Source organism: Rattus rattus, chromosome 3, assembly GCF_011064425.1.
Source record: "Rattus rattus isolate New Zealand chromosome 3, Rrattus_CSIRO_v1, whole genome shotgun sequence".
In the NCBI taxonomy this organism is placed as follows: domain Eukaryota; kingdom Metazoa; phylum Chordata; class Mammalia; order Rodentia; family Muridae; genus Rattus; species Rattus rattus.
Genome location: NC_046156.1, coordinates 125,442,230 through 125,586,408, shown reverse-complemented (window position 1 = coordinate 125,586,408; position 144,179 = coordinate 125,442,230). Strand labels below are relative to the sequence as shown.

General features: G+C 45.1%; 1 protein-coding gene across 3 annotated transcripts; it reads left to right on the top strand.

The window, feature by feature from the left end:
* Positions 1-32,981: 32,981 nt before the first annotated feature.
* Slc7a14 (solute carrier family 7 member 14) lies at positions 32,982-137,746 on the top strand. 3 transcript variants are annotated; one of them, XM_032898573.1, is made up of 9 exons: positions 33,008-33,052; positions 33,171-33,294; positions 88,368-88,823; positions 107,483-107,719; positions 110,258-110,475; positions 117,575-117,721; positions 120,749-120,957; positions 122,942-123,819; positions 137,219-137,746. In XM_032898573.1, the coding sequence occupies exons 3-9, from the start codon at positions 88,520-88,522 to the stop codon at positions 137,539-137,541; spliced, it is 2,316 nt and encodes a 771-aa protein (XP_032754464.1). In that variant the 5' UTR covers positions 33,008-33,052; positions 33,171-33,294; positions 88,368-88,519; the 3' UTR covers positions 137,542-137,746. The 3 variants fall into 3 exon arrangements, with proteins under 3 accessions (XP_032754462.1, XP_032754463.1, XP_032754464.1); XM_032898571.1 differs by lacking the exon at positions 33,171-33,294 and having other exon boundaries at positions 32,982-33,111; XM_032898572.1 differs by having other exon boundaries at positions 32,982-33,294.
* Positions 137,747-144,179: the final 6,433 nt, after the last annotated feature.

Here is a 144,179-nt window from a genome sequence, read left to right as displayed (position 1 = left end):
GATTAACAAGGGAGTCACCACATCCACACCTCAGAGCTCAGTCTTTGCCTACTATTTTAACACACTGGCCTGGTTTTTTTTGTTTTGCTTGCTTTCTTTCCCCCAGTTTTTCCTCTTCTTTCTTTTTCCATTATGTCATTCTTACAAGTAGAATAGCCCGTGACCTACCACAGTGTACCATACAAGGTGACTTAGGCTGTAGTCCTCCAGGTCTACAAAACATGGCAGAAACCGTTCTCGCACCTGCTATATGAGGGTCCTTACAGTATTCAACTCAGCCAACTCCACAGAAGTCAGGTGGGTTGCTCAGCGCTGCATGGAAAATCATTTCTGTAGTAGTAAATCCCCCAAAGAAATAAAACAGAGAACAACAATAACAAATGTGCCTTGAAGCTGCAGCAACTTCCAAAAACTGACCCTAGTCCTAGCTGCCTGGCACTGCAGGTCCCGATTCTCAGCTGACCAAATGTGCCACCGTCATCAGTAACACTGCTAGAATGAAGAAACTGTGTTCGTTCCCTAAATAACAGAGGAGGACTCTTGGCACGAGGGAGATAATCAGAACTTTTATCAGGAGCTAACAAATGTTGGTCCGTGATGTTGTTGTTCCGTGGAACAAAGGCTATCTCAGCAGTTTTTATTTTATTTTTATTTTTTAGTATAGAATAGTTTATTCAGGACATGGGGAGGGGAGTTAAGAGGGTAGTAGGGGCAGAGAAAGGCAGAGAGAGAGAGAGAGAGAGAGAGAGAGAGAGAGAGAGAGAGAGAGAGAGAGAGAGAGAGAGAGAGAGAGAGAGAGGTAGAGGCCGCCATGAGCATGTAGAGAAAGAGGTGGGGATGAGAATGGGGAGAGAGTGGGGGCAGGGAAGACAAGAACAAGAGGAAAAGAGAACAACAGGGCCATTTGCTTTTTTACATGTAAACTATTATTTGTGTCAACATTTGTGCTTTCTTCTCTGCAATGTCCATTTTGTACGATTCTCAAGAAAGGATGGACTGTAAAGTAGAACAAGAGAGTGCTCTGGATTCCAAGAATATTAAAAAAAGAGAGGCAAGAACTCAAGTGCTAATCAATCAGGTTCCCCAAATGATCCATTACTTGGGCCAGATGAAACAACGGCTCAAACATACTCCAAACCAAACGGAGGATGAACCTGCTCATCTACAGGATGTTCCCTCGCCCTGAATACGGAAGCCACAGTCCGTGCTCTTATTTACCACAGCAGAACGCACTGCTCACCTCAGCTGCTACCTGAGTTGGACCTCAGAAAAGAAGCCAGCTGAAACCCTTCAGGGACAATTCTCTACGCCGTCGGCCCAAGCTGAGTGTTCCCACGTGGAGTCCTGGGATAAATCCAAACAGAGAAGAGGTTGCTGACTCAATTTTCTTAAGTCCAAAGGGGAAAACTGCCAGAGGGCTTCTTTAGCTTGCTTGCTTGTTTTCCCGGCCTCACAAATCAACCTAAATAGCAACGTTATGTTTGGCCTGAAGGCCTGGCCTAGTTTTCATCCAAACATCAGGTTTTGTTGTTACTGCTGTCTGTGTGTCTTCATAAGAGAATCTGGGAAGTTCCCCCTCATAAAAGGAAGCATTCTCCCATTACTTCCTGGTGGGTAGGAAGCGGAGAGGGAAGGCTGGCACGATGCCCACAGCCTGTCTGAATCCTGGTTGAACTGGCTGCTGCTAAGCCAAGCCAGAGGGAACATCTGGAAATGAAGGGACCCACCCGTCATCACTTGCTTCTTCTTGCCCTGACTCAGCACTGCCCAAGGAAGTCAGTTCTTCTCTACAGTTGACATCACATCCATACCTAGGTGGGGTCCTCAGGCTAGCCATGCTCTCCCAAAAATTTCTCAGGGTTTTATTCAAAGATACAGTGTTAGCAGGAAGCATGGCTTCAGGATTAGAGTCCTGTCTCTACCCTGTGCAGTCAGCCTAGGATAAGATATGCTACAATAACAAAGAACCCCACATGGAGTTCGTTTCCATGTGGCCTCCATCTCACGGTGATCAGCAACCATTAGCTGATCTTGTGGAAGAGGGCAAAGAGTCGTGGGATGATTTGTTGGTTTTTAAAGTTTCTGTTTTCAGCATTCCGGTCATATTTTGCAGACTGCTGCATGAACTTTGAGTAACAAACAAGTGTCTACTGGCCCCAAGTGGGGTGCCAATGATAGATTAAAGTAGGGATTACCCCAAAGTCTAGCACAGTAAGCCAATGGGTTCACTGGGCGAGAGTTACAGGAGCATGGTTAGCCCCAAGACGACTGCTCCTAGCACAGATGGCAGCTTCCCATAGCCGCCCTAGGGAGTCCTCCCTTCAGTTAATCTTGCATGGCTGTGTGTGCCAACTTCCAAGGCCATGTGCGTCTGAGGGAGGATTGCATAGAGCTCAGAGGAAGGTAAAGAAAGAAGTTGGTGAAATCTCCTGTGGGGGTCTATGAGAGAACACCAACAGATGTGATCCTGAGGGTCTCTCGGGAGTCGTCATCGCTGCCGTGATACAGAAAGAGACAGCTGCTATGCTGAGAGGACTGTGTTCCACAGCACTGAGCATTAAAGTCACAGGGCCAAGCTTCAGAGCAGGGATATTTAATCCACCTGAGAAGGGACAACTTTCCATCGTCACTTCCTTACTCCATGTCCTTTGGCAAGTTCTGCTGTGAGGATTATGGTGTAGAGGCAGAGATGACAATAGAGTGATTAAATTAAAAACATGAAAATTGAGATTGTTTTAAGTAAAATTTACTAAATAAGTCAGGTCAGTTCTCTCTCATACTTTATAGTCAGACTTATCAGTCAAAGAAATTCTCATCTACCCTTTCAAAGGTAAGTATTTTGGGCCTCCAATATGCAGGCATACAGGTGTTAATTACTTCTCTTGGGAAATTTAATATTTTAATAATGCACTTCCATGTTGTTTTAACCAAAAGTTTGAATTCTAGTTGTGGGAATTTCACACACCAGAGACTGTTATTACATGAATAATTACTTGCCTGCACAATGACCCCTGAAGCTTTCTGCTTTGGACCTTGTAACCTTTACCTATGGTTTCAGCCCTGAGCAAGGAGGGGACAGGTGAGCCCAGACCAGACACGTTATGACTCAGGACCAGTGGAACTCCGAGAACAGTTGTTTGACCTTTTCCTGTGTTTCCTGCAACCCCAGGCTTGTTTTTCACCGTATTTGATCTCTAACACCAGTTTTGTTGCCATGCTGGTCCTAGCCTTCTAGAATCCAGAATTTCTCCGTCCCTCCCAAGACTGTATCTTTTTATTCAGTCTTTAGTGCAAATTAAAAAGGCCACAGCTCACCTACTGTCAAGGTATTTACCTTTCACCTCCCACAGGACCTTTCTAATAGCCCTGGTGCACCAGGCTGGACCACTCTCTGTGGTCCACTAATTGCACCTTTGTCCCTAATGATGTCATGGCCCCAGATAACCAACTTCCAATGGTCTAGGCATCAACCACACTCCAGTTCAGCTACAAGCAGAAGAAGAGAAGGCATTTTGTAGATTTGCCATAGGAACCAAAGCCAGATCTGGTGATAGGACATGAGTAGTTTTTCTTGTCTTTCTGCCATAAGACATTGTCTTCAGTCATTAAGGTTAGCAGAGATGTCCTTGGGAGGTCTTAATGTTCCCTGGACAGTGACAGGAAAGAGGCAAGGACAAGCAGGGACAAAGTGTCCATGGCTATGGTTATCAGTCAAGGACGATTATTATCATCTGTGGTGATAATTAATAATGAAGCTCCTATGAACAAGGCTGTCTCCAACATTTCTATCGGAAAATTTCTATGCTAAGTGGAAATGTACACTGTCCTGGAATTGATAGCTAATGTCTTTGCTTTCAATCACACCAATAGTTGGGCTGCGCATTAACCACATAACAAAGTAGGAGCTGTGAAAGCCATCCCATACCACTCCCGACCTGTACTCGGGTCTTATGGACCTAAGAGCCTAGGGCTAGAGAGAAGGCTCAACAGGTAAATCACTTGTGATGTGAACCAGACAACCTGAGCTTGATCCCTGGAACCCACATAAAATGTCAGTCATGGATGGATGTAGAGACAGGAGAATTAAAGTTCCTGAGACAGATAGCCTGAACTCAGCTATGCAGAAGAAACAAGAGATCCTGCCTCAACAAGGTAGAAGGTGAGAACTAACTGCTATAGTTGTCCTCTAACACACACACACAAACACACGCACACATGCACGCTCACTCACATGCTCAAGCACAAAGACAAGAAATTAATTATTAAATTGCCCTAAAACCTAAAGGCTGGAAAGGAGAGTGTGTTATCCTATGAAACAAACAGAGCTCTCCTTAAGAGTCTCTACTTCACCAGAAGAGAGGGTAAGTACTTTGTTCTCGCATGCAAACAATACTCACTGTAACAAACAATGAACCCCAAAGCCTGTGGCCCAAACACAACAGCTTTTTTCTCATATAACAGTTCAAACCTCGTGCCTTTGTTCAGCCCAGAGCTTCCCCTTTGAGTGACCTGGGGATCCTGACTTTTTTGTCTTCTTTTGTTTCATTTTATTTTGCATCCTGTGGTTTTGCCATCAGTCCCTGGCTGTCCTCATCTACACACCAGTGAAAGAAGTGAAGGGACTATAGGCAACTAAGAAATGCTGAGAGCAGGAGCAAGTCTGTCCCAGGGAAGAGTCTCCCTATTGGTCATCCAACACTAGATAGTCCCACAATGATATACAGAAAAGTAACATTATCTTCACTGAGTAGGTTGTATTTATATATTTGGGGACTACATATGAGATACATGTATGTCATATATATCACATTTAAATTAAAGAAGATTTAAAATATTTCATAAAATAACATTTATAAATAAAATAAAAATTAAAGTCAATTAAAGAAAAAGAGGCCATAACTTTGAGAGAGAGTAGGTGGGAAGGATTGGAGAGAGGAACAGGAGGGGGGAATTATGCAATGACGCAATTATATTGTAATGTCTAGGAACTTAAAAAGTTAGCACAATAAATAAATAAAGTGTAAAAGAAAAAAAAAGACAAAGATGCTTGGACCTTCTTAAGGGCTTCAGCCTTCAAGTGTCCCAGGTCACTTCTGCTCACAATCTACTGGAGCATAGACAAAATATGGGACTAGGATTTACAGTCTTTCATTGCAGAGCGCTTTCCGAGAAGTTGCTTTCTTTGTTGGTGAGGAGAAGGACCACAAGTTTAGACACTATCTACTTAGACCATCCTGAGTCATAAGCGCTACATTTGCCCTGAGTATCTCTAGTAAGGCTTTCCTGCGTGCTTTCCCAGAAAACTATGACAGACTAGCCCATGAGAGTGTGTGGCCAACTCTGATATTAGCTTAAAGTAAACCAGACACATTAAAACTTGGATGGAATCAGTTTTGTCTAGGCCAATATATATGCCCCGCCTTCTGACACACATTGCCAGGATCCACTTAGTCGTGTTGCTGCCCGGGGCTACAATTCTATCAGCAAATCTTCCAGTAAATTGCATTTTATGCACTCTTGGAGATGTCTGCCTATCTTTCTTTGGTCTCAAAGTGCCTTAAGTCTGGTTCTTACTCAAGAGGACAGGTTTGTTGGACAATGCCAACCTGAAGTGGATACGTCACTTAGTGCCAAGTGATAGGGAGTAGGCTGTAAGAGAGTCACTGACAGAGATTAGAGGTACTTACAAGTGGACACTGTTACCCACGGATGCCTCTGTCCTGAACTGCACTATCTGCCTTGCTTTGACCGTGCCTTCCACAGAGAAGCGAACTCCTTGGAAGAAATTGACAAGGGTCCATGGATGCTCTGGAAAGCTGCATGCGCTCCTTGCCTAGATGTTTCTGAAGAAGAGCTAACAGCGTGAGAAGGAGCTAAAAGCATGACATGTGGTTGAAGAAAGGGATGAATAGGGAAGCCTCTGCCTCTCAGAGGCGGTGGACCACACCTCAGTGGTCTCGTTGGCATCATGTCAAAGAGCAAGAGAGTGCCTTTGTAAGGTTTCTAAAGGAGCGAGGAGCCAAGTGAGGTGAAAGGAGGGTGGGGAGGGGGACTACCAGTCAGGCTGAAATAGAAGCCCAATGATCTCTTTCTGAGAGACCCTGAGTACTCAGGTAAGGGGGTTGGAGTTAGAATTAAGAAACACTACCCACACTGAACTTTGGATGTTATATGTTGAAAATTATTCAACAATTAAGGCCATTAATATCCACTAAAATCAGCTCAAAAGAGTGTGTCCAGGGACATCTCCCCAACACACAGAGGCAGCCAGTTCTGTGAGACAGCATTGCCTCCATCGTTCCTTCTTGCCACTCACCAACCCACAGAGTGGGGACCATGGGAAAGAGGAGCATGTGAGCTGCGTGTACCTCCCTTCCTCCATGCTAGCGATCAAGGGCTACAGCTCTGACCTGTGCTGCAGGAAGGCGAGGAGATGAGCTTTTAATAGCCTCTGAAATTTAATGCAGCCTTAATTAGCAAAAGTGACATGAAAGTTATAGAGCCAGTCGAATTCGTTGTTAGGAGACAGGAAATGGGGAACTTATCAGAGCATAGCTCAAATCAGTAATTGGAAAGAATAAGACGGTTGTACTCCACTAACTTGAATCTCCTCGGTCCGTTGTTAAGCCTATTTCTGAATCATTACTTTTCGGTATGTTCCTGATTGAGACTAACTTTTCTAATTTTAGGGGTGGAGTTATAAGCAGACTCCTTTTGCCTTTAAATATCAGGCTGGCGAGGATAGGTGAAACCTAACTGAGCCTTAATTCTGCCATGCAGTGTCCCTTGTGCCCAAAAAGGGTCCCATAAGGTGAAAGGTCTCTGAGCAGGCTTTCACACTCACAGATGGGAAATAGGGTGCACAGTGGTTCCAACTGGCCCTGATTTCCTAACATGGCTGCCAGGTCCCCTTTCAGAGGGTAGCACAGAGCGACTCTAACAGGGCACATTCCCCACAGCCTGGACCATAGGCTGCTCTGGGGACACTAGGGACAACCGAGTCCCAGCAAGAGGGGTGAGGCCACTAATTGACCCACACACTCTACCGATACCTAGCAGTGCAGCGCGCCTGGCATTCAGCAGTGCAGCGCGCCTGGCATTCCTCTTCCCAGTCAGGACGCATTAGTGAACAAACAGAAACCTGCCAGCTTGTGTTGTGGTAGAGAGGAACAATAAACAACGAAAGTGAAATCTGTGTTAAGTGAAGTGTGTGAGCAAGCTGTGTTGTTTCCTGAGAAAGAAGATTCGGGGCAGAGGCTCTGAGCTGATCTGGGTTGCCTGTTTCTGGGGCACAGTAAGTTAGACTTCATGCGGAGGAACGTTGCATAGGAGATGCGGTCAGAGAGCTCAGGAGGGGTCCTCTTCAGAACTCTAAAGTGGATTCTGAGGGAGACTGAAGGCTGTCCCGGGCTTTGGGCCGAGGAACGAGTGATCTGAGTTTCATTTAGGATTCTGTAGGGTCCTTTAAGACAGGGATGAGCAAAGGCAGCTGTAGCTATGAAAAAAATCACGTTCTTAAAATTTTTATGATTCAATTAAGAGGTTATGGACACAACGGTGGGAATAGTGAGAAATCACCAGCGTTGTTCTTGTTGTTTTTAATCTCTAATTTAAAAACCCTAAGATTATTTTCTCATTATGCTATCCACAGTGCTCTTGAAGTCCTGAAGCAATTCTCCTATCTCAGCCTCCGAGAAACTGGGACTGTAGGGATGCTCCACTGTGCCCATGAAGCGGGCGGGCGGGCGCATGTTGGAGAAGAAGGTGCATGCAAATGTGCATACCTGTGTGTTCAGGCCAGAGTACAATGTTGTCTACCTCAATCCTTATCCACTTTATTTTTTGATACAGTGTCTCCACAGAACTGGGAGCCCCCTTACTCACTTAGAAGAACCAGCCAACAAATCAAAGGGCTCTTCTGGCCCCTGCATTAGGATTGTAGGCCGCAGTGCAATGGGTGGCCACTTAAAAATAACCAGGGTGTCAGGCATGGGATTCAGGTCCCCACACTTGAACAACAAGTACTTTACCAACTGAGCCATCTTCCCAGCCAATCATTGCCAGTCTAAATGTAGAGTCACCAGCACACCCTAGTAGACTAAGGGACAAAACTCACAAGTTTCTGTAAGATTTTCAGCCCAAGCAACTGGAAATGGACCTGTCATCTGTGAAAACAAGGGAGCCCTGGGGAGGAGGGGTGCATTATCAGTAGGTCACGTGAGATTAACGCAGGGTACCAGGAGGAAGAGGCTGGCAAGCAGAGAGTTTAGGAGAAAGGCTTCAGCTGGTGATGTAACTTGGAGTTCACGGGTGACAATTTACTTAGGAGAAAATACAGTGAGCAAAGGAGTGTAGAAACAAAGTCGAGCTAACTGTGCATTTGCAAACAAGCACCACTGGGCTTAATCTATTGGCTTAGGCCAGAAGCCGGTGTACAGCCCATGCTTTGGTGTTATGTCTCCTGAGAAGCATGAAATTGCTTTATTAATCCTCTCAATTGTATCAGCATTGGTTGAGGGAGGGCTGACCCTGGGAAAGATCAGTGTGTGGAACTTGCAGTTGATGTGTACATAGGCAGGAGAGGCTCCAGGGGCCACGAAGAACTCCGAAGCCAATACCCACAGACACTTGCAGTTGGCTTGGCAAGCACATGCATTCACACACCGAGTCCATGTATAAGTGCACACATACAGCTTTAGTAGCAGCATGTTGTGTATAACAGCACTATCCATAGGTAGGGTTTACCCGGTCCTACATATACATTAAAGCTATTACCTACGTGACATATCGCATCCTAGTTCTATAGGCAGAAATCCACTCACCTATTGCAATGTATGCAGAAACAGCATGTCCAATAAAGTCTGATGAGTTATGATTTTAGAGGAAGGTTGCTTTATGCATATGGGTGCTTTGCCTGCTGTGATTGTTTTTATGAGCTCTCAGGAGAGGAAGAAAACTTCAGTTCCTCCAGCAGTTTCCATACAACAGTGTCCAGGGGTCACTTGTCTTAGTCTTGGCATCAAGAAAACTTACCGTGAACTGCCACCTCTCCTTATCAAGATGACCGGTGACAAGAATAATGTACTCAGGATCGGAGAGAACTGGACAAGTGGGCGAAAACACCTGCCCTGGAGCCTGACAGCTGAAATTGATCCCCGGAACCCACATCAATGGAAGGAGAGAACTGACTTCTGCAAATTGACCTCTAACCTCCACATATACCACTCCTCTGCCATAGGCACAAAATGGACAAATGAATATAGAAAAAGTAATGAATGAACATTAAATAATTAGAGTGATGTATGTATTCTCACGCACACGTACATACACACAAACAAACATACATACACATATATACAAATACATATACACACACATATACATACATACAAACATACAACACACATGCACACATACACACACATGCACACATACACACACATGCACACATGCACACATACACACACATACATGTACACACACACACACATACACACACCAGTTAGAAGCCTTTATCAATCTCACACAATGCCCAGAGTAAATACATTCTATCTGCACCTACTTTGTAAGGTTAATAGCTAAATTAATGTACAGCCTCTCAAAAAGATCAGGATTCTGAGTGAGCATCATTTTTTTACTTGGCATAAATTCAAAGTGATTAAGCAAAGAGTCACACATGCATGGTGCACATACTCCATCCCATAAACACTCGCACAGAGTAAGCAAGTAAAACTACTGTAAAATATTTATTTAATAAAAGAAAAATGAACACAAGATTCATTCGCTTTCTAATAAATCAGACTATATAGTTATAACTTGTAAAATTTCTTATATGTTATTTATTTATTTTAAATTCATTAATTTAAATAATTTTTAAAGATGCATTTATTTATGATATGTAAGTACACTGTAGCTGTCTTCAGACACACCAGAAAAGGGCATCAGATCCCATTACAGATGGTTGTGAGCCACCATGTGGTTGCTGGGATTTCAACCCAGGACCTCAGGAAGAGCAGTCAGTGCTCTTAACCACTGAGCCATCTCTCCAGCCCAGATTAATTTAGATCTTTGTATCTGATATATTTCAACAAAACTCCAAATTAACAATGTTGCTAAATTCAACTATGTTACAGAAAATACATTTTTCATTATTAAGGTAGCAAAGACAAAACCCAACAACTGGCAAGATGTTTATAGTGTCCGCTGCTGATAATAGATTAATATCTAGAACACACAAAGAATCTCACAATACGTAGAAATGTCAGCAGAAGAACAAGAGAATGGTTAAATGTTAATACCAATCCTCCAGGAAGGAAGCACAAGCAGTCAATAATCACAAAAAATATTCCAACCTCACCAATAGGAAAAGAAATTCAACTAAAACAATAAAAATTCAGCAGGCAGCAGTCAATGCTAAGACACATACTGATCAAAGCACTGAGTCACGGAGAGTTCTGCTCTAAAGGGGGCATCTTTACCAATCCCTCCTTCCCTGCCCCAGCCAGAGCTCAGAAAGCAAGGGGAGGCAGACAGCGTGGAGAAATCGGAGAACATGGAGGCGCAGTGTAAAGTGCTCTCTTATGAACATGGCATATCCGTGGACCTCCCAACAACTGTGGTTACCTGCCCAAGATCTCTGTGAAATCTAGCCAGCAAAAATCCCCAGTAGATGAGGGAGGCATTCACCTGGCCCTAACCTTATTGAGAAGTTTTTGGCACTTGGTAGCAACAGAGGGAGGAAGCATCATTTCTCTTTGAGTTGTGCCCACTAACAGGTTTCCTATGCCCCAGTGGATGGCCCCACACCCAGGCATATTTGGGCAGCATCATTTGGATGTCTTGAGTTATAGAGCAAAATAGAAGGGAAAAAGCAGAAGACATGAATCTGGGAGGGGAGGTTGGGAAGAGGAAAGGGGGAGGTGGAGAGGGCAGGCATGGTCATATTTCACTGTGTACATGTTGAAATCCTCTAAGAATAAAAACCACATAATTTTAAAACACAATAAGATACATCACTTGACCCATATCAAAGAAAAAGAAAGAAAGGGAGGGAGGGAGGAAGAGAGAGAGAGAGAGAGAGAGAGAGAGAGAGAGAGAGAGAGAGAGAGTAAGTTGCCAATGAAGATGTAGAAACAGAGACTGTCTCATCCTGAGAGTAGAAATGAAAATCAGTATGGCGATCTGGAAAAGCATCACTCCACCGGAGTCAGTGATTCCAAGAACTCCACAGTTCCCTCTGGATGTAAATCCACAGTAACTCAAGGAGAGGTGAACATGAGCAACACTAGATTGTGCCTTGACACACTGAAGAACTCACTACTGGTGCATTTCATGCGCAAAATAAAGTAGACACACAAGGAAGAATACATATAGTCACCTAGACCTGCATGCTACGTTGAAAATTAGACTCAAATAATTCGGAGTTTCAGAATAAGAAACAGTGAAATTTCTGACCAAAGGCCCTTTCTTTGCATATAAAGCATACGCTCAACAATATTATGTATTCTCATTGCATAGATTTGTATTAATCTTTTCTGTTGCTGTGACAAAATGTCATAACCAAAAACAGCTTAGGGAAGAGAGTCTATTTTAGCTTATAGTTCCAGAAGGACAGAGCCCATTATGCCATGGGAGACACAGCATGTTAGCAAGAGCAAAAAGTTAGCTGACAGCATTGCATCCCATATATATAGAAGAGATGACATAGAGAGAGAGAGAGAGAGAGAGAGAGAGAGAGAGAGAGAAGGCTAGAAGTCCTCAAAGTCTGTACCCCATAACAGACTTCCTCTAGTAGGGTACCACCTTCTAAAGGGTCTACTACATCCCAAAACATCTCCAGCATCTAGAGACCACGTGTTCAAACATGTGAGCCTATGGGAGACATTTCTCACTCAAGCCACCAGGATCTCTTAGCTACTTTTCTCTTTGCTGTGATCAAACAAATAACAAACGCAACTTAAGCCGAAAGGGCTTATTTTGGCTTACAGTCTAAAAGTTCAGTCCTTCGTGATGAGGAAAGCATCATGACAGAGGCATAGTGTCGTCAGTCACATGTGGATGCCTTCAGGAAGCAGAGAGACGTGAATGCCGGTCAGCGCTCCCTGTCTCCCTGTTATTCAGTCTAGTAAGTACGTCTATGAGATGATGCCACTCACCTTCACCAAAGGTGGGTCTTCCCCACTAAGGTAAGACTTCCTTTAAAAAATGTCCTTATACACACACCAAGAGATGTGTTCCTATGGTGATCTAACCCCTAACAAGTTGACAGTTGAGACTGGCCATCGCAATGTACATAAAATGTGTACATGAACAGTGACGTAGAACATTGCACAAGTGAAACCGGCTGCCTTTGAGCGAAGGAGTGGTGGACAGGAGAAACTGATAGATGGAAGCAAACTCTGGGCCCTGGAGCAAGGGTGACAGGGAGGCTTGAGGGGGGAGCAAGCTTGACGAATCCAGTTAGACTCCTCAACCTCAGAGTGCAGAAGAGGGAAAAGAATCCAACTAACATGAAACCCGTTTCTAGACCAGTCTGCATCAGTAGCAAGCTCAAAGGCCCAGAAGGCTGGCGGCTCTGGGTTCCACACCATGTAGCAGCCATTTTATTTCCCTCCGAGAATGAACGAAACATAAATTATGACTCCTACCAGGGGTTTCTGCTTCTATGTCCACGCATCCACTCTTAAGGGAACCAGGGAAGGGGGTCATATTTAAACTGACTATCTAAGCTCAATAGCTATCATGGATGAGGGCACAGGCGAAGGGAACACGCGACCAGAAACAGAAGGAGAACTGCTGCCTACGGAAGGGAACTGGGCAGAGTAGCGCGGAGTGAATGTGGGCCCAGGAACCGTACAGGGCTGAGTCTGGAGCTTTTTGTGTTCATGAGACGCTGGGTTCAATCCCTCGGAACTGCCCTAGCCCAGAAAATGAAGTGTGAAGAGGTCATGATAAAACCATTACTTAAATAATGACCTAATATAAAACAATTTGTAAATTATTTTAAAATCTGCTAAGCAAATTTAAGATAATTTTTTAAAAATGTTTAAAAAACTAGCCTTGGTGAGGTTTGTTTGTTTGTTTGTTTGTTTATTTCACTGCTCATCATAAATGTGTTCCTCAGGTAAGTTTCTTATTCCATTTTACAGATGAGTATGTTGATCCTGAGACTATGTCCTGATTTCCTTATAATCAAAAATGCAGTTTTCTCTTATAAAGAACTAAGTTTTTCAGACTCTGAAACAGAGTCCCGAATTTTGCCTAATTTTCACTCTCTTGTGTCACTATTACACTGCCTTAGGGGAAGAAACAGAGCAAATAGAAACCACACAGAGTAGAAAAGGTCTTGACATCGTGAAGCTAGGAGATGGGAACGGCCCAGCCTTAAATATCATTTCTAAAGTGTGTCCCCAGAATTGCTGTGTGTAGGGAGATGATCTTGGCCGTGACTCTGACAGTAGCTGCTGGAAAGTGGGCCCAGGAACAGCTGCTGCACCACGGGTTTCCAGGCACCCACCCCCACGTGCCTACGCTTACCCATGGCATCTGCTCCATCAGGACCCGGGGGCAGAAGAGCATCTGCATCCCTGTCGCTGCTCCCACACCAAGGCTGAGCCTTCTCTGGAGCCTGTCAATCAAAAGGAAAGTGGCCACAAAGGACCAGTGTGCTGTCTCCTTGTGCTGACAGCTCGCTAACACTTCAATCTCTATTAGTCAAAATACAGGCTTCCCACCCCTTTCCAGCCCACTCTCCAGATGAATGTCTTCATGCCCAACCCAATGTTAGAAACTGGTACTGATTACAAGAGTTGCTGCATGTCCCCTAAACATATTTCCGTGTCAAGAACAGAGACCCCTTTAGGTATGTGTAGGTGGACTACTGTTCTAAAATAGGTACTCCGTGTAAGGAAAATGCAAGGGTTGTCTGTAATATCGCTTCATTATTTGTACCTAATTGGACAACCACTGAAATATTTCCAGGTCGATTTGTGGAATAAAACACATAAACACTCACATAGAAACCCATACAATTTAATATGAGTGTATATTAAAAGAACCGTTCCTTTTTCTAACCGCACCTCAATGCTCCCCTCCCTAATGGTGTTCTTTTTCTTGCAATTTTTGTGCTGAACTATGAAGTGATTCAGAACACATGGTGGCAGAGTGAAGCAATACGGAGGAGAAATTACTCCACTTGCCTTTTCTTTTTGTAAACCCACAATCTGTCCTGCCTGCTCTGACTTTTCAACTGCTCATCTGTGAACAAAAAGCATGACACTCTATCCGATGGTATTTTGTGGAAATTCTCAGAAGAGAGTAGCTTGTCGCCTGGTTAGATGGAATTTTGTTCAGTCCATGGGCTGAGTGGTCCTGGCTTGCCATGGAGATGTCAACCAATTACTAACCAATTATTATATGCTGATGACTAGAGATGACTATGCCCTGCAGTCAGTAAAACCTACCTAAAATAAGAGTTAAGATTCACTATTTTTCTCGCATAAAACAAGGCTCCATATAGGAAGTCCAGAGTTGGACTGACAGTCTCTCAGTCATAAAGGTCCAGGTTCCATCTGTCTTTCTGGTCTACCAGCATTGACGCATGGCCCCATACATGATGACATCATCTCCTCTAAAACAAATGACAACTCCGGTGTGTGCATTTAAATTCAAAGTAGGAAATAAACTTGAAAGAGAAAAGAACTCACAAATCTCTGAATTCACCTTTGGAAGAAATTTCTACCAAAGGCCCCAAAGGCAACACAGACTAAGAAACATGGAATTTTTTTACAGTGCTTTTCAATCAAGAGTTTTTAAAAAAAATAAGAGGTGTTGCTATTAAGGAAAGAAAACGTGGATACCAAAGTCTATTACTCATGAAGAAATTCTTTATGTTATATGGAAATTAAAGGTTAGCATGCTTTGCTAGCATGCCTGCCTTACACAGCCAGTAAGAACAGGTCTTAGACATGTCTTAGGCAGCCATTCTGTTTTCTCTTCTGTCCAAGCAGAGTTTCAACTTCTTCAGGTATTCGTTCACTCTCCACAGAGTGGGTATCCATTCACTCTCCACAGAGTGGGTATCCATTCACTCTCCACAGAGTCCTTTTCTTGACAGAAGCCATCTGTATATCTGGCCCACAGGCAAGCTTGTTTAATTTAAAGCCTGCCATTTTCTCCCATCTCCTTGCTTGAATAATCTTGATTGGCCACAGGATATCAATGGGTGCAAGAAGATATTTTCCCAGTGACTTCATAAAAATTACTTTGAATCTTCCAGAAGGAGGTCCCAGGAAGCAATAGTCAGTACCTGACTGTGGGGCTAGATGCTCAGACAGTTTCTGTCAAGGTGAGGACCCTGTGTGTGGAGGGGTGAATACCTGAATACTGCTATCTCATTACTGTATGGGCTGTCATTCTGAGGCAGCCCCTCAACACCAGCACGTAGTCACCATGCAGAGAACTCAGTGTACAAACAGAAGACAAGGCTGCAGGAATGGAGCCACAGCCTCACCTCTGAATTCCCGCCGAACAAGCCTGTTGTGCTTTAAGATGACTTGAGTTTTAAGCTGTCATTTTGTCAACCATAGCTTGCTTTTGTCTCTACCATCCTGAAAAGATTCCTTCCCATAACAAGAGCCCTACCTATTAACGTCCCAGAACCTGATAACACTTTGAAAGAAATGCACAGAATGCAGTAAATAGTAAGTGCTTTCTCATATCTACAGCAGCATTAAAACTATTTCCATATACAGAATTTTACCACCCTGACTACAATCAAATGTATCTTCCCTTCTGTTTTTGTAGAAAAATCATATTTCTTTTTATTGAGATGTGGTGTCATAGAAAGGTGTCAGTATGCCTTTCTTAACTCATAGTTCTGTCAGATTTACTGCTTGACATGGACCAGGAATCTTTTGACTTCAGCCATTGCTTAAATCTGAATGTATTCTTCAACGTGTCAGACCTCTGCTGCCTGCAACTCATAAGCCATCTCCTCAAATCGTGGTTTTCTGGAGCATATTTAAGGCAGCAATCTCATCAGCTGAAGTAGATGCTCCTTCATTTCCTCTCCAGGCAGTCTCCATTGTACTTTTGCAACCTAACCAAATGTGTGTTTACCAAAGTCCACAGCTCATTAACATCTACTCAAGATTGACTTTACAAGCCCATCCACCTGCCACCTTTGCTGATGGCTATTTACATGCCTAGCAATGGTTACTCATCTTGGTAATTATTGAAAGAATAGTTTAAAGCTTTTATGGATTTGCCAAGTATTTTTTTACAACTAATAGCTAAATTTTTTAAAATTTAGAAGATGTAAGCATATGTCAGCAAATATATAGATATGAATTGAAGGATTAATTATGAGTTTTAAGTCAGTTCATAAACATCACCATATACATATACAAAACAATAATGGTACCTGTAGTTATCATCATTCATCTATAACCAAAACTGGAGACATAATTTGATTAATACTTAATTATAGGAGAGGAATGCAAATAATTTACTTAAAGCAGATTTGTTTGCTTTATCAACATTCATAATTGCCTACATAGTGTAATGTAATGTATCTGGATTAAATAGAGGGATAATTTCCATTGTTTATAAATGTTTGTAGACATCTGTAGATTTCAATTCTTTTGCACAATATCTATGATTTCTATTGGGTACAAAGTCTACTTGGATCCCCTAATTGGGTTAAGATTTTTATATAATTTCCACGTAGAGAAATCAAGTTCTCAAGTTCACCCTATATAAATGCCCACTAATGGAGCTGGCAAGATGCAAACAGTTGCCACCCAACCCTGGGGAGCTGAGTCCAATCTCCAAAGCCATGGGGAAAGGAGAAAACAAGACCCTCAAAGCTGCCTCCTGACCGCCACACATGCATGTTCTCTCTCTCTCTCTCTCTCTCACACACACACACACACACACACACACACACACACACACACACACACACACACACACACACCCCATTATAGCTAGGTTTTTATTGCTGTGATAAACACCATGAATAAAAGCAACCTAGGGAGGAAAGGGTTTATTTTCCTTACACGCCATCACTGAGAGATGTCAGGGCAGGAACCCAAGCAGGCCAGCAGGAACCTAGAGGCAGGAGTTCAGTCAGAAGCTGTGGAGGAGTGCTGCTCACTGGCTTATTCTCCATGGCTTGCTGTTTGCTTGCTTGTACCATCTAGGACCAAGGGCCCAGGGATGGCAACACTAACAATTTCTCACACCAATCATCAATCAGGAAAATGTCCTACAGACTTGCCTACAGGTAATCTGATGGAGACATTTTCTCAATTGGGAGTCTATTGTCCCAAATTGCTTATTTTAAATTAATATAAAACTAACCATCACATACACACACATAGAGTCCACAAGCATACCCAATAATAATAATAATAATAATAATAATAAGAAGAAGAAGAAGAAGAAGAAGAAGAAGAAGAAGAAGAAAGTGAAAATGTTTAAATACCTCATTATAAAACAGTTTTGCCATAAAACTTAAGTTGAACAAAATCACTTACCATTGAGCTGCTTCTCAGTGAGTGTCTGATGACTCAGAGGTGTTGGCTATATATAGTCAGGGTCATTGTTACAGAGAGCAACAATGGACTATTTGTTCATGAATATACAAGCTAGTAAAACCATTTAAAGACCAAAATTGATTCTCTACATTTCTGAGAATCATTACATTCTATTCACTTTTCCAAATAAAGGTAGTTACATTTTTAAAAACCCAATAATTTGTCTATAAATGGTAGATTGATAATTAAGCAAATGGCTACTTGATTGTATTTTATAGCTAAACCATCATTGTAATACAGAAATCAGTTTGACAACACAGAACCAATGCAAAGGTACTTTAAGAGGTTGAAAAATCACGGCCTGGGTGATACTATCTGCACATCATCTTCCTAGGGATTAGAGGTTAATCAATACACAGGTCAGGATGATAGCTCACTTGGTAGAATGTTTGCCTTGCAAACATGAGGACCCCAATTCAATCCCTAACACTGACACACACACACACACACACACACACACACACACACACACACACACAAATCCAGTCCTGGTGTCTCATGCGTATAATGGCAATGGCAAGGAGGCTGGACAGGAGGACCCCTGGAACTCCATGACCAGCCAGCCTAGATGAACAGGTGAATTCCAGGCTAGGGTGAAACCTTGGCTCAAAAACCAATATGGCTGACACCTGAGAAGAGACACCCAAAGTTGACTTTCAGGGTACACACATACGAGCACACACACACACACACACACACACACATATCTATACACTCTTACACTCACACATACATCTATGCATACACACGGAGACGCACTCTGTGCATATATACTCACCCACACACAAACCCACATGTATATACTCTTGCGCACACACACACACACACACACACACACACACACATGCACACATAAGCACGTGTGCACACATACCCCGAAAAGCTGCTTATAGATTTCTGAGGTTTAGAAAGTTTGAGCAATGATCCTCCCCCATCCCTGTTGGCCTGAGTTACACACTGAGTGGTTCCTGCAGGCAGCTGGGGAGGTAGAATGTGTCTGGCATGACTGGACTCTGCTGGATAAGAAGCCCAACTTACATAACCATCCCTCAGCGTTGTGAGCTCAGCATTACCGTCTCTTGTGTCACATGAGAACCCTGAAGATCAAAGAGGTTAATGATTGCCTCAAGGTTCCATGGAAATCCGTGGGGCTCCAGGCAACACCGCCCTGCTTCTCGGGATGGATAAGGATAGCCAGTGCAGTGCCTTATGCTGCAGAGCACGGTTTCTCCTCATATAACGGTGTCCAGGGATACAGATTTTTTTCTAAAAATAACTCCTCCGATGGCAGAGGCAGCCATCTGGACATTCTCCAGCTATTCCAAAGTCATTGTTCTCTGCTCAGCACCACGGACCTAAAAGCTCCTGTGCTACTTTTTCTGCTGCTGTAGATTTTGAGCACAGAACTCGCCAAAGCAAAGCTGCTGCCCCACACAGTTCTTCTGAAATTTCTATTTTTTTCTTAAATGACACAAAGGATGACAACACGGTAATCTCTTAAATTTGCATTGTCAACACAGATGTGCTATTTATTTGTGATCCTTTGACCATAATAACTTTGTGAAGCAGGTAGAGAAGAAACTACTTCCCTTTCAGTGACAGAAAGGATCGACTTCTCTTTCCCATTCAATGGCAGAGACTGCGTTTTACATGTGAGTAGGTGAATAACTCATGGTCATCTAGAGATGGGATACAACAGAGCCATGATGCAAACACCAAATCCAAGGGGTGGCAAGATGGCTGGTGGGCCAAAGCATTTGCCACAAAGCTTGACAACCTGAGTTCAATTCTATGAACCATGTAAAGGTGGAAGGAGAGAAGTAACTCCACAAGATTGTCCCCTGGCCTCTACACATATGTCGCCGCCTGCACACATCCCCAAACACATCACATTATTATCATTATTATAATAATAAAATAAGGTGCACTCTAAATCCAGCTTTCTTTCTGTCATCCCCAACCTTCTTGTGAAGACAGCCACAGCTACCTGCACTTCTCTGCAGAATGATGATGGATGGGATTTCCTGGAGAAGGAGGAGGAGGAGGAAGAGGAGCATGAGGAGGAGCATGAGGAAGAGAAGGAGCATGAGGAAGAGGAGGAGGACGAGGAGGAGGAACAGACAGAGGAGAGAGAATACACCGCACAAGCCTCCCCTGGTGGCTTTGTTCCAGGCTGGCTTCCTCATAGCCCATTCCCATTCCTTGGTAGCCACCCTATCACTCAGTCCCTTTTAATTTACCTGGAGAAAAGCTAACTTTAAATACAGTCGCAAGGGTAGATTATGAATTAACAAAAGGTAAACATCTGCTGAGAGCTTTTTCTCAGGACAATGGATATGAGCAAATCAGGCTAATGAGACAGTAGAAAATACTGCTGGGGCTCACAGGAAAGGAAAGCTCGCTGTCTCTCTCAGATAGCAGCTGATCCTGCTGGGTCCTGGGTTCACTGCAGCCATTCTGACACCATGAAAAGTGACTTTTTTTATTATGTATCAAGCTACTAAATCAGATCCTGAACCTCACCCTACGTGTGTATGCTTTTTGAATAGATAGACATACACATCTGGTAGCACACACCTGGTGGCCAAGGGACAACCTCAGGTGTCTGTTCTCACCTTCTACCTTGCTTAAGCCAAAGTCTCTTTGTTGTTCTCTGCCACATACACCAGGATAGCTTATCCGCTGGCTTGAAGAGGTTCTCTGGTCTCTCCATCCCTAGAGGAACAAAGGATTACAGGTGTGTACACAGCGCTACGCCCACCTTTTGCTTGGACCCTGAGTATTCTAACTTAGGTCCTCACACTCACACAGCTAATGTTCTACCCACTGAACCATTCTCCCTAACCCTGTTTGTTCCTGGCTTTTAACAGAACGTAAAGCAGACATGTTATAAAAGCCACTCAATGTCTTCTATTTTTAAGCCAGTTTGATGAGTTTTCCTTTACTTGCAAGCAAGTGCACATTCCCCGATATAGGCAAGCATCTGTTTATATAAAGGGGATCAGATTTGATTACTCAGTGCTTAGTGGAGGCTCTGACTAGACCATCACAATGTCACTGCTCTTGAATACACACTGGGGCTGGGCCATTCCCTTCTGCCACTTTCACTCTGACTGCTTGGAATAAATTGATAGTGTTCCTCCTCTAAGCAGCCCTTTCCTCTACGAATGTCTGTGACACCAATGCAAAACATGTCACGCAGGCACACTCGATTAGCACACTTAGCATTTTCACTGTGAGTTTCAGCTCAGCAAGGTGACTGACAGGTAGAGCCAAGGGGGACTGGGAATCAAATATGATATTTTGACAACTAATGACAAGAAGAGTGATGTACTGTAGCTGAGGTCATTGTGTGAGTTGCCTTAGTAATGGTATGTAAGAGCTAATGACATGTTGTGTGTTAGAGAAACCTGTTATAGCACAAAGAACTGAAAAGGTGCAGGATGTGCTCTCTCTCTCTCTCTCTCTCTCTCTCTCTCTCTTTCTCTGTCTCCTCTCTCTCTCTGTCTCCTCTCTCTCTCTCTCTCTCTCTCTCTCTCTTGGTGTGTATGTGTTGTGTGTGTGTGTGTGTGTTGTGTGTGTGTGTGTGTGTGTGTGTGTGTGTAAAGATGCAGGATGGTGTGTTTTTCACACACACACACACACACACACACACACACAGACATGCATATGCTCATAGAGGCAAGAACCTACCACATTTCCTGTACCTGGAGTTACATGAATTACATGAATTATGAGCTGCCTATCTTGGGTACTGGGAAGTTCTCTAAGTTCTCTTAACCACCAAGCCACTCCACTTCTCTAATCTCTATTTGGTTGGTTTGTTTGTTTGCTTGCTTGTTTGTTTGTTTGTTTGTTTGTTTTTGAAGCTGGGTCTCACATAGCCCAAGCAAACTGGCTTTAAACTTGGTATACTGTCAAGGAAGACACTCAATGCTTACAGAGTTGATCCTCCTGCCTCTGCCTCTAGGGTGCTGAGATTACAGATGTGCATCACCGAGCCCTGCCCAGAATGGTACCATTAAGGAGACTTTATTTGCTATTGCTGTCAACATGAACATTCTAATATGTTCATAATACGTCTTTTGTCCTTTTTTGTAAATAACTTCAATAGAGTCCATTAAGAATATCTGCACAAGACCATGATGATTACTGAAATGACTCAGGAACTGGATCGCTTAGGACTGTTCTTTTGTCTAGTGAGCTCAAGAAAAAGGGTTTTATGTTTGACCACATTTTGCAAGTTCTCCATGTCTCACCTGCCTAGAATTCATTTTTGTTTTCTGTAGAGACAGTTTCTAAACCCGACTCTGAGTCTATGTGAAGTACATGGTATTAACCTCATCCATCGTAACTGTGGTGAGCATAGGACTCACACCATCATCACATTCCATCTCCCTGAATTTAGGGATAGACTGAGAAATGAGACAATAGCACCAATCAGTGTGTGTCATTGTGACCATTCATGTGTCATCACTGGCATTCACGAAGTAACTGGAAACTGCTGAAAATTTGCTAGCTTATGTTTCTGACATGTCTTATATCTGTTTCTCTCTCAGCGTGTGTGTGTGTGTGTGTGTGTGTGTGTGTGTGTGTGTTGTGATTTCAGAATCATGGATTGCTCTTTACCACCCTCAAGGATATCTTGGTTGAGGTGAATCTATCTAAGAAAAAATACTCAGAGCTGGGGATGAAGAAAAACATTTCATGATGCCTTTGGCATCCTAGACCCAGCTGTGCCCAAGATCCATGGATTCTCAATTGTTCATACATTTTGCTTTAAAAAAGTAATCATGGGAAAGGCTTAAACATCACAGGCACACTGCCTTACGCCCCACTCAATTACAGACCACAGTGGGACTGGAAAACAGTTTCACACTTATTGCTTTTCTCATAGCTTTTGCTCACGTAGTCCCAGAGCTAAGCTGTCATTGGCTAAGTTAAATGAGCCAGGCGTGAGAAGCAAGTGTGGTCAACTCATAGTATCTTCGAGAGGTGGAAAAAATAGAGACAAGGTGAGAAAGTGGAGCTCTGCCACTTAGTGAGTACAGAGCTTTTCTTGGGGTAGAGTTCTGGACAGTAAGTGTCCCTCTGCATGCCTAACAGTAGTGTGTAAGAAAAAATCGCTAGTGTGAGTGGACTGAAGCTATAAGCGTGAAGACATTTAAAACGGTAAACTTGGTTCTGCACATTTACTCCAAAATGTTTTAAAAGTCTTCTGGATTTCTTCATCAGGTTGAAATTGTATGTAAAATGGTTCTTTCAGCTGTATTTTCTCTCATCTGTTTAATGAGTAACTATTTAAGGAAAGGTCCTAACTCAGCCCCAACTATACCAGAGAGCACGTCAGGCTCACGTCACGGGCTATTTGGTTGTCAGTTCTCATATACACTCCAAGTAGACATGATATATACAAATCAGAATTTCTTTATCTTGAATTCACTAACTAGCTATGAGGGCAAAGAACTAGTTCTCCAAATAGTCATGGTTACTCCCTTGACTAGACATACTGCCCTCTCCAAGCCAGAGGTCACATCACTTCCACCAAGGGACATTGGTGCAGAGTTCATTTAGTAAAGAATTGGGGATGCCAAGGCTTCCTCTAGCATGGAAAGAAGACAAGCTCTTGCTCATTAAGTCAGCTGTAGTCAGTGTCTATTCTGGATAAAACAGTTCTTGTCTTCAAGCTATTGTGATATGGGATAAAGTGTGCCTTGTTTCCCACTATACCTTGGAGTGGGTCTTCTGATGATATGTTATTAACTGGCACAGTGTTTGCAACATGGATCATAAAGAACAGCAGCTGACTCAGGGTCTGGGAGAGTAAGGGGCTGAGCAAGCAGTCATAGACACTGTCATCATCGTCAGTGTCATCACATGGTCACAGCAAGACTTTGAGATCCCAGAGAACATGTACAGAGACACAAGACGAAACAGACCTCATAGATGATGTAAGCCATGTGATGGCTTCTCAGGAGAAGAGAAGGGAAACTCATGTCTTCTACTTGATTACTTCTTGAAGAAGTAATGAAGCTTCTTTTTTGACCACTGATACAAAAACGTAGATCAAGACATTAAAAAAAAAAAAAAAAAAAAAGAACAGTCAATGGTCTGTGTTTTTCTGTGTGAATGATTCCAAGTGCGATTGTGGGGTCAGACCTAGAAAGCAATGAGCTGTCATGGGGGCTGAGGCAAAAGGCCATATCACCCTTCAAGTCTTCGATTTTGCTAAAACCTATATCAAGCTACATAGGGAAGATGTCCCAGATCATGATGAACACACAGCTAAGGGCATGGAGAATTTTTAGTACTAGAAATGATAAGGCTGTATCAGATGGAAAATTAAATAATGCCACATTTTTTCAGACAGAGAGTCACAATGCAGGCAAACTTCATGCTCTCACTCCCTGCGAATTATGAAGCCATCTTGTGTATGGCTTGAGCCCCTCCCAGCTGGGATCTGGAATAGATAAAGACAGGAATTTCACCTCTATTTCTAAATTGTCTTGCTGCTTCCATCTAATGTCCTGGGATGCTTTACACAGCCTTCGGCCTTCTTAAGAGCTTTAAGGAATAAGTAAGTGGAATAAAAGAGTCTCATTTTCTAAAAGTCATTGAATTAAACAGGAGGCATCTCCTACACAGCAGGTGAGTTCCTATCTACGAGGCTGACAATAAGACAATCAGTTTCCTGTGATAGCTGTTCTGCTCAGAGGGGGTGATTTGCCTGCCTGTCTCATGAAGGGAATCTGCTGTGGACATAATTGATCCACTACCTCTATAATCCATTATCCACACACTGGCAATAGCAAAGGCTGATGAGCCTAGAGCAGGCTGGAAGTCCCATCCAGATGCCATTGTCCCCCTCCAATCCCTTTCTATGCTTATTGCTATTGGGAGTGGGAGGGTCATGGCTGCTTCTGTGACAGTATGACCATGACCCTTCTTTAATGCAAAGTTGACTGAAGGACTGCTGTCCACTCTACAGTCATTCCTTCTTGCCTAGGGTTGGGGAAGGCCATGGACTCTTACAAATGGTGGAAAAATGAAGCCCAATACTACCTGGAGTTCAGTAGCTTTCCTGGTGGGCCTCTTATCCAAGATGAGCGCTGAGCCTTCTCACTGAGGTACGCTCTAGCCTGCCCTAGGAAAACCACCCAACCTGGCTGGTAGGCTTTTGTCTATGGAAGAGCCCTTAGTTTTTATGGGGAAAAAATGGAGGCTCAGAACAGGAATGACCACGGCTGAGCTCACACAGCAGATCGAGGCTAAAATTCTTCAATCTTCTTCATGTCCATATACTTACTAATCACACCAAACAAAGTCATCAGTATTGAATAGCAGCATTCTCCCAGTACTTTGTGTCTATTGAGCACTGTCATTCCTGTGGGGGTTTTAATGAGAATGCCCTCATAGGCTCATGAATTTGAATATTTGGCCCCCAGTTGGTAGAACTATTTGAGAAGGACTAAGAGGTGTGGCCTTTTTGAATGGGGTGTGTCATTGGGGATTGGCTTTGAGGTTTTAAAAACCCATGTCATCCTTAGGTCTCTCTCTCTCTCTCTCTCTCTCTCTCTCTCTCTCTCTCTCTCTCTCTCTCTCTCATTCTCATTATCTCTGGCTTTTCCTGCTTGTAGATCAAATGGAAGCTTCAGTACCATGCCTGTCTACCTGCTGCCATGTTCTCTGTCATAATGGTCACAAGTTCTAATCATCTGCAACCATGAGCTTTGAATTTGAATAGGTATGGTCCCCATACTCTTGTGTGTTTGCATGTTTAGCCTATAGAGAGTGGCACTGTTAGGAGGTGTGATTTTTTTAGAGAAAGCGTGTTACTGTGGAGCTGGTCTTTGAGGTTACATATACTTAAGCTATGCCCAGTCTTCCAGTCTCTCCTTCTGCTCCCTGTGGATCATTATGTAAAATTCTTGGCTCCTTCAGTACCAATTCTATCTGCACAATATCATGCTTCCCACCATGACAATAATAGACTGAACCTCTGAAACTGTAAGGCAGCCCCAATTAAATGTTTTCCTTTGTAAAAAATGGCTGGTCTTGACATTAATAAAACCTTGAGGCAGTTACCTTGGTCTTGATTCTTTGTCACAGCAATTGAAGAAAGTCACGTAGACACCCTCTTTCACAGGATAGAGTGCTATGTCTCAGAAAATGTGAACAGTTTTCCATGGAGAGCAATGCTAACACAGAAGTGCATGGGGTACAGACCTAGCTAGCTCTTTGATTCTGGAACTCAGACTCTACACACTGGCCTTAGAAGTACACAGGACAATTTGAAACTCCACCACTCTCAGGCTCCAGAGAAAGGTTCCCTCAACATCCACACAAGCCTTCCCTATCATAGCCTTCACCCCTAGACATGGAAGAAACTCCCAATCCCCTGCTGCCTTCCATCCTGTGAGATCTTTTCTCAATATTTCACAAAGTTCTCCCTAATGTTGATAGAAGTATTTCATTATAAGTTTAGAAATCATGTTTTATCATATCAGTAGATATATTTAAAGGTTGGTATTTTAATCTTTTATTTTTGGACAGGACGCAGTGTCCGGCAGACAAATGACAAATGTGTTTTCATTTCCATTATATGACTTTTCATATGATGAAAACATAAACTAATGTTTATTTGTTCCTGATAGGGCACTGATAACAGACCAAAGAAAAATTTCCGTACAATCTACTTTAATAAATTTATTGGTGTTCCTAACAAGGGGATGTGTGAGGGGCTGAGAAGAGCTAGGGTAACGCTGGTAACAGCAACTTCAAACAGTCCATATCAGTTGTTAGTGACCATTCCTGAAAACTGCCAACTCAGCAGTCCATGTATGACGTAGGCAACTTGATACATCTTCCCCCTTAGAATGCAACCATACACACACACACACACACACACACACACACACACACACACACACACACAAATAACTGTTACTGTGGATAAACTTGGGGAGGGAACTTGTGAGTTCTATAAATGTCAGTCTTCTGAGACTTGAAAGTTTTACTCACTTCCTAAGTCTTGTGTGTGTTCCTCCCTCCAGAAGGGAGTGTTTCAATTTGGAAAACCCTATACAACACATGTGGGAAAGAGAATGGGAGGGGAGAGGGAGGGGAGAGGGAGGGGAGAGGGAGGGGAGAGGGAGGGGAGAGGGAGGGGAGAGGGAGGGAGGGAGGAGGATTAGCCTGTGTATGGAGGACTCTGAGCGCCTTCAGAAGAACCTTGGTTTCCTATGAAATCATGATTCTATAAAGAATATCTGTCACAACAGCATAGTGCAGTAAAAGTAATGCTCAGGAATTCCAGGAAGTGTAACAATTGGTTCATTCAAAACCATTAGCCTTCCTCTTTACCAGAGCCTTTCTTAAACTTCCTGGGAGATACTAGACTTACAGTCTTGACCTCAGTGAGTTTTATGTCTTTTGAGCCTCTGTTTTACATTGTTTTACATTTACAAGATAAAGACAACCTGAGAAGACTATAATGAGGACAAACCCATGTAAATGTTCTTATTCAAGGCCCAATGCTTAGTAAACATAGAGGAAAAACAGTTTCTTTTCCCCTACCCCCTTTTCTTCCTTCCTGTCTTTCTCTCTTTCTCAGTCACCCAACTCCTTTGTCCTGGGACTCCATTATCTCTTGAACTTTCCCTGCTCTCCCTGGATTTTCCTACCCCCTTATTTTCTCTGTGTAAACATACTGACTTTACCTGGCCTATGCTAAAAGAGACCCAGAAGAATCATGAACAAATGGTGGTTGTATTGGCTAGAGATTATGAGAAGTGGGATAAAATGAGGAAAAATAATGAAAGGTTGTTATTTACAGAAAACCCATGTATATGGTAGCCCAAGTGCCCTGTGGCTGACCCTGCTCTCACTCCAGGCAGCAGTCATTATCATTTTCTTCTTCCCTGTGTTTGCAGTAGAGTAGCAATAGCCTGAATAGCCTGGCCAATGAGTAGTGGGCAATAGAGATGAGGTGGCACTAAACTTGGAGTTTCTGCTGCAGGGTCCACCGGACCTAGTCTTGTTCACCACAGTGAAACATGAAGTATGGTGTTAAAGTGGGGCATCAGAAAACAGGAGTGAACATGAGGAGCAGAGCCACTGGGACCCGAGAACATGGAGACACTTCTGCTCTTGTAAGCTACTGGCTCTTGGAGTGTTCCAGCATCAAAAATTTCTTATAGAACACCATATTCTAGACCTTGGCTTTCACATAGTGACCCCTGTAAAGGTTTTACTGATAGTTTTGATGGACTTCAGTCAGTCAGTTAGTTAGTTAGTTAATTAGTTAGTTAGTTAGTTAGTTAGAAGCACACACACACACACACACACACAACCATTAAATTGCAATTTAATGAATCTTTTGGGGGAAAGCACTAGAATATGAAATGTAAACTTCGAACCTTGCCTTATTGAGCCTTACTTAAATGAGGACTAAAGTTCAATTCCCATAACCCTGACAAAAGCCAAGAGTAGCAGTACATATGTGTAATCCGAGCACTGGCGAAGTAGAAATAGGAGGTTCCCAGGGGACGGCTTGACAAGCTGTCTAGCTTAATTGGTGAGCTGCAGGCCAATGAGAGACCTTATCTCCATAGAAGTGGACAGTGTTCTTCTTATGACACCCAAGGTTGTTTCCTACATACCTGCTGCATAGACTCATACATACGTGAGCATAAACATATCCTTACTCACATGAAGATGTACACATATATACATGAACATATGCACACACAGTACAGAAAAAGAGATCCACTCCAGATCTACTAAGCCCCATTCTGGATTTTTAGCAGATCTCCAGGTATTTCTTGTGAACCTCGAAGCTGGAGGAAACTGGTCCCATGGGAGTTGGACTTGACGTTAAGTGACTTAGGACTGCAGAACTCCAAGTTGTTCTTTTTGTACTTATTTGTCAATCCTCCTGATTATTTTATAAAGGAAATATCACTTTGAGGCCAGAAAATCTTTACCATTGCACCCACAAATGTTAGTATACATTTTAGCAAGAAAACGAACTTAGCTAGCCTCAGATTCCGAGAGAGGCAAGGGTGGTTAGGCTGATTGTTTTATTTTAACTTCAATGATTATCTTTTGTTCGTGACAACCAATACCAGTTTTCTAGATAAGGTAGTGAAGGAAAATTTTCCAACAGATCTATAGGAAGAATTGTACTTACAGAGAACACACAGTGAGATGTAGTCACTTTGAACTTTCCTTCCAGGTTAGGGAATCATTAAACGATTTGGCATTCCTGACCTCTTTACTCAGCATCACTCATTAAACAATTTTATATACTCTGCGAGGAGAGTACCCTATTTATTATACATTTGTGGGTGAGATGGGCATGTTCAGAACTTACTTTTAGAATTCAGAGATCTAGTATAGAATTGAAGATAAGTAAATATCCAGTCCAATTGGTATCAGGATTATTGACTTCCTTTGTTTAAAATAGTATGTATGGGAGGAGTTATATTATATGTGTATATTGTACATGTGTACTGTGGCGTGGGTGTGTGCGTGCAGCCAAGTGTACATGGGAAACACCAGAAGTCAGCACCAGGAGTCTTTCCTAGATGGCTCCTCACTGACTCGGAAGCTCTCTGGCTGGCTGCTCACTTAGTGCTGGTCTGCACTGCCCCTTTCTAGGACTGGAGTTACAGGCACATACGTGCCACTCCCATGAGTGCTGGAGATCTATACACAGGTCTTCACAGCTGTGTAGCAGGCACATGATGAGCTGAGCTCGCTCTCTCCAGCACACCTTCAAGGTGACCTGACATATCAACATATGAGCTTCAACTCGTGCCTTCCTTTTTGAATCTTCCTCAACCCAGAAGCACTGCTACCAGCCAAAGGGCATCAGCCTCTCTCTGGCCAGAGTGCTACAGTGGCTTAGACTTCTTAGTCTCTGAATCTGTCAAAGGCAAGAGCACCAGTGAGCTTGGAAATCTTCTAGGGAAATAAAAAAGCGTAAGACTTTCACCTTCATGAACCAGAAGACAAAATTAAATCGTTGTCTTAAAGCCTCCAGCCAATCCCTCCCTAACCTGACTATCATTAATTCAAGTAGTCCAGTCAGAGGGTTGGCACTGATGACCCTGCTGACAATCTGTACTAGCAGAAGGGTAAGATGTCCTGTGCTCATATTTCTTCATATCTGGTCTCCATCATTAAACTGAAAGGGAAGCCCCAGGACCACTGAGGCTGTTGCTGTGTTATTCTCCTCAGGGTCCTAGCATGCACAGCTTCAGTACCAGAGAGCAGTAATCAGTTTTGCATTATTGATGGCTACGTCCTAAGTACCACAAATATGTATTCAACAAGTTAATCAATATTTCTATATAGTCCATTTGCTGGAACAAGAAAATTAAGATGTAGCCTGTCCAGATTTAATTAGAAATGTCACCATTTAAGAGTGACAGTATGACGTGTGCTTATCCTTACTGTCATGCATGGCTCTAAATATGTGGCAATATTTCTGTTCCAATAATGCCAGGGCTTCTGAGAAGGTCGGTATTCACCAGGAGCTTTTCAGTAAAGAAGGAGGCGAGAGGGACCTTATCAAGAAAGCATGTTGAAGTGTGACCTTGTGTTGCAATCTGTGTAAGATCTGGCCCTCAGTTTTCCTACCCTGCCCTTTGCTGCCCTGGCTAAAACTATCTTGGGCATTCAGAACTGATTTGTCTCTAATTAGTCCTACACGATTCCTGTAAAGGTATCCCAGATCTTCTCAAATGCATACTTATCCAAGAAATTGCTCATAAAGGCATTGATGTTTAAGGTCAAATTAAGTGACTTCGTATTTAATCGTCTATGTGTTTCCTGACAGCACGGCAGAGGTGGATAGGGAGCCAGAGGCAACGCTTCGCCTAGACACATTTTAAAGTAGTATGTGCAGGAACATTGATGGCTCCTGGCTCTATGGTTTCCCTGAAAAATAGGGAAGGCCTAGATAGGCATCTAAAGGTTATTGAAGGGAAGTGTGCCGGGACTGGGGGTTGGAATTGGCTTAAGGGTGGCAGATTCTCTTGTTGGTGTCTGGGTTTGTTAGCCATGGATTAGAAAACAGTTACCACCGTTCCAGCTAAGGTTCCAGAAACTGCTCTTGGGATAAGAATGTTCGGGATTTGGAACTGACCCATCCTTTTTTGAATTACCAATCTAAATCCTGTTACGCTGAAATGTGGGAACAAAATCACACCACTTATTAAGTATTTGCTGCGGATTCTGCCTGGTGTTCAAAAGATAAAAGTCATGGTTGTGCGTGAGGAGATATTAATTTTTTAAAAAATCCATCTCAAAGGAGAGTGTTACTAATCTCTTAGGCCTGCACAGCCCTTGAGTTTCAGACACACTTGTAAACTTACAGACATGGAGACTTCTCAGTCGCTGTCCCTAACAAACCCCAGCTTCCCTCTCCTAAACCCATAAGGCACCTGGACTAAGACTTGGCAACACTTCCTGCAGGCCACAGTATTATTATGTATTTGTTTATATTTTACCACTATAGACTCTCATAGGCTAGTGATTAGCCCATCTGAACAACACAACTGTCTCAGAGAGTAGACATTCTCTGCCCATTTTTAAGATAAAGCTCAGAGGCCTCGGGCGATCAGTCAAGGATCACGTGAGTGCCCTCGAGAGCCTGCTTCAGCATCCCAAATTCTGACTTTTCCACTTCACCCTTTCTCTGCTACATCTCACAACCTTGTAGGACCTGAAGAAGTCAGAAATACTATGAACACCTAGTTAGAAGCTTAAGTCATCACGATGGCTCAAGAAGGCTCCCGTAGACCCAAAGCAGTGATGAGCCTGAAGTAGGTGGATGGACCCAGACTGTCCTGGCCATGACTGGATACGCCAAAGGGAAACCCTCCTCAGCTTAGATGTGAACTTGCCCTGCATGAAAAGACAGCAGCCAGCCAGCAATCTCCCTGAACACAACAAGCTTAGTAGCTTTTCTCTCTAATGGAAGAGGTTTCCATGTCATCAACTCCCATGTATTTTAAGGGCTTTGACAAGGGTCTAAGAATTTATGAAGGTACCTTGCTTCAAATCAGTCTGCTCAATATATGTTAAATGATTCACTTAATGGGGTTAGATGTACTAGGACCATCGAGTCTCTGTTTGTTTGTTTGGGACAGATCTTATAGCATAGCTCTAGCTGGGTTGGAATATTTTTTAATTTTGTAAATCCCTTTCATTTACTTTTTGGCACCTTCGCGAATGTGTGAAGCACTTGCAAACATTTCACCTCACCATCCCCTTTCCCCCATCCTCCAGTCTGGAACTTGCTATGTAGATAAGGCTGGCTTAGAAGTCACAGAAGTCCTCCTGCCTCTGTTTCCAAAATGCTGGGATTAACGTGCACGCCACCACACCTAGCTAGTCTATATTGTTCTGAGATAGATGTTTCCGGGACACCCACTTTAAGGAACCAGTGTAAATTAAAGCTGTATGAATCTCCTCTGAGCACTTAGCCCGAATCACTATCTAACCTGACCTCATAGGGGACCCCTTTTCTGTTCCAAAATATATCTCCAGTCCTCCGATACACACATAACATGCTTCTTGCTTTCTGAAACTTATTATTGTTTTAATAGAGGCAAGAGAAAGAGTCATTTCCTGATCTCTGCGTGTGTCCAGCACTGAGCTAGGCAACTTCAAGAACATGTCAACTCTCTCTACAGGTCCTAGGAGATGTTCATTTCACAGACAAGGGAAGGAAAGCAAGAAGCTAAACGCTACAAGGTCACAGATTGAAAATCCTTGTAGGTCTTCAGAAACCTCAAATCCATGAAATGCTGTGGACTCTAAAATGAGCTTGATCTATTTGAGCTTCTGGTCTTGTCTTCTTTGAGAGCTGAGAGAGAAATCTCCCCATCCCTTGTTTTCAGTAACGTTGAGGTAGGGGAAGACAGTTAAAAGTACCATGGCCTCTTCAAGGATGTGTGTATTGGGGCCGGAGTAAGGGGTAGGTTCCAAGGGGCAGGAAGCAGGCCTAGCTGGGTAGCTGAATCCAGGAGATGTGGAGCTGCTGGCAGAAGTCATCCCAAACAGCACAGCGACACTGCAGAGTCCTACCCCACCCTGCTTTCCCAGGGCATAGAACTGCCCGCAGGGGCTCCTCTGCTCCCAGCAGCGGAAGAGACAGGAGGCTGGAGGCCCCACCTGGAAGTTCAGGAAGGCGGGTGAGGTGTAGTGAGTGACAGACCCGGGGAGGTGGGGGGTGGGGGGGAGTGATGCTAGGACTCAGTAATGGAAGGGGCTGGGTTAGCCACGTGATGGCAAGGAGGCGGAGATAGGCAAGCTGGAGAGCAGACTGGCAGGCGCGGGAGGGGTGCGGAGGGGTTTCGATCTGAATAATTGAGGAGAGATTCAGCAGCAGCCGCTGCCTCCTGCCTTCCTTTATCACCACCACCGCCTCCATCTCAGCTGTAAGTGCAGACCGCCGGACATTAGCATCCAATCCAGACCATCACCTCCAGCCCCTCTGGTGAGTGGATGCCCCCTTCACCACAGTCTGTGCCCCCTCTGCGGCCCCTCTCTTCCCAGCCGGACCCCCGCGACTGTGATGAACCACGGAGCTCCAGACACCCGCAGGGAGGAAGCGGGAACATGGCGCGGAGGTTGAGGGCAACCTACGGGAAGGGGATCCCTGGAAAAAAGAAGGAGCGAGGTCAGGGTCGCGCGGGCTCCCGCTGGGAATGGGGCCCCGGTAACGTCCGCGATGTAGGGACGCGCGGGAGCTGGCAGGTGGAGCGCGGGCTGGCGCAGCCTCCGCCGCGGCGGGAGCTGGAGGCTAAGATGCTGGGAGCAGTGTGGCCTCCCGGGTCTCCGCAGTCGCGGGGCCCATCCTGTCCTCCAAGCCTATGCATGCACCTGATGGGGCAACTGGGCTCTCGGTCTGGGACTGAGCCCTTGGAAAAAGGAGAGGTGTTTTCCGGGCTGCAGTCCCAGAGGAAGGCGGGGACATCAATCTGTCCTTTTTACCAGAGCAAAACTCTTCAAAGGGACTACAGGAGAGCCCGGCGCCCCGACTAGGCTGGTGCGCCACGAGGGGCATCTGTCCCCGGCCAACCGGGAGACTGTTCGGCGAGGAGGATGTGACGGGAGAGGTATCCGGGTAGGTTCCTGCCTAGAGCCCGAGGCTCTGGAGAGGACTCTTAGTCCGCACTGCTTCGCCTCTTTAGCATGGTCTTTTCTCCAGCCCCAAAGTAATTTAGTTTCCCACGAATTCTGAGGGCCAGAGTAGGGTGGCGTGGCCCCGAGCCTCCACTGAGTCACCCCTCCTCCCCCGCCAAATGTGCATTTTACATCACGATCGAACAGTAAGGTAGAAGCTGTCAAATGACTGACAGAGAAAAGATGAGGGAAGGTGGGAACAGCACGGCTGTCGCCTGTTCTTGGTAGTGATTCCGCTACGTGTGAAACTCGGTTCATTGAGAGCTTGAGACCAGAGGCTCAAGGGATGTTCGCATGGGTGGCAAAGGCAGTGACTGGCCAGAGTAGCTAAGGGCCGAGAGGATAACCTGCCTCCCTCCCGGCTGAGAGAGCAGGGGAGCCAAAGACAAGATGCTGTACCTCTGTCCGTGGTGCTGAAAGTTGTGTGCTGCGAGGTAAATATCTGGGTACTGGTGGCATCCGCGCTGGCTGGCCAGCTTTCCCCCGCAAATGAGATCTAACACCAAAAGGGCATTGTCTCACGTTTACCAAGAAAACAAGCGAAGATCCTCTGCTTTCCCAGACTTTCTGTGGACATTCCCAGCATGTCTGGGTAGAAAGAGAAGGGGGACCTGCCGTTCCAGGATGTGGCTTAGATGATCTCTCATTCTGCCTGCTCTGAGCCGTCCGGTTCATAACGTGTTGAAAAGGCCGTTAAGGATGCTGTCCTGATAAACACTTCTGTAGCTTTTAGGAACCAGAGAGCTATAAGGCTACAGGGAAAAAAAAGTGAATTAACTAAAAAGGAGATGGATTGGGGCTTGGGTTATGACTTTTCTCTCTTTACGCTTCTCTTACCACTGTGTGGTTTTTGCATCCTCCAAACGCAAATTTTAATATAATGTAGGTTTGTTTCTTTAACTAGCGTCCCATGGGTAAGATGAAAAAGGGGCTGAGGCAATGGTGGGGGGTTGGTAAGAGACTATTTACTGAGTACCTACAGTCTGCTAGACAATACCATCTCATTTAAACCTCACGCCAACCTTTAACACAGATGGAAAATCTGAGGTTAGGGGTCTTGAATCCAGAGGTTGCATTCACTCTGTGTTCTGCTTAGCTCCCATGTCCAAGTCACTTTGGTGATCTTATTCATGCATGTAACTTTCAGCAGCCGTGATGAGACGCGGAGATACAGTAAATGACAAGGGAGGGCTGCTTTCTCCTTCACACGCTCCATTCTCTCTCCAATCATTTCTTCTTTAATCTGCTCACCCACCCGCTGTCACTCACCCCCGCCCTGCCAACTGTCTTGTGCTTGCTACAACTGTTCACGCGACTTGAGCTCCAGGTTTACAGAAACAGGTTGGATGCTAAACCAGCAGGCTTTCCTGGAAGGACACGAACTAGAAGAGTGGGACAGTGCGTCTGGGAACCCAGATACGCCTTCGTTCTAGATTCGTGCTGCTGTATTGGGGCTAGAATGGTGGTGAATGTGTGTGTTCGGCAACATTGTTTTACAGAAAGCATAATGTGGGAATGCAGGGATCTCATTCTTCCCGGTCACTTAATTGAAGTTAGTATCTGCATTCTGCAAATGTGTTCCAGAGCCAGTACCCTTCTCACTCACCCACAGGGCCTAAAATGCTTATGCACAGTGCCTCTTGTCACCTTTCATGGGACATCAGTATCACGACATAGCACAGATGCCTAACATGTAGACAGTTATTTCTCTCACCTTTTTCCTCTTCTGGTTCCACTCCAGTGTCTTCGGCCTCAGTGTCCCTGGAACACACAGTCAGTCTTTGGTGACACGTTTCCCATGAAGCAGTTCACAAACAGGGATGGTGCTGTGGCTGTCCTCAGTATACCCTTGTTATCTAACCTTTCCCTGACCCAGTCCAACGGCACCGTTTCCCCAAAACTGATGACACTAAGCGATTCTCCATGCTTCAAATGGACTTGAAAAGAGGCTCTAACATAATCTAGAAAGAAATACAAATCACTAAGTAGTGCCAGTGTTTATAAAATGCTTCCCACAGGTTAGTCACGATGCTAAGTCCTTTCATCTATCATTTCTTGGGGTCTCCCTAATTCTCCTAAGAACTGAGCTTCATCCGAGGTAGTCCTGAGGTTGCTGGCCACCCCAGCAGACTCTGACAGCTCATTCACTTCTCCTTGCTTCTTTTAACAGCCTGTAGTAAAATCTCATCTTCATTCTTTGGATCCCGTAGCCCTGGTGAGTAGACATTTTTACACCGAATTGATGGTGCTGTTTTGCTCCAGTTTAGAAATTCAAATTCAATCCAAATGGCACTGAAATGCAAATGGATCCTCCATTTGTTAGCCCTTCCTCAGAGATCCCCAAATGTCTTCTTAATGCCATTGCCAACATTTGCCTCAGCCCCTCCCGAGGCCTAGTTAAGGCATAACTCGTATTACATTCACATTAAATAACCCCACAAGCCTAAAGACGCTACTGGCACTGTGTTCTGGGTCCTATGAGCCATAATCTTAAATCGTATGGAACCTCTCTGTCCAGTATGGTGGTCAAGAGCTACATAGACCCATTTAAAGTCAAACTGTAACTAAAATATGTATAAGTCAGTATCTCATATTTCAAGTGCTCACCGACCATAGGTGACAAGTGATTATCTTGTCAGAAGGTCTGTTAGACAGTGCCACTTTAGAAAGTGCAAAAACAAAAACAAAAACAAAACAAACAAATAAACAAAACCTCACAGCAACAAAGAACTAGGCATTGAGAGAAATTAAAGATTTAAGACTCTCTTTGAAGCTTCTGACCAGAAAGGAGAAAAGAATACTTGTGCCTACTGTGTCTCTAGTCCCAAAGATGGGCAGAAGTCCAGCCAGCAAGGAGCTCCCTGTCAGCTGTGAGGAGCTGGTAACCTCAGGAGTTTGCTTCCCATAAACTCTGTGAATGGGGTGGGTGGTTTGGTTTGGTTTCCTGAGTTCCAAACTAGAAGTAACCTTACTCTTGTCCAGAGTTCAAGTACATAGTCATGTGTGTCTGTCTTGTCTTAGCAAGCACATTGTGATAAGCCGGGGAGTAATAGGGGGCTTAAACCAGGAGTACGGGTGCCAGTTGGTGCCATTACACACCCTTCCTAGACTCCCTTCTCTCATCTGTAAAACATTCATGGGGTTTCCATCGCTGCCCCAGACAGTGTGGGAAGACTGAAGAACAGCGAGGCGAGAGTACTTTTAAGGCGTGTGGTTGAATGCAATGGTTGATCATTACAGATATGATAGAGCCAGTGCCCAAACAGGGTAGTTCAGGCGGAATGGCTTCTGCATGTATTTTAAATATTTAATAAGAATACATTTTTTCACCTTTATCTTTATTTTTGTTTAAAAAGCAGAATGTTGAATTTAAAATTTTGATTGTTAAAATTTCCCATTAGTTAGGTTCTATTAATAGAAACTGTGCATTGCTTATAGTTTAGTTTATTTGAACCTGAACATTTCCCTCTCAGGAAAAAAAAAAAGGTCATTAAGTAAAGGGTTTTAGTGTCTCAAAGAAAACTGTTATGGTGTTAGAGATTCAGAAACAAAGAAAAAGCGTATTATGGGTTTTTCCTCAGTGCAGACGGTAAGAAGGATTAATTTAAAAGAAACATTTTATTACTAATGAAATGGGTGTCAACCCATCTCATAAGTGTGAACAAAGATGACCCTATCTCATGCATTGATTAAACCAAAAGAAAGGTACAAATCTATTACTTTAACTGAATTCTTGAGGCTGCATTAAGTATCCTGGCCTTCAATAGGAGCATTTGTAATGTGATTCTCTAGTGAAATCTGTGTGGGTGGTCAGTAGAACTCAAGGATGCAGCTAGCATGGACCCCCAGCCTAGCATCTATCCCTGTACTTTGTTTGATGCTATTCCTGCCTCAAGTAGGAGAGCTTTCATGTGCAGCCATGGCTTGTTCCAAATTTGATTCTTAGCCATTCTCCTCTTTCAACACTAGGCCAACATGGGGCTCAGATAATGTACAAGATAAGCCTGCAGATGAAGTTCCCCCGGCAGATGACTGCTTTCTTTAGAAACATAGAATATTAATTCTTTGAGAATTTCACATACGCAGGCCACATACTGGATCATATTCACCGCCTTCCCCACACTCTTCCCCTCAACGCCTCTCAGAGATCTATCCACCACCCTACTCCTCCCTACTTTAATTCTTGATTGCATTTGTTACAGCTGTTGTTCATCTTGAAGACTTGGGGAAGTCCTCTTGATGCTACATCAGCAGAACCCTTAAGAAATCAAAATGAGATTGCCTAAGAGGAATCAGACTCTCTGGCAAGACATTTTCTTTCTCAGCCATTTTGGCGTGATGAGGAGATGGGTGGTGACTTGCAAGATGCTCTGCCAGGGAAGCAGATCAGACAGACACACTCTTGGGTGGTGGCCAAGCGTTCATTCTCAGGCCTTCCTCACACGTGAAACTACATCACTAAAGGAAAGATTATATTCTGAAAGGCAGATGACCCTGACCTGGTAAATCACCTTAGTTTAAACAATCGGCACTTTCGGTTGGAAGTCAATTATTTGCATAGTACAAAGTGTTTGTTTTGTGGATGGGCCTAGGTTTTCAAAAAGCAGAAATGCTGTTACCCTGAGCTGAAATGAGCTCAATATTCTGTGTTTGTTAATTAATGGAATTCTCTGTTTTTTTTTTTATATCGAAAGGACAGAATTGATAATTTAGTTCTGACACTGGTCTGTAGAGCATGCACTCAACCATTTAATCAATAATGTAGTTGAAAGTGGTCCTGTCCTGGCCCAGACGCACAATGGCAAGGGTGCTTGAAGTCTTACAGCCTGGCCCAGAGGCCCTCAAAAGAACCTGCTGAATTCAGGATATCATTCATATGCTTACTGGCCATAGCCAGCTGGCGAACCCTCTCTCAAGAAATTAGTATCTGGGGCTACCGAGGTGGCTGTGTGGTTAAGGGCACTTGGAGAGGACCTGAGCTTAGGTCACAGCACAAATAAGTGCCTCACAACCAAACTTAACTCCAGTCCCGAGGAACACGACTCCCTTTTTCTGACCTCTGCAGACACACACATGGCACACAGACAGACATGTAGGCAAGATGCTCATATGCATAAAGTAAAATTACTCTTTTAAAAAAAGAAATGAATATTTCCTAAGCTAAAGAGAAGGTTCAGAGAATAGGTAAAGTATTTGCTGTGCAAACACGAAAGCCAGAATCTGGATCCTGGGAACCTATATAGAAGCCAAGCATGATGGCTTCTGCCTGCAACCCCAGAGCTGGAGGACAGGGATGAAGAGAGATCCACAGAGCTTGCTGACCACCTAATCTGACCAATCAGTGAATTCCAAATTCAGTAGAGAACAAGAGGGAAAGATACCCCACATCAACCTGGCCTCTACCCATGTGTGAACCCTCATACACACATGCACATGCATGCATGCACAACAAACACACACCACAACCACACGTTGCACATGCATGCATGCAACACACACACACACACACACCACAACCACAAACAAACACACACAGAAGCAACAAAAAATGGATGTTTTCATGGTACAAGCTTTTAACAAATAAAACAGGACACAAACCTAGAACACCACAATTTATTCTGATATTCACAGTGCCTCAGTGAGTCGCAGAAAGTAATACTAGTCAAGATAGTCTAGTCCTAAGAATTATGTCATGCTGACACCATCAAAGGACAGGGAACACGTCAGCTGCTGGGTCTTGGATTTCACTGGGCTGAGGCAACTCCATAAGCTCTAAGCTTAGATTGAGTTGTGTGTCTTCTTCTATTTTCCTGTCGCTTTTGCACTTTAACTTGTCATTTTTCTTGACAGGATTTGGTCAGCTTTCATGGTAGTGACAGGGATTGCTATTGTTATGAATTCAGAAGAAACACAGGGTAGCACGAAGGCAAATCCATTAATTACGGGAGAACCCTAGGGTCTGATGGCTCACAGACGGGTACGTTTTCCTGGAATAACCAGGTCTGCTTTTAAGGGTGTTTACTGGGAGGGAGGGAGGGAGGGAGGGAGGGAGACAGAGAGAGAGACAGAGACACACAGAGAGAGAGACAGAGAGACAGACAGGCAGAGACAAAGACACAGAGAGAGAGATCATTCAGTACAGCTCATCAATAAACAAATGCTTAGAATTAATTGATTCTTGTTTGTCAAAGGCAAAATTTTCCTACCCAGTAAGCCAACTTACAAGTGAGCAGGCTGGTCTCCACAGCCCTTTCATTGTTTGAAATGTTTTCCCCCTTTGTTTCTTCTGTTTTATCAGTGAGAAAAAAAAAAGACTGGACCCAGGCATTGAGCATTCTGCAGATAAAATGGTCTTCCTAATTTGTCTTCACTGATGGTTTATTAGAAATTTAGTCTCTACCAAATATTGTTATACTGCTATGTTGTAACCACTACATAATCCATCTCTCTTACTTTATGCCCACAGAAATCTAAGCTAAGCATAGTCATCCAAGTTAGTGGCAAAGGGCTCCTTTCTCTCCAATCACTGCATCTCTAAACATCATGCATCTTTCTGTTACCCATGACAGCTCAGTTAGGCAGCAAGTTCAAGTCCTCCTCTCTCTCTCTCTCTCTCTCTCTCTCTCTCTCTCTCTCTCTCTCTCTCTGTGTGTGTGTGTGTGTGTGTGTGTGTGTGTGTGTGTGTGTGTGTGTGTGTGTGTGTGTTCCAACTTAGTAAAGTAGCCCCAGGACTCACCAGCAAGTCGATTAGCTATTGCATAGGCCAGCTTCTGTCTGTGTGGGTTTAGTTAATTTGGGAGGTGAAATGGTCTATGAGTCTAAAGACCTGGTTTCCTTCTCAACTTCCAAGTGTACAACATTTGAGCCAGCATCACTTAAGGTTTCTTTATCTTCTGGGGAAATGGTTCAGTCACAGAGGGGTTTGCCAGGCAGGCATGAGACCCTGAGTTCAATCCTTAGAACCTACATAAAAGTGGAATGTAGTGACGTGTACTTGTAGTCCCAGTGCTGGGGAGGCAGAGGCATGCAGACCAATCCCTTGAGCTCACTAGACAGCCAGCCCAGAGGCTATCTGAGAAAATAGGGTCAAGAGGGACTGAGGAAAAAACCCTGGGTTTGACCTCTGACACACACACACACACACACACACACACACACACACACAAACACACATACTCACAAACACACTAGGATCCTCAATGCAATTAGAGTTGAGAAAATCTTGGATGGAAACTTGCTAGTCCAGAAAATTGTGCTTGTGTGGGAGGATTCCTGGTTTCTTCTAATAGCAATGGTTCTCAGCCTGAGCAGTGCCACCTCGATAGCAGGCGTTTTTCATTTTCATGGACACTGTCTTAGTCACTGCTCTATTGCTGTGAAGAGACACGGCCATGCCAACTCTTATGAGAGAAAGCATTCCACTGGCAGCAGGCTTCCAGTTTCAGAGGTCGAGTCCATTGTCATCATGGTGCAGAGTGTGGTGGCAGGCAGGCAGGCATGGTGCCAGAGAAGCAGTGGAGAGCTACATCCAGAGAACAGAGAGACAGACAGACAGACAGACAGACAGAAGCAAACAGGCAGACAGACAAACACTGGGCCTGACATGAGTTTTGAAGCCTCAAAGCCCACCCCCAGTGGCAAGCCTCCCCCACAAGGCCACACCTACTCCACCGAGGACACACCTCCTAATCCTTTTCAAATAGTGCCACTCTCTCTGGTAACTAAGCGTTCAAATATATGAGCCTATGGGGGTCGTTCTTATTCAAACCACCACAGACACGGAGGAGAGAGCATGTACTGAGTACACTGGCCAAAAGAAGCCTTCAAAATAAGGCTTGTTCCATGCAAATGCTAGACACGCTCTCCTCCACGACCAACGCTGCTCTAAACTGTGTCCTGCTCTTGGTTCCTAATCATCAATTGGTACAGAGAGAATTTATTCTCGGTCGCCTCCCTGAGGTGAAATACACCTTGTGTGAGATATGAAACAACTCAGAAGCTTTACCAGGATCCTACAGATTTTATTAAGAAGCTTTAAAAAAAAAAACTGGGTCAAAAATCAGTGTTTTAAAATCATCAGGGCTCAGTGGGTACAGGAACCTGCCACCAACCATGACAATCCCAGGGACCCACATCATGAAAGGAGAGAGCTGGATCCTAAAGTTGTCCTCTGGAGTCTACACACATGGCATGACATGTGTGAATTTGAACATACCTGAGTACATACATGCACATACACGCACAAATTAAATAAATGTAACAGAAATTTTATTTAAAGAAAAATAACAAACCAGCTTCTAAAAGCTTCTACAAGAAGCCCTCTCCAGTTTCAGTAGGGCCAGCATGATGTGAAGCCCAAAGGAAAGATTTGGATTTAGGACCCAAAATAGTAGGTCATGTTTCTGAACAGTGCCCTCCTTACGGTTTGTTGGTTTATGGCTTTTCTTTATGATGCATGGAGTTATCTAGAAACCCAAAGCTTAGACCCCCTTCCCAGCAAATACCGGTAGCAGTCTGACAGTGGGAGGGGCGTGAACGTCAGCCGTGGCATATACGGCACACCATATGCTACAACATGCTGTGGAGGAATGTCTGAAGAGACCAGAGATTCTCCAGTGGATAAGTGAGGAAGGAGGAAGGCTGCTGAGGAAATTCGAACAACAGACGTGCTAGCCATGCAAACAGGAATGACACACACAAGGACCGAGGTGTGGCCCTGGGCATGGCAGGAGTCTGGAGAGATTTGACTGCAGTGGGGGTGGGGCTGTTCGTGTCGCCTGGAGATTATCCTTTGAACAGAGTGTTTTCAATAGTGTTTTAGGCAAACCACTGGAGCCAAGTCTAGTTTGTGGCATTCACCAGAGTCTAACCCTAGAACTAGAACCCTAGAACTAGAAGATATTTCAGAAGTCATCCCAGCTATCTCCTCTCCCACTTCACAGCTATAGATACTAAGCTTCAGAGATACTGAGTTGTCCAAGGTCAGCCTCAAGTGCACACCAGTGTCAAGACTTCAACTCAGTGTTCTCTGCACTCTGCCTACTCCGCCATGCCGTCAGGAACCACACTCATCACCTGAACATAGTCCAGTGACACTGAGACTGATTTTAAACACCAAAGAGTCTCTATGTTTTCTGTTGCTTATTATTAAGATAAGATTCTTCCCTACAGCCTGGTAAGGATGGGGTCTCTGGCTGTGCCCACATGAGTGCATCCTCAGACGTGCATCCTCCCTCAAAAGGGCACACTGGCACACTAGCACGCCTCTCAGCCCCCACCTCCCATGTCCTCCCTTGCCTCCTCGCTTCAGACCGACAGGGATTACAGAGACATAGCCTGAACAGAAGGGATCTTAATCTCCAGTGATTCTGTCTGTGCTTGTGTATCACAGCCCATTTTCTACATGAGAGAGCCTTCAGAAAGATGAAGCAGCCTGAACACATCAGATGCAGAATTGCAGATCCCAGAGCTCTGACGAGATCTGTGGTACAGTTCAGTTCCTCACCTTGCATCAACATAATTCTAGTAACTTATCCAAGTTCATAGTATAATATTTCTTGTCTCAGTCAAATCAATCTGAATACTTGAGATTCTGAGATCATCTGTTTCTTACCTTCCTTGTCTTGCTATTTTTCTTTCATCTCTAAGACAACTCACATCTGGTACAAATTATCTAAGCTAACGAACTCGCTTTCCAAGAGTAAGAACCTGGACCCAGAGAAGGAAAGCCACTTGCCCACTTTTGCGTGGTTAAAGCAGGATTACAGTTAGAACTGTACTCTGTCAGGATGAGCATATTTTCCTCCATAACAAACTGCTTTTGCCAGGTCGAGTCTCAAAAGTCCCTTCCCTCTCGTTACCCAGCCCTCCCAGAGTAAACCCAGAGACCTGTCTACATGGTGTCCACGGGTTCGTGTCAAAACCTTGTCAAAAGTTGCTACAGCTTCCTCTCCACCATTCAGTACCAGTTCATACATCCCATAAAAAAAGCTAGCTAAGAAAACACTTAGAAAGCTTTCTGGTGCAGGGAATACGTAAAGTCATCGTTCTGACAATGACACCACAACAAATAGTAAACACACAGAGACAGAGGCCAGGATCCCTGCAAATCCTGCAGATTTCCACCCACCATTCAAAGTAAGGTGATTAGAGAGTCAAGAGGCAGGCAGTAGAGTAACATGCAGAAACCAAGAAAGAGAAACAATACAACTCCAGACGCTTCTCTTCCTTGGAAGCAAGGTATTTTCCCTGAGTTAACCAGTATAATGTATTTCATATTGTATGTACAAATGTATGCTGATAAAATTTTTCTGACCCGTGGCACTATATTGTCTAAATTGCTTCTGAGGAATCATTTAAAGGTAAAACTTAGATTGTGTCTCAGTAAAGATTACACTGAGAAGAAGCTGATCACTGACATGAACATTTGCAAGTGAAGATGTGTGGACAGAGGAGTAGACTATGGGACACGCTGTGACACAGTACAGCTTTCAAAACAGGCATTTTCTATGCTTTGTTTTGCTTTATCTGGTTGTTCATTCGTTTTGTTTTGGGAGGGAGGTTGCAAGGACAGAGAGTGGGTATGAGGAGATGGGGAGATGAGGTGGGACTGGGGTGTTATGATGTGAAACTCACAGAGAAGCAATAAAATTTGAAGAGAAGAGAAAAGAGAAGAGAAGAGGTCAGGGAGAGGGGTAAGAATTAAAAAAAATAGCTTTCAAGGCAGGGCTTTGTAGGGCTTTATTTTCTCTCATAAACCTATTGTGTACAAAAACTTGTCTTGATCAGTTCTGCCAACACCGATCTCCCAGAACAGAACCAAGAGATGCTTGCCAAGCCCCCAGAGGCTGACTTGCATACACAAGGTGCTGATCTCACCATGTATGGGGTGACGTCATAGCCTAACCCTGCTGTAGAAACCTCAGAATTCATGGAGCTCCGTGGATAATCATGAAGAGGCTGGGTGCTTCCTGTGAGAGAGCTATCGTTTGCACTCTGTGCTGAGTCTGTGTCTCTCACTTCAGAAGATATTATGGTCTGGCCTTGCTCTGAGCAAACCAGCAGATAGCTTGTCCTAGCCAGACACCTCCACTCAGGACCTTGACATTTGAAATTTAATATGGAAAACAGTCCTAGCCTGATAACAACTCCTTTTCAAAGTGCAGATGGAATTGGCTCTCATGTGGGTTCGGTTTTTGGTTTGTTTGTTTGTTTGTTTGTTTGTTTGTTTGTTTTAACCAGCAACTCCATTGCTTCTCAAACAGGCCGAATAACCTGATTTTCTGGCTGTCTTTGCTATCCTGTGCTGACCAGCTATCCTGGCCCCAAACAGGAATAAACTATGCAGACAGTCTGGGATTGATTTTAGATTCTGTCCAAGTCACAAAGCTTTTGACACACTTCCCAGCATCCTAAGGCAGAGAAGGAAAATATCTGAATGAGTATAAGCCGCCGTGCCAGAAATAAATTCTTAATATAGACAACTAGAATATGCCACTATAGAGATCAGCCATCAAAATAGAAGCGAGACATTTTTCCTTCAGTGTAAGCTTAGCATATGTGTACTCTGTCCTCGCCTAAGCGCAGTCCCACCATCAGTTATAAGTGAAGACTATTGTGCTATCCCGGTGCCTGCAAGTCTGGTGCTTTGGGAGGTTAGGGCAGGAAGATTATGAATTAGAAGTCAGCCTGTGCTTCAGAGCAAAACGTTAACTCAAAAAAATAAGTAAGCAAAAAACCCCATTGGACAGCGGAACGTTGTGATGTCATCTCTTCATGCACCCAGCTCCACGAGAGCAACAAACTGAGTGTTCTTGGCATCGAGGCCATTAGGGAGGACTTCTGATCATCTCAACAAGTACATTTACACGCACTTGGTTCATCTCTGAATTAGGTGATGCTGTTTCCCTTCACAAATCAGTGTCGGAATTGAAATGAGTCTCACAGCAGTGAGTTAGGATTGAATGTGTTATCACATAGCACAGCCCCATACCCACCCCCACCCCTCCCATCCCGGGTTTTGAATTCTCTCTGAAGCAGATCTCTCCTATCTCAGCTCACCGTGGATACCAGCAGTAAGATTAACTAACGAACTTACCACTACCTTAGCCGCAGAGAACTGGACCCAGGTTTGCAAAGATTCGGTTTGAAACTTTAGATAAGTTGCACAGTTTCTAAGACTCAAGTCACTTCATCTCAGGGGAAACGATCTCTTTGTTCATTTACTTACTTCTTCATCCAACAAATGTGCTTTAAAAATGAAACTACCAGTGAGGACAAACTGCTGATAAAATGGGAGCCACAAGCCATGACATTTTTGTTGAAATAAAAAAAATAATGTGAAATCCCAGCCCACTGGGATCTGCGGAGGAGGACATTCACAATTAGTGCTTTGGGGATGGTGTCTTAATTAGGGAGGTGCTTCGAATTCTTCTTGTGTAACTGCCAGGGAAACAAGTCAGACTTAGGAAAAGCAGAGACTTGGAGCTCAAGATTCTCACAAGTAGGATTTGTGGAAAAGAGATTTTTCTCTAAGCTATCTAGTACATGGTGTATCTTTAGACTCGATTTAATAATTCTAGAAGCTCAGGTTATATTTCTATATGCCAGGGACTCATTTCTTACAGGTGAAACAAAACCACGGCACAGAAATGAAAGCTGGTGGGAGACGGAGGCACACGGGGCACTGAAGGAAACTGGGAACGTGGGATTCGAATGGCCATTTTGTTTCATTTATGAGAACTGTGGTGTTTCCTTATCTGGTAGAGTATACTGTCGAGAAAATATTGAGTGAGTGTCTTCATTTCATTCCCCGTTTCTGTGATAAAATACTCTGACGAAAGCAACTTCAGAGAGGACTGGTTTGTTGTGGTTCATGGTTGGGATTACAGCCCACCATGGCGGGGATGACACGGCGTCTGGAGCTTGAGGAAACAGCTCACATTACCTTTGTAGTTGAGAGGCAGAGACGTAGCAATGTCTGCTTGTTCACCCTCTTCACTGTATGCACTCCAGGATTCCTCTATCAGGGAGTCAATGGTTTCCACCGAGTAACATGGGTCTTCCACATCAATGAAATCCCCACAAGCATGCCCAGAGGCCCATCTCCCAAGACATCCCAGGTTCTGTCGAGTTGACAATTAGCGAGAACCATCAATGCAAAGAGTAAAAAAAAAACAAATCAACAAGAAAAGGAGAGGGGAGAAATTATCTTTTTTGTAGGGCTGTTCTATATAGGGAAGACAGGGCTGGGATCATCTGCTTGTAACTCCCCGAGTCGAAGCTTCGTCAGTATCTTGGACAAGTTCATGGAAATAAACGAGTAAATGGCCAGCCCTTCTCAGTAGCAAATCATTCCATTAGTCGCCAATTTCCAGTAATCAGTTGTGGAGCAACCATCACGAAGCCATTAACTGATAGATTTTCCCTAACCATGCCTGGAGGCCTAATTCACACACAAGAGCCACATTTGGACTTGCAGGGTAATTTTCTCTTCAGGCAAGGCACATCAAAGCTTTTCCTCCCATAAGACCAAAACCGGATCAAAATCAAAAGGAATCCACCGTCAACAGAAAATAAGGTAATTTCCAGCCTAAACTCACAGCTCAGTGCTCACATAGGGCCAGGTTCTTGTTAAGGTGTCAGATAAAATACATCCTCACAGGCTGTTTAAGATAGAGCTTGTTGCATGATCATCTGATTGACTCACTTTAAATGCTAAAGCAAAACTCGAGATATTTCATTTCCTTTAAAAAAGACTTATTTCATTTTTAATGGTGTGTGTGTGTGTGTGTGTGTGTGTGTGTGTGTGTGTGCGCGCGCGCATTACAGGCAGTTGTGAGGTACTCTACACAGGCTCTTGGAGCAGAACTCTCACAGATGGTCTTCTGTGAGAGTCGTACATGCTCTTAAACACTGGGCCATCCCTCCAGGCTTCTGCTTTATTTTTAAACAAACCACAGTGCAATACTTGTTTTGCTTGGGGGTCAGCTGCTTACAATTATAATTATCATTAATTATTATTCTTATTTAGATAATTGTTTCATGGCAAGCTTCATGACTGTGGGACTAATAAAACGCACATCTGCTGGTCATTGAGTTCTGACAGAGGTGATGAGTCTAGAACACCTGCAGTGGGGTCACCAGGGAGGGATCGTAATTGGAGGGTGACAGAAGATTTTAATAAGACTGGATGAGCTACAACTTGAAGGGAAGGAGAGGAGAAAACCCAGGAATGGTCAAGCCAACTGAAAATTGTGTAAGAGACAGACCATTGCTCGGCTTGTAGGAACCGGGGGCTCTGTAGCTGTGTTAGATAATAGTGGACCATTTACCCCCATGTTTGGAAAGAGCCTCAAGGCCGTCAGAAAGCTAAAGGGAGCGTGCTGTTTCCCTCCTCTACCTTATAAGAAGGCCCCCTTTCTCTCTCATCTCAGGAGCCATTCTACTTACAAAGGGATTGGGGAAAATGAACAGAGCTGCAGAGAGGGAGAAAAACCAGATGAGCTTGGCATACCTAGAACCAAGAAAATTCCAAAATGGTGGATTTGGGTAGTGGTTCCATCCTAGCCATCCAGTGACAAGAGCCTGGCCTCACAGACTACAGCACCCATTGTCCTTCTGGTCCTCTGATCCTCATCTGTATGACAGGAGGGCATCCTCACATTGTAGTTGTTTCCTTCTTGGAAGCAGTCTATTACTAACGTAAAGATACACTTCCCTGATTATGTTCCATTCAGCTCTGTTTCAACGTGGGCCCAAGCCTCTGGGGACTAGTTTTCCTCATTTTCTGTTCTACCCTCCACTTCTTGGTTTTTTCCCATTACTTTCCCACTGTGGCATTTTCCTCCTTTTGATGGTTTTCTTCATTTTTCTATCAAGAGCTTGGAGGAGGCTGCTTCTTCAAATCAAGAAGCTGAGGACTGACTGTGTTATCTACAGGACAAAGAGGCATGAAAGACAAGCCAACAATCTCTTCCCCACACCATTCAGTGGGAGGCAGCAACCTTGTAGTAGCAAAGGAATGCATTCTTTCCTCCCTGCTGACTTAATTTTTAAAATGCTTTCTTTCTTTAGCAAGCTTCAGGCTCCCAGATAGTCTGTAAAATTCTCCTCACTCCCTAGGATCCTACAATGATAACTATTGTTGCTCCCTTTTCCTTGGAAAAGAGGGTAATGATTTATACAAGTCTATTCTAACTGTGATTGGAAATAGTCACCATACACACACTCACATGCACACACAAGTTCCTAGCCTTCTTTCTGCAATGGCCCTATCTAACTTTGACCTGACTGAAGGTCAGAATAACCATGGCTGCCTCCTTCTCAAGAACAGCCAGACTGATTGGTCAATGGCATCTTCTCCTGAGCCACAAGTGCACTGGAGTGCCCTCCCGTTCCTGCCTTGCTCATCTTTCCCGGAGCTGAGCAGGGTCTCCCCAGCCTACTCTTCTCTATCTTACTCCCAGCCCCACTCTCTACACAGTGCGTGGACACCTCCATTCCTTCTTATGCCAGCCCAGTTCTCTCTCCTCCTGCCCATAACAAGGCTATAGGCTTCCTCTCGACAATCTAAGATTCTGCGAGAAGAAACAGACCATAAAGTTGAAAGGTATCCTTAAAGTAAATAAAGAATTCCACTGGGTTCCTGAGCTGGAAACCTGAATCTTCAAATAGTCCACAGCTGAGGAGATGAGGAAAGTGAGCATTACTGAGGAAGTACTTGGCAAAGTACAGGTACATTAACATTAAGGTCAACCGACCACCCAGAACAACAATGGTATCAGGTCAACCGACCGCCCAGAACAACACCAGTATCAGTGCCTGTCCTTGGTTGATTCTATCGCTGAGATACAATACCCGAAAAAATCAACTTAGGGGAGCAAAGATTTATTTCAGCTCATAATTCTAGATTGTGGTCCATCACAACAGGGAAGTCACAGGCACTTCATGACATCAGGCCATACCACTTCCGCAGTCAACAGCAGAGAGAGTCAGTGCACGCATGCTTGGTTTACAGCTAGCTTTCTCTCCTCTTACAAGGTCTAGGGCCCCAAACCAAGGAATGGTGCTGCTCTTAGACATCAAGATATCCTGAACATCAACTAGCAATCAAGACAATACCCCCCACAGACCCAGCCACGCCGATCTAGACACGCACTCATTAAAATTCTCTTCCCAGAGTCTCTAGGTTGTGTTAAGTAGACAATTAAACTGACCAATCAGTGTCTTGATCTAGAATGTACCAGGCATTTCATACCATTAACAGGAATTTTGAGAATGATTCTCAATGTTAAGGCAAGAAAACTATGACTTAAACAAACAAACAAACAAAAAAGACCTGTAAACAGGTAGGCAAGGGAGAACTGACTTCAAAAACTGAATAGGACTAAAACACAAGCAACATAAAACAAGACTAAAACCAGTAAATTCTTGCCTCTGGAATTCTGGGACCACTGCCTGTAACTAGCAGTGTGACGCACTAGGTTTCTGGTTCCTTGCCTGTAAAATGAGATCACCAGCCCTGACCCCACGCACATCACATCGTTTCTGTTTCTGTTTCCTGTGTATGAAATGAGATTACCAAATTTAATTATTCCTTTCAGAGCGTGTGGTCCATTTGTCATATGCCTCCTCCACAGGGCCAGCACCCCTCCTCAACAACCAGATTTCTATATAGGAGAGGGCACTGCACACTGTGGGAAATGACTCAGAAATAATTCTGCTCTCCAAAGAGAACCTGTCGTTCCTATGGCTGTGATTACACACCGCTCAGGCTGGCTTAGAGAGCACTCATGGCTGTTTATCCCCCTGCCACTCAGTGGCACTCTGACGACATTTGAGAGGGGAGGGGTGTGCTAAATACTGTCACTCATGTGTGTAAACATCATGAACTCACACAAACCTTTTTCACAGGAACCTGTTATAAGGCCATATAGATGTTAGATTGGGCTGGAATCATCAATAGTCAGGGATTCTTCACTTAATAAAGGGAATGCTATCAGAGCTAATGCACTGGAAATGGCCCTGGTAAATGCAGCTGAAAACCAGGGACAGCAGGTGTTATTTAATGCAAAAATACGACGATCTATTTGCAAAAGCTTGCATTATTCACAGACTCAGAAACAGTGTTTGTTGAACTAATGCAAGCACATCTTTTATGCAGCAAAAGGCCCCCAGTACAAATCTATTCAAAACACAGAGTGGCAAGAGAGAGCAGGGAGGTAGAAACAAGATGTAAAAGTGAGCATTCAGCTTACAGAAGCATCAACGTGGTGTGATGTCTTAAAATGGAACAGCGCTGAGAGAAGAGAGAATGGCATCTCATAGAACACTTTGCATTAAACAATCAAAACGTAAGTTCCCTCTAAGCCACCTAGAGTATCAGCATGGCCTGACATGTCTATCAGGCTCACTGCCCACAACAACCAAGAGGTAGAAACAACCTAAGTTGATGCAAATAGTTCCACTGTCTGAGGAATGACACAGAAAATGTGGTCCAGACACAGCTGAGAATCCTCCATTCACGAGAGGTGTGAGATCCTGCCACTTGCATCAATGCGGCTTGCACTGGAGGTCTCTGTATGAGACAGAAGAAGTCAGATATAGAACCACGAGTCACATATGCTCACACTCGTATGGAGACTCTTAAAACATGGATCTCAGGAAAATAATCTACGAAGCTGAATGTCAGAGGGTAGTTACCAGAAGCTGGGGAGGCCATACAGAGGAAAGACAGAAGATGTCGAGCAAGGGGTGTGAAGTTACAGTTAAAAGGAAGAATTTGTGGGTCTCTGCATCTGTTTCCATCACCTGCTGGGTGGAGCCTCTCAGAGAACAATTATGGTAGGCTCCTGTCTGCAAGCATAACAGAATATCATCAATAGTATCGGGGGTGGGCTCCCTCTTATGGGATGAATCTCAAAGGTTGGTGTCCCCATCTCTACATTGGAGGTCTTGCCAATGACAGGAGGTGGTCACTTCAGGTTCCATATGTCCTGTTACTAGGAGTCTTAACTAGGGTCCCCCTCATAGATTCCTAAAGAGTTCCCCCTGTCCTGGGTCTCTAGTTCATCCCAGAGATGCCACCGGTCCAATTAAGGACAACCTCAGGGAATCATGTGGAAGACAGGGAGGAAGGATTGAAGGAGCCAGAGAGGTCAAGGACACCATGAAAAAACCTACAGAGTCAACTAACCTGGGCCAACGAGTGCTCACAGAGGCTGAACCACCAACTAAAGAGCATGCGTGGGCCCTCGGCACACATGTAACAGATGTGCAGCTTGGTCTCCGTGTGAGATCCCCGACAGCAGGAGCAGGGGCTGTCTCTGACTCTGAGGCCTGCCTTTGGACCTTTCCCCCTAACTGGGCTGCCTTGTCTAGCCTCGAAGATGCAACAAGTCCTACAGCAACGTGATATGCTAATGGAGGCTGATAGCCATGGGAGGGCAAGACAAGGGTAAGAGTTCGTGCCAGGCTGTTGAGCAGTAAGACGGTTAGAGACAGCAATGCACTGACTGCACATTTCGGGAAGCCGGGGAAGGAGCCAGTGAGACAGCTGAATGGGTAGAGGTGCTTGCCACCAATTCTTATGACCTGGGTTCAATTCCTAGAACCCACTGGATGGAAGAAGAGAACTGACTCCCTTAAGTTTTCCTCTGACACATAAACCATAGCCTACACACATACATACACACACATAATAAAGAGAGAAAGAAAGAAGGAATTTAACTAAAAACTAGGAGAAAATTTTGAACATTTTTACTACAAGTAAATGATAACTATTTGAGGAGTTACATATGGTTAATCAGATTCAAACATTATACACTGCAGACTTTAAAATACCTCACTATTCCCATGAATAGGTATAATTTGTCTTAGGCATCAAATAAAAGTAGGTAAAAAAATATCAGCAGGGATCTTTGGTCATTACGTTAACTCTCGAAGCTAGTTTAACAAATGAAAACAGTGCTCATATCTCTTTTCCCCTACTTTTTGGGGGGTAGCTGAGAATCAAATCCTGGGCCTCCTGTACCCAGGCAGTCTTCGCCACTGAGCTGTATCCCCAGTCTAGAAACATCCCTCACACCAAAGCTTCACAGTGCCCAGATAATGTTTTCCCTGAATCTGAAAGTCTTGTCACTCACTGTCTGTGTGGCTTAATAACCCAGCCCCGTCAGTGGAGAACATGTACAGAGAACCAGGGTTTCATAGGATTGGGCTTGTCTTCCTATCTCTGAAAGTGATTGGTTCCTTTGGTTATAATCGTGCATTGTGTGAGGGTAGAATCCTTCTTAACAAAGCCAACCAGTGTGGCCTCCCAAAGTCTAGAGAATAAGGGGGAGGCAGAGCAAGATACAATCTGTGCACTGTGAGTTCGATCTGCTTGGTTGTTTTGTGTGCATTTAGTTACTGGTGTGTGTGTGTGTGTGTGTGTGTGTGTGTGTGTGTGTGTGTGTGTGTCTGTCTGTCTGTCTGTCTGTCTGTCTGCCTGTCTGTGTGTCTGAGTGTCTGTGTTTGTGTGTGTATGTGTGTGTGTGTGTGTGTGATTATAGGGGGTGTGCATGCTATGGCACACCTGTAGGTTCAAGAGGACACCTTTCAGGAACTGGCTCTCTTTGCATCATGGGATCTGGCACTTTTGAGCCATCTTGCCAGAACCATATTTGCTGGTAGTGATTTGTTTTGATAAATAGACCTTCATTAGAACATGGGTGGATTAATATTCCTTCCTTGAATAATGAAGACTAGCCAGTGTTTAGGTTGAACATAAACATACCAGAGGGAAGAAATTACTGAACCAGAGTCACTCCGCGTGTACAATATGGCTTACATAAAGAATAACTGAGAAGAGGCAATAGCAGGCCTTGCAGTGGAGCGCTATTGTTCTAGTTCACTGCATTCTCCACAGTAGCAGTTATCACTTCACAGACCCAGAAACCCTTGACAGGGAGCATCTCTGAAATCACTCAGTCCTAGTGATTGAGAGAAACATATCTTCCCTGGTACTCAGAAGGCAATTTGACAATCATTAAGCAATCAGTTCTAACAATCCACTTTTGAGAGAGAAAGAAATTTCTGCTCCTATAACCACCTGAGAGCGAATGTAAAATTTGGCTTCAAGGGAACCTTAGTTGAGTTAATGCTTTTAAGTCATTCATTTCTTATGAACATACTGGTGGGAACTTCTTTCATGCGCAAAAATAAAAAGGAATAAAAAAAAATCAAGTTATCTGAAGGATGAACATGCCATTTGAAATCACTAATTTCACTAATGTGTAAGTGGGTCTCCTGCACATTAATACTAAAAATCTGTAGGAACACATTGCAGGGTTTTGTTTCTGAAGATCACAGTTCAGGAGGCAATGTCTGTACAATGGGCAAACATAGTCACGTGGATGTGTGTACCTGTACATGCATACTCACATATGTACATGCGTGTGCAGGTCATAGGTGGATGTTGGCTCTTGTGTGGTCACACTATGCTCTAATTTTTTTGAGACAGGGTCTTTCTCTGAACCTGGAGCTCTTTCAGTCAGCCAGACTGTCTTGCCAATGAGTTTTAGAAATCCACCTGTCTCTGCTCCCCAGTTCTGGGGTAAAACACACACACATGCATGCATGCATGCACATGCCTAGCTTTTGGCATGCATTTTAGGAATCCAAAGTCAGGTCCCTGTATCTGCTTAGCAGACATTAACCAAATGAGTTACCTCCGTAGCCCCCAGTTGTCGATGTTACCGTAGGTTTTCTGTGTAGTAGAACTCCTGTGTAAACTTCCCAAGGTAAGTCACTACCCGGAAGTTCCTAGCATGGAAATCAGCAGCTCACATCCCTCATCTGAGCAAGGCCACTCACAGAGAGAACAATTTCTACCAGGGATAAGCACTATTATAAGAAGAAGAAAATACTACCCCTTCTTTTTAGGTGTAAAGAAAAGCTTAAACAAGCCAGTTTCATACCGTAACCTTGTATTTACAGCCCGCCCACCCCAAAAAGACCCATTATTGAAGCCCAACTTTGTAATTCTCCATGCAAAATGTCACTGTAGGAAAAACCATCGGGTTTAACTCTGTCAGCTGACATTTCTCATATGAAGTGGGTGTGCTCCCTATTTGAATTTCAGCCACACGGTCTTAATACTGAGCTGCTCAAATCTTCCATGGTGAAATGAAAATAAAACTGGCTATTAGCCCAGACCACTCTGTGTATAAAATCCAGAAAGCTACAAGGAAAAGCGTTGGTGGGAGCTCCTCCTTCTGCTTGCTCCTTAGGTTTTAGCTTTTGGGGGGTGTTGTTGTTGTTGTTGTTATTGTTGTTGTTGCTGCTGCTGCTGCTGCTGCTGCTGCTGCTGCTGCTGCTGCTGTTTGAGCTGGAATCTCACTATGCAGCCTACCCATACTGGACCTCACCAAGCTTGGCCTCCAACTTGTAGCAATCCCCTGCCTCACGAGTGCTAGGTTACAGGTGTCTTCGCCAAGTCAGTTCCATGTGGTTTTGAGAATCCTAAGGCTCAAGGTGTCCTCTTGAGCTGTGCTTATGTAACTTTCCCCTGATTTCAAATGAGATGCAGGACAGCTCACATACCCTGAGAAACTTCGGAATTCCAGACACCTCAGCCTCCAGTGCGTAATATAAGCCAATGTTCCTGCGTCAGGCAGTCATGTTAGCAACACAACAGCCACTTCTTGCTTTTGGACCCAGGAGCATGAGTCTGTCTCTAGACCATAAAGACACCCAATGGCCTAAAGACTACAATTAAATGTCCATGACTCCCAACAGTAACTCCTAACTGTATTTATTAGTACTTTTACATACCCTCATTCTCTAAGCTTTTTCCAGTGAGCATCTTCTTTAATCCTTAAGACAATGTCTTCTAGGAAGAAACTATTATCATCCCGATTTACAAAAGGAAAAACAGTAATCAGAAATGTGCTCAGTTAAGTAGCAAATGGAGGGTAACAGGGCTGTGATTTGATTAAAGGAAGTTAGACACCAGATCCCCACTCTGGCCCACTACTGTGAATTCTTCCATTCCAAGGCCCCCAGTTGAGTGACACTTTTACTACATGGGCTACAAGCTCCTGAGAGTGAGTTCTGTGGGGGCCGGTGCTGCCCCCTTCCACTTCCGTTACCTCGTGCCTGCCGATTGCAAAGGTCAGCATCCTTGAAGAGTTTGACTAATGGAGTTGAACGTCTCTAGATTGCAAGATTGGGTGATTCCACTTGTGTCTTTCCTAGGAGGTTATGTGGAACCACACAACTTAACATCCATGAATACTGCCTGAGAGCTTCCCGACCTGCAGCAGTCCTGTACATGCAGAGCGTTGGTTAGAACTGGGAACTGTGACACACACCTACAATCCCAGCACTCAGGAGGCCAAGGTAGGAGGACTGCTGCAAGGTTTAGGTCACCCTGGGCTGCAGAGTGTGCTCAAGGCCAGCCTGGAACACATAGTAAACCGTGTCTCAAGGACAGACAAGTAGGACCAGTAAGATGACGCACTGAGTCAAGGTGCCTGCTGACCTGAGTCTGATCCCCAGGCCCCACAGGATGGGAGGAGAGAACAGATTCTTGCAAATTGCCTTCTGAAACCCCACATACCCACAGTGACACATGTGTGCAATACACACACACACACACACACACACACACACACGATAAATCAATCTTGCAATATAATAAAATTTTAAAATAAAGTTTGATTTGGGTTTTATTTAGATCTGAATTTTTGTTTCGTTTTCTTTTTAAGGCTTTCAGACTTAGTGCTAAGCCCTTCAGATGTTAGAACATTGTATTTGCTCACAACCCTGTCTGTAAGGGAACTGCTATTAAGCCTCTTAATGCACACATGAGGAAATGAAAGATTGTGGACATGGATAGACGTGCCCTGAAGCTACTGACAGCATAGCTCGTGTTTCTTAGGACTGTCTTGTCCCAAAGGTAGCGCATTACTGATATCAGTGTAAGACTTATGGTAGTCCAGTCAGACTGAGCTTTCCCCAAATCACGTCGTCAGTTTGTAAGTAAAAAGATTCACATTGAAGATGCCTCGCTCCACCCCAGATGGACCCAGAAGAAAAGAACCAGGGCACAAACTAAAAGAGTTTGGGGAATGGTCTGCACCTTCTTGTGATGCAGCCAGCAAGGGCCTAGACCATGCCTAAGAGCGAGGACTGGCTGCATCCGGCCTGATCCTCCTCAGCCATACTTGCCCTCTCGGCCAGACCCTGTAATCCCTCTGCGGTCTGCACCAGAGGCTCAGCTGGACTGCAGAACTCCTTGTTCCCTGGGGAAATGAGCTACACATGGTGGAGTGCGGCTTTACCAGTGGACTCCCATCATGTGCCACATTAGAATGTGTATATGACCTGTACCCAGCCAACAAATCAGCCAGTTCGTCACTACCTCCTCCTCCTCCTCCTCCTCCTCCTCCTCTTTTTCCTCCTCCTCCTTCTCATCTTCCTCTTCCTCCTCTTCCTTTTTCTCCTCTTCTTCCTCTATGGCACACATGCTATCCCACAACACGTCATCTACACTTTCAATATTAATAAATAAATCATTTTAAAAGAAAACTATTTTTAAGTGAGATGCCACTTCATCCATTTTTACCTTTGTTGGGAAGATTGTAGTGGGCAGGGAAGGCATAGCAGGATATATTTTAATGGGATCGTGTAACTCTTGAAATAACTCACATGCAGAAATAGGAGTCAGTTTGTGTATGGCAGGGAAAAACAACCCTTAGTATGTCTGTATTTTCTAGGCTACACTTATTTGGCTATTACACTCATCACCTGGTTGTTGATACCCTTAAGGAAAGCCATGGCACTGAAGAGATGCTTCAGCAGATAAAGAACAAAGTTTGGATTCCACAGAAGCCATGCAAAGGCCCCGTGAGCACTGCAGTCTATCCTTAATCCCAGCACATAAGAGAGGGAGACAAGATTCTAAATCAAGCTGGTTAGCAAGACTAGCCCTCGTTGGCTAGCTCTGGGTTCAACTGAGACACTGCCTCAATGTACTAAGAAGAACAGGCAAAGAAGACACCTATGCACTCTGATGTCCACATGCATAGGCACCCACACATCTCAACCCATAGACAAGAAAAATCATCCTTAATAGAGTTTATTGTAGTAATGCACTTGTAGTTCCAGAAATAGAGAGGCTGAGAAGGAAGGACGGCAAGTTTGGTACCATGATGCCAGGCTCAGCTATATAATAGCAAGGATATAAACAAACATACATACATACATACATACATACATACATACATATATATGAATATATTCATATTAACACAGCAGTTCAACTTTTTTTATGATCATCCAGGTCATATGAGCCTTAGTGATTCACTGACGTGTACCTCACAATAACAGCTGTGACAATTAAAACCTCCCTTAAAAAATAACCCTACATACACTACCCCCATTTAGTCCTTCCTCCAAGCCTAAAAGTAGGCTGAAGTCATAGAAAATCTAATATGCAAAACCCGAGGTCCTGCACAAGTTCCTGTGGAGGAAGTTGAAGCAGGGCTAAGGGGATGCACAGTACATGACTTCCCACTTTGCTACGTTGCCTCTGGACTGGCCATCCTCAGGTCATCCCAAGCCCTTTGAGAATTCACACATATTGAGCTGCAACCTGATATTATGACTCAGATAGATACATCTTAGTTAAGGTCCGAAGGTGCGCGCACGCACACACGCGCACATGTGCCCATACACAAGAGAGAAAGATGGAGAGAGAATTTCATTTCTCAGATGAAAATCGCTCAATACCTTCATCTAACATGGGGGAAAATGTAAGTAAATTGTGTTAATTCAACCAGTATTTATAATGTCAACTATGGCAAAACTCTGTGCCACGATTAGCTAACAAGGAGTGATTTTCCAAAGCGCTTAGCAACCAGTTTCAGAGATGACTTTCCATGGAGGCATCTTCAAGTAAGGCTGGAGAGGTAGGTAGTGCTGAGGGCTGAACTTCACTCCTTGTGTACCGGGCATTGTGCAAGGCTCCTTAGCAGGAGTTTGTAAGGCATACACACCGTGGAGTAGAGACCAAACACAGAGGCTTTGTGTCAAAATGAAATACAGGCAGAGGGGAGACCACTGAATTAATAAACTCCCTGTAAAGCCACGAGCCTAATGAGCAGGGAGCTGCCATCCGACTCCTGCTTTATTTCATCCTGACCGCTCTGAATTGCATTACTGACATCATCCATTCTGAATTGCATTGCCGATGTCGCCATGGCAGAGCACATGAAGATGTAACATAATTGTGATTCTAATCACTCATAGCCACACCCCAAACCATCCCTGGACAAAGAGGCTGGTGAGCTTCTGGGTATTTCCGTGTGCTATCTTGTCCTTTGTTTTCTCTTTTAGCTCTGAAAGTTGCAGTTTTCCCTAACAGCTGAAGATCAGAGTCAGATTCAAAACATCAGAGAGAACCAAAGTTACTGGAAACAAGCATAAAAGTAATAGTCACTGTGACACCTGTGGGCAGTGATGAGCATTGTTGGAATAGTTAGAACACAGCCTGTAAGCCATTCCAATAAATCCCTTTTCCCATAGACCTTAGGACTCCTCGAGTCAACATATGTGATATGTTATGGAGGTAAAAACACAGTTTTACTTCTTAAATATCGAACCATGCACATACGTTTTAACAGTGGCATAGGCACTAGAGCTGTATTAGGAGAGTTGATGACCATGGTGGACTCAAGCACAGTCTTTGCGAGGACATGTTGTGTCACGGCTATTCTTGGTTGTCAACTTGATTACATGCGAAATTAACTAAATACCAAGCCGCTGGGCACACCTGTGACATGGCTTTCTTAATTAAACAATTTGAAGTGGGAAGATCCACTTTTAGTTCAGATCTTTTGAGGTGGGAAGATATGCCTTTAGTCTGGGCCACGCCTTCTGCTGGCAGCCTACATAAGGGATGTGGCAGGAAGCTAGCTCTCTTCACCTGCTTGTTCTTGCTCTTGATGGCAAGTCCATTCCCTCACTGGCATTAGAGCCTACTTCTTTGGGATTCCAGTGTGTATGGAAGATGAGCTGAGACATTCAGTCTCATGAGCTGAACGACTAACTATTGGGTTCTCAAACCTTCTGTTGGTAGACAGTCATCGTTGGAATAGTTGGACCACAGCCCGTAAGCCATTCTAATAAATCCCCTTTCTCTATAGATAAGTAAGTAGGTAGTCAGTAGATGTTGATAGATAGGTGGATGGATAGAAAGAAAGAGAGAGAAGGGGTAGGAAGGCAGGGAGGGAAGAAGGAAAGAAGAGAGAGAGAAGGATAGATAGATGATCGATAGGTTGATTGATCACCTCTTCCTCCAGAGAAGCCTGACTAATACATTATGTACATGAAGCAGCTGCCACTGACCAAGCTTGCTTTCCCACAGGTCCTCATTGCAGAAGCCAGTGCCCTGCGGCTGCTCTAAGTTCCCCCATAGCCTCTGCTCATCTTCCAGGAGATGTCAACACTGTTCTGGGTTATCTCACAGAGCAGATTTGAATTTTAAGCCATCCCTTTCCTTATGAAACTCAAAAACTTTGCCTCATTAGAGTAGAGTTTCTACTCTGGAGCATTTTGTGTTGTAGCTGCAATGATGGTGGTGATACTGTTGGTGATGATTGGGATAGTGTTGATGATCAGGATAGTACTGATAGTGATGATCAGGATGGTACTGATGGTGATGGTGATGATGGGGATGGTATTGATGGTGATGATCAGGATGATACTGATGGTAATGGTGATGATGGGGATGGTATTGATGGTGATGATCAGGATAGTACTGATGGTGATGATCAGGATGGCATTGATGGTGATGGTGATGATCAGGATGATACTGATGGTGATGATCGGGATGGTAATGATGGTGATGATGGGGATGATATTGATGGTGATGATTGAATGATATTGATGGTCATGATCATGATGGTGATGATTTAGATGGTACTGATGTTGATGATGACAACTGAGGTGATGATGGCGGTAATAGTACAATGGAGGGATTATAAATGGAATGGTGTTGGTGTTTTGAGCTGGAGGCCTCCTTGAAATTATGTTCATAGGCTGCCTATTTTCTCAGAAAAGGCTTAGGAATTATTCATGTACACACATTAAAATGAACTCAAATGAATCAAAAGCCTAAACAGAAGACTTAAAATGAAAAGATGCTTAGAAAGAAACATATGCATAAATCTGCATGATTTGGGAATGGGCAAGCAAGGTCATTAAACAAAGAAAATAATAGGTAAACCAAACAAGCACAGAATTTTAAAAAACTGAATTGCAAATGAAAGACGAAAAAGGTAAGAAGACAAACCTCATAATGAAAGAACATATTTGCGAATTATCCATCTTAAAAGAATGCTGCATCTCGAGTACATAATGGATTGCCACCACTCAACGACACAATGACAACAACCCAGTTTTGAAGTGAACAAAGAAACTGCACAGACATTTCTCCCAAACTCTATGTGAAGGGGCAAATAAGCACACGTGGGGAAAGATTCAAGAGCATGAGTCATGAGGGAGAGGAAAATCACAGCCACCATGAGAAAGCACTCACACCCACTAGGGTGGTTGTAATTAGAAAGATTAAATAATAACAAGTATTAAGGAGAACTGGAAAAAATGCAAAACTGTGCTGTTGCCTCGAAGCTCAGTCTGATGGCTCGTCAAGCTGTTAAACCAGAACGCCATATGACCCAGTAATTCCACTCCTGGTTCATCACCAAGAAATGTTAACATAGACATCCAGGGCCTGGAGTGAGAGCCGTTTGCTGTTCTTCCAGAAGACTGGGGTTGCGTTCTACCCGTCAGCTCGCTCACAACTCCAGCTCCAGGGGACCTGACGCCCTCTTCCAGCCTGGGAGGGCACAGCATGCGCACACACAGAGACACGGAGACACAAATTATCAAATAAATCTTTAAAAACGAAGGTACACACACCAAAAAAACCTGCAAAATATTCAACAAGTATAGTGCTGTGAATAATAGCTCATATCTTATAATAAACAACAGGTGAAGGAATGCAAATGATACCAACTAGTGAATAGATGAACAGAATGCAGTGTATCCCTATCAGGGACCTGATCCAGAAAAAGAAATCAGTCTCTAACGCATAACTGAACATGGATGAGTTTGGTGGGCATGATGATGAGTGAAAGAACCTGGATCCAAAGGCCACATGGTTCATTACTGTATTTACATGAAATGTTCAAAAGAGGCAAATCCATGCCGTCAGAGGTAGGTCAGTGGTTAGGCGACTGGGAAGAGGAAATGAGTGTCTAACTGCTTGGAAGTGTGGGTTTCTTTGCAGGTGATAAAGATATTCTGAAATACGATACAGGAATGGTCACAGCTCTTTGAATACACTAAGGAAAGATAAACGATGCCCTTCAGAAATGTAAATTTGGGGCTGTGAGGTGGATCAGGGGGGCAAGCACCTGTCATGAACAAATTAAGGCTTAAGTTTGGATCCCTAGAACACACACAACACCAGCACACTAGATCACTTCTGCCATGTGTACATTCACACACGTACATGTGGGAGTGCATGTACACAACACACACACACACACACACACACACACACACACACACACACACTGTGGAGAGAGAGAGGGAGAGGAAGAAGGAAAAGGGAAGGGAGGAGAGAGAAATTTACAACTGCTTAATACTTTAAAAATGAACTTTACCCACAAGCCCTTGCATAAGCATTTGAGCTAACAACAGCCCTAACCCTTACTTTATGCCATGCATGAATCCATGTTTACATTATATTGTGCTTGAGCATTACAGCTTGGAGAAGATGTTTATTAAAAATTAGTTGTCTTCGAGTCTGTAGTAAACGGCCCCTATTGAGTTTCCTTGGGTGATGACTATGGGTTTGTTACATCGTCTACATCTTTTACTACGGGGTACAGGTGCCCATCACGTGTGCAGTGCCTGCCTATTCACACATGGAGGCCAAGAGAACTGAAGACCACTGCAGTATTTTCAGAGAAACCCTTCGTTATACACACAGTCCTTCCCAACCATCCTCTTCTCATCACCCAGGCTCTCTTTTCTCCTCTGCACATACTATTACCACAGGTGAGGCCGCAGCAGCCCCGCTTTCGTCACCTTTTAAAACTAAAGCTTTCACTTAGTCTTCTCAGGAATTATACGGGGTCCTCACGGGGAGCTTGGCTGTCGCTCAGTTCTTGCTCTCATCCGGGCTCCTGAACCTCAGTGGGTCTGAGGGAGGACTGATTTCAGCTAGGTACAATTTCTCCTCTGTTCAAGTTAAAAATGCAAAACATGGAGGTCACTAGGGGAAACCACTGTATTCCTACAAGATGTACTTACCATAACACACAATTCAGGCTAAGTGCCTCTCCCTGGGATGCCAAGTGGGGCAGGCTGTTAGCATTCTGAATTTCTGCAATCATACCAAGTATCACATTGGGGCATTTAAATAAATGTCCCCAGATTGGACTCCATATAGAACTGTAGTGAGTATCCAAGAGGGATGCAGAGAGAGCTTCCCTGTGACTGACTCAGAAGGCTGGGCTCATACTGTGCCATCACTGACTGGGACATTTTCTCTCTATATAATGGTTAATCCTGGCTGCCAACTCAACTGGCTTGGGTATGGACTAAAAGGGAATGTGAGGGACTTTCTTGATTAGGTTAGTTGACCTAGGAAGACACCCTAACGTAGGCAGCTCTTCCTGTGGCAGCCAGATAAAGGGAGGCCTGAGGGAGAAAGCTTTTTACCCCCATTGCCTTCACATCTTGCTGGCAAGTTCATCCACCCTCTCTCCGGTGCCCCCACCACTGTTGCCTACTTCCTTCACTTACGTCAGCACACAGTTTCTCTGAGTTTACATCGTGAACTGAAAACTGAGAGCTCTTGTGAATCTCCCAGGTGGTCGGCACAGTGGTGGCAACTGTGACAGGAAGGTTCATGACCTAGGGTCTCAGTCACTATAGCACTACTAACTGTATTGTGTAAGACAATCTAATAACCCCCTTTGGATATATATTCAGTCTATGGGTTCTGTTTCTCTGCATACCCCAGAGGCCTTTTTTTTATTATTATGGAAAATAGAAATGATAAAGTCTGTAGTTCTTAGACTCATGAACATTTAATGAGAACAGCTGCAAGATGTTCATTCATTCATTCATTCATTCATTCATTCCTGTGTCCCTGTGTCCCAAATACCACCTACATGGCAGTAGGCCTTGGCTTGGTTCCAAAAATACCACAGTGCCGAAGACAAGCGCAGCTCAGAGAATTCAGAGACTAAGAGACACAGATGCTAATGATAGCAGCCCACCTTATTAGCCGGCCATGCGGAGTGGTCTCAAGGAAAAGCGCAAAGCGCTATGAAAGTTTAACGTGATAGGCTAAGCCAAACTCAAATGCTCAGAAGAGATGTTCAAAGCAGGCTCAGAGTGCTAGGAGTTTCTCTAACAAGCAATTACAACAATCTGGTCAAGAGGTTTTTGTTCATACTCTTAGGCTTAACTCGGATTAATCGTATCACTGATTCTTAGACCCCCAAATGCAGATGTGTGGGTACAGCAGCTCAGTGGAAGACTGGGGAGCCGTGTTTCTGCTCTTGTTTGTGTTGCATTTCTGGGGTGATCTTCAGGCATCACCAGGTATAAAAACTACTGAGCTAGGCAAAAAAGGGGTTGGGAAACAAGATAAGCAAATTAAATAGCTCCTGGGATGGCCCAGAGGTAGGACAGAGCCTGCTACTCAATGTGACCAACTGTATAGGCACAAGTGTCTCTGGGGAAACCTCTTAGGGATGTAGAACTTCGGGCTCTATTCTAAACCTTCGGGGGCACTAAAAGGCTTCTAAACCTTTTACAAAACGCATAGGTTGATTTTTTAAATTCACACCAACACACTCAGCAGCACTGGATAAGAGGGTAGAAAGTGCCTTCAAGAAGAGCCGTAGCTCAATGCCCGTGTCCTTAGCACCCAGCACGTATCTGACTATGGGGGAATACATGTTGAGTCAGGTGGATTGTTAGGTTATGGAAGCTGCTAAGACTGATGCAGTAACCTTTGACCTCCATACACAGGCACCATGCTTGTGCACACACACGTAATAATGATAATTTTCAAATATAATGCTACATTTCCTATCTCTCCTTTCTCAGTAGTAAGTATGAAATAAAGGGCTCCATACCCACAAGGCAAGTACTCTACAATGAGCTACATCCCCGGCCTTAGTATCTTGAGAAATCACAGATATCTTCATATCTTTTTCTCCTGCTCTGCTCATGCCACCATAAGAGCCAGTTTCTTCTCTTTTAATTTTTTTTTACTTTCTTGAGCATTTTATATATGTTAACCATTTTTTCATCATTGACCCTCCTTCTCCTCCCCTCAGCTCCCCCTGGTTTACTCCACCTCAGATTTATGGACTCTTGCTTTTAACTTTAGGGTTGCTTATATTTATGTTTTAGGGCTGCACTGGACATTAGACAGCCAATTAGGAGGGTCTCCCTGGGAAAAAGTGATTCCCTCTCAGAGCAGTCATTAATTACATATAACTCTTCATCTAGGTGGGCCAGGGAAAGGGACTTTGTGGTCTCCCCCACTTGAGTTGGCTTGTCAGCCTGTGATGTGATTCCTTTTCAGAAGCCTGGTTTAAGCAATCATTATCATTGAGGAGGTTTCAGGGAAGCAACGTCCCTGTCATTTATAGAAGACACAATTTCACAGCACACATGCTGGTCCTCTGGCTCTTGTGATTTACACACACACACACACACACACACACACACACACACGCACGCACTCTTCCACAGTGTTCCCTAACCCTTAGGTTTAGGGTGTGTTTAGATGCACCAGTTGGGATAGGCACCCCACGGTCAGGTCTCCTCATTCTGACCAGTTGTCGATGTCTGTAACTGTCTCTGTCCATTGGAAAAAGAAGTTCTTCGACTTAGAACTTACCTGCAGGCACAGGAATAAGTATTTAGGAAGCAGTTAGAAATTATACTGGCTTTGGGAGTAACATGGTGATGCTAGGTTAATAGAACCAGACACAATCTCCTTCTGACTGAGCAGGCGTTAAGTCTTCATTAGAGAGTTATTGGTTGCTGCCAAGATACAGGCGCCACTATTTCACCTCGGAGGACGTCTGGCCGAGCCGGCCATTGTTGTGGTTTATAAGTGTCAAAGCTGGGTAAGATGGCTGTGTTTCTCACATGTCAGCTCTCACAGCCCCTGCTGGTATAATGAGAGCTAGTCTTGAGGAAGGAGGTTTCAGGTCAGCTGAAGATTGACTGCGCCAAGTTCTCTGCCCAAAGCGTGTGGTGTCATCAGCAATAGGGAGTTATCTTCAAATTCTGGAAGGCAACCAGGTGTAATAACAGTGGCCAACCTTGCATGGGGGGGGGGGTCTCTTCGACTCCCCTAAGCAAAAGTTTAAAGCGCCATGCCCGGGACTGGGGGTTTTGTTAAATAGGAGCATGATCGCCCAAGTGGAGGAGCAATTTCACTTAATGTGTGTGTACGTACATATTACATGCAATTTTGAGTAAATATAAAATAATATAATTCACTGTGGATATCTCAAACATCCTTAGGTTGTCTGTCCTTCTTTCCTCCCTGTCTGTCTGTATTTCTCTCTCCATTTAAGCCTTTTGCCCACTTTTCCCATCTCCCCCTTCATACTGCCTTCTCCTGTCCCCTGCTATTCCCCTACACATAGCCACTTCACCACCCCACCTCACCTCCTTTGTCCCTTTTTACTTCCCTGGTTTCTGTAGTTATTTACTCCACATTATATACATATACACAAGGGAATTCTACTCGGCCATAGAGAAAAATGAGACAGCGAAATGTTTAGGTAAATGGATGGAACTAAAAATATATTATACTGAGTAAGGTAACCAGACCCAGAAAGACAAACACCCAATGTTCTGTCTCATTTGTGGTTCACGATTCTGGATTTTGACATGGTGGCAAGATGGCTGCACTGATATAGGTCAGTCTGCATTTCGAACCTGCCAGGTTTACAGCATTTCACAGGCAAGGGGACTGACGACATCTGGGACATGAACACATAAGTGCCCTTTCTCCCCGTATTTTCACTGACCTAAAAGTCAGCCCTCTTCAGCCACTTTCTCCAAACAGGCTCTGCTTTCCAGGTCACTGGAAACACTGACATGCTCCTTGCCCCACAGTAACCTTAGACTCTTCCCACTGTGTCTGGAGTCAGGTGAGTCTGTCCCTGTTGCATACAACAGTGATCACCCATTGTGATTAACCGGGCAGGCTACTATCTGAGTAAAAGAATCCTTCATCTTCCAATGCCAAAAGGGATACCCTGGGTACTTTATCCTGGGTGTCCAGCATCTGTGTTTGTTTGCTCTGTTTGTGCTCATGATTAAAGCAAGGTTTCCTACTCAGGCAACTTCTGAATCACTAAGAGGAAGAGGAAGGCGACCTAGTACAGACCACTTACCTGACTCAGCGCAGGTCAATATAAAGTTGCTCTGTTTGAAAGGGTGCTTAGAAAAACATCATAGTCCCGCAAGCCATAGACCAATGTATGTTTTTTTCCTAGAATAACATTGTCTAACTGAAAGAAGATGTCTATCTTGACAAGGTGGAAGAAATTTAAATAGCTAGCTTTAAGGGGGGTATAAATTTAGCAATTTTAGCCAGAGTCTATTTTGTTAATATGAGGTATAGCTGTTTCTAGTAAGGGTAGAGTGGAGCAGGTTAGAGGAAGAACAATCAAGAAGACATAAGCCCTTAGGATACTATGACGAGGGCATGATTTAAGGTCAGTTTGGCCGGTTAACGGGGCCTCCTCATGGCCTCATACACAGCTGCCTCACACACAGCACGCTCTTCTACTGTTACAGTTAATAATAGAGGAATGGAAAGAGACTGTGGGATAAGGGCGAAAGAGCAAAGATATGATTCCAGTTCCCTTTGGAAAGAGACAAAGAACCAAGAGAGAGGATGCCAGGGTGTACAGACAGACACCGCTAGCGGACAGAGCAAGTGGCTCTAGAAGCTGTGTCCTGGTTCTTCTGTGCTCTAACTCTGGAATCTTGAATCAATCCTCCAGTTTTCCTGGACACCTTCAGTGTCCTCTTCTAAAGGATGCTAGCATCTTTTTATCTCTGCAGTTATTAAGTATGCAGTTGTCTAAAGAAGTTAGACTCCAAAGAGCCAAGTAACCCTATTAAAAATGGGGTACAGAGCTAAACAGAGAATTATCAACTGAGGAATATCAAATGTCTGAGAAGTACCTAAAGAAATGTTCAACATCCTTGGTCATCAGGGAAATGTGAATGAAAACAACCTTAAGATTCCACCTCACATTAGTCAGAATGGCTAAGATCAAAATCTCAAGCAACAACAAGTGCTGGCAAGGATGTGGTGAAGGAGGAATACTCCTCCATTGTTGGTGGGATTGCAGACTGGTACAACCATTCTGGAAATCAGTCTGGAGGTTCATCAGAAAATTGGACATTGAACTACCTAAGGACCCAGCTATCCCTCTCCTGAGCATATACCCAAAAGATGCCCCAACATATAAAAAAGACACATGCTCAACTATGTTCATAGCAGCCTTATTCATAATAGCCAGGAGCTGGAAAGAACCCAGATGCCCTTCAACAGAGGAATGGATACAGAAATTGTAGTACATCTACACAATGGAATACTACTCAGCTATCAAAAACAATGACTTCATGAAATTCTTAGGCAGATGGATGGAACTAGAAAATTTCATCCTGAGTAGGGTAACCCAATCACAGAAAAACACACATGCTATGCACTCACTGATAAGTGGATATTAGCCCAAAAGTTCGAATTACCCAAGATACAATCCACAGACCACATGAAGCTCAAGAAGAAGGGCAACCAAAGTGCAGATGCTTCAGTCCTTCTTAAAGGGGGGAACAAAAATATTCATAGGAGGGAATATGGAGACAACGCTTAGAGCAGAGACTAAAGGAAAGGCCATCCAGACCCTGCCCCAACTGGGGATCCAGCCCATATTCATACAGCCACCAAAACTGGATAATATTGATGAAGCTAAGAAGTGCATGCTGACAGGAGCCTGATATACCATCTCCTGAGAGGCTCAGCCAGAGAATGACAAATACAGAGGCAAATGTTAGCAGGCAACCATTGAACTGAGAATGGGGTCCCCATTGGAGGAGTTAGAGAAAGGATTGAAGGAGCTGAAGGGGCTTGCAACCCCATAAGAACAACAATGCCAACCAACCAGAGCCCCCAGGGACTAAACCACCATTCAAAGACTACACATGGACAGCTCCAGCTGCATATGTAGCAGAGGATAGCCTTGTTGAGCACCAATGGGAGGAGAAGCCCTTGGTCCTGCCAAGGCTGAATTCCCCCAGTGTAGGGGAATGTCAGAGTGGGGAGATGGGAAGGGGGGTGGTTGGGGAGGGGAACACCCTCATAGAAGCATGACAAGGGGATGGGATGGGGGGGTTATGGACAGGAAACTGGGAAAGGGAATAACATTTGAAATGTAAATAAAAAATATCCAATTTAAAAAAAGATGTACAGTTGTATTACCCAGTAGAAGAGCCACTGAGCACATGTGGCTATACAAATTTAAATGATAGGTGTGCTTCATCATGCTGGGCTTTGTCTTAGAGCACTTTATAATACTGCATTGTTTGTATATGGTATGTGGGTACATGCACATTTGTGTATGCATGTATGTGTATGCATTTGTGTGTGCTTGGGCATGCATGTTCATGTGTGTATGATATATGTGTGTGCATGCATATTCATTTGTTTGCTTGCTTGTGAGTGTGCACGTGTGCATATGTGTGTGTGATAGTGTATGCATGTGTGTGCTCATGAGTGTGCATGTGTATATGTATGTGTGTGACTGTGTGCATATGTGTGCTTGTGTGTGTACATGTTGTGCATGTGTGTGCATGTATATCCATTGCTCTGTGTGCATGTGTATAAGTATGTTAGTGTATGTGTGTGTGTACGCATGTGTGTATATGTCTGTATGTGTGCATACCTGAGGAGTTGGACACCAGAGGTCAGTGGGTGTCTTCCTCAATCTCTCCCCACCTTAGTTACTCCAGGGCTCAGGGCTCTGTTTCCCAGCTGAGATCATAAGCCTACCACCACACCCAGTTTTACCTTGGGTCCTGGGTATTGAACTCAGGTCCTCACACTTGTGCAGCAAGCACTTTACCACCAAGTGAGCCATCCCTCCAGCTCCTCTGCACTGACGGGCTCTAGCTAATCTGTCTCTAGCATAGCTACTGGCACCATTTTCTGCAGTAATTTATTTGACCATTGCACTTTTTTTGTGGGAACTAACTAGGCTGTATGCATTCTTTAGGCACAAGAGTATTGCATAAAACTTAGCCTATGAAACAATAGGAACGTAACTTTTATATACACAAACAGTTTGTAGCTGATTTTATTGCAATATCTTTATGGTAGTATTCACTTATATTGCAGTGGCCTTGAACCAAACCCACGGTATCTCTGGAGCATATCTACAATTAAAATTAAGTAAAAATTTAAATCTCATTTTTTTCAGCAGCATTAGCCACATGTCACACGTATACTTAGTGGCAGCCATATTGGGCAGCGTGTAAAATGTCTCATCGGCCTGGAATTGTAGACCTGGAGCCCATACCACTGAGCCATCTGGGCTCACACCCCACCCCTGCCTTTAGGAGCTGCAGGGCTTCCAATCTCTATCTCAACTGTTCTGTTTCTCAGTTTCTTCATCTCCAATTTGAGAGAAACTGAAACAAAATCTCTCCTAGGGTTGTTAGGGGTGTGTGTGTGTGTGTGTGTGTGTGTGTGTGTGTGTGTGTGTCCCACCTGATACATAGTAAACATCACCCAAACTGAAGCAATTCTCTAGTTGAACATTACCTAAGACACAGGCAGCATCTGGCACATAAAAGTCAACAAATACTTCTTCCTTTGATGAGAACATCTAGAAGACTCAGAGTTGGGGACTCTTAAGTACTGTGGTTTGCATTTTAGATATATCACCACTAACTGCTCCGAGGTTAGCCCCGCCAAAAGACCGTCTCTTCTGGTCTATCTCAACTCTTCACCTTCTTGCAACAGAATGCGAAACCTAGGCTTCGGAGCAATACAGAGCTGTTTGTTCTGTTTTGCTTTGGAGATTCCTAACTAAATGAATGGAAAAGATCTGGACCTAAAACTCAGGCAGGGAGAACTGAATTCACAAATCTTGCTTGTGTCAGCAAAATACATTAAGCATTCCCAAGACCAGGCTCCAAACATGGAGCGTCTTTGTTGGAATGTTTTTAGTTGTCAAAAAACAAGATGCAGTTTGCCATGTCCTCCTTCCCATTCCCTAGGCCCTGGAAAAACTGCTTCTGGTAAAGATAGGGTCTGGAGCTCCCGTGTGCCTTTGATTGCAGAGCACAGTACCGTGAGCTCCTGTGAGCTGGGTCTTCACAGCCGTCTGCGTAGCCTTGTTATATAGAAGAGGCACAATAGAGCAGGACCGGGCTTGCCTGTCCGGTCTGGCAAGGGCACTTTGCACCTGCGGCCTCAGCTTCACTCATTGCATAGGCAGGAGGACGGATTGGGGCTTTAGGTTGTGGTTTTAGCAGAGCTTTTCCAAGCATCATGGAAAACGGTTAGATGTGGATATATGCTGTCCTCTGTGTGCTCACGTGATTCCATATCCTGCAGGCACCACAGGGGACTGGAAGCGAGCCAACAGTGAGGCATTCTGGAGAAGGGATTCTTCCTACATTTGGTTAAAAAAATGGCAGGAGGTCACGGTTACCTTACACAGGGACTTGCACACACAACCATGGCCTTCACAGCTCTGAAATGAAATCTGAGTCTCAGGTAATAAATGAGACTGTCAGAGAAGAGGGCTTGAGATGGGGGAGATGAGGACCAAATAGAAGCAACTGATGCCTTCAGAAAGGGGAAGTCATGGCAGAATGGGGGGATGGTAGGAGTCAAGGTGTGGCAGTGCCTGGAGCTGTGGTGTTCGTTCTATATCCTGTGGAGGAGAGCTAGGTTCTTAGAACAGTCAACGAATTTATACAAATTAGTTGTCTTTGGAGACATCAATGTGAAGAGAAAGAAAACCAAGCTTTAAGACACCAAAGTCATGGGACTGGGGTAAATTCTCTCTTCCCATTGTGGATCTGAACTTCATGCAGCAGTGGAGAGCACAGATCCTAAGTCAGTTTGCCAAGATGGAGATGCAAGCAAGTTATGGAAGCATGACTCCAAAATGAAGAGATTCAAAAATCCTCTGGGGTCATAGCCAGGAGCAGGAACATGTGTGTTGTTCTTGGAGCCATCTGGGATTTGTTTTTAAGTTAAATACAGATGTCTCTCTGCTTACTGTGGAGTTGCATCTCAGCAAGCCTTTCATAAGCTGGGAATACTCAAAAATGCACTGAACACATCAAACCGACTGAACCGAATAGCGTGACTTTGCTACACAGGACACCAGAGAACCAGGCTATTCATGTGCAATCGATCATGTGTGCACTGTTGCTGACCAGCATCACTGGAGTATTACCCTGACTGTGGTAAAACCAGGAGAATGTCAACATTCAAGGTCATGAGTGTCACCTTTGTATCATCTTAAAGCCAAACCACCATAAATTGAAGGTTACATTCTTTTTCATTTTGTAGGATTTTATACCAACCACAGAAGTTATGAGTACATAAATCCCTCCTAATCCTACCACTTTTACCACTGTGGCGCCTTGTGAAGAAGGGAGTGGAGTTGGCATACACTTTATGGCCAAGTTGCATGCCCTTGGTTGTAGTTGTTTCTATATCATATATCTTGAGGGACATTTTTTTAATATGTTATTTAGAATAATATTTTAATAGTCGCTTAATGTTTCGTCCTCCTGTGTCTTGGTATGTGTTGGGGTAGATGAGGGTGTTAATTGGGGTTTCTATTGCTTTGAAGAAACACCATGACTAAAGCGACTCTTATAAAGGAAAACATTTAACTGAGGCTGGCTTACACTCCAAAGGTTTAGTCTATTATCATCATGGCTCGAAGCATGGCAGCATGCAGGCAGACAAGGTGCTAAAGAGGTAGCTAATGATTCTACATCCAGATGGGCAAGCAGCAAGATGAGAGTGCCACACTGGGCCTGGTTGAGCATCTGAGACCTCAAAGCCCACAACCAGTGAGGCGCACTTCATCCAACAAGGCTACACCTGCTCTAACCAAAACATACCTCCTAATAGTGCCACTTCCTATGAGCCTCTGGGGACCATTTTCTTTCAAACCACCACAGAGTGGTATATTCATGTGTGATAAAAACATTTTTCATGAAGGTCAAAGGACAACGTATGCTGTTAGCCCTCATTTCCCACCTTGTTGAGAATGTCTGTTGCTCACCAGAGTCTATGTTAGTGTATCTGGCCCATGAGTTTCCAGGCGATTGTCCCATTTCTATCTCCCATCTCTCAAAGAAGACTCTAAAAGCTAGAAATAAACAGCTTCCCTAAAGTGCAATGCACATTTTAGTTCTTCAAAAATATATTAAATCCCCAAACTGTCAACGCTTCCTGTTATTTTCTCCCAGATAAAAAAGAATGAAGCAAGCTACAGGTTTGTAAAATGACTTCTTTTCTACACTGATTCACCACAAAGTTTGGGTAAAGCCCAAAGTTTCTAAGACACTGTGTGGGACTTCTACTCAAAACGTAATTCTAAATTTAGCTAAATTTTAATGTTTTAATATTCAATGTTTTTATATTCTAATCCTGTGTAGATTTATTCAGTATTCTTTTGGCTTAATGGATATGAAAGGATAAAAGTCATAGGGAGATAATTCATTTATAATTAGGCCTAATTGTTTCAGATAATTGTATTTCTCAAAAGGGTTTGTGGAAGCCAAAGAAAAGAGAATTTTTTTCCACTTGTGAAATCTGGGACTTGAACTTCTACTGTTCTGTGCTCTCTGATTTGATGCAGAGAGTAGTTAGCAAAAATAGCAGTCTGACATGGCAAAAGATGTCTCAAGATAGCAGAGATTGTCACAAACCTCCATAGGAGATTATGTCTTTTATGAGGAAATAAACTTCATTGTATAGTGTAGCAAAAACAGTCGTGTGGGAAACAAAGGTTTGCCATTTACCTTTGCATGAGTCCCTGCTCAAGTCACTGGAGATGTGACAGGGGATATGCCTTCAGGTCACAGTCTACAGGAAGGAGACACCTGGGTAACAAAAACACTGACACTTAAGTGTCAAAACAGGACAATTTACTTAAAAATGGAGAGTTAGGTAGGTAGGTAGGTAGGTAGGTAGGTAGGTAGGTAGGTAGGTAGGTAGGTAGAAGAAAGGATGGACAGATAGATAGATAGATAGATAGATAGATAGATAGATAGATAGATAGATAGCGTAGGTAGAGTTTAAATCACTACAAAAAAAAATGTCAGCAGGAGTTGAAATATTGATAACCATGCAAAGACCCAGAGTAAGATATTCCAGAGACAAGAAATAAGCCTTGGGGGCTGAAGATATGGCTCGGTGGTTAAAAACACTGGTTGCTTTTCCAAAGGTCATGAGTTCAATTCCCAGCATCCACATAGTGGCTTACAACTATCAATAATGGGATCTGTTGCCCTCTTCTGGCATGCAGGTGTCTATGCAGATAGAACACTACATAAGTAAATCTTAATAAAAAAGAAAAAAAGAAAGAAAGGAAGTTCAATACATGTTAGAAACAGGGTTAAACCAAGAAATGAACTCAGAAATAAAGCAGGCATCAAACTATGTAGCGCCCTGGAGGCTGTGATGAGATTTTTTGTTTTCGTCGTGTTTGTGATACGAAATCAGTGGAGACGCTTACAGAGAAACCTTAGCCCTGGGTGCTTGACAATCCACACAAGACAAAGAATGTATATTGAGCAGAAAGTTCCATAGGAAATCAGAGAGCAGGGGGCTCGAATGGTCAACGTAACATATAAGGAGAGATGAGTTGTGAACTGAGTCCCAGAGGAACATGGAGGTGTGGGGCTGGATTCAACAGAAAAGGTGGAAAAAGTCATGAAAGGGCAATGAAGCAGGGGAGAGCATGGGAGCCCCCAAGAGAGACCTGGTTATCGCGGGGAGACCTGCCAGAGTCACACTGGACGGTCACCTCACACCTGCTCCCCAGCCAGCCCGGAAACTCTGGCAAGGAAGGGCCACTGCGTTCTCCTGGCTTTATCTTTGCACCTTGGGCACACAAGGCCAGGTGCTTCATTAATATTTATGAAACCCACTGAGCCCGGTAAAGTAAACAGTGTGTGTGGAGACCAGTAGAAGCCAGGAGCAGAGTGGGGCTGGGCGTGGAAGGGCCAGCCTTTGCTGAGAATTGAAAGTTCACGGAGCATAAATAATTTAAGATTCATTTATCTGTTTATTGTTGGATCACAGAAAACCAGAATCTGGATCTGTCTCATTGAAAATTATCTGGCTTCACTCAAGTACTAGTCTTTTTTTAAATCTTATTTGATTAAAAAATATCAAATATTCTTTAATGCTAGGTTTTTTAATCTTATTCGAGTTTTGGGAGAATAGTGGAAGACAGGGGGTTAGCCTCCAAAAACGCACCATCCAAACATCTGCAGTGAGCAGAGGAAACAAAAGTCGTTTCCACGGTGAGCCAAACCCAGAGGCACTGTCAGTCACCCAACTGCAGTTGGTGACTCTGGACAGCCCTTCTACTGGGAATCCTCGGGGTGCAGCCCCAGGGATGTACCTATTAGGGGTTGTCACCAAGCATCCACAGGGAAGTCATCTGCTTAATACCGGGAACAAACACATTTACAAGAGTCCCGCCGGAACTCTGTCCTCTTGACTCAGAAAAGAAATTCTCATCAAGACCACATCATGGGAAGAGGTTTAAGGAACACTGCTGGCTTGGTCTCCTCCCCTCCCTTGACTCCTCTAAGCAATCAGAAACCCACTGAGCTCAGTAAGGAAGGCAAACAGTGTGTATTGGGAACAATACATATTGGGAATTTGAAGTGTTTTGTTTTTTTGTTGGGTTTTTTTTTAAGCAGCATTGAGAGATAGGGAGATAGCTCAGTGGGTAAACTGCTTTCCTTGAAAGCTTCAGAATCTGAATTTGATGGTGACACATAAGCCCAACACTGGGGAAGCAGAGACAGGTGGATCCTGGGGCTTACTGGCTGCCCAGCCTAGCCTACTTGGCAAGTTGCAAGTTTCCAAACAATAAGAGACCTTGTTTAAAACAAGAAAACAAAACAAAAACACACCGTGGCTAGATTTGAGGAGTGGCAGCTGGCACTGTCCTCTAGCCTATGGCATATGTCAATTCCACAGTGACCTCTGTCCACAGGCTCACTGGACCTTTTAACTGGTAGCCCTTTGTTCTTTCTCTTCCAGAAACAGTGTTTGGTGACACTCGGAATGATCCAGAATTTGAGACACTGCTGTAGACTAACCTGGCCTATAGCAAAAGTAGATTTGCCCAAACCTGTGGACATAGAATGACCCTGTCTTACAACTAAGACAGTTAGGAAGACACCGAGATCTGCGTACAGTGTGGGCTAAGGCAAACATCAAGGGATCCATGTTGTGATATCCAAAGACCCTGTGACACTGTCTGAAAGTAAAAATTCTGGCAGCATCCAGCATTCTTTTCTTGTCAAAGAGTAGAAAACTATGGTGACAGTGTTGAAGTCACAAACACATAAGCAGGAAGCTAACTAAATATGAAGCCTAATAAGGTAATAAAATGAGGGGGAGGGGCAGCACATAGCTATCTGGGTGAATGGATGCTTCACATCCTTAAGCCTGATGCGAGATTAGCATCACACAGGGAAAGGACACAATGCTCTACTCACGTTCCTGAGCAAGGAGCAGAAGGGAATAAAATACTCTGCCTAGACAGGGGGAGTGTCACTATCTGGTGTGTAGTCTCAGGACTCATCTCACAGCCAAACTCTGGAAACAGCTTTGTCAACATGCCTAACAGGGGTACTTTTAAGAGAGGATTTTGTTTAATTAAGGGCAAGCAAAATTTTGGAGAAAATAGAGAGAGAAAGGCTGAATGGGTTCAGTTGTATGCAGAGGGAGGAGAGAGAAGAAGATGCCAATTTGCCTAACAGTGCTTGAAAGAGATGCCTAGAAGAGTGGGTCTTTTGCATGTCAGATGCAAAGCGCCCCCCCATCCATCCCCATAGACATTCATGTCCTAGTTCAAGGAATTTGTAACTGCTACTTCATATAATAAGGTGGAGTTTGCAGAGATGGTAAGTCAGAGAGCTTGAGGTAGGCTGATAGAGTGGCCATGACATGTACACAAGGTCTTATAAGAAAGGCCATGAGCCAACCGTGACGGACCCTGACAATAATCACTGTGCCAATGAGGATGAGACTGGAGGATTCAGAGAGGTTCAGGCCAGCCTGGGCTACCCCTGAGAGCTGGAGATACAGTTTAGTAAAACAACATTTGCCAGGCATGATCAGTGCCCTGAATCAGACACTGAGTGAGGAAGAAGGGCAGGGGAGGAGAAGAGAGGAGAAGGAAGTTTAGAGAGATGCTGTGCTGCCAGCTTTGATGGTGGAAGGACCACAAGTTAAGGAACACAGGTGACGCTTAAGTGCTCCAAGCTGGAAACTCGAAGGAGACAGACTGCCTGCTGACTCCTGAAGACCCAGAACTGTAAACTGACAGCCTTGGACTGTTTCAAGTCATTGAGTACACGTGAGCATCAGTGGGAGCTCACGGAATGGGTTCCGTTGGGTTCGTGATAGCATTTCTCTGTTTTGTTGTCGAATAGCTTCTGTGAAGTCTACCCTTCCTCAGTGTCTTAGGAGTCCAGTTGGTGTTCCTGACTTGGTGTGAGGACATGCTGGGATGGGCATAGAGCCCAGGTGGGTAGAAGCTGGCATCTGGAGCTCAGTGGGATTTGAGGTGACACGTGGTGTAAAGGTGCAATCTGAACGCCTCTCTACCACAAACATCCTCTGATCCTGTTACTTCAAAATGGCCACTAAATCTCATGAGTACAAAGGAGCACTGTTGGGCATCACCTGCACTGTGGGCATCACCTGAAAATATACTTTGGAACTTACAGAATTACATTAAGAAGAAAGTCACTATATCAGGCAGGTGGGGGGAGAGGATAGAGACTGGATTGGCTTACACAATATGGGATGGATAGTCCAACAATGGCCATCAGCACACTAGAGAGACTGAGAGTCAGGTTTCCAGTCTGGCTCTGAGCTCTGACACTTCTTGGGGAGTCGGTAGTATTGAGTCCAAGTTGAAGGACCAAAGAAGTTTGGTCAGATATCGGATGATTCTGTCACAAGAAGAAAGAAGAGAAAGAAAGGAAGGAGGGAGGGAGGAGAGGGAGGAGGAGGGAGAGGGAGGGAGGAGGAGGAGGGAGGGGAGGGAGGGAGGGAAGAGATGTGATTGAAAGAGAGAGGGGGGAGGAGAAGAGGATAGGGGAGGAGAGAAGAGGATAGGGGAGGGGAGAAGAAGATAGGGGAGGGAGAGGAGAGGAGGGAGGAGAGGAGGAGGGAGAGGAGAGGAGAGGGAGGAGGAGAGGAGAGGAGAGGAGGAGGGGGAGGGAGGGGAGGGGAGGGAGGGGAGGGGGGAGAGGAGATATGTGGAGCCACCTAATAGGAAGCCTGGTCTAATGGGTGGATCTGGCCACACCTGCGCTGAAGGGACTGCTAGGATCAAACATGCAGCCTCCTTCTCCCCACCCCCTGATCTCTTGCTGGCTCTCCCCAATCAATCCAGACAGACAGAAAGGGAGTTTTCAATAGGTTTGGTCCTAACCTGCTTTCCAGCTGTCAGGACAATGAGAGAATCTAAAAGACAAACAGAGCCTGTGGCCCCAGAGCCCTTTGTGTAAATTTCTGGTATTCTACATCATACAGCAATTGATGTGCATCATAACTATTTTTAAGTACATGATAGGACTTCATTAAACAGTTCTGCAATGCTATTCTAATATAGATTCCCAAATCCATTACACTGTAAGATTAAGTGACTTCCTGTGTGGTTTGTCTCTTCTAAAAAAAAAAAAAAAAAAAGCTTAGTCTTCCGGCGAAATGGGAGAAATTGTTCATTTCTGGATTCTAGCTGCCATCTGCAGTGACCAACACATGATGGGTGAGAGCTCTAAGACCCTGGAGCTGGTATCAGTGGGAGGGGAAGGTGACGTCAGGTTGTGGCCACGTGCAGGGATGTGTGGCCCAGCGGAGGCCTGAACCCTGGGGAGGGCAATGGTGGGAGACTGATATCAGACTGTGAGGCATCTGAGGAGACTACAGCCCCTCACTGCCAAAAGGCCAGATCTCTAACCAAGCTGCTTGCTTCTCCTGAAAGATGCCAGGGCTTCTCTTGAAGCATTAAGATAACATGGTCCACCCTAGAGTACTGATGAACTGGGCATAATGGGAAACCCATAAGGAATATTGTCTCACACCACATGAAGATGAATTGTCCTCAGAAGTACTCCCACCCCCATCCTTTGAGAATTATTTACTTTTAACAAACAAAGGTAGACTGGCTGTGTTTTGTTTTGTTCTGCTTAGTGTCTGGAGCCGATAAGCTTTTAGTTTAAGCTGGCCATTAAAGGAAATCGATGATTACATCTTTATGGAATTCGTTGAGGATCCTCAGGGGTGAACACAGCAGGCTCTCTTTAAGCTTGGAGGTCCTCTATAAACAGGCTTCTGTCTATTCCTGGGTCGCAGTCTGTGGGGGTAGAGGAGCAGGAATTAGACTCAAAGGAAAAATACAGGTGTGGTGGTATACGCTACGCCTACAACCCCAGAGCTTTTGAGTGAAGACAGTAGGCTATCCTTGGCTTATTTGGTGAGCTTGAGGCCAACTTGTGCTACATGAGACCTAAAATAAGTTCATAAATAAATCAAAGAAGAATCCATTACTGAGCCCTGTTCGTAGTCAGAGCTACATTCACCACATCGTCCTTTAGAAGAACACCGTGACTCTCTTAGAGAACCCATCCCACCCACCAACTTAGAGCTTGGTCAGATGGCGTTTCTAGCTAATAGAGCGTCTTGAAAATGCCAGAAGAGGCACATCTCATTGCCACGGGAACAGGACACGTCATGGGCAGATGTTTCCTTCAGTCTGACTCTTGGTATAAGATGACTTGGTGGCGTACACTCACTGTCTAGATTTGTTCAAAATCCACAGTTCTGAATAGATTCCCATCAGGAGCCAATCTAGCCAAACCCGGAGCTGCTTGTCATCGCTGCAAACACTGATTAGCCAGCCAGTGACTTTTAGAAACAGAGGAAGAAACTGAAAGGACTGAACAGGAAGCTAAAATGGCACTGCCTCTTCCACAGAGCTGCCCAGGGAATCCGCCATTCAAATCCCTTCAAAGGAATTCTAAGCAAAACAGAGTTGGTTGTTTCTGAGATTCTGTGAACAATATAGAGGTAGCACATTGTTAAATAATATGGTAGATAATCAGAAAAACTTTTCATGTGAGTTTGATGAATTAAGCACCTAGCAAAGGTATATTAGGAATATTGATAGAAAAAAAGGAAGCCCAGCACTGAAACCAAGTGTACATTCAGATGAACCTGTCAGGCACCAACATAGCATAATTTAGGAAGGACTTGTTCATACTCATGCATATGAGTACACACGTGTATGCATTCATATGCAAATACACACACACACACACACACACACGGCCAGAGTAATCAAAAATATTTCTCTTATAGTCTAGCAATGTTGACACACAACTTTAGTACCAGTGCTTGAGAGACAGAAGAGGCAAGAAGATCTCTGTCCAGTTTGAGGCTAACCTGGTCTACATAGTGATTTCCAAGCCAGCCAAAGGTTGCATAGTGAGACACTGTCTCAAAAAACAAAACAGGCAATACATCTTCCTAATCACTCTCTTGTAGACCAAAATTATCCACCATACTAAGCGTTGGTGTGCCCAATCTGAACGCGACTGTCTTAAAGTTGTAGCTCATGGGGCTGCTGAGATGGCTCAGCAGTTAAGAGCACTCGCTACTTTTCCAGAGGTCCCGAGTTCAATTCCCAGCAACCACCAAGTAACTTGTCCCCACCTACAAGGGGATTTGATGCCCTCTTCTGGCATGCAGGTGTACATGCAGATAATTTATATGCTAATTTAAGGCACATGTATTTATTTAATGTGTGTGCGCGCGCGTGCGTGTGTGTGTGTGCGCGCGCGCGCGCGCGTGTGTGTGTGTGTGCGCGCGCGTGTGCATGTGTGTGTGGGGGGGTGTGGTATGCACGTTCCACTGCACAAGTGTTGAGGTCAGAACTTGTGGGTGTCAGTTCTTTCCTACTATCAGGTGAGTTCTGCGGAAACTGGAGTCTTCAGACTTGGCAGCCATTTTGTGGCCATCCTATGACCTCACTCTCCACCCTAATCCCTTAATATGATGAAGAAACATAGAAGCTGGTCCCTGCAGGTGTGGCTGCACAAGGCTACTTGAGTCCCTTGAGTAAATAGCGTGCTGTGCAGTCTACAACCAGGAGAAACCTGGGAAGCTTCTACAGAAAAACGTCCTGAATGAGGGCTGGGAGGCAGGTAGGCCAAGGGCTCTAAGAGAGCACCCGGGGAAGGAAACATGGGAGTGAGGTCTGTAAAGGGGACAAAAGGAGCATGAGGATTCACAGCAGATGGCAGAGTTGACAAGATGAATCATCACCGAAGACTTCATGGTTTGTTCTGTTCTTCAGCCCAGCTGTGAGCTGGCCACCAGCACTGTCCCATTCTAGAGGTAGCAGAACTGAGGGCAAAGCTGAAATTTGAAACCTGAGGCTGCAGCCTTAGTCAGGAGCCGGAACCTCGGCCCCTTGGAGAATCTGTGAGGCTGGAAGGTTAGCCCTAGACCCAGAACTAGAGAGGTGCAAGGGGCCTCAGAGGGGTCTTCAGGCCTGCAGGTGTGGGGCAAACCAGGCAGCTTTCTCCTGACTGTGATACCATTTGGCTTGAGGACATGGCTTAGAAAATCTCTGTCTGTAATAGCTGTACTAGGCCAGCCACTCGAAGGGGCAGCCTCTGTCACCAGAGACCCCTGTCCTCACTACCCAGATGTGCCCCCCAAAGACGGTCATGAAAGTATTTACCTAATCCCTACCACGGGGGAAAGCCTGGTGAGAATAGGGTTTTGGCTGTTTACTGTTTTGTTAGTTTTCTTTCTCTCATAGTCACCAAAGTAACCTATAGCCTGTTTACCAAGCAAACGTCTGAACCATAGTCATCTCTGTCCTGAAACAAACCTGATTTTAGCGTCATCAGACTTGGAGCCACAAATAGGCAAACAGAGGAGGAAAACCAGGATGACTCTCTCTCTCCCCAGGCTCCGAAAGCCTTAGTTATAGCTGTGAAGTATTTTCAGAACATTGAATTCAAGTGCTAGAGAAAGCACAACATCTTTTTATTGCTCATCCTGGAAAGACCACAGCAGTGAAGCTTCAAAAACAACAACAACCGTCTGATTAGCATAATCTGTGGCTGATGAATATGGATATTGTCAATAGTCACCTAGAAGCTTGCTTCCTTTTGCACATTTTGTTCTCTCCTACCAAGAAAGGAAATATCCCTAAACCCCTGTTTGCACCAAGCTCAGAGGAATTGCCTGAAGGGAACTGAGCCAGGAAGAAATTCTTGCCACCTTCACCCTTTGTTCTACTTAATCATCCACATTGTCATTAGCATTTCCTGTAACCAAGAGTATGGAATGCAAATCGAGGCTCTTGCCTCCCTCCCTGATGAGGCTGGTCTGTTTCTCTAATGTTCTTTTGACAGTGTCTGATACAGGGCTGACAGGACAGGTCTCCAGGGAACAAGTGTAGACTATGCAGTGAATGCAGCACTGGCAAAGGCAGGCTGACAAGAGATCTCACCAACCTACCCAGGACAGGACAAGACAGGAAACAGGAAGGACCTGCTGATGAACCCCCTGTGGCATGATACATCATTAAGCCTGACCCAGGGCATTGGGCGTCAACCTTATTCCTGTTTATTTGTTTGTCTGTTTACAAAGGATTCTGAAGATGGAAACACTCAACTACACCCCTCAACAGCCTGAGAATGGGTGTCAGCCTCTCCATTAGTGACTGAATTGTACTTTGCTTACCAGTCTCTTGCTGTAGCAGTTGTACCCTGCACATTTGACACTGTGTAAAGTCCTTTACACACTTTATATACCATACCCTTTACACCCCTGTCCAGCCCACCATCAACAAAAGAACTGATAATTCTTCAACTAAATGTAGTATGCAGACGGGCCAGCCACCAAGGTAACAGGGAGAACATCAGCATGGCTTACAAAGTCCCTTTCTAGCGCAGCATTGACAATGGTCCTCAACCTGGGGGTCACGAACCTTTTGGGGTCAACCTTTTCACAAGGGTTGTCTGAGGACATCAGAAAACACAGCTCTTCCAACATATAACAAGGATGCATGCTCCACTATGTTCATAGCAGCCTTATTTATAATAGCCAGAAGCTGGGAAGAACCCGATGCCCTTCAACAGAGGAATGGATACAGAAAATTCGGTACATCTACACAATGGAGTACTACTCAGCTATCAAAAACAATGACTATGAAACTCATAAGCAAATGGATGGAATTAGAAAATATCATCCTGAGTGAGGTAACCCAATCACAAAGAAACACATGGTATGCACTCACTGATAAGTGGATATTAGCCCAAATGTTCGAATTACCCAAGATGCAATCCACAGACCACATGAAGCTCAAGAAGAAGGATAATGAAAGTGTAGATGCTTCAGTCCTTCTAGAAGGAGGAACAAAAATATTCATAGAAGGAGATACAGAGACAAAACTTGGAGCAGGAACTGTATTAAAGGGTCACAGCCAGAGAAAAGTTGAGAGAGAGTAGTTTATTCAGTACACTTCAAGACCAAAGCAGGCTGAGCAGTAGTTAAAGAACTCCCTATAGGCTGGGAAAATGGAGGGTGTCAGGGGCATCTGCTTGGAAGGAGTACTTTTGTCATTAGGGAAAGTTTTCTTGTTTGTAATTCCCTGGTATGTAATTCACATCATTCAAAGAAAAACAGTCTGAATTTGGGGGACTACAGTCCTGGAAGGTTAGTGACAGGCACCACCCCTGTCATTTCCACTGTGAGATCTCTGCCATGCAAGAAAGAGCCATATAAATCAGAGTTATGCAAATGAGGGTGATCCTGGCTAGCTAAAATTCAGGCCTGCTCAAAGCTGACGTCACCTGTCAGTCACCTGCCCCCCCTTCCAGATGCTGCTCTGTGGTGTTAGGTCACAGCACTCTGCAGCTAACAGTTTGGGTAGTAACTACACTTACTCCTTGGACTATGCTTGTGAAATTCCCAAAGAGGGATTGATTCCACCTCTGGGTCTCTTATTAATGGCTTTCCCTCCATGTTAAACTTTGCATAGCAGCTGCAGTGAATGGGTAGAGAAGCCACAGCCTCCTGGTGCTCACTGAATGAGGTCATCCAGTGGCCTCATTGTGTCTTTAGAGACAATCCCACATTGCAGATCTTTCAGCAGACTGACCCCTGTGCATTTTCATCAGGTTAAGTCAGTACCCAAGCCCTGGCCCTGCAAGACCTATTGAAGACCCTGGACAGGGGCTTGTGCCTTTTCTGCCTCCATTGCTTCCTCTGGCATCTGTTGCTACAGTTAAGCTGCTGTTGCAACATACATACACACACATATAGCCTACTAAGTCCATTGTGTTGCTTGTATGTACATGTTTAGGGCTGACCACAGGACTGGCTAGGCAGCCAGGGGCTGCTCCTGGAGAACACTGATTCTCTCTCTCCCAGCAGCCATTGATTGACTGTAGATCTTCCTCTAGGCGTGGGGCCTTGTGAAATTTTCCATGTCCACATTGGCATGTCAACTGGTGTTGTTGCCCTGTTTTCATTCCATCGCAGCCTGTCCTGGTCTGCTACGGCTGCCACAGCAGTACACCTCTGACTAGGAGTGCAGCCACAGACATGCCTCCACCCTCATTCTCCTCTAAGAGTCCAAAGTAGTGCCCTGTGAGCAGTGGCTCCCATTGCTTCGCTAATCAGGAAAGAAGACACAGAAAGATGAGGATGAGGAAGAGAAGAGGGCTATGGGTGAAGGAGAAAGGGGAGATGAGGAGCCGGCAGGGAAGGGTATAAGGGTCTGAAAATCACTGAAGGAAGACCCAGATTCAGTATGCAAAGGCAAAGAGCATTTATTCTGCAAAAACAACCTGCATGTGGGGAGTCAGCCATTATCTCAAATGTTGACCCCAGACGAAGGCACCCAGGCCTTCTTATAGGGAACTCTGGAACTCTCTAGAAGGATTAGGTAATCTAAAATTTTATTGGTGAGTGTTAGGGGGTCACAGGCGGTCAGTGGTCTGTGTTCCTGTCATGAACGTTCAACCATGTGCTGAGATAGGCTGCCCAGTGCAGATGACCCGTTCTGAGGTGAGATACTTCCCCATTTTTGTGTTTCTCCCCAGGCTGTTCTTTGGGAGGGGGTTTTATGGTCTTGTTCTGAATTTTATGCTCTGTTCCTAGAGCTTGTGTCTTATGACCAAGTTTCTGGACTTACTGTCTGTTCCTGAAGCTGCTGCCCTATGGCCTTTTTTGAAAGCAGGCCTGGTCCTTAAAATGGAGGCAAACGGCTTATATTGTCCTTTTAAGGGGAGTAGTGTATAAACTGACCACATGGCCACTCAAAAGTATCATTGAGGGGAAGGTTTTTGTTGTAAGTATGAGGGAGAGGCCAACCAGAGGCATCTGGAAGGAAGAGTCCAGAGCAGAGAGAGAAAGTCGTACACTGTCAGCAGATTGGACGTGGCCATGAGGGCAGGAGGAGGGGAACGAGAAAGGAAGACACAAAGAGGACCAGGGGTGGGCAACCAGGAGCCCAGCTGAAATAGCAGGGTTGTAAGGAGGAATGAGCAGCTGGGGGTGGGGTGGAGCCCATGAGCTGGAGAAGTTTGAACTGGGATCTTGACGAGAAGACCAAGGATACCATCATGGGCTCTGAAATGTGTAACAGGTAGCACGTGCTTTGATAGCCACTGATAGCCACTACAGATGAGTGCTTGTCCCTCCTACTGGTCATAAAGAATGGCTCCTTTGTTTGAGGAGTACTGGCTTCACAAGTTCCTGAGGAATGCTGGCTTGTATCCAGAACTTGGAGCTGACAGAGAAGGAGCACAATCCAGACCCTAGGCTCCTAGAGTAAATTAAACCGGAAGGGTTGTCACCAAGTCCTGTGAACTAAGCTAGTGCATTTCACCTGATTCTCCTAATTACCCAGTGTTTGCAAAGCCTTCGGGAAGAGATAAGCACAGCATTAAGTGCTAAGTAGTATTAATTAATAATATTAGCAGGCTGGGTGTCGGGACACACACACCTGCAATCACAGCACTCGGGACAAGGACGCAGAACTGCCAACTTCAACACCAGCCACACCGCCTAGCGACACCCTGGTTCAAAACTAGTAACACTTGTGGATCACATCAGCAGGAACTTTGTGTAAAGAAGCCTAGGCTTGGAATCAATGTTTCACGTACTGCAAATTTTCTTTCTAGAATCTTATAACCTTCTGAATTTCCGAGGAAGCAGCCTCGAGAGCTGTGGGCGGGGCTCCCTACACCAATGCTCTCCTGTATCAAACACCAATGAAGAAACTGCTCACACACCTGCCTACAGGCCAATCTAATGGAGGCATTTTCTCCATTAAGGTGGCCTCTTCCCAGTTTGTGTCAAGATGACCAAACCAGCTAACCAACATAATGAGTGACCATCACTCAAGATATGCTCTTTCTCAACAGCCAGCTCATAGAAGGGGCTGCATGTGAGGGTCATGACTCCATGAGCAGCACGGCCACGGGAACCTCAGTCTTCTCAGAGGGTGAACAATCCTCTTAAGTTCCAAACGCATCAGATTACGACCCCCATTTAACTTATTCCAGAGTTGCTTTCCTGGAAGTTTCGACATCCTTATATTTTAAGACCATCCAAAGACCTTGCATGCTGACGCAGCGAGCAGACTTTTCAGTTCATTATTAAGCCTCAGAGCACCATTGTCAAGGGGCTTACGTTCAAAAACACCATGTGACATCTTCCAGAGACATTTTCTGTTTTATCTGAAAGCTAAATTCAAAATAGCCCCATGCGTGGCATGCCCATGGCCCCTCTTAAAAAGCTTAGATCTAGTTTTACATTCTATTGTTTTTTTAAAATGAGAATATTGTGTTCACAATATTTCCGCATCACAGCTCAAATCGTGCCAGAGCCAAGTAAGAAGTAAGTGGGAGTTGAGGCAGCTGAGTGCTTCCTTTGACCCAGTCGTTGTCCTCAGCTCCTTACGTGCATGCTCTGACCTACATTAACACTAAGCAAATGACTTTGTTGCCGGAGTGGTAGCGTCAGAGCCTAGCTCCTGGCAGCCCTAATGAACAAGGTTCATCCACCTGTCCTCCATGGGTATCATGGCTTGGGTGAGAAATGTTCCTCCTAGGCTCACGGATTTGAGCATTCGATGCCCAGCTGGTGGGACCGTATGGGAGGATTATAGAGCTTGTAGGAGGTGGAGCCTTGTTGGAGGAAGTACACCAATTGGCTCTGAGATGTTACAGCCTTGCCCTGCTTCCTATCAGGTGATTCCCTGTCAGCTTCCTGTCTGTAACTGAAAGCCTGACCAATGATATGCTTCCAATGCCTGATGCCACGCCTCCCCACCGTGATGGGCTCTCCCCTCTGGAACCAAGAGTCAAAGAAAACCCTCTCTTCCTTGGGTTGCTTTTGTCAGGATATCATATCACAGCAATAGAAAGCCAGGAACACAATGGACAAGCGAAAGAGACAAGCTACTGGCTAAACCAGAAGGGCAAATTTATTCAGTGTGGCAATGCTGGGAAAGCAAAGGGCTAAGTGAGCCCCTCTTCCAAGCCCATCGTCAGGGCTAACATGAGACTAAGTCAGGGGACTATTTTAAAGATACGTAGAGCTAAGCATCCCTAGTCAATGTGTGGTCCCAGTGTCAAAATCTGGCCCTCAGTCTCTCCGGAGGTGGTCTGGCAATTCCTCAGAACTGTGTGGAATATCTTTCTGGTAGATACACTCTCCCTGCAGCTGACACCAGAGTCCCAAACTTTCCCTTCCCCGATCAAGAGATTCCTGGAGAAAATCAAACTCCTTGAAGAATAGTTGGAATTTACAAAGGTTGGGGGGGGGGGAACACCAGTCTCCTCAGAACCCCTTCTTATCAGCCCCTGAACTACTGAGACTGAAGTACAGAGAAGGAAAATGACCCACACCCAGTGCTAGAATAAGCCAGGCTCTGAGATGATTGTGAGACACAAGACAAGCTTCCAGTGGTCATATAGGACTGGAAGGAAACTCAGAGAGAGAACACATGTTAAAAAAACAAAGGACGGTCTCGATCCTGTTGATGGCGGTATGCCAAATGTGTCTCCCAGTCACGGCTTGTCCCCACAGTTCTTATCTTCTTTCTCCTGTTTCTCTTGCAGACGTTCATGCCCAAGACCAGGCTGCCGTGGCTCCCACTGGGCCTTTCTTAAAGGGACAAGCACTAATTGCTCCATGAGTTCCAGAATCATCCACTGAGGCTTCCATAGTCCTTTTCCATCCGCAAGCCTTCACTGCAACGCTACTGTTCAAGATGAGTGGCTTTCTGTCCTCACTGGACCCCCGGCGGGTACAGTGGGGGGCTGCCTGGTATGCAATGCACTCTCGGATCCTGCGCACCAAGCCGGTGGAGTCCATGCTGGAGGGAACTGGGGCCACCTCAGCGCACGGTACCAAGCTAGCCCAGGTGCTCACCACTGTAGACCTCATCTCTCTCGGAGTCGGCAGCTGTGTAGGCACGGGCATGTATGTGGTGTCCGGCCTGGTGGCCAAGGAGATGGCAGGACCTGGGGTCATCGTGTCATTCATTATCGCTGCTGTCGCATCTATTTTATCAGGTATGTGTCCAGGGAAGGGGTCCCTCAGCAAGGTCATTCACTGCCCTGGCTGCTGCTCACCCCACCCTTACAGAGTATTTATTACTATTCTTATTTATTTTGTGTGTTGTGGGGGCATACACCACAGCCTGTGTGTGAAGGTCAGAGGACAGTTTGCGTGAGTCAGTTCTGCCCTGTCACCATGGGTCTGGGGAACCCATGCTGACAGTTGGATTGGCAGACACCCTTCCCTCTGAGCCATCTCCCCAGCCCTCTTTTATAATAGTTAGTAACGAACTGTACCTGGGGCAGTGAAACGGCTTGTTTACTTTTTTGGTCTCCAATCCTAGATAGGAGACCAGGTTTTGCCCTGATTGTAACAGCTTCCATTTTCTGTGGCTTTCAGTACAAGCAACTATTCCAGTGCCTTCTGATCCCCCGGCTTCTCACTCTCCGTTGTGTTCTAGTTACTCTGTTTCCGTTTTAACTCTCCCTCTCCTTGGCAGGCAGGTTGGATCCCCTAGGGGAGAAACGGACCACACAGCTAGTGCAGAATAGTAGCAAAGGCTGTGCAGAGTAGCAAGGCAGTTGCTCTGACGCGCCTGGGAGTTGACGAGCCTCAAGATGGCAGTGGGACACAAGGAGGAGGAAGCCAAGCAAGGAGACGTAGGGCTGCTGTAGAGAAAAGACGCTGCCTCCTCGGCTGCCTCAGTGAATGCATCACCTACAGGGAGCCCAGCAGCCTTTGCTCTCCCCTGACGCAGGGTAAACAACTCTTCCAAAAGCAGGATGCCGAGACCTACATGTTGGTGAAGTGTGGGACGGCTCTCCAATTGCTTTTCTTGCTTTCCTTCTTTTTCTCTAGACCTGTGGGCCATGGTATCTCCCCAGAGTTCCAGAGTTAGGTCAACAGACAACAAGAAAGAAAGAAAAAAGGAAAGGAAGGAGGGAGGGAGGGAGGAAGGAAGGGAGGAAGGAAGGAAGGAAGGAAGGAAGGAAGGAGAGACAGAGGGAGAAGGGAAAGGAAGGTTATTCTAATATAGGCAGGAGTTCTGTGACTTATGCACAGCATCACAAGAAAATCCCTATAGTATCATTCTTCCCTATTAATATTTAGCCTCCATTCATAAAGGAGCAAGAGAAAGTACAAACTCACAAACATACTGGCTCTTATCTGACCCTTTTCATTTAGTAAGAAAAGATCCACTGGGACATCCTTGCTGTATTCCCTAGACATCCCCCTGTCCTGGAATCACCCTTTCTCCTGCATAAAGACTCTAATAACCTGGGTTTATGCAGATTAAAGGACTTCTGTTCCTTTAAACTGAAATGAGTTTCTCACATGAATGAAAGAATTACCTGGCTACTTGGAACAAGTAAGGCGACTGCAATTCTTCCCAAGTTTTATTGACGGAGATTACTCACCACGGACTCATACCCCTAAAAGAATTATCACTATAGAACTGACTGGAGATGGCGGAAGAGACAGCATCTTGCTAGGGGGAATGTCCTGGTTTATGATGCCGTAATAGAATGCCTTAACCAAAAGCAACTCAAGGTAGAAGCAGGTTTATCTCAGTTCACAGTCCAGCCCCATGGGTTATGTCACAGCAACAGAAGCTTGAAACGGCTGGCCACAGACAGTTGCTGTATGCAAATCATCCTTTATATGAAAGCCATTGCATCCTGGGAGCACTCAGCACTCAGATATACAGTGCCCACAGCACTGTATATCTACCTCTTCCCTGCTGAGCTGGAGAGCTCAGAATTCACCCAGCCAGTATTCTGTGGGAGCGAGTTTGCAGTCCTGGCAGACCACACCCCTTTCCAACTTTACAATCAGTGACATCAGATTGTGGACCTGAGGTCAGCTGTGGTGGGGCTTCTGTTTCTGCTGTTTTTGTTTGCCATGGAGTCGGTTGTCAAGCATTCCCCAGCTTCTCCTCACCACTGCGCCAGGCTCCAGAAGACAAACGCCTGCCTCCCCCCCCTCTCCAGATGGTCCCATCCGTAGCATCTCTCCTCTCTCAGTGACTGACTCATCCTCCGGCTGAGGCCAGCCACGATCCTTCAGAGCCTCAGCCAGAGCCAAAACCAAAATAGCTCGTGCAGATATTATCAGATTTACAGTGGGTCTCTCCAGTCAGGTCTGGCACTGCCGTGCTCTCTGATCACAAATGTCCCCTCCCTGCTATCTCATTCCCCTCCCCGCTCTCATCCCCATGTCACTTAGATGTTAACCAACCTTTCCCTGCTTCTCCACACCACAATAGTCCAGTTCCCTTCCATCCCCGCCCTTGGTAATACTTGTCTCTCCTTCTCTCTTGGCTGTAATTAAAAGCCTACTCAGCACCAGGAAGCCCAGTCTCTACCTTCTGGTACGTTTATCTCCAGCAATAGTCACTGCTGGGTGATAAGAATGGAGTACAGACAATGTTGGAACAACAGGATTCAGCTTGTCCCAAGCAGAGAGGAAAGAACAATGAGACAAAGGGAGGGGGGGGCGCTTGCACAGAAGCAAACTGCGCATGCGCAAAATGCCGGGGGCGGGGCGGGGGGCCTGACTGGTCACGGGAAAAATGTTACAGCTACGCTCACTGTTTTGTATGCAAACAAAAATTAGTAACGATCAGTATAAACGGAAAAGTGGTAAGATGAGTGGAAACTGCAGATTTCAATGAAATCGGAGGAATACTGGAATAAAAATACAGTGCGGTTAAAGGCAGGAAGTGACGTCAGAGAGGAACTATGCGTGAAATCTGAAGTAGTATGAAACCAGTAAGACTGAGTTTAGACCTGGAATCTGGTTAAACTACTATCTAGCTGGGAGACTTGAAGCAAGCACTGTAACTTCTCTAGGTCTTAGTTCCCCCATTATGGAAATAAAATTATCTTCTCGGTTGCCGAGAGATCTAAATGAAGTACCTACTGGTACAATGCCCAGCACTCTGCACTAAATAAGTTGTTTTGTGTGAAACTCTGTCGTAGGTACCTGCTGTCATATATAGTATTTCTGTTATTCTATTTTCATTATTTTAACTAAATGCCAGAATCTAGCTAATGAATAGAGAAAAAGAAATGGTTGGTTAGTTTACAGGGGTTTTTTTGGGGGGAGGGGAGTCAAGGGCACAGCATTATTTGGTCCCCTTTTGACAGCAGCACTTCTTGGTCAAAGCCAGTGTAGGCTACATGAAGGTCCATTTTTTCCTATATATTCTAAATGCAAATGTTTCATTAAATGTGTAGTTTTGTTTTATTAAGACAGAGTCTTATATGGCCTTAATAGGCCTGGAAGTCATGATGCAGACTAGGCTGGCCTTGAACTCACAGAGCTTCCTGCCTTTGCATCCCAAAGTGTTGGGATTAAAAGTGTGAACAGTCACGCCTGGCTTTACATATGTAGCTTTGTAAATGTTTTCTCCTAATTTGTGGCTCTTCCTTTATTTTCTGTCTATTTATATTTTAAAATATTAATGTCCAAAGTATATGACCTGAAATTCTAATTCAGCTGTGGCTGGGTGGGGTGCTATGATCTGCCACAGCTAGGACCCACATGGAGAGGGAGCTTGCTAACAGGAGTCTCTCATACAGCAGGCAGGCTCTCCTAGGGAATTTTTTTGGCCATGTAGTTCCATTCCCCATGCTACATAGCCCTTTGTGAAACATGAAACCACTCTGAAGCTACTCTCTCTCCAACTGAACATGACCTACAGGTCCACTAATTTCCCCAGATCCTTTACCGGGCTCCACTCTGACGTGGTCAGTGCTCTCTGGCCTGTCCCAGGTGGTGGACCAGTTATCAGAGGAAACAGCTTGTCGCCAACCTCTCCTTTTTTGTCCAGTGGCCTTATCTGCTCTTTGATAACTCCACAGGCCCTGTGCCCTGCCAAGCCTGCGAAATCCCTTTAATAGTATGTTTTGATAAAGAGCATCATTTTTTTCATCCTGGTTCTTACCCACATCTCTGTGGAGAGTGGGTGGGGGCGGGATGGCTTGTGCAGTTTCTCTAATTTACTTGGCTGCGGATGAAATGAAGCCAAGTTATTGTGCCCACAATGTCCGGCCACTCAAAGTCCCCAGAGACAGTCATGTGCCTGAGGAGGGGAAGAGCATCACATGTGGTGGGGTTTTCCTCTCAGTTTATGTATAGTTTCCTTTTTGGTATAATTAAAACCGAGCTCATGGGACTGAGGAGACAGCTCGGGTGGTCAATCCCTAACACTTGCCAAGTTGAGGTTAGATAGATGTTACTCTGTAGGCATGGAGAAGTTCAACGACACAAGCAGATACATATTTTAGTTACACGGTGGAGACACAATGAGGATAGAAAACCAGACGTGCTATCGCGGTGAGACATATGAGAGACTACAGGACTCAGGGCTCTGAGCTCTGACAGTAAATGTCAGTGGAGGGGGTTTGGGTGGGTTAAGGACAACGATCAAGAGGAAGACACTCTGCTTCTGGCCCTGAAAAGATGTAATGGATTCGTATTTTGAAACAATGAGAATAGAGGATTTGACAACATAGTTCTAATAGCAGAAAGTAAGGTACAAGATTGAAAACTAGCACGGAGGGCCACACAGAACCCTGTGTGTGTGAGCTCACGTGTGGACACGGCATCCTTCCATCCTCACCCGCCCACTGAGGGAGACTGGCTCTGGTCAGAGCCATGGTCAGAAAGAACTTCCTGTAGGTCCTGCAGCTCTTTAGTAAGAGCCAGAACTGAGACTGGAAACTGTAAGACCCAAAACTCTTTCTTCTCAGGAGGCCACCTTTGAATCATGGAAGCCAGAAACATTCTCGCTGGAAATGTATTGATTACTTGATGACAGTTTTCTGATCATTAAAAAAAAATCTCAGGTCATCAGGATGGCTCAGCAGGTAGACATCTGCCACCACTAAGCTTGATGACCCGAGATTCACCCTTGGGATCCACGTGGTAGAGAGAACCAACTCCTACAAGTTGTCCTCTGACATCTGTGCAGGCATCATGGCATACTCATGTGCCAAAAGAGACAGGCAGACAGAGAGACAGAGAGACAGAGGAATGTTGATTTAAATCCCAAGATAGCGAGTATATTTTTCTTAGCATGTTAGCATATGGCCTGGCATTAGACCCGGGCAGACGTGTCTGATCTGTAGCACATAGCCACGTGTGGCCAAGAGTAATAATGAATGTGTTCCAGCACAAGACAGTGGGCATGAGGAGGGTTTGCAATTTTTTTGTAACTCAATGATACAGTGCTGAAGCATGAACTTGTACATGATGACATCGTGACACAATGTCCTAGGTTGGGCATACCTACGTAATGGTGTATAGCGTGTGCCTCCTCTCAACCTTAAGAGTTTCAGCACCTCCACCTATCCTCAGGTGCACCCGTAAGTGGTGATGGAACTCCTGGGGAGAAGGACACAGGAAGCATGGTGAGCCCTAATTGAGTGTCTGTCTTTCCAACTGTTTTAGTCAGGGTTCTCTAGAGTCACAGAATGTATGGGTAGTCTCTATACAGTAAGGGAATTTGTTATGATGACTTACAGTCTGTAGTCCAACTCCCCAACAATGGTCAGCCACAGCTGTGAATGGAAGTCCAAGGATCTAGTAGTTGCTCAGTCCCACAAGGCAAGCAGGCAAAGAAGAGAATCTTCCTTCTTCCATTGTCCTCATGTAGGTCTCCAGCAGAAGGTGTGTCTCAGATTAAAGGTGTGTACCACCATGCCTGGATCTGGGACTTGTTGTGTTCCAGATGACCTAGAACTCAGAGATCTCCTTGCCTTAGTCTCCTGGGATTCATGGCCATTCATATATATATATATATATATATATATATATATATATATATACACACACACACACACACACACACACACACACACACACACACACGCACAAGTTCTGATGAGTTCTAATTTCGTTTTTTGGCACAACAAATCATTTCACTCCTCCAGGGAAAAACAGACTGAGGGTAAACCGGGAGTACTGGTGCTTGGTGATACCATTTCTGTTTTTCTTTACCACACCAGGATGGGGAAAGTATGCTTTTAAGAGAGTAGTAAGGAAATGCCTGAGTGAACACATCCCTACCCTCTCCAAAGCAGTGTCCAAATACATAGCTGGAACTTTAGTAAGGATGACAGCCAGCCAGTATGTGTGGGTCTCTGATGGCTAAAGCATGCTAAGACTCTCACTGAATGTCAGCCCTTATTATTGCTGTGATGTCTGTTGGATATATGTCATACAAGGGATGCAACACAACCTCCTACTAGGTTTATTAGTGGCTCCAGCTTACGGTTATCATAGTAAGTAAATCCTTGATGGCTTTTAATGCGATATGCCTGGTGTCAGCTGTGTGATGATGACACAACAGGAAAAACAACAGCAACAACAACAACCACAAAACTCCACAGTGCTGAGATAGATCATGTGTAAAGGCTTTTGCTCTCAATCTTGATGACCTGAGTTCCATCCCTGCTGGGAGTACAGAATCAATTCCCACAAATTGACCTCTGACCTCCACACACATGTGGGTACACTCAGAACATAATTTTCAAGAACTCCACCAAATCATGGTTTACATTATAATATTCACTTTACAGATAACAGTGCTGAGGCTGATACAATAGGTGACTTTTATAGGACTACTTTGGCTCTGCTTGGCTCCTGGGGACGTTGTCCCCAAGCAAGTTGAACAAGACTCACACTCCCAAATCACAAACCTCAGCTACAAACCTAGCAGACAAGGAAGCCTCCCTCCTCTTGAGCTTTGAATGCAGCCACAGCTCTCCCTGAGCTACTGATTAGAAGATCACTGTTGCGGGTCAAAACTTCTGTCACATTGGGTCATGAAAATATCTTCTAAGCTCAGTGTCTTCTATCACCTGTCAGCAGCAAAAAGAAAGGTACTTGAAGTTCATGGCATTCTGCTGTAGAGGTTTGATTGACAGCCTTGGAGGAAGGTTGTCAGTTACTGGTTCAGAGAAGGTACGTGCATCTCAATAGAAATTTGCACATTTCTCGAATGGCTGATGGTGAAACCTGGTTTCCTTCTGGAAACCTTGGGCTCCTTTTACATCTTCCATAAACCGTGGTAGAGTGGACAGTCCAGTGGTAACGGGGCACACAGACCACCAACTCTGCACTCAGCATGGTAAGAACTGACACTGAACATAGGAAAGACCTCTGAGACAAAGCAAGGGTTTGACATCTGTGAAGAAAAGCAAGAGATCATCCGTGAAGCAATCCTGAACACTCCAAAGCCAACCAAGCCTACGCTAGAAGTCAGGACGCCCAAGGTCTCACTGAGCTGTGCTCCTCAGTACCTCAGGGTCCTTGGACAGGCTATCCCACCTCTCAGTCTGCCCCCGCCCCTATAGAATGAAGAGCTCAGATTAGATTGCCTATAGCGGGAGTGAGAATGACCTAAAGAGCAGAGTCCCTTATCTCCCCACACGCAAACTCGAAGCCCCATCTGTGGCATCTGGAGGTCAGGTACAATTAGTCTATGCACCTGAGACGTCTCTGTGCAAGCCCTGCCCATCGGCTAACTTATGTGATTCCAAATGCACTTAACCTAGAGCATCCCAAACAGGTGGGAGGTTACAGCCGTGCCAGAGCATTAATCCCCCAGCCCTGGGAAAGCTGGGTATGCCGGGAGCCCTGGATTAATCACCTCTATTTATGAGCTGCCTTTTTCTTTTATACGTACCTTCCTCTCCACATCCACACAAACAATTTACAGACTAATGTAATTTACAGACTAGAGTAAGTCCTAGTAACCCATCTAGATCTCGGATTCATTATGGCTAAGTGAATATAATAACGGTTTCATTAACATAGCCATTTTGAAGATTATGACTGTGTATGCAAAGCACTTAATGGAGCCCATACACAGAACTATGGCCAGTAATATTAACACTTATTATTGCTATGACCACTCTAACTTGATGAAGTGAGGGCCCTTCTTAATGCAGACAAGGTAGCCAGGATTCCATATCTGAAGCCCCAAGTCTACCCCTAGCAAAAAAAAAAAAAAGATTAAAGTGGCAGGCATCCTGTGCACATGTCTGCAGGTAGACCTTGTACAAGGGCAGCGTACTTTCCTCTTTAAAGGTATCAAAGCCAGAAGCATTATCTTTTCTACAGGGATAGTCCCCTTCCAAAAGGCTATACTTTCAAACATACAAATAGGCTATTTCAAAACCCATGTATACTAGCAAATGTAATAATTTTAAGTCTTGTGTGATACTGAGGGAAAATAAAGTGGGTCCCATGGCAGAGTGTTAGGCAAACACACAGATCGGCAAGGCATGGCACTGCCAAATGACCGCGGGATAAATGCCTGAGGCAGGAAAGCTAATGATGAAGAGTGAATGCCAAGCCCCAGCCCTCACCTCGGTGGCCTGAACTTTGTACCCTGTGTCTAACCGGCTGCCCACAGCAGCTCAAAGGCTTTGATGGTGCCAGTCTATCTGCTTCAAACATTGGCCTGGTCCTTTTGCCCAGGGACAGTAGCTAAGGGTCACAACCACTCAAGGGAATCAGAGAGCTTCCAGCAAATTCCATTTGCATGATGCAGGAAATGAGAACATCAAAGGAAAAGAAAAAAAGAGCAATGGGCAGAACTTTTTTAAATGGCTGCACACGGGTGGAGATGAATTAAGGAAGCAACAGTGGGTGGGAAGGAAGGACAGATTTCATACTAGCAAGCAGGACGCGGGCACGTGCAAGCCATAGAGACTGATGAAAGGCGACCTTCAGATTGGAGATAGCGGTCTCTGGGTTCTAATGGAAGCAAATACCACAGAGTTAACAGTGGCATTAGCATGGACAGGAGAAAGCATCAAGAAACTGAATGGGCCCTCCCTCTGCCTTCCTCCTGGTCACAGGCTTCACTGTGAATCACAGAGAATGTGATTGCTACTATATATCACTGATGCTGACAGTGTTGACTGTTCTGTACCGAAAATGAAATTGCTACAGTGTGTTGCCCATACTATGGAATTGCCAACGTTATTTGACATGCTGCACTACTGGCCCCTTCCACAGATCTGGCAGAAAGGTCCAAGTCAAAGTAACTAAACATGAATTCATAACTTAAACATTTACGTGTGTGTGTGTGTGTGTGTGTGTCTGTGTCTGTGTGTGTCTGTGTGTGTCTGTGTCTGTGTCTATGTCTGTGTACTCCTTCAGAGGACACATGGACTATTCAAGTCAAATAGAAAGCCTTTACAGCCACCAGTGGCTAAATCATGCAGCCCTGAGGCTAATGGTTCTTGGCTTTTTAGCACAAAAACTGTATCCTAGTTTGGCACACTTCAGTTAGCAAGAACAGTTATCAAAAAGCACATTTAAGGACTTTCCCTACTGCATCCTGGGACTGTTGACTTGATCTGTCTTTGCTCCTCTTTGGCAGGCATTGCTGCCTACTGCTGGGTTCCAAGGCTGAAGGTCTAGGGCCTGCTACATATATGTACACACATATGCAAAATCTGTCCTTAGATCCTGCTTTCTATTTTAGAAGATATTCACTGAAAAATATTGACTGTATTCGTATATCTTGAGATATTGATTTTAATAACCCAGCATATAATTTCACATTTTATCTGTATATGTGTGAATGTATGTATAGGTATTTATGTGTGTTCAAGTGTACATCTGTGTATACACATAGAGGTCAAAGGACAAACTCCAGTAGCGTTCCTCAGGCCTCCATAAATCTTGTTTTTGTTTTTGTTTTTGTTTTTTGTTTTTTGTTTTTTTTAAAGATAGTGTTTCTCCTAGTCTGGAACTCACCAAACAGGCTAGGCTGGCTGGCCAGTGAGTCACAGGAATCCTGGTGCTCCACCCCACTACTGGTACTATAAGTACAAGTCACCATGTGTTGACGTATTTTTAAACTATTTTATATGTTTTTATATCTCTACCTCCCTTCCAAGCCTTATTCCACCCTAATCCCTTCCAACCCCCCAACATTAGATTGGAGAGAAAGAAGGTTAAAAAGGAAAAGGGGCATAGACCTCTATAAGTTACTTTCTGCTGATTGGTGACTTTGGGTTCCTTAGGGCAAGTCCAATCTTTGTTGTCAGAATATCCAACAATCTGGCAACAGCAAATGCAGAAGCAGATCCATCTGATGAACCAGCAGCAGTGGGGAGGGGGGCAGTAGCAGGGGCAGCAGCTGCCACATGCCTTCTTGGGGCTCATTTATACCCTCTTCAAAGTCCCCAAAATTAAACTATCTGCACCTGGCAAACATTACACCCCTGCTAGAGCACGAGGCAAATCATAATCACCTGCTGTGAAGCTGCCTTTTATCCCACACCTGGGATTAAATAAAAAACATATTCATATAACATAACTGGGTTTTTAAAGCAATCAAAATCCTCACTACAGTCATGTCCAGCATTTGTGGATGTTGGGGATGGGGATGGAAATTGAACTTGGGTCCTCAGGACTGCAGGGCCAGCACTATACTAACAGAGTGGTCTCCACAGCCCTAGCCCTTAGATTGTTTAATAATGTAAGACTTTTGAAAAGAAGAACCCTGACCTGTGTCTGTCACTTGTGCCAGAGAACCCTGTGGCCACTGTCCACATGGGCTCCATCCTTCAAAGTGCACAGATGAACATGTGGCAACACTTGCACTTGAAACCACAAAAATGTGTACTTACATTTCCTAGAGCTCAGAGGAGTGTAGAAAGGGAGGGGGCCTGGGAGATGGCTCAGTGGCTAGCATTGCAAAACTATTCTTGCAGAAGATCCAGGTTTGGTCCCCAGCCTCTGTATCAGATGACTCACAATCTGTATTTCTAGTTCCAGGAAATCTGAGGCCTTCTTCTGGCCACCATGAGTACCTGCACATGTGTACATCAATGCATTCAGGCACACACATACATATAAAGTACAAATAAATGAGTCTTTTTATAGACGGGGAGAAAGAAAACACTGGGTAAGGGAAGTAGCCATGGTAGATGGAAGTAGGGTCTGTAACAAACACCCACACCCACATAAATCTCTCACGAGACCCCTAAACTGAGGTTCCCTGGCCCATGCAGCCCCTCCCTGCATGCTGTCCCAGTGTGAAGGAAGTTGAGAAGTCAAGGGACTTTGGGAAGATCCAAGTTGAGACGTGGCTCCACGTGCTGGCGGTCTCACCTGCTCCTCAGATGCGCTGAAGTACAAGATAAGGGCACACCAACTCTCCAGAGGCAGGGGCATGCAGATCCCTCTGAGTTCAAGGTCAACCTGGTCTACATGGCGAATTCCAGGACAGCCAGAGCTGCCTTGAGAGACACTGTCTTAAAAGGGAAGGGAGAAAGAGAGGGAGAGGGGGCCCCTCCTGTTCCTCAAGAGGGCGTGTTGAAGAGGACTTGAAGCAAGAATAGCAAACTGTCACCACCTCAACTCCCTCTCTGTCCTTACTGCCAAAGGTCTTTGCAGCTCAGTCGCCTCGAGAAGGGAGACAGTTCTCATAAGAGCTTAGCAAAAAGTGGGAGATTTCTCTCACTGTTTCTCATGGAAGACATGAAGCAGAGCAAACGGTTTCTATTAAAGATATAAAACCCAGGGAGAAAAGTGTCCAAGTTCTGTTTCAGAAGTGCACTGAGCAGACAGAGTCTGGGTCAGACACTAGATTCCCAATAGTCCTGATAGTACTGAGTCCCTGAAACCATCAGCAGCCAGTAGCACTTGTGTGTGTCTCTTAACCTTCCTCTGATGCAAATGTTCCTGCATCAACACTCCAAGACGTGCTGCTGGCCAAGACATTCCCTCACCTGTAAATAGAAACTATAGAGCCATGAAGGGTTCCTACCTTATACCAGGGACCATATATGTGTCCATCCAAAACCCGAAGCAACCTATACAGTAGGCACCATTGCCATTCTCCAGATGGGGAAGTAAGGCTCAAAGAGCACCAACTTGGGCCAAATGATTAGCTCAGGGAACAGCTAACCCTCCGAGCACTACATACGGCCACTCCACTATTAGACACCACACGGTCTGCTAAGCACAACTAGCTGAGCCCTGCGTCCTCCATGATCACTAACCATCGCACAAGCAAACCGCAAGAAAAGCTTTGAACTGATTATAAGGTGGAAACTATACTTCTGGTAATGTCAGAAATATTCTCACGGATGGTGATTTCAAGGGAAAAGACTAAGCCTGTAGGCTACTCATGCATTTAGTGAACAAATTATTCCACATGACCTGATTTAGGGATCAATTCTCTATTTGGGTAGCCTATTTCCTTCTCAATTAAAAGTCAGTATAATGGTGCCATAGTTTGGGCATTTATGGGGTTCTCCGTTCCCTACCCAACTTTAATTTGAGACCTGTGAGGTTCAATAACTGATGATGTCAGGCTCTTCTTGATCGATGGTGCTGGCTGTCCCTGAACACAGGCAGTTACTGTCTGTCTGGCCCTGGTTTGGCAGAGAAATCATAAGTCTCTTCTTTGACACAAAGAAAGAGAAGTGCTCCCAGACAAATTGCTTCTCTTCCAGACACATTTGTAAAAATTGCCCGGGTTTCTGTGACAGGCAAGGTTGCTCAGGTTAGAGCCGGTGGTGGGGAGGTGGGAGGAAGATGCAGCCCAAGGCATCGCACCCTAAAAAGAAAACCCGAAACGTTCGTGGCAAGCCAAGAGCATCAGGAAGATGGTACAAGGGCAAGTTTGCCTGGATTCGCTGCATGTAGCCTGAGGCTAGAAAAGTATTTCTTAGTCCAGAAACCTGCTTCTCAGGGGGAACAGCTGGGATGGGGGCACTTGGGCAGCTGGAGTTCAATGTCACGGAAAAAACAGATGTTTCCTATAGGAGCCACACTGTTTCTCTCTGAGGTCCAGTAATTTCTTGTCATATCCCAGACCTAATTACATTTCAAAAGGACTAGCCGCCTGGTGATATGCGCCAGAGAGCTTAGCCCACTGGAAACTTATGGAAGAAATAGATGCCTTATGAATGTAAGAAAGCAGGTGGCATCGATCTCAGCAAAAGGCCTTTTTTATAGAAAACACTGTCAAAGCCATGCCTGGGCTCAGTGACACATCACAGTAGTGTGGTCCAGTGTGGCCCTTCCTGCGGCTGAGGGTTGGAAGATAATTAACACTAAGTCAGAACGGGATGGAGAGGAGAGGATCCACTAACTCATCCATCAGCCCATCCCACCACCCCAGGGCAGCCCAACAGGGCCTCAGACTGAAGAGCTACAAAATTATTTCATTAAACATTTCCATTCAGGGGCCAGCAAGATGGCTCTCTGAGTAAAGGCCTTTACTGCCGAGCCTGACAATCTGAGTCCAGTCCTCCAGAACCAAATGGAGGAAGAAGAGAACTGACTTCTGAAAGTTGTGCTCTGGCCTACAACTACACACACACACACACACACACACACACACACACACACACACACGTTTAGGGCCATTTCGAAAACTCTATCCTAATTTCAAGCAAAAGTTCATTTTAAAAAATTTTATAAATTAGTCACCAACTCAGAAGAAACTTGTAAAATTAAACATTCTATCATTACATAAGATGGATGTTCTTGGTTGAATATTTTGTTGTTCTAGAATACAAATCATCTTTAACAATTTCAGAGTTAATGTATTAATTTGGGGGTGGGGCTTTTCCAGATAAGGCTTCTCTATGTAGTCCCGCTGTCTGTCCTGCTGTCTCTGCCTGTCCTGAGCTCACTCTGTTCACCAGGCTGACCTCAAACTCAGTGATGCGCCTGCCTCTGCTTCCCGAGCTCTAGGATTAAAGGCAGAGTCACCACCACCACCCAGCATGTATTTTATAAGTGTCAATGCTAAGAACATTGTCCACGCTGACATGTAGTACAAAATAGAAGAAGTATGTCTAATAAAATTTTGGAAATTCTATCCTAATTTCAAGTGAAAATTTATTTAACAATTTTTTTTTTACAAAGTGGTCATCAGCTCAGAAACAATTTGAAAAACCATACATTCTAACACATCATAATTTAAATGTATACTAATTTGATATTTAGATGCTAAGGAATGGCGGCAGGGAAATATTTTAAATTTTTTTCTCTGTCGTTAAACCATTGTTTCTATAAAAGCAGAAAAACGTTATGTACACAGTAGACATAATGTAGTTCATAACCATCTTAGGGATTCTACTGCTGTGGTAAAACACCATGACCGTAAGCAACTCGGGGAGGAACGTGTTTCTCATGGTTCAGCTCATGGTTTCATATCCGTCGGTCATGGGAGGGAGTCAGGGCAGGGACTGTGTAGGCAGGGCTGGGTAGAGAGGCCATGGAGGGCACTGCTTACGGACTTGCTCCCAAGGCTTGCTCAGCCTGATTTCTTATACAACCCCGAACCACCAGCCCAGGAATGACACCACCCACAATGAGCTAAGCCCTCCCTCATCCATTATCAATGAGGAAAAATGCACCATAGTCTTGCCTACGGGCCAATCTGGTGGGGCCACTTTGTCCATTGAGGTCCCTTCTTCCCAAATGGCTGCAGTTTGTGTCAAGTTAAGGTGAAGCTAGCCGGCACAATAGCAAACGATGGCCTCTAATCTGAGTCCAGGTGTTTTAGATCACGGTAGTTGACTTTGTGTGGCACTTACACATATTGTATGTACAATACACACGTTGGGTTTTCAGAACCAAGGTTGAAATGAAGTCAGGCTGTGCAACCCAAGGGAGCATGGCCAGAAACACTCCAGCTTTGATTTTGAATTAATCTGGAATCATTGCACATGCAGGAAACTTTTACTGTTATCAACTTTCTCATTCCATTTTGCAGCCTGTTCTAATCAGCTTTAGCTGTCACCTTGACATAGCCTAGAGTCAGTGGAGAAGGAATCTCAAATGAGAAATTGTCCAGACTGGATGGGCCTGTGGGCATGTCAATAGGGGGCTGTCTTGACAGTCAATTGATGTAGGAAGGCCCTGCCCACTGTGGGGAGCACCATTCCCTAGGCAAATAGCCACTGGTTGTATAAGAAACCTAGTTAAGCATGAGTGAGCCAGCGAGCAGCATTCCTACACGGCTTCTTCTTCAAGCTCCTGCCCTGATTTCTCTCAATGATGGACTGTAACCTATTCCTCCCCTAAGTTGTTTTTAGGCTCAATGTTTTATCATATAAGCAGAAAGGAATCTAGAATGCTACCTCATATAGGGCTGTGGTACAGTTTAAGAAACTGTGCAAAAGACTGTAAAGATCACCCAAAGGGAGGGCTGCATTTCTCCTGTTCACCTTTTATCTCAACTCTAGCATGGTAGGCAGAGATGTTGCTTTCCACGTGACTTGGGTAAATGAAATGAGTGAATTGGAAAGCTATCAAGACTGATTATTAAAATTTGACTGCAGCCCCAGCTTTATCATCGAGTGGACATGTAACTTCATTTCTGGAACTCAATTACATCCTCTCGAACTCGACGACCCTGATGAGCGGTTGACAAGTGTTAAGGTTTGAGAATTCTTTGTAGGTTCCTGTGTTGAAACTCTGGGTCTCCAGCTAGGGGTGCTATTAGAAAGGGTGTAGAACCATTGAGAAGGAAGGCATGGCTGCTGGGCAGAGGTGGTGGCCCACTGATGACAGACAGGTCTTCTGATGTGGGCCACTGGAGACAGACGGGCCTTTGGATGTTGCACAGAGTATGCTTCCAGCTTAGCGCTCTTCTTCTTGGTCCTCTGAGATGAGAAGAAGCTGTGCCTTGAGCTCCCACCAGCACAGATAAAGCTGCTTCATCCACCATGAAGACCGGGCTTACCCCTCCAGAACACCAAAGGCTATCTCATACTCGACAACACGGGCCAGCTCTGCATTAAACTCCTCAAGTCAAACAGGCGTCTCAGGGTCAGGAAGTCCCTGTTACTTGCAGGTGATGCCTGTAGCACATGCTAGTGTGCCTGGTTTAGTAGGTATGTAACAGTGGGTGCTGCACAACGTGGGGGAGTTAGGACGTCAGCATTTATTTAGGAAAATGCTGAGTTAGTCGGTAAGTAGGTAGGGAAATTGGCCAAAGCAAGCTAAGCCGCATGCTAGTGGGAAGTCTCTCCCTGCAGGGAACGGGCATTCAAGGCTGAATGACCACCCGTTTTGATCCTTCTCAGCAAGAGATCGCCTGTGAGAGTGTCTGTGCACCTAACGGTTTTCTTTGATGAGGTGTAGAAAGAAATTAAGCTTTTGTTTCTTTTTTTTTTATTTTTGATGGCTTTATTCATGTATATAATATATCGAAACCATAATCATCTCCCAAACCCTCTTTTTATTTCTCCACATCGACTGACTTCCTTCCTCTCATCTGGTTCCCTTCTGCTTCCACGTGGTGTATGCATGCGTGTGTGTATGCGTGCGTGTGTCTCCCCGAGTTTAACTAGGGTTGCCAGATGAGCACGGGGAGGGGACTATTCAACGAAGCATGGACAACCTTTCAGTGGTTATACCACTGAAGAAAGGCATTCGGCTCCTCTAGAATCCACTAGCTCCCAATAGCCCCCAGGGAGGTGTGAGGCCTCGTTAGCCCCTCACCCGTCTGTGATAGGCGTTAACAGGCCCAACTCATACAGGAAGCCACAGCTGCTGTGTGCTTGTGACTGCAATGGCCATGTCAAATCCAGAAGACTGGTTCATAGCACTCTTGTCATCCAGAGTCCAATCAATGCTGACCATATGCGTACGGGTACAGGGCTATCTACTGGAGCATCAGCAACGTACTAGAAGCCTCACCTATAAAAAACTGACTCCTCCTGGTCTTCTGACAGCCATCAACTGCTAATAGCTCTCACTTAGGGTTGGGGTGTCATAACCAGCCCGGTGGTGGAACGGTAACTGGCTTGATCTTGTGCAGAGCTTGTACAAGCAGCATCTGCTGCTGAGCTGTGGATGTAATGACCCTGTCCTGTCCAGAAGATGGCTTCCTTATTCTGGTTCTTACATTCTTTCATGATATTCTCTGATCCAATTCGGGCTGTGTGCTAATTTCCTTTATTGATAACTATGTCTTTATCTGTGCACATTTGTCTTCCCCTTAGCTACAGTGCAGCATCTCCACAGCCAGCTTGAGTATCACTCTCAAGGGAAGAGCATCTCCCGTAATGTGTAAAACCAAAAGAAAGATGTCACTGTGCAGTCTACCCACCGTCATCGGTGGGGTCAGCCCAAGTTAGGCCTGCACTCAGGGCTTCTCCCTCATAAAGAATATAATAGAGGGTTGGGGATTTAGCTCAGTGGTAGAGCGCTTGCCTAGTAAGCGCAAGGCCCTGGGTTCGGTCCTCAGCTCCGAAAAAAAGAAAAAAAAAGAATATAATAGAAATGTGCAACAAATGAGGATTTTTCTAAATATAGTTCACTTCTCAATCGTTGAGGAGAATTTGTTCCTGTTGCCTTCCCAAGTACAATGGTCAAAAAGGTTTTGAAAGCCAGACAAGGTAATGCGTTCCTATAATCCCAGCAGTTGGGAGGAAGAGGCAGTGGGATTATCATTAGATAGAGGATAGCCTGATCTGCATAGTGAGTCAAAGGCCAGCCAGGGCTACTAGCCTGGTTAGTTTTATCAATTCTATCTAGCTGAGAGTCACCTGGGAAGAGGGAGTTGATTGTCCAGTCCAGACTGTCCTGAGGAGATTTGTTGGTTATTATAAGGAGGGCAGCTCACTGTAGGCAGTGCTAACCAGTCAAGTGGTCCTGGGATGTACAAGAAAGCTGACTCAGCATGAGCCAGAGACAACAAGCCAGTGAGTAGTGCTCTCCGTGACTCCAGCCCTATAACGTTCCTGCTGGGAGTCCTTTCCTGACTTCTCTTAAAAATAGATCGTGACCTGAAAGGGTAAGTCTTTCCTTCTCTTGTTGCTTCTGGTCATCATGGCAACAGAAACCAAAGTAGAATTGCTGCACAAAAGATCCAAAGAAACAAACAACCAATGCTTCTTAGGAGACGAGATTGGAAATGGCTAGAATGGCTTGGAATTGTGTCACACACACACTGTCCACATAACAGTATCTTAGTCAGTGATAGCCACTTACATGATTTTAGTCCCATCAGACCCTCACGGAGCTCAAAAGTTGCTACTGACTAGCCCAGGAAGCTGCTGCAACCCTGTAAGGTCTACCATGCAGCCTGTCTGTGGTGACATAGATACAGACCCACTGCTCTGCCTGCAGGGTAAATGCATAATGCACACAGCTGTGTGCAGGACACGATACGTGATAAGGATAATAAATGCCTCCATTACCAGCTTTTGGTTCATGATGCACTCTTTTTATCAGCATATTAAGTATCACTTATAAAAGGAAATGTTTACAGCAAAGCAGTATGCCACATTGCACCAGCAATGCATATAGCAACATTCATTGTGTCTCTTCCTTCTAGCGTTTTTCTCCTGTATTTCAGAGAAATAAGCTATATGATACGTATTTATTTAGGTGTATGTATCTGCATGGCATATATAGGTTCATAGCCTAGGTATATTGCAAGCTATTCCAACTAGGTTTGTACAAGCACACCACAGTCCTCTCATAGCAAGGACGTTAGGTAATAGCTCATTTCACAGACCGTGTTCCCATCATTCAGTGACATAAATTCCTGAGTATTGGTGCCAGCGGGGCAGAGATTTCTGATATCTTCCTCTTAACACTGTCAGGCACCAAGGTGTTAGCTTAGCTCCAGACGCCCACCGCCTGCTTTCTTTGTCCCTTTTAGGTGTGTGCTATGCAGAGTTTGGAGTTCGAGTCCCCAAGACCACAGGATCTGCCTACACCTACAGCTATGTCACTGTTGGGGAGTTCGTGGCCTTTTTCATTGGCTGGAACTTGATCCTGGAGTACCTGATAGGCACTGCAGCTGGTGCCAGTGCCCTGAGCAGTATGTTTGACTCCCTGGCAAACCACACCATCAGCCGCTGGATGGTGGACACCGTGGGAACCCTCAACGGCCTGGGTGAGATCACATGGTCCTTTCCCCCTAACATGCAAATTCATGAGCCTGATGACTAGATTCCCCTTTAAGGATGCAGCCTGGAGGCCGGAGGGATGGCTCAGTGGGTAAAGTATTTGCTGGGTAAGCATGAGGACCTGAGTTTGGTATTCCCAGAACACACACACATGCATGCACACATACTTGCATATGCACGTCCACATGTGCGCGCACACACACACACACACACACACACACACACACACACATCAATTTGGAAAAAATGTGTCAAGAACGTCAAATGCTTCCTTTTGTTTTTACAAAGCAATTCTTCACTCTAAAGTAAATTATTCTAATTTTCATTAATACATCATACAAAAAGATGTCCATCCCTGTCTTATTTTTAAGGAGTGCACACTCCTTATCTGAGATTCTTGGAACCAGTAGGTTTTAGACCTGGAGGTTTGTTCTGACTTTGAAATATAAATGATAAGATATTGGGATTGGCATGTGACAGCCAGGTCTGACCTAAAATTCATTAGTTCTTCATGTACCTCTCAGACCCAGAGCCTGAAGATAATATTATTCGATACATTGTATAAAGTTCCATTGTGTGTGTGAATTTGATCACTTGTGGCACTATGGTGGCCACTCAAAAAAGTTTCAGATTCCAGAGCATCTCAAACTTTGGAATTTTAGATTATGGGTGCTCAACTGTAATTTTTAAAAATTCTTCAGTGGGACAAATGACCATGTGAATTGTGGATGCAACTAGAAAGATGAAAAATAGATTCGTTTATAATGTAATGTCACATAGCAATGGACATGGGCTGTACTGCACATGCATCCTGCCAATAACTGTAAAAATAAAATCAATGCAACCTAAGAAACTGTAGAAACTTCACCGTGATTTTCCCTGTAATTTTTTTATAAATTATCTTTTAATAAATGAATGTTTTCTTTTCCAAATAAACAATTTTAAGGAACAAAATGGATTCCGGTTCAACCAACTTCCACAGGGCATCCTATTACTGAGCAAGGGCTGAGTGGTCCAAGGTCATCTAACAAGTACCAGGAGACAGACCAGCTGTGGCTTGCCACCGCTTCCGTCCTGATACCTGATACATCCTTCCATATCCACAGGATTCATACTGATAGTTGAAGAAGCTTTGCAGTCCTGCCTCAGAATTTCCCAAGACAGTTAGGGATGGAGTTCAGCAGTACAGTGCTTATGTGGTCATTTGAGACCTTGAGGGGAGAGAGAGAGAGAGAGAGAGAGAGAGAGAGAGAGAGAGAGAGAGAGAGAAAGAGAGAGAGAGAGAGAGAGAGAGGCAGACAGACAGACAGACAGACAGACAGACAGACAGAACAAAAATAAATCCAAGGCTCTCTTAAATCATTTGACTTCAGTGCACTTACCTCAAAAACTAATTAACAAAAATGCTGGCCAAGGCTGAAGAGATGGCTCAGTGGTTAAGAACACTTGCTGTTTGTCCAGAGGACCTGAGTTTAGTTCTCAGTATCTATGTTTGGTGGCTCACAACCTCCTATAACTCAATTTCAGGGCATCCAAGGGCTATGTGCACACACAAACGCACGTGCACACACACACACACACACACACACACACACACACACAGAGAGAGAGAGAGAGAGAGAGAGAGAGAGAGAGAGAGAGAGAGCAGACAGACAGACACAGAGACACAGAGACTCACAAATAACAAAAATAAGACTTTTCTTTAAATTGCTGCTCACCCCAATGCCACAGTGACAAGTATAAGGATCATGGCTGCATTCAGAATTCATACCATTTTAATTCTGAAATGATCCCAAATCAGTCATCCATCCCACTCACTTTGCAGATGAGGCAATGTGCCCAAGGCCTCACGGTGGGCTGCCTGCAAAAGTGCAGCAGGAATCCAGGCTCCCTGGCTGCTGAGGCAATGCATCTTCCTCTCTGTAGAGGGCAGGAGTCCACTGGGCAATGGATGGTCTGAGCCACCAGGACCCAAGCATCAGCAGGACCCGGGCCTCTGGCATTTTCTCTCTGCAACCCCACACTGCAAACGAGAAACCACCAGAATGGCTTTCAAATACGCACATTTTAACACGTGCTAATAAAGCAGAGGTTGTGGGAATGAGATAGAAATCATACAGATCACAAAACTTACAATAATGAAGGCAAAGGAGTTTTCAAATATGTTAGACCTATCTGTGTGCTTCAAATGTCCCAAGATGCTCCTGACTACATGCGCTTCCCATGCCTACACGGGTACACTGTGACTATTACGTGTCCTGAATTTTGATCTACAGCACGAGGCCATCTTAGCTGTGTCCCAAACTTCCTCATTTGCAGATAAACATCTATATCTGCTTATGGACCATGACAATGGCGTGTTGTGTGTACAGAGAGAGAAAGACAGACAGACAGCCTTCACCGCTCTTTCTGACAGACTAATCACCACTCTAAGGGTTATAACCACCCAGGTTCGAAGAGGCAGAATGAGTCCACGGGGCACCTTCTCCTCTTTAGACAGTATTAACCATGTCTTCCTCCTCTAGGGAAAGGGGAGGAATCATACCCAGACCTTCTGGCTCTGGTGATTGCGGTCATTGTGACCATCATTGTGGCTCTGGGTGTGAAGAACTCCGTGGGCTTCAACAACGTCCTCAATGTGCTGAACCTGGCAGTGTGGGTGTTCATCATGATCGCAGGCCTCTTCTTCATCAATGGCAAATACTGGGCTGAAGGCCAGTTCCTGCCCCACGGCTGGTCAGGGGTGAGTTTGTTCTCAGAGGCTGGGGTGCCCTCCATGCTGGGAATAGTTTAAGACACATTTTAAAGGGAGCACGTTCCTCTAATTGGCATGCTTTGAAGAAGTGTTTTGATTTTGAACTGTTTATTGGCCATTTCGCTGAGATCCCAGTCCACACAGGTAGCGGTGACAGCTCTGAAGTGGTCCTCTCTCTCGACCGCCTACCTCCACACTAAGTACTGGGTGCACTGTCTCATCGCAATGATCTTGGGTGGGAAATCCTCACGAGTGGGACGAAAGAATGAAAACACTGGCACCCAGAGAGATACAGTGACTCCCTGTTAAGCACGGCATGTGGCAGAATCAGACCCCAAAGCCAGGAGTATTAGTTCCAAAGACTGCGGAACAGCTCAGTTCTGCTAAGAGAAGCAGCCATGCACAGAAAGAGAGAAATCGGTAAAGAAAGCCAGAAAACTGCGTAGATAGGAAAGGGTTGCGTTTGTCTCAGGGGGAAATCATTTATAATCAGACTCCAACATCCAAAGCTGGGAAGGGAGTCCCACTGGGGTCTAAGAGCACTGGAGGAGTTTCAACAGAATGACAGCTCCAAGTCCTGAGAGGCACATAGTCTAGCTAGTGTAGTCAGGGTGAGGCAAGAGGACGAGGTGGACAGAAAGGACACCTTAGATCTCCTCCCCAGTACCTCTAAGTCTCTCCTCACTTCTTCCTACAGTGGAACTGAAAAATATTTATTTTGTGCATCTATTGGTAAAAATCATCAGACTTTGTTTGACAGTGGAACATAAATGAGAAATTTTCCAGATGGAGGGATCATAGACGTTCCAGGTCCTGTCCCTTCATTTCACATGTGAGTGACTACCCAGAGGCCCAGAGAGGCAGGTCAGCCTGTTTTTTGGTAAAGTGCAGGACTCTACTCAATTTGCTTTTGTAGCTTTGCTTAGACTGGTTTTCCTCCAAGATGTCCAGGAATCAGAAATCACTCTTGGAGAACACTCAAAATAACTTCTGTTTATTCCGAGCCATGTCATGCTACTCGGTGCAGAGAAATAAGCAAGTCATTTAAGCCAAAACTGAGTCTGCTGCTTTTCTGTAGAAATTCCACAGAACCACAAAGTGCATCTCTCCTCTCACGGAGGACAAAGACTCACTGTTGGATCCCGAGTCTACATTTTTTTTATCATACAAATTGTACTTTTCCTATCACACAAGAGAAACAGCAGATTATAAGAGAGGAAAGGAGGAGGGTTCCTCAGACCCCAACTGCACTCACATGTAACTCTTGAAAGCGGCCTCACGTGTTTCTCAAGGCTGTGAGGGGTGACCGGCTGGAAGACTTACTGGAAGGCACTGGGCACCAGTTCACGTCTGTGCCCTTAGCTCTTCTATCAAGGAAAGAGACAAACTTGTACCAAATGCTCACAGAAAAGGACACCCTCTTGGCTGCTTCAGTGTAGTATTGTGAGAGTACTGACTACCGTTCTAGATGCCTGCCCCATCTTTGTTGCTCTGCCCTTATAACCAAACATTAAACAGGTGATGTTTTATCCCCACCATGCACTTGGACAGCACGAGGCTCAGTGCCAGCGGTAGCCTGATCCTACTTCACTTAGTTGGTCAGCGCAGGGTCTGAAGTCCCTGCCCAGGGCCGGCAACTAATCTTACATATTTTCTTTAAGCTTCAGGAAGAATTAGAATATTGAAGGTTTTGTTGTGTGTAAGGATATTTTGCCCGTGTGTATGTCCGTCTGCACCGGTGTATGTCCGTCTGTCCACCAAGTCCATGCAGTACCTGCAGAGGTCAGAAGAGAGAGCAAAGCCCCTGGGGTTGGACTTGCAGACGGTTGTTACCCACGATGTGGGGGCTGGGAATGAAGGCCCCATCCTATGGAAGGGCAGCTGCTGCTCTTAACTGCAGAGCCACTCTCCGGCCTCTGAAATGGAATATTGGACTTGAAAGAAACAGTTAAGAGAGACCAAGTTCTGTCTTCACTCGGGCTTTAGACACATGGTAGCTCAGCCCCACTGAGAGGACCAGGAGTGAGGGGCTCTGTACAGTCCCCCATTCCTAGCCAAGAAGAACCTGGATGCATCGTTTAGCATTTTCTTTCCTCTGGTGCCCTGTTCTGCGGTCTTCGTTCTCTTTGGGAGGTGTCTTCTTCCTGCTTCAGGGATTCTATACCTTTTCTAGTCAAGAGGCCACTGCTTCAAGGGGTCATCAGACCTACCTTTGGGGGTCCAAATTTATGCACCCTAGGTTCTCACTTGCTTCTACAGAAAGAAAAGGTCTCAAGTAGGCATAAAGAAGGGTGACTTTTCTACCATTTAGTGTTTTCTTTGTGACAAACTCTTTCTAGTATGTGTTCAGTTATTCTTCACAAGCCCAATCATCTCCACTTCTGCACCAAGATAACTGACATTTAAATTACCCAGGATGACAGTCCTGGTAAGCACGAGAGTTGGAATTTCATTCCAGTGCTGAGCGACCCGAGGTCCAGCTGGTTCATACCCCATCCCCTGGTTCACACCCCGTGAGACCATCTAGCTTTGTTTAAATCTCTGGACGCTGAATTCACCTTGTCATTGGCCACCAAAAGAGCCTGGTTAGGAGCTTGGGTTGTTTTTTTTTTTTTTTTTTTACTGCATATTCATTCTCCCTAGACGAATAAAATGTATGCCCCTGTGCTGGGACAAAAAAAATTTTTTTTATCTAAGTACAGCGGGCACGTGTGAGATGTTGACTCATCTCCCTGTTCCCTGCCTGGCCTTGGATTTCTGCTTCAAACATGTCCTTCCCTAGTGAAGCGACCTGGCCTCGCTCTGCCTCAGCCTTGCTTACAAATCATTTCTCTTGTCCAGCAAGGCCACCATGAATCTAAGTCACATATTGTAAAATCCCAACCCCTTCTCGCGATTCCATCATCTGCCACAGTGGTAAAGGCATCTCCCACTCTTACCCGACAAAGGTCAACAGAGCAGTGTTTCCTTACTTGGCAGCTACATGAATGTCTGTGCTGCTCAGAGAAACCGAACCCTACCGTTCAGTTCCAGACGTGTTGGGGTGCACTGTGCTTTAGGGACAAGGGGGTGAGGAAATGAGGTAGGATCCTGAGGACACCATTACAGTGAGTAAAGCACAACTTACCAGGGCCATGAAAGGGTTAATGGACAACCAGTCCTCTGGCAATCGGTCCCCCACAATTCTCTTCCAGCCACCTCCTTCCAAAGAAAATAGCTTAAGGACTGGTTTACTAACTTAAAGGTTCTGGGTCAAATGCTTCTTTGGTCTTGAGGAGCTCAAGAACAACAAACATTTCCCCCATATCAAGTGACTCTGGCCCTCGGTCGCTCCCCTGCTTCCATCCGCAGTTTCTCAGCCCCTGGACACTGTTGGCTGTGCACGCCCTTCGTGTTATTTGTTCTTGATGCTATCTTATGGTTTTTCTTTAACCAAATAAGATACAATACCAGCACAAATAACTCCCAGGAAAATAGTCCATAGTAAGAATTTGTGAGGAATTCCGAAGGCCTCCAAAGGAAAGGTATTGTTTTTCATGGTCTTCTTGTCTGAATTCATTTGTTGGAACCTATTAACACATTCCACTGTCACTGTGGACAAGCTGCTAATAGAGCTGGGGCATGAGGCTGGTTGAAAATGCTGTTAACATTGTCGTTCTTCTGTCTTGTCACCTTGGCAGTAAATTAGATAAAGGCGCCAAATTATTGTCTAGCGTCTTGAAGCTTCTCAAGACAATATGGGAAGCCCACCTCATCCTAATCCCTCACAAATATCACCAAGGCCCAGAGCAGCCATTAGGGACCCTGCACGCTGAGTAGCAAGCCCTCACGACAATGTCTTTGACAACCACATGAGCAACAGCCCTCTGTGTGATGTGATGCTTCTCTGCAGAGCTGTTGGCAGGGTGAGCCTGTTCTGAATCACGTGTGTAAGCATTGCTCTGGCTTAGCACACACAGGTTTTTCCATACATTACAGGTATCCTGACCATCAATGCCGATGGCCTGATGACATCTAGAGAGAGTGAGGGAGAATGTAGCTGTAGTGATCAGGCCTTTATTTGTACTTACCTTTGTTAGAGAGACAGAGAGAGGAAGAGAGAGACAGAGACAGAGAGGAAAGAAATAATGTAATCAAGTAGCAGAGCACGACAGTGCTCACCCATAATCCCAGCAGCCCAGAGACACAGGTAAGTGGCTCATGACTTGGAGAGCATCCAAGATCATGAACGGAAACCTTTTCTCAAAATGAAGTGGAAAACTAACTCAACTAAAACAGAATGAACTTTCTGCTGATTTTGTTTATTTTATCCATCTTATTAGGCTGGAGTCGGTTTAACCTTGTGTGTTAGATCCTAAGTTTATAGACAGTAATGGTTGCCTCAACGGCCCCCAGATGCCCTCAAATGCTCTGGGTTTGATTGATCTGGTCTTTCTTCAACTAACATAGCTTTCCAATTTCTACATATGTAAGCTCAGACAAATCTTCATCCTCTTTACAAGTGTATTTCCCCTCTTCCCAGCTCGATCACAGTTTTCTAGCATCTAATCATTATCAATAACTGTCATCCATTCCTTCATTCATTTGGAGAACAGAAGCACTTGTGTTTTGTAAATAATATAGATGCCTATTAATATTTTTCAGTTTATTTCTACAGTCTGCGTTACATTTGCGTCCCTGTAGTGTCCCCAGGACTTCAAGCCCATGAGGCCAATCTCGGAGTACTTTCTTCTCCTTGCCAAACTCAGTGCTTGGCACACGGTAGCACTTAACATAAAGTGTGTCATATTCCAAATGGAGGAAGAACTCCGAATTGTGCCCCTGGGCTTCATTTACCATAGAACAATTCACAGAACTAATAATAGTACTTACAATAAAAGCTAATTCATATTGAGTTCATACCACATTCTGCGTTGTAATTTATCTCATTTAATCGTTTAACCTTGTTAGTTGTTATTACCCTCTCCATTTTAGTGATGAAGACCATGATCTCCAACAAATTAGAAACGTACCTTAGGTCATCCAGCTAGTTTACAACACAACGAAGGTCTCTCAGTCTATAAAGACTACACTCCTAGGAGGCTTGGACACACCTACAGGCATGACTCTGGGATCCCCTTTGGAGCACACAATGCTTTCAAAGTGGTGGAAGAAAGTGATCCTCTATCCATTCTCCTGCATTTCAGATCAGACTCTCAGGCTCCCTGTTACTCCTCATGTAGTATGGCTCCCACCCCCTCACCTTCTCAGAAGGATTTGCCTCAGTCTATCTCATGGTGCCAGGTCATTGTAAATTTATAAGAGGGGGTGTGTGTGTGTGTGTGTCTGTGTGTCTGTGTGTGTGTGTGCATGGAGGAGGAGGAAGAGGAAGAGGAAAGGGGGAAAAGAAGAAGAAGAAGAAGAAGAAGAAGAAGAAGAAGAAGAAGAAGAAGAAGAAGAAGAAGAAGAAGAAGAAATTTGTTTAAAAAGAAAACTAAGACCTACCTTAAAGCATGGCTTCAATATGATTAAGACAGCCTCATGAGCCTGCAATCCCAGCATGTGTTCATCCTTGAAAATCAGCACTGTTCCCCAGATACGTAAAAATAAACAAACGTACACGACGGCGGACCTGCCTGCTCGTATGATGCAGTAAAATATGCTTCCTTTCTTCTTCTGGCAGCTGACAGCAACTTTCCATGTCCTGATACAAAGGCTTTGCTGGAGGAAGAATAGGTCTCTTCTCTCCCAGGGAGAGCCCATGCCCACTTGATCCACCAGAGCAAGCAGTCTTCATTTCTCTGGGCTCTAGTTCCCTTTAAACATGGTGAAGCAAAGTGCGTTAACTACCATGTTAGAATGAAATTTCAAATGAAGAGCCTAATTATGCAGAAATCGTAAAGCAATTCTACTGAAATGAACTAATACATATTCTTAGATGGTGTCATAATGGCAGCACACTTCTTTGTTAGTACCTATATCTAAAAGCTCCCGTAATATAGGCCAGCATAGACAATTTTTCCCTATCTCTGCCAAAGTCCCATGATGTGAAAATACCTGATTCTATTGATGACAAAAGTTATAGTACACCCATAATCAAAAGAAACCCCAGAATTTAATTAAAGACTAGTGAAAATTAAAACGTGATTCTTTTCTAGAAAAATCCATAAATTTCCCATGACACCATCAACTCTCAATCAGAAATCCTAGGTTAGGAGTCTAGAATATGGCCTACCCAGTTGGGGGTCCTCCATATAAAACGGCCCCTATTCACAGATGGGCAGAGGTTACTCTGGTCAGCTTGAGAAAGGTTATCAATTTTGAGACATTTTACCAGCTCTCTCTAGTATTTTTGTCTGTGCATATGAAGAAGTCAATGGGGAAGGTGAAAGATGAGCACGTTATTCCCTTACAAACCATGAGTGGGGAGGGAGGAAAGTGGTCCCCATGCTCTGTCCTCCTGGACCCCTGTCCCAGGTCAGAGTTTGTGTCTTCATCCAGAACACACCAGATTATCCCCCCTACAAAGCATCTCAACTGTTTGAAGAGGCATATTTTCATTGTCACTTGACAGGGAGACTATCAAGGTTAGGAAAGAACACTTAAAAGAGAGTCAATCACATGGTCCCCGATGGAAGGATTTCAATGACATTGTGACTGAAGGTCCAGCCACTCTTGGAGGTCACCTCAATCCTGCAGACAGACATCAGCAAACGTTACTTGGTGATTGGCATCCGCCCACCTTTGCCCAGCCACCTACCTCATACCAGACTAGGTCATTCAAACCCCAAAAGGAACAGAAAGCCGGTCTCTACCCCATCTTCCTTTCAAAGGCACTAGAAATCTAAACCTTGCAGTATAGAAGTTAAGTGTTGGCTAGTCCAATTTTTATTTGGCCATAAAATTCTCATGTGTATATAATAGGTGAGGAAACTTCCCAGAGTTATACAGTAGAGTGAAACAGAGTGTGGGTGCTGATCCCAAGCTCTTCCCCATGCCCTGGGCTACTCAGGAGTGTCTGCCGAGCATCGGGCAACTGTAAGCACCTCGTTTAAGCCATGGTTTGTCCCTCATCTTCTAAGCCTAACAGATGACATCATCTTTACAGGTGCTGCAGGGAGCAGCCACGTGCTTCTATGCTTTCATTGGCTTTGACATCATTGCCACCACTGGCGAGGAAGCCAAGAACCCCAACACATCCATCCCGTATGCCATCACTGCATCCCTGGTCATCTGCCTGACAGCGTATGTGTCTGTAAGTATCAGCTGCCAGTAGGACCTTCTTCATGGCTCTTTATGTTCTATCGTAAAACATGGCTCTGGGGCTAAGGAGATCGCCGTGCAAGCACAAAAATGTGAGGTCAATCCTGACAGCACACAGGAAAAGCCAAAGCCAGGCATGGTTGTATGTGCTTGTAATCCCAGCTCTGGGGAGGCAGGCAGACAGATCCCTGGGGCTCAGTGGACAGTCAGCTTCCCCTTCTTAGCAAGTTCCACAGCAGTGAGCAGTGAGATACCCTATCTCAGAGAGAGGGAGGGGAGGGGGAGAGGGAGGAGGGAAGGTAGACGGCACCTGAGGAATACTTAATCATCCTAGACACAATGCTGTACACACACCTGCACACACAGGCATACACGCCCACACAACAGCAACAAATGTGGTTGTACAAATTTGACTCTTCTGTCTCAGTACATAGACTTCTCAGTCCTTGTTGGTTGGTGCTTGCATGGGTTTTTCTCTTTGTCCCCCTGTAGTTCTACCTATTGGAGACAAGTAAAAAAAACCACCTCAGGATCTCAAAATGGAGGGAAAGGAAAGCCCAAAGCCCTCTCCTCAGCCTGTGCCTCTCAAGTCTCTTCCCTGTGCCTAGGGACAGTGTGCAAGGGTTGGGTTCTTGTCCAAGCGGCTCGGGTCATAGGCTGGCAGTAACGGGTGGTGTGCAAGCAGAAGCATTGTGACCTCTGTGCAGAGATTTCAATGCTCTTCTGTCTTCTGGGAGCTTCCCGGCAGTGAAGAGGCAAGGCTCCCACAGACCGGGGCGAGAACACACTGTCCTTGGGAAACACTCTTGCCCTGAGATCTGGAGAGAAGTGCAGTTCTTTTCAGCTCAGCCTTCTGACACCAGCTCAAACTCAGCCTTGGGGTTTCCCTCAAAACGAAGCCTCTAGCCTCAGGACCCACAAGCACACCCCCACACATACTTCTAATGTTTCACTTCTCAGTCCCCGTGGCAGAATTTCTATTAAAGAAGTTATTAGCCTCACCCGACATCTTCTCAGTTCCTATGGCCATCTGACCAGTCATCAGGATACAAACACCCCCAGGTCCTGAAGCCTATCTATTTGGGTCACCAGAACCAGGGGAAATACAGCATTCATAGGTTGGCTTTAAAGTATAGTTTGCTGGGCATCACCCCCAGAGATTCTACATGCTAATCTGAAGAAATATATACGTCTAATAAGCTAAAAGTCATTACGATTAGAAGGAGTCAGGATGTGGGTTGAGCCTGTCAGCCCTGCCAATCCCTCATTACCTGACCCCTGGGGGAAAAAAAAAATCATGTTTAAGCCGGATAACAAGGAAAGATGCAAAACAGAGTTGTCTATTGATAGCAATTCAGTTGCCCACCCAGACAGTTTATCAATGGGCCAATTATTATACCCCTCTATGCACACACAGTCGAGTGGCTTTGTATTATTCAGACCCTGATTGTCCCTGCATAGTGGGAGAGGAGTCAGGGCAGGAGCGATGGATCTCCTCTGCCCTGCCGTCTCGCTCCACATTCTCACCATCCCACCCCTCCCTCTTCCCGACTTCCCAGAGAAGAGGACCTTGGCATCACGCACACACAGTGACTCCTACCGTCATGGTTCCTTCCTTAAATGGCCCTTCAGAGATTACAGGGCACTTTTCTTGCATCTACCAATCTGGCAGCTTAGCCCCTACGGACCTGTGTGGCCAGAGACTCTGAGAGTTGCCTTGAGAATCAACCACACTCTTCCAACCACTCTACTGCATCCTCAAAGGCAAGTAGTCCATCCCCGAGGACCACTGTCTTTCGGACTACACCAGCTTCAGCCATGCCTTGGGGACCAGTTGGTCTTGTCCTGGTCAGTAAACAGCTATTCTGCTAGCAAGCTGCTGGGCTGTCATGGCATAATCTTCCCTGGTGGTCTGTGGGTTTCCAACTTGGGCTGCACCTTGGGTCCTGACAACCAGGAAAAGGAGTGGTCTACATGGGACCTACCCGCCCCATTTCTGGCTCTCAATTCCCTTTCTTCGTGTCAGGGTTGTTCTTTATATTCCAAGGAGAGGCACATGTGACTGCTGGATCCATTGTTTAGGGCCAATGCTAAAGAAACCATTTTATAACAGACCTTTGACATAGAATGGAACGCAGGACCCCTAGTCGAGTCCCCAGACAAGTGTATCTTGATTAAGTAGAGACACGGTGGCTTCACAGAGTACGATTGGCTCCCTCCTGATGCCACAGTTCATTGTTGGCATTCATGACCCTCAGCACTAAACCAGGCAGAAGAAATGAAAATGTCAGTCCTTAATGTGGCTCTGTCAGCTCATTGTCTGTGGAGGTCCAAAATACTTTCAGGGTTTGGAGTTCTCAGGCTGGGAATGCTCAGCTGGGGTTGCACAGGTAAGAATCGGGAGGATCCCAAAAGAATAAAAGAAGGGAAGGTCTTGTCCTTGGGCTGGTGAGATAGCCCAGTAGATAAAGGTGCTGGCTGCCACACACACAACCTGAGACAATCCACATGAAAGAAGAGAACTGAGCTACCCTAAGATGTCCTTCAGCCTCCACTCATGCACCATTGCATGCAAGCATGTGTATATGCACACGCGTGCACACAGGCACATGCACACACATTCAAAAACACAGATAGATAGATAGATGATAGATAGATAGATAGATAGATAGATAGATAGATAGATAGATAGATGATGGATGTACATAGACAGACAGACAGACAGACAGACAGACAGACAGACAGATAGATAGATAGATAGATAGATGATGGATATACATAGACAGACAGACAGATAGATAGATAGATAGATAGATAGATAGATAGATAGATAGATGATAGATAGATAGACAGACAGACAGACAAGACATAAAACATGGAAATCATATGTATTAAAATAAAGCCACATGGCCAGTTAATGACAGATCCAAACTACCATAAAAGCCTGTCTCCAGGCCAGGGTCCCCTGTCCACACTGACAGTCTCGTCTGCCTCCAGCCTGTCTCTTCTGTTTTCACAGGTGAGCATGATCTTAACTCTGATGGTGCCCTATTATGCCATTGACACGGAGTCCCCGCTCATGGAGATGTTTGTGGCCCATGGCTTCTATGCTGCCAAGTTTGTAGTGGCCATTGGGTCAGTGGCAGGACTGACCGTCAGCTTGCTGGGTTCCCTCTTCCCCATGCCCAGGGTCATTTATGCCATGGCCGGTGATGGGCTGCTTTTCAGGTAAGGGGTCCTCAGGAAATGTATTCTACTCTGCTGCTCCTATCTAGGAGGGCCGTCGACTGCTGATAGCCGTCTTGGTGACCGCCTTCCGTAAAGACTCAGAACCTTGCCAAAGTCTAGACTTAAAAGCTCACACTGAAACAGACGCTCACTTGACCCTGGGTCCCTCAGTCCAGAACCAACTGACATGTGTCCTTCTCCCTCCTCTTATGGGGGTATTTCCCTCGTGTGGACTATTGGTCCACAATACTACATGGAAAGTAAGGGTACTTTCAGAAGAAAGAGCCCATCCCAGAGAAATCTTAGGCCTGACTCTGATCTGGCTTCTCTCGGCATAGCTCCCTAGAAGCTGAAAACATTTAACAATCAGAGAGGAGATAAGATCCTCTGATGAGAAGATGGTCGTTGTAATGAAAACTGCTATCTGAGGAACAGTTGTAAACACTGGTAGCTGGGTGCTCTGTTTGCTGTGGCCCCTTTGTTTCCTGCAGTCACTCTGCCTTGCAGATGATTCTACCAGAAATTAACATGTCTGGCTCTGAAACTCAGACTTCTAATTGTCTGAGTGTTTGGCCAGCATGTCTCTATACACCACACATGTATCTGGCTTCTGAAGGCCATAAGGTGTCAGATCCCCTAAAACTGGAGTTAAAGATGGTTGTGAGCTGCCTTTTGGGTGCCGGGAATTGAACCCAGTTCCTCTAGAACAGCCCATGCTCTTAACCACTGAGCTATCCCTCCAGCCCTGATGCTCAGACGTTTGACAGTAGCAACACTTTTGAAGTGCCAGCCTTTGGGTAGCCATGAATTGGTCCATTTTCCACGGACAAAACAGGACATGCCCCTATTCTTGATTCCCAGTGTTTATCATGGGAGGCCAAGTAGCTCCCAGCAATGGCAAGAGAGCAGGTTCCAAGCTTTATTTCTGCCACTAGCTGTCACTTCCTGCTCCATTTCCTCTACTCACCCCAGAGGAGCTGCGTTTGTGGTGATCAAGAAAGGGACTGAGATGATATTGGTGATGGGGTGACAAATTCACACAGCCATAAGGTTTTTCCTGCCATTAAAAAACAAACAAAAAACCCTAAGAGGAAAGATGTTGTGGGCCTAGTGCACAGTGCTATGAGATTCATAAGAGAAATGGGGGGGAATGGAGAGGGCGGGGCCAGAAGAAGAGAGAGGCGGGCAGGAGAGGAATGGAGGGGGCGGGGCCGGAAGAAGAGGGAGGAGGGCAGGAGAACTTCCTTAGGGCACACCGATCAGCTGCCGGGGGACCCATATTTCAGTCACCTTGGCTGACCACATCTTCAGCTGGACTTGAACCTGTGTCTATGAGCTTCTTATTTTATCAACTCCACCTCTGTACCTTTGCTTGCAAGGCCTTGTCCCTCAGGTTTGGAAAGTCGGGTGTCTTTTAAAGTATCACCTTCAAAGATTCTGTTGCCGTAGGGCTTGTGAGAATACTCATTCCCAGCATGCATCGGGAATACTTCAGATTGACGATCTTCCCCGCTTCGGCGGGCTTCCATGTAGATTTCTGACATACCTCCTAGATTCGATCATCCCTTCTTGTCACATACTGAATAGGACCTTCAGCTTCAAAAGAAAAATGGCTTCAAATCATGAAACTAAATTGAATTCTTTTTTAAATTAATTATTTTATTTATTTACATCCCAACCAAAGAGCATACACAGGCTGGTCTGAGGCCCCCAGAACATATGTAGCAACGTTCTGCCTTCTCTGGCCTCAGTGGGAGTGGATGCACCTAATCCTGTAAAGTGAATTCTTTAGTGATATCCCCTGATCTAAACTTTGAGAATGGTGTAGCAGGCAGAGGTAAAAACAGAAATGAATCGGAAGGGCAGGGCCAGGAGGAGCTAACCTCGGCAAGCTGTTGACGTTGCAGTTCTAACATACTGATATGTTAGAATCAGTCACCACAGATGCTATGACCCTTAACCCTGTGCCTGCACCTCCCCTCAGGTTCCTGGCTCATGTGAGCTCCTACACAGAGACGCCAGTGGTAGCTTGCATCGTGTCAGGATTCCTGGCGGCTCTCCTCTCCCTGCTGGTGAGCCTGAGGGACCTGATAGAGATGATGTCCATCGGCACGCTCCTCGCCTACACCCTGGTCTCTGTCTGTGTCCTGCTTCTTCGTTATCAGCCTGAGAGCGACATCGATGGTTTTGTCAAGTTCCTGTCTGAGGAGCACACCAAGAAGAAGGAAGGCATCCTGGCTGACTGCGAGAAGGAAACTTGTTCTCCCGTGAGTGAAGGGGAGGAGTTTGCCAGCCCAGCTACCAACACCTGTGGAGCCAAGAACCTGCCGTCCTTGGGAGACAATGAGATGCTCATAGGGAAATCGGATAAGTCCGCCTACAACGTCAACCACCCCAACTATGGCACCGTGGACATGACCACCGGCATAGAAGCCGATGAATCAGAAAACATCTATCTCATCAAGTTGAAGAAGCTGATCGGACCCCGTTACTACACGATGAGAATCCGGCTAGGGCTTCCAGGCAAAATGGACCGGCCCACGGCAGCGACCGGGCACACGGTGACCATCTGCGTGCTCCTGCTGTTCATCCTCATGTTCATCTTCTGCTCCTTCGTCATCTTTGGCTCCGAGTACATCTCAGGCCAGAGCTGGTGGGCCATCCTTCTGGTTGTTCTGATGCTGCTGCTCATCACCGTGCTGGTGTTCGTCATCCTGCAGCAGCCAGAGAACCCCAAGAAGCTGCCGTACATGGCCCCTTGCCTCCCCTTTGTGCCTGCCTTTGCCATGCTGGTGAATATCTATCTCATGCTAAAGCTCTCCACCATCACATGGATCCGGTTTGCGGTCTGGTGCTTTGTGGGTAAGCAATGTCCTCTGGAGCCTTGGGCGTTCCCCTTTTAAGGTCTTGAGCAGGCTTATCCCAACATTATGCCCTAACTGGATAAGACGCCTCCATCGGGCTGGTTCTACAGACCCACGCTTTCTTCATTGGTCAATAAAGCCAGTGACCCCTGTTCTGCCTGATACGCTCTTGGAAGAACGATGCCTATCAATCCATTACTTCATTAATATCCAGTCACTGATATTGCGTGTCAGCGTGTGAGAATAATTAGTGCCAGAAAAGGTTTGCTCAAAACGAATACCCATTTCTTAAAGGCATAACATTAGTAGAGGGAGATATAGTAGGATGTGGGGGATGGTTGGCTGGACTTCTATCTTAGAAACTAAAAATTCTGGTAAATTATAAAAGGGTTCACTGATCTTAATATGACCAAATTAAACGTAAAGGTCAATCACGGTCTAATTTTTTAAGTAAACAAAGTGTGGATTGGGGCATTATTTTTCCAACACAGCTTTTATCACGGCACCATTTTACATCTGTCAGTTCACAGTGGCTTTTGTCCCCCAAGGTCCTTATGTTGCCCTGTCAAATGCCAACAGAAGGTGTCCATCATGCGCCCATGCTTGCCGACCTCTGTCTGCCATTAATGAGGGGCCTGACTCTGTTAGAGCCTCTGCCATCTTCTGATGCAAATGCATGCTATTCTCAAAACTCACTTTCACCGACTTCAAGAGCCCCATGCCTTCCCAAGACATCTAATGGGACTTTGTGGTCCGTTTGTACTATACTTTTGCTCTGTATTGATTCAGTCTGACCGTTGATGAGGTGGCTGGGGGTGGATCAATGATAACTTGAGAGGGGTATCTAAGCACATTTTAAAGTTCGTTTTTTCACCGCGCCTGTCCTTGGTAGCCCTGAGGGTTCCCCAAATATTTAGCGAAGGAGCTTTGCAGAGCAGGAGAGTTATACACTAAGCATTCCCTGATTAATAAAGCAAGAGAAATAGCCGTGGATCAGCTGGTCAGGTTAAAGTAAGCATTCACATTGGTTGGCAGCCTGTCCACTACTTGAGGCCAGTGTGTGTCTAGAGCAAAGTACCTGTGGAACGTGCTCAAGAAATACCTCTTAAATGATAATGACGTACTTCTCAGAGGAGAGAAAAATGAGAGTTGCCAGAAAAGCACTTGGAAAGAATAGAATGTGGGTGGGGCCTGAAGGGAAGATGTGGGTGGGGCCTGAAGGAAAGAAGTGGGTAGGGCCTAAAGGGAAGAAGGGGATGGGACTTGAAGGGAAAATGTGGGTGGAACCTAAGGGAAGATGTGGGTGGGACCTAAAGGAAAGAAGTGGGTGGGACCTTAAGAAGTGGGTGGGGCATGAAGGAAAGAAGTGGGTGGGCCCGAAGGGAAGATGTGGGTAGGATCTGAAGGGAAGATATGGTTGGGGCCTAAGGGAAGATGTGAGTGGGGCCTGAAGGAACGATTTAATGAGATGGAAGTAGGAAAAACAGCAACCAAAAGAAACGGCAAGTTTTTCCAAGAGTCTAACTCTCCAGGCTACATTGTGTCTTCTCAGAGCATTTTGTCCCAACTTTTCCCTCTCTATTTAGTCCTCTATTAAGTTTCAGTGGGTGTTCTCGAGAGGACTCCCCTCTGGCTCATTGATATTTTCTCCGTCTGTTTGCTTTATTAACATCTTCTCATCTCTCTTCACACGTGTCTGCACTGTAGCTAGCCAATGGGAGGGCTGCTCTAGGCAGAAGTGACTGAAGTAGGTAGAAAGATTTTAGTTGTGTGACTGTCAAGTGAATGAAAACAGATCTTAATCCATGTTCACAGGCTCACTGAACAGGCAGCTGGAGGGGGCCTCTGCATCCAGAACAGGATGGCCTACAGCCAGGTGCCCACCCCATAGTTTTAGAGACCATTTACATGAGCTTTCTAGAACATTTAATAAGTCTACTTTTCCCTGTAAAAAAAAAAAAAAAAAAAAAAAAAAACTTCCTGTGATTTCACAAATGCTTATGCCTAGGAAGACACTAGAGGTCAGTGGTTCTCAGTCTGTGAGTCATAACCCTTTTGGGGTCACATACCAAATATCCTGCATATCAGATATTAACATCACAATTCATAATCCTGACAAAATTTCAGTTATGAAGTCACAATGAAATAACTTTATGGTTGGAGGTCGCCACAACGTGAGGAACTCTATTAAAGGGTCACTGCGTTAGGAAGGCAGAGAACACTGCTATAATTTTTTTTTATTTAAAAAGTGAAACAGTAAAGAAAAGATCATTGATACATATACACAAACCCTTTGTCTCCTAGGAGTAATTAAAAATACAGCGCTATTTACAAGTTATTGTGAGGGACTTGCCTCACTGTTTAAAATCTCATGGCAATCTCCATTGTACAGATAAAGAAACAGTAGCTTCTGTTTAAGGGCCCACAGCCAAACTCTACAGACCTAAGGCTAGCACTCTGGGGATGGGGCGAAACAAGTTCAGAGTCCCTTATCAGGGCCAGGACAGGGCTTGGTAGTAAAGTGTTTGCCTGGTAAGAACAAAAATCTGGATTTGACCCCTAGCACCACAAACAAACCATGAGCTTCTTATTAGAGTCCCCTACCATGGCCACTATGGTAATTACACCACCTGTCACCACCTCTGTCCCGCTCATTTTACGTAAGATTAAACTAACACTCCAAAAGGTCAGATAACCGAAGTTAGTGGCAGAGCGGGTTCTTGAATCCAGAATACCCACGCTTCAGTTCTAGGGTTCAAATCACCTCACCACGTACCTCTGAACACATTTTCTTATTTGATCTGAATGTTTGGTGGAGCTAAAACCTGACATTGGCCCTGAATTCCTGGTCATACCCTATGTGCAGGGTCCTGGGCCTGGGTTAAGAGTCTGCTGCTACTGCTGTCTTGAATTCCGAGTAATTTCTGAACAGGAAATTACCAGGCAAGCATTTTCCTTTTTGCACAGAGTCTCACAGACTTATAACGGAGGATTCTATATCACATCCCTGGTTCCCATGGCACCAAATGGCCCCTTTGGCACCGAGCAGGGCCAGGTTCAAATCGAAGCCCTTGTTCTAACCTTGACTTATAAATTTAGAAAATTTGTATAACTTTGCAACGCTTTGGTTTATTCAGCCATGAGAAAACGATGGAGAAAGTACTAAGAAACATTTATCTCCAGAGCTCTGAGTCACTCATTGTCCACCGACCTGGGCAGGCTGGCTCACACAGCAGCACACAATGGGAACCATCCCCAGCTCCAGCCGACTTGCTTGTTATCAAGCAGAGAAAAACACCCCGAGCGTCGTCAAGCATGGAGTAGGATTTTAGAGCTCAGCTAGGAAATTTTTAATGTGCAGCCGGGTTTTCAAAAATCTACAGTCTTCTGAATCAATACTTCCCGAAATGTCACCTCAAACCAGTGGTGCTAATATCAAAGGTGGGCTAGCTGGGATGCAACATAAGACTTAACCTTCTAGATGATTCTAATTCATGCTCAAATTTGAGAGCTGTTATGGAGAGAAGGCAAGCAGGGAAGGTAATCTAGTTACAAAATCTGTTTTGCAAAAACAAGATTTTTCCTATATAAGTATAGCTTTCCTGTAGCCCCAAATTGGATTATAAAAATACTTAATGATCTTACACAATTACAATAAATATCCCTCCTCTGGATTGATGAGGCTCCCAGACCCGGGCTGTTTCTTCAGCCTTATGCACACTGCAACTTTCCTGGGAAGAACAGTAGAGATATTTTTAAATGAAGCTTCTTATGAAATCAATTGCTTCTTGACAAAATTTCCCTGGTTAACAGCTGAGTCATAAGGGGATGATGGTGTTTTGAGACGTGCTCTGTTATCTAGCCTTCTCGAAGTGAATCTTAATCAGAGGATTTGTAACAGTGTTTTGTGAGCTTTGACCTTCAAAAGAACATAACTCACCGAGCCCTGACAAGATTTCCCGGCACTCCCTTTCCATTAGACAAGAGAAATGATACAAACAGTAAGTGTGTATTAATCCCAATGAAGTGAGCCCAAAGCGGGGCTCAGCGTCTTTCCTCTGAGTGGATGCAGGCTGGTAGAGCATCTCCAGGGGTCAAACACCATCTTGGGAACCGTGACATACTAGGGTGGGAGCATGACAAAGTGGAATGCTCCTGGGTCTCTTTCAGGCCTATCCCCCGTCCCCTAGGCTCCTAGAAAGAATTCATTATCAGGTAGCCTAGCTCACGGTACCTTTCCCATGAGAACAGCCATGTTTTTATTTATAATTTATTCAATCCTTCTGAGGAAGATGATATTGTCTTTACAATTAGAAAACAGGACTAGGGATTTGGACAATGTGTTTTATGCCAGGATATAAATGTTCTTTTCTTCCTCCTGTTTGTTTGTTTGTTCATTGAGGCAATGTCTTTTATATCCAAGACTGGCCTCAAATTCTCTATGTAGCACCAGAATAACCTTGAACTCCAGACCCGCCTCTCCCCACCTCCTTAGATCTAGGATTACAAGCGTGATGTCCCACAGTTGTTGGGTCATGCATTATTAGTGAGCAAACGTGGGGTTTTGTGGGGTTTTGTGCTTGGTAGGCAAGCAAGCATTCTCCCAAGTGAACCTAGTCCCTGGTCCCCAGGTGGGAGGAAGGGTGCTGGGCTACCCAAATTCTTGATAGTATGTCCATAATCAATCAGGCTGACATATTTTCTGGTGGGAGAGGAGAAAACAATGAGCTATTCAATATCAGTCATGCTCAGGAGAGTGAAGAACAAGTCATGTAGGCCTCACAGGAAAGCCACAGAGATGGGGGATGCTTAAAAGGAGATCCTATGCAGAGAAAGCTGGCCTAAGGCCCTCCATCTACAGAGAGGGCAGAGCTCTGGACACAGGCAAGCATAGAAAGAAGGGCCAAGGGAACCAAGGGGCTCTGCCTCCAGACCCAGGCAAAAGAATGTAAGGAGAGTGAACTGTGGAAGAGGTGGAGGCCCTGGAGCAAGTACATGGGTACGCATGGTACTAACTCCAAGCCTTTGGCTTCTGTTCCCCAACACTGCTGGTGAGATCCACCCACACTGTGACTCATACTGTCATATTGTGGTTGCTGACTAGGCTTCCACGCTACAATGCGGGCTCCACTCTGGTCACTTTTTAAGTTGTTTCCATTTGCTCGCGACAAGTTGGGCTGCGGTGAATATTCTTTTACAGGTCTTCTTCAGTGGGCAGCGGACACATTTTTCTTCAGTCTCTGTGCGCTGCGAGACTACTAATTCATAACATTGGATTTCTCACTCAGTCATCAGCCGTCACACGGCTCAGATGAAGACAGGGTCCCCTGTCTTACAGATGAGACACTGACTTCACATTAGACCAACCGCAGGGCCAGAGATAGAGCCCCTCCCATCCAGCCTGCTCCTCCTGGTCGCACCACATTAAACAAACCTCACTGTTATTGCAATCGGCAGGGCTCATGGTGGTATGTAAAAAAATAATCGGGAAGGATAGGAGTTGGTGGGGATTGGGTGGGTGGGGCGTACACCTTCTCTTAGCGGACAAATCTCCTGCTCCTGCGCCGCAAAGGTCTGTTTTGGAAATCTGATCCGGGAGCAGTCAAAATAAAAAGCCCTTTGGGCATAACGGAGTGCCTCTGCTATCTGCTGCGGGCAGGGCTTCCTGCTGGAAAGCGCACCCCAGGAAGAGGTTGCTCCACCCAGCCTGGGGTCAGGTGACCCACCTTCTTTCAGCCCAAGCACAGAGCTACAGCGGACCAGGCGCTCCCTTGGGAGAGATCAGAGACCCAAAGTTGGAGCTGAGTTGTGCCTGCGGAGTTGACAGTCTGCTCTTACTGTTTATCTCCCACCCCCACCTTCCACCCCCGGTCTCTTTTCAGGCTTGAATTTCCTTGCAGCTTTGCCTCGGTAGGATGTAGGGTGCCTCCCCAGTATCCCACCCAGGCCTTTCACTTGAAGCTTTGGAGTCATGTGATTAGTTTGCCCAGGGTGGAGCCACATAAACTGCTAAGTGTTTAGTTAGCTGGTGCATGGGCACCCTAGCATCTGAAGGCAAGTTCAACAGAGTCCCTACCCTGGAGATTCCGAGGTGGGGCGGGGACAGCCCCTCATCTTCTAGCAGGAGCAGTGAGCTCCGGGGCTGTTCCAATGCTTCATTTGCTGTGTAGTTAACTTCTCTGGACTGGTATCTGATACAGTGAATATTTACGAAGAGCTTTAAGATCACAAAGTATTTATTGCATAAGGAAAGTCCATTCATTTGCGGGGGTGGCAGGGTATGAGTCTTCATCTTGTCTAGCCTGACCTCCCCCAGGCACGTTCTCCACCAGGCAACTTCATCTGGAAAACAAGCCAGAGCTTCCCTTTAAATATTTTCCTCCGCTGATGCTGTCAGAGGACACGCGGCCATTACCTTGCTAGGGACTAGTGTGCACCTCGCACCTATTGTTGAACTGCCAATAGGCTCCCGTGCTTTCTATTGACCACTGTCTGTCCTAGCCACATCGGACACCCCGCTGAGACATCTCCACCTACCTGAGACATCTCCAGCTTAGCAGCAGAGCCTCCAGGACCCTGTTACCACACAAGCACTTTCTCCCTTCTGAGGTCAATCGCACCTGCCATTAGGTAATTGATGATAGATAGAACACACGCAATAGGAAATCAGTAATTTAAAGCGCATAAGAAGCAGCAGAATCAAATAGTCAAGTAAAGTAAAATATCACATTCATTAACTAGCAACCTTATTCCATAAACATGCATATAAAACTTTAAATCGGGGTTATGCATATGAGAGAAAACACATTACCTTCTAGGCTGGCTCTTATTCAATGAATATAATAATTTCCAGTTGTATTCCGTTTCTTACAAATGTCATGGTTTCATATTTTTACTCTCATAAAAAAAAAAAAGTGTGCCACATCTTCTTTATCTGTTTGTTCCTGGGTGGACGTCTCTAGATGGTCTATGCCCTGGCTACTGCGATTGGTACTGCTCTAAACACAGACTCTCCTGTGTCTCTGCGGTGTATTTACTTGGAACCCTTGGGCTAAGTACTCACACTGGTGTAGTTGGGTTGTGTGGTAATTGTATGTTCCGTTTCTGAGGAACCTGCAGGCTGACCTCCACACTGGCTGCACACACATTTCTACTAACAATGACCAGGGACTCCCCTTCCCCCACCAGTATCTGTCGTCATCTATTTCTTTGCCTGTTTGTTTTATTTTCTGTGCATTGGCGTTTTACTTGCATGTTTGTGTATGTGAGTTGCCACATCCCCTGGAACTGGAGTTAAAGACAGCTCTGAGCCGCCATGTAGGTGCTGGGATTTGGACCTAGGTCATCTGGAAAAGCAGTGCCCTTAACTGCTGAGCCATCTCTCCAGCACTCCCCCAACACACACAACGTCTCCCCTTCCCCCTCCCTCCCTGTCATTTATTTTCTTACTGATGGTCATTCTGACTGGGATAAAATGAAAACCTCAAGGCAGTGTGCTTCCAAGCTGGCTAAGGATATTGGACACTTTTTCAAGTCTTTCTTAGCTACTCCTGTTTCTTCTTTTGAAAACTGTCTAGTCAATTCATTGGTACATTTACTGACTGAATTATTTGGCGGTTTGGGTGTTTCCTTCTGTACATCTGTATGTATCCGATACTAATCCCGTCTGATGTAGAGTCAGCAAAGATCTCCATTTGTACGGCCATTTTGATTTTAAGCTTGGTTCTACTTCTGGCGTATGCTAATAGCCAATCCAACCCTCAAGGGGAAAAGTTTCCCCATCTATGAATTTTTACTAAAGAATATGATACAAGCCTGGTGACAGTCCCAAGTAAAACTGTCCCCAAACCACTCACAACAAAGCTGTCATCGGAGTAAGAGGGTGATCTCATATGGCGGGGAAGGTGTGTTGTGTGAGTAGTAATGTGAGGAATGTTGAACACTGTTGCATGTCAGTTAATATGTTAAAATAGTACTATCCTACAATGAATATTGAAATATTTACAAACTGCCTAGGGCAGGGGGGGATTTGTTTCAGTGTAATCTAGGAGGGAGGGAGGGGAGCTGGATGAATAATATGGTGGTATTCTTTGCATTTCTGTATATTCTTGAAATACTTCAGAACAGAAGGCTCGAAATCTCTGGGCAGGTGACTCAGTGGTGGAGCACATGCCTAATATGTTCAAAATTCTAAATCGACCCCCTAGTACCACAATTAAAAAAATGATGTTCGAGAACGCAAAACTGCTTCCCACAGATGTCAACCTCATCTGTGTTCTCCAGAATCTCTCCTGGAAAATGGAAGCTGTAGGAGAAATCAAAACCTACAGAACCCAGGCAAGGAGATATCTGGAAGGGTTGCTGTGTGTCTGCGTGTGTGCGCGCACATTTCTGTGTGTGTCTGTATGTCTGAGTATGTGTGCCTGTGCGTGTCTATGTCTGTATGTCTCTGTCTCTGTCTCTGTCTGTGTGTGTACACATGAGGGGTGTATGTAAAGAGCAAAGGTTGACTGCCACGTCTTCCTTGATTATTTTTTACCTTAACTTTTATTATTTATTTGTTTGTTTGTTTGATACAGACTCTCTCTTTGAACCTAGAGCTCACCAGTTTAGCTAACCAGACTGGCCAGCAAACCCCGGAGATCACTTGTCTCCATCTCTCTAGCTCTGGGGTTCTAGGCATGTGCCACTGGACTGGCTTCTTACACGGACTCAAGAGATCCAAATTAGGTCTTCCTGTTTGTGCACCAAATACTTAACCAATTCACCCATCTCTCCGGTCCCTACTGCCTTATTTTCTTCTGTATCCCAGTTCCCTGCCCATGAGATGCAGTCCATCCTTCTCTGCCTCTGTCCGACTGTCTATGTGTGTCTCTCTGTCTCTCTGTCCCCCTCCTCCCTCTCTCTCTCTCTCTCTCTCTCTCTCAAGCACGTGCACACACACACACACACACACACACACACACACACACCAGTACACACATAGCATTTTAAGTTCCTAGAGAGACTAGTACTCTAACCTGACTGTAACCAGAAGACCTGGTGTGCAGTGCTTTAGGAAGGGTAGTTTAGGTGACTCGGGATTCAGAATTCCTGATGTGGCAGACACTACCTTGTGCATCTTTCTCTACGCAGCTGAGAAGAGAGGCCGAAACACAAAGCCCTGCTTGCACACAGCAGGCCTTCAGCCTCGCTGTTTACTCCTCCACACAAAGCCCTTGTTTATGTGACAGATGGCAGTCCTCCCTCACCCTCTGCACTTGTTCCCTCTGGTGCTTTGTCCTCTCCACTTTTCCTCTTCTCCCACCTTCTCTCTCTACTTCACTCCAGTCTTCCCGAATTGACTCAAGGGCCAGCAAAAGAAAAAAAAATGCAGACAGAATGTAAGATGCTGGATGGTTCTGTGCACCCAGGCAGCCTGAATCAATGCCCGTCACAACACACATATTTGAAATGTATATTGGCAAGGAATAGCGAGCCTTTGTAACTGTAAGGGATGCCGCAGCAAACACGAAAAGAATCATTAGCATATCTGTGGCTGGTCTGTATTATACATGTTCCTTCCAGGCCTGGCATTCCCAAAGAACACATAGACCTAACTCTTACTGAATATTTACTACAGTAAGTGTATCGTCAGCCAGCTTAGGGAGGGAAGTGTGAAGGACTGGGTGTGAAAAGACCTTACCCACCGAGAAGGCTGACTCCGCCCCCTGCAGAACCAAGCATGGCCCCTAACGTCCGCAGCCTCTGCTTTTCCAGTAAAATGAAGTCATTGGTTACGTTCTTCACCTGTGGTGTCATCTCTGGCTCAATTATCTGTGATGTTAGAGCAATTACATCATGACCTGTAACAGGAGTCTACCTGACACTCACGTAACCCGCTCTGGGAGAAAGTGTGCCAGAACAAATGTCACCCAGTAACAGTCACATTGATCCGTGGAGGGGCAGAGACATGGAAGCAAGGGAAACGGAAAAATGTTCAGTTCCGTAGGAAAAAGAATCACCTATAAACTGGGTCGGGGGCAGGGGGAGAGGATTAGTGAAGCAGGGGTAAGGGGCAAAGCTGGGCACCTGCCTGGATGTTCAGGAGAAATGAGTAACAATGAGAAACTAAGAGCTGTGCTGCTGGTCCCACCTAGCCACGCGCAATCCTCGGTTCCCAGGCAGGCTTCAAGCCCGCATTCTCTAAGCACACACACACTGGCCTTTTAGTGTGAATGGGGGTCTGGTTCCACACACAGTAATAAGGGTCCTGGATAGCCTCCTCCACTCCGCCCCCAGACAATAAAGACTCCCCCACCCCCCCCCCACCCCCACCCAAAAAGATCAGGCTATTTGAGCCCAAATATCTACATCTGCAAACGATTAACTCCAGGCTTTATTACCAATTAGGACCATAAATCTCTGCTTACTTTGGCTTCTGCAAAGTTGATTTCACTGACTGGTGGGGGGCTGGAAGGGACCGGGAGAAAGTCATTTGAGACAAGAGGGGAGAAATCCAAGCTTAAAGAGACGGGCTTCAGATTCAAGATGGAGCACAAGTCCTCAAGGGCCAGAGTGGGAAAGCTGGCTGGGTTTGCCTTCTGAGCAAACAGCTGAGCAGGTGGCCAGGGTCAGCGGAGACAAAGGAGCTGCTGCTGCTGCTGCTGCCAAGGGATGCGGGGCCTCAGTGTCCAGGCCATGGCCCCATTTTACCCCAGGTTGTCCACTAATCACTCTGACTCACAGGGACAGGAGTCGGTTTTGTTTGAGTTTCTTTTGTGTGTATTCCGTGAGTATGTGTGTTAAGTATGCTCAATGTGTGTGTGATATATGCACACGTGTGTTCACGTGCTCACACCTCTTAAAGAACATTTAGGGGCCAGCAGAGTACATCTCGTGCCCTGCTCCATCTCCCTCTACCTTATTCACATAAGACAGGGTCTCTGGCTGAACTGTAAGCGGAAACTCAAGCAATCCTCCCATTCCTGTCCCCATCTCCACTTTCACCACACAGGCACATGCATGGCACACCTCTCTCTCTCTCTCTCTCTCTCTCTCTCTCTCTCTCTCTCTCTCTCTCTCTGTGTGTGTGTGTGTGTGTGTGTGTGTGTGTGTGTGTGTGTGCATGCACGCGCGCGCACTGAGATGTAAACTTAGGTCTTCACGCTTAGAAGCAGGTACTCTTGTTCAGCACGTAAGCCCTGCTTCTCACAGTTACAGAATAGAGGGCCGACAGGGTAAACCATAGGTCCAAGGTTATGTCTGTTAGAATGGTGGAGACTGGATTTAAACCCAGGTCCCACACTCTTATAATAGGTTCCTAAACCTTGCCTTTACAAACTCTGGATTTCAAGGGCATTTCGAATTTAAAAAGGAAGCTAATATGCTTTTCAAAAATATCGAAATGGATAAAAAATATAAATAAAAACATCCAATAAAAAATATCGAAAAGGAACATTAGCCAGGTGAATGCTGTTTTACCAGTGAGATGAGTTTCCTTTGGTTAGAATGACGTCAACGCAGAGACAGTACACCAGTCTGTGTTCATCAGGAATCCTGATTCATTCAGTTAACACACATTAAGGGCCAGTTTTTGCCCAAGACTATACACTAGAAGCACCCAGTGCAGATAATCACATGACAGATGTTGCATGGGCCATAACAGTGGCTTGTACCACTAGGCGGCCTGGAAGTCCACACGGAAGAAAGAAACAGCTTAGGGGTCAGAAATAGAAATTCCATTGGTGAGTATGAAACACGAAGATAAAGCACATATGTCTATAGCTAAGGGCAGAGCAAGTGCCAGGGCCTGACATGGAGGCCGGGGACAAATGTTCTGAGATGGTTCCGATTTTATGGTGGTTTGGGCAGAAGCATTACATGCAGGAAAGGCAGACCTGTAACCAGAGTAAGTATCTACTGTAGTAAGAACAGTGCTGTCCTTTCCACAGAGAAAGTGGTCCAAAGTAGTCAACCTGCCACCGGGTCCTGCTGGTCACCCCAGGGATCAGTGCCGTACCTGAGGCTCAGTGTTGGTCTCTGCTGGTGGCAGATCTGGCACTCAACAGCAGGTGCTGTTGGGTCAGCGTTGGTGACCGGAAGTCCTTATTGTTGAGCCCATGCATAACCCCCATCTCGGCCACCATGGCCCCTTTGTTCACGGGTCCATTGAGCAATGACAGGGATGGCTGGGGAAAGAGGCTGACCATCCACAGGCTGGTCATCCTACCCACTTGATTATTGAACTCCTCCTCAGCTGAAGTTTTGATAAGCATTTACGTGGGACAGGAGAGTCTTTACATCCTTCAGCCATTTGCAGATCTCTCGCCACAACTTCTTCCCCACATGTTGTCTTTCTCACCAACTTTCCAATCGTGCTCTTTCTGAATCTCTGACCAGCCAGTCCATCCGCTACAGTCAATCAGTGAACGATTGCACATCCAGATCCAAAGGCAGCACAATGGGTGTCACTGAGCCTGACTCGAGCTTTCGAAACCTCAAAAGCCTCCCCCAGTGACACATTTCCTCCAATAAGGCGTCTCCTAATATTTTCAAATGTTGCCATTTCCCAGTGACTAAGCATTCAAATCTATGAGCCTTGGGGCCATTGTTGTTCTAATGCCCACAGGACTCACTGATCTGTAAGTACAAACCAGGGCAGAAGATGCAGATCCCTGGTATGTAGCTCTGTGAGAATAATGACAGGGAGAGGAGGTAAGGATGGGAGATGAGGGCTAAGGTGACTGAAAGGCCAGATCCTGTCTAAAGAGGCAGCTATCTCTCACTGTCAGTCAAAGCCTGACCCTCTAGGACGAGCAAAGGCACTGCCTCAGAACCCTCCACGGAAGCTGTAAATTTGGGCTGTGATTCCTCAACGTTACTCTGGCTTTGTTGTTGACTTGCTTTCCTTTACCGAGACAGGGTCTTACCACTCTCGCCTCGAATTCCCGTCCTCCTCCCTCAGCCTCCCCAGTGCTAGGATTGTAGATATGCCCCGACATACCCAGATCTGCCAGTTTTGTGAAGGCTGTGCCTCTTGGTGGGTGGCCTATGTTTGTACCTGTGTATACAGAAGCCAGAGGTCAACATTGGGTGCCTTTCCTCAGGAGTTGTTGATTTGAGACACGGTCTTTCACTGGGACCAGAGATTCAGGAGTTTAGCTAGGGTGACTGGCCAATGGGCCCCAGCGATCTGCTTGATCCTACCTCCCAGAGCTTGGATTTTTAGCGAGGACCACCGTAAGGGGCCTTTTATGTGGACTCTGGGGCTGGAAAGGGGGTTAATTCAAGTCTTTTCAAAATGTGGTAGATCTGAGAATGTACATCACGCCAGCTCTAGTCAAGTGTGACCTCCCCAGTGACTCCCGGGACCCCAAAACAACTGCTTATTCATTGTGCTTTTCCCCTCCCAACAGGTATGCTCATTTACTTTGGGTACGGTATCTGGAACAGCACCTTGGAAATCAGCGCCCGAGAACAGGCCCTGCACCAAAGCACATACCAGCGCTACGACGTGGATGACCCCTTTTCCGTGGAGGAGGGGTTCTCCTATGCCACCGAGGGCGAGAGCCAGGAGGACTGGGGTGGGCCGGCTGAGGACAAAGGCTTCTATTACCAACAGATGTCAGATGCGAAGGCAAACAGCCGGACCAGTAGCAAAGCAAAAAGCAAAAGCAAACACAAACAGAACTCGGAGGCCCTGATCGAGAATGACGAGTTAGATTGCTCTCCTGAGTAAGGCGCAGGAGCCTAGAGAGGGTAAATCAGCCTGTGTTCTAGAAGGTGGAAACTTCTTCCGACTCTCATTTCACAAACCCAGCCTTCCCCAAGGTCCATCCCCAGGCATAACCTGTCATTTGCTGTTTCTGCTGTTCAGGGGAATACCGTTGAAGGGTTTTACCCAGGGCCCTTAGCCAGCCCTCTTGTTAAAAAAAAAAAAAAAAGTCAAAATCAAAAGACTCCACGAAATCCTATGTTAGTGAGACGTCCAGCCGACAGCAGCAAATGTTCGCTTTGCAGGATGGGTCTTTGTGCTTCTTACTAAGATGAGGAAGCTTCCTCCACCCCGGCTGAGAACACAGCCCCCCTCCCCAAGGAGTCATAAAGGTGGCTGAGGTGCAAAGCAGTTGTCAGCCCTCCCAGAGCAGCCCTGGGAGCTCCTCTCCTAGGTCAGTAGGTCAGACAGTTCCAGGACTTTCTCTGTCAGCAACACTGTGTCCTTACATCTCACCTCCCCCTAAACTAACCAGGGAAGGGACCCAGCCTTCTCATTACTCACCAAAGTTCTTACGGTTTCCAGACTATAATTTCAGGATCCAAAAAGGATAGAGGACACTGAGAACACATTCCCTCATAAAACACCCATGCAGACACAATAATATAGTGAGATACACCATCGGAGTTCCAGGGGGAAAAAAAGGAAAAAAGCTTAGATAGCAATCTCTTGCAGAGGTCGGAAAGGCATTGGCAGACAGAAACTGTCTGTCATGCGTTCCCTTATACCAGACTTTAAGCTCCTATTGCTATGGTGACAGGGCAGAGGTGGAGTGTGATGCTGTGCCTCTGATATGCCTGGAATAAGTAGGGTATTTGTTTTACAATCTGATAAAAGTCTTTGGGGAAAGAGGAAACTCAGCCACTGAGATCACATTGCAAATCCTACTTCATATTTCTAAAATTATAAAATCTGCAGAGAAAATTTTTTTAAGCTAGGCAACCACTTGGCTTGCTGCAGCTGCATTGAAAACAGAGGTGCAGAAGGCCAGGGACTTAGGTCATTAAGCTCAGAGAGATCACTTTCTCCTATGGACCTCATGCCTCTGAAGAGCCCGCTTTTAGAGTGTTTTTCCTGTTCCTTCCAAAGTATTTTCACAGAGCCCCAGAGAAATGCCACCTGGTGACATTTAAGTGTATGCCACGGACAGGATGCATAGAAGAATTCCCCCAAAACAGGATAGATGAATTGCAACAGAAACAACATGTAAGTTACATCCCCTGACAGCCATGAATCCTATGGCTTCAATGGCCCATGCATATATGTATATGAAGGTAATTTTCCTCATACTAAGATTTTTGTGAGAATTTTCTCAAAAAGTAGGGCAAAAAGCAAATCCCCTACCCTCTTTTTCTCAGTTTATCATCTGCCAAAAATTCTCCTAAGGATCAACGAACATTCTCCTCTTTTCTTTCTTAAAGTCTGAAGCTCGTGCTTTCTTAGCATGCACTAGAGTTCCAGAGAGAAAGTGCCCTTCCTGTTGAGCTAACTCACTGAAATTCACCAATGGCTAAGTGACAGGCATGAGGAGACCTGTAACCTCCGTCCTTGGAGCTTACAGTACAGGGAGTTCCAGCTTTGGAGTCCCATGACCAATGCAAGAGGCTTCAACATAACAGATAAAGATCAGTTGAAACTATTTTTAAGACAGTGCTTTTCGATAAATTGCATATCGTGCCCCTAGCTGGTGTATGACATTGCATTCAAATAACTACAGTTTTTAGATCACTTCATATTAATTACATAGAGCCCAGTATTTATTGGATCATTCTTACGTAATGTCTGACAAAACTGTGTTTCCTCTTGCCTAAACTTAACCATCATGATTCAGTGTCTGGTCTGTGACAAATCACCTGGAGAATTCAGTGTCAAATAATGATGTCATGTTTGTTAAAACTAAGTTTTAAACTGGTTTACGAGCAAGAAATCTGCCTAGTTAAATAGTTTCTATTAAGCTGGAGCGGTGTCTAGATAGATGTGGTAAGGGTCTCTCCCTTAGGTATGTTTAGAAGATGTATGGATACAAAGTGACATCTTCACGTGAGTAGAAAGTTTCCTTTTACTGTCAGTGTTTAGGTATAAAAGTAGCAATGGTCTGGTGGCAGCTGTGGTGCAACTTCTGTAGCATAAGAAGAGCGAGCATGGGCTTTACTAGTTAATGCCATTGGTGTTGATCCTGTGCAGAGCCAAGGAATTATTGTCATTTCAGAAGCCGTGTGTCTCCGTTTGTAGCTTTGGATGTTTTTGAGCGCTGCTCTCTTCACTTTTCTAACATTGTTGGGGTCATCTTAGCTCTCTTGGTTTTTAAGAACTATGATTTGGAAAGTGTTCTCAGGTACATAGCAAGGTTCATCGTGTTTCTCAGCTCCCATAGAAGAGTCCCAGGTCTCACAGAGTGGTTTTCAAATACCATCAACCACAGGGACAACAATATTAGGGGTTTCCTAACACATCTGAACACTGTATTTATGAGAGTGCATTAGAAGATGGATCACTTTATATTATCTTAGGAAAGCTCTTCTGGTGGATTTCAGTGAGTGTGGAGCCAATAATTTAATATCTTTGTATTCTATATATTTATCAACACTCTGCATTATTTCAGAAAGATTGGAAGTAGCTATTAAACTGTATGTGCTCTAAAACAGAAGGGGAGAAAACAACTAAAACAAAAGAAGAGAAGGTAGCACAAAGCCAGAGGTGTGTGTGTGTGGTGTGTCCTCTCAAGGCTTGGCTAAGTCTTCCAATGAAGGGCATCTTAGAAAGTTACAGACAGTAATGACAACAGTACTGCCACATGATTTAAAATAAGACTTTCCCCTATTAGGGCAGCATGTTAAAATACCACAGACCACTGAAGTGCACAGAGAGGCTTCAAGCCTAAATTGCACTAGCTACATGTGCCTGCTGGGTAGTGGCTGTCAAGAAATACCAGCTGGGTGGTGGTGACACACACCTTTAACCCCAGCACCCAGAGGCAGAGGCTAGCCTGACCCACAGAGGGAGTTCCGAGGTCGGCAGAGATACACAGAGAAAGCCTGTCCTGGAAGAAATGATTGGTTGCTTGGGAAAACTGAGTGAATGAATGAAATAGAAGGAAATCACCTTTTCAGCAATTATTCATAGTGGGCCTACTGTGTGCTCTGGTGTACTCTGATGCCATAATATGTGAAAGATTCAGCTCCTAAGAAATGAGATCTATGGCTGGCCAGACAGCTCAGGGTGTGGGGGGTGGGGGAGTCAAAGGTGTGCCTGGTGCCTTTGATCCTTGGAACCTGCATGAATGTGAAAGGAGAGAACTGACTCCACATCATTATTCTGTAATGTGGGTGTTCTGGAACACATGCACACCTGTACATACGTGTGTGGGCAAACACACACATACATATACATATACACAACACACACAGACACACACACACACACACACACACACACACCATGAATGCATATGCATATTTGAAAACAAAATTCTTTGGAGAAATTGGATCTATTTCAAATAGTATCCAAGATGGCATGTGAGATGAAGATGTTAGCATGTTATTTGGGTTTAAATTTCCACACATTGGAAAGAGCAAGGAATACAGTATACACACATGTGCAGCCTATGGAAGTAGCAGAGTCACCATGAGGTAGAACTGGAAGATGATGTCTAAGATCCAGGCTATGGCCGAGCGCTGTCCTCAAAGAGGTTTGTCCTCTGCCTTCCTCCAAGACCAGTAAGGAGCTAGTCTGACTGGAGCTGTAATTTATGCATGATTCGCATGTGTCAGGACTGCCACAGCCAGCCCACAGGTTCTCCGAGGGTCAGGAGTGCTTGGGCAGTGAGTCAGGCAAGGTTGGACTTGAGGAAAACTGGGCGGTGGCATCATTACCCAGGCAAGGAGTGGACGGTCACGTACACTGAGTTCCTTTAACATGGTAACGAAAACATTGCAGACTCAAAGCAACAGACTACTCTCCCTTCTTTGTGAGATTCCATGTTACCTTAGGAAACGTGTAATCTTCTAGCCTGCAGACACATAACACAATTTTTTTAGCCACAACAGTTTTCTAGAATTCCTTTCAAAGACCGAATCTAACAAACTCCTTTTATCGTGTTATCTGAAGAGTAGGACCTCCGCTCCCGGCTTGACTCAAATTGAGCACTAGGCTGCTTTAAAATAGAGGGAGAAGCTGGATGTTGGAATTAATCAAAGAATCTGGGCCTGGGCCTGTGCCTCTGTGCTGATCATATGATAAAATTCAGTCACTGTTAGAAAATAAGACCAAGAGAAATATCTACACTACCGAAAAGACTTCAGAAACTCGATACCCTTTAAATCGTTCTTATTGGAAAGCACATCAGCAGAGACTCCCTCTTCTAAATATACAGAATCATAAGTAGAATTTCCATCCGTCTAAGTATCCACCTGAGAGACTAGGGGAAACCAGTGCACCATTTGCCACTGGGTTTTTACCAAGGGGCCTGGAGAATCCCTGAGACCCAGACACAGGTTTCTGGCCTTATGTCTGATGCTCTGTGACATAAAGTCGAAAGTCAGGAAATGCGCTGAAGCCAGAATGGGATCAGTTCTGGGAATCCAGGGGGGGCGTGGTCCATTCTTAGACTCTGGTCCAGAGCTGGCTTCTGCTCCCTGTGGAGAGGGGTAGGGAAGAGAGCTAGGAGAAGGTGCTGGGGCAGCGTGGTGGGATTTCTCTGCACTCTCATGCCCATGTCAAAGAGACTTTTAAGACAGGGGTTTCCAACACATCTTTATGAAGTCTGTCAGCCCTGCTCCCAGTTACTCCTTTAATGCTGATCGTTCCTTCATCCACAGAGAGGCCCTTTGGAGCCCCTAAGGCCGGCAGTCGATCAGCAGTGGCCTGACCTTGAAAACGTCCTCAGTTTCAGTTAACACTATTCAGGCTAGAAACAGCATCCCAACCTCATCTCTACCAGCAGGTCCAGAGGCTGTCTCCTCCTGGAGCTGTCTCAGTATCTGTTGGAACGCTGACAAGCAGACAGGAAGACACGCCCCCGCCAGTCTTGTGTCCTGCTTTACTTCCTCTAAGGTGTTATAATACAGGAATACAGGACTGTCTCGTTTGCTTTTGTTTTCGTTTTAGTTTTTATTCCTCAAAAGCAACCTCCTTTCTGAAACACTTTACTCATCACCGCCCCCCATTCTGTTTCAGCAACTCACGAGTCATTCTGAAGCACTCAGGCACATGCCTCTTGCCAAAATTGCTTCTCTAAGAAGGAGCTGGAGAGAGCTCAGTGGTGAAGAGCTGCCCTTCCACGGAGCTGAGTTTGATTCCCAGCGCTCACCCGTGGCCTCCACCCACCTATACCTCCAGCTCCAGGAGCTCCAGCAACCCCTTCTGTGCTCCTCGGGTATTGAACTCACATGCACATACAGTCACACACACACACACACACACACACACACACACACACACACACACACACACACACTTTAAATAAAAACAATTCTTTGAAGAAATATGGGATGTCCTCTTTTCCTATTTAGGGATTAAAACCCCAAAGGGATTAGAGAAAAATTAAAGTCCACCAGAAATGCGTGTGTACTCTGCCACATAAGCTAGAATAGTGTTGAAACCACTCATCAGTACTCTACATGCATGGAATCACAGGCCCAAAGGAGACTTCCACAGACACCAGGGTTGACGGCTCCTGACCACAGGTAGCTCTAACCTCTGACTCCTTAGGAATGTTTAGTGCATGTTAGATCACATAGGGAAGAGAAATGGCATTCTGTTAGAATCAAGAAGCAGGGGCAGCCTGGGTTTATGTTAAGAACTCCATCTGCGCTCTGTTTCTGTTTGCTTTCCTGACATTCCCTGGTATTAGCTAAAGGAAACTGGGCGGTGTGAATTTTGTGAGAAGCACAGACTCTGAAGGGCTGTGTTCACTCTGGCGTTGGGATGATGGTGTCCGGTCCAAGGACATCCACTGAGTGTGGCTGCTGATGTTATGGTCACGTTCACAGTCATGAAGCTGAGACTTCACATTGGGAATCACAAGCACCCACTTTCCAAAGCAGAGACTCTGTTGATGTTGTAAAGGCACCTAAATACCTCAACTCTCTGGGCTGAGAAAGGAGCTGCAGGCTTTTAAAAGGGCGGCTAATGTACTCACTCCACAAAGTCACGCCATCCAAACCCGACATGCTAGATTTTTCTCACTGTGGAAAAGTAACACAACCATTCAATTCTTATCCCAAAGTTATAAATACAATCTGTAGATTTCACTAACTTGGTTCCGTTTCGTTTGGTCCTTACAAAGTATAACTTGCATTTGCAGATGGTAATTTCTGGTGTGTTCTCTGCTACTCTTTTTTTTCTTTCCTGTATGAAATTGCTGTATTGTTAACGTGTGTTCGTTTTGTGGTTTCTAACTCCCATTGGTGCACTATACAATGGGGTCTTGTAATGTACCATGACAAAAGAGATAATATGCAGATGTACTATAAAGTGTGTTTTATTTTCAAATGATTGTGGCGTTGATAATATTTTGATTTATCAAGATACTAAGGGAAAGTTATAAATTTACCAAAATGTGTATATTTTAATAAATGCATAAAGCTTTATTGTGTGCCTTT

Excerpts from the sequence above, each read along its gene's own strand:
- Slc7a14 (XM_032898571.1), top strand. The coding sequence starts at position 88,520 with ATGAGTGGCTTTCTGTCCTCACTGGACCCCCGGCGGGTACAGTGGGGG. Across the intron at positions 88,824-107,482 it reads TGTCGCATCTATTTTATCAG|GTGTGTGCTATGCAGAGTTT; the intron begins GTATGTGTCCAG and ends TGTCCCTTTTAG. Across the intron at positions 120,958-122,941 it reads GGTGATGGGCTGCTTTTCAG|GTTCCTGGCTCATGTGAGCT; the intron begins GTAAGGGGTCCT and ends ACCTCCCCTCAG.